Genomic DNA, 115,049 nt, shown 5'->3' on the forward strand with positions numbered 1-115,049 from the left:
ATAGTAGCAGAGAGGCTGCATTATGATAATCACTTTAACCCTGGCGTCCCTATTTTGAAGCCTGTCATTATAGGAGACAATTTTGTGTGTGTGTTTCATCTTTCGTTGTTTATATGTTGGATATATTTTACTGTGTTCTCTACTGTGAGCTGAGGCCAAACCGATCAGAGGAACTTCCACAACGACCAATACTCCCGTGCTTTTTTGAACTTGTACAACTGTCAACCCGACAAATCCATAACTGGTTTGAGCTTGAAATATGGACGTTCAACTGGAAATGAACTTTGTGATCGTTTCATGGACACTGTCATCAATTTGCATGGTCCCTCCCTCAACTAAATTGTCCTGATATTGCTTCTTGGGCGGAGTTTACTTCACTGACTACCTTTGGACAGAAGTAAGGCATGCTCCGACCTGCTGCTTTCTATCTATAGCAAACCACACATTAACATGACCTGGAGATGGAACTGGAATGATGATTTTCTTAAAAGAAGTTTGATGCAGGGTACATTGGCCCTGAAAGTAGTCATGTTGTTCCTTCTTTTTGTACAGTACCCACATCCACACATGCTTGGCTTAACACCACCACGCTCAACTGAATGTGTTCCTCGAACCGTCTATGTTCAAGCTATATGCTTCTGTTTATGCAAAGTTGCATGTTTAATCTGTGTGTGTGTGTGTGTGTGTGTGTGTGTGTGTGAGTCTTATGTTTTGCTTTCTGTGTATGTGTGTGTGTGTGTGTGTGCGTGTGTGCGTGTGTGTGCGTGTGTGCGTGTGTGCGTGTGTGCGTGTGCGCGTGTGTGTGTGTGTGTGTGTGTGCGCGTACGTACGTACGTACATGTGTGTGTCACACATGTCCTTGTGTCATGTAGAGTGATAGGGCAGTGTAAGATTATTGTTTAGCAGCCTATTGAAGTACTTAAAGTTGTTTCTCTATTCCTGATGCATTCCAAGGAAGGAATCACAGTTGATTATATTGAATAATCCAGTAGAAAGTACATTTGAATGCATATATCTGAAAATTCATATCAGTTCAATTGAATCTGTAGATAATATTATTCATTTCGGGGTAATTGGTAACTTAAAATCTACGACTAAAGTTATGGACCAAACTGACACTGATGTGATGATAATGACAATTCATATTAATTAGCTGCATACTGTATTAGCGCTCTCATTTTAATGATGAACCCACTTTTAATGGATAGAGTACTGTAAGTGTGACTAGTAGTTATAGTTTAACCACTTTCAACTTGGTGTCCATATTTTGGGCATGTCATATATGTGAAATATTTTCAAAGAATTTAAAAAAAAATCTTACATTTTCAAAAGTACCATATCTTCAAGCGTTGTGAGCGTGAAGATCAGCTGTTTTTTTTTAATAGGATGTATTAGTGGTTTAAAAGCCCTGATTGATTGGAAGACATTTCCATTACATTTCCCATTTACTAATCCCCATTTGTCCAAATTTGTCCAATGTGTGTGGAAACTTAAGGATTGATATTTCTCAAATTTTTATAATTTCCAGAATCTACACAGTTAAGTCCTGTGTACATTTTCGCATCTATAACTCGGAGATCCATTTGTAAATTAATTTTACTGGATGGAATGTGTCTAGTCCAGCACCTAACCCAAACAAACACCTAACCTAGGCTTCAGCCCACATTCTGCACAAATAGAAGACCTACAGGCTACCATAGCTCTGGTCCATAGCGTTAGAAGGAGGAGAACTCCTTCTAACGCTATGGACCAGAGCTATGGCTAACACAGTGTTGTGTTATGACTCATTGTGAGCTTGAGATTGGTTGCTTTTGGCGAAGACATTTGGTGTGGACAAGTATAGACCCCTGGGAGATCCCGTTCAGTGTAAGTGTAGATGTCTATAAACTGTATTCATGTTTTTTTTGTGGTGGTTGTCTTTGATGCAGTATGATACACACTGACAAATCTCATGACAATACAAATAATGTTGTAGCACACTCAAAATTACTTACCATTATTTTAGCTTGGGCCTATGGGTAAATAGCAAGCCCATTTAAATCTGTAAATAGTTACAGAAATTAAATATATTCACCAACTTTATTTTCTTACCTACATGCATAACGCTATATATTTTATTTTACATTTCCACAGCTATTTTGTTGTACAAAAGTTCAAAAGATTGTATAAAAATATTAAAATTAAGCAATATTCCCGTGAGTTCTATTACTTGGTACATCACACTTAAAATATTCTAGAAAGATTAACTATAAATATTAATTGAAATATCATGTTCCTTTACCGTTTCTGTTTAAGTCACTCATTTCAAAGGTAACTACCTTCCATTAATCTTGAAACTTCTAATAAATTCCCTTTATGAAAAATGTTGTATAACAGCTATCATAAAACATTCCCTACTTGAAGACCTCGATTTATTTAACTGTGCAATGATATTTAAAAGAAATACTTGACCATAGGCTTTTAGTCTCCATGGAAACAAAGGTTTATTTATAGATTCATGAAGGTGTCATGCACTGTTTTTTGGAATACACAATACTCATATACTTGGTCAAAAGGGGTAATACTTTTAGAATATGCGTACATTTGTCTTTTTGCTAATTATTCAAACAGTGTAGTGAATCTAAGCCAAGAACAGAACACACAGTGAGCTTTACGTCATGTCTTTGTTTGCCTCTTTGTTATGACACCAGCAAAAAAGATTTAGCAAAGACCCTATATGTACATTTTTTACTATGGGCCTTAAAATGGGTCCAAGGGGTAAATCAGTGGTAGATTGGCATGGCTCTTTTTGTTCAATGTCGTCTGGGATGTGCGCTGTGCACCAACTTTGTCTAATCAGCCTATTCTCTTAATTTGTCAAAGCATTTCTTTGCCTGCATTTTTGTTCCTGGTAATCAGAAACGTTTATGGTAGTTCCAGTTGAAACATGCATGGACTATTTACTAGATTTGGAATCCAGGGGGATACTTTTTGCTATATTTCCTTTGATGAGAACATGTATATTGTACAAAAAAATATATATAAATATATATAAATATAAAATCTAAATTATACATGGTGTGAATAGCAGGGATTTGGTTGAGTATAACAATAAAAAAAGGAATGTTACACTCATGCAACAGTGCAATTGTTCCATGACATGCATTTGTGTACAGCCAATAAAACGATCACTTTAAACAATATTTATTGTATACATTTGTAGTATGATTATTGTTATCAATACAGTTTTCCTACATCTATCTAGATGGTTAGTGTGCCCTATTAATAAGAATAACAGAAAGCTCATCTCTTCCACTTCAAGACTGTTCTGTGTCTGGCTCACCTAAAGCGTGTGAGCTTGTAGATCGGCTATTTTTGGCACTGGACACTTGATTGATTGATTGATTGATTGATGTAGTTTATTTAGAAAGACATGAGAATAGTACATGACAGTACATAACAGTACATGGAAGTACAAATTCACAATACAAGGTCTACTAAACTGGAAACCCTCATTAAGCACTAAGCTTGTTTAAGATGAGAACCCCATGCACACAAATCATGATGAAATATAAGAGGCAGGCAGATATACACACTACTATACAGAATGTCATACAATCAGCTTTCAGGTTACTGGTATGACGAGAGAAAAAAATATATATATATATACAAAAGAGGAAAATGAAGGAGGGGGGGGGGGGTAGGGGGGGTAGGTTAAGACTTAGACAGGGGCCATTTTCGAATTGCAGCCTCCTGAAGGTGTATCTTTAGGGCAGTTTTGAAAGTGAGTAGGGTTTTACACTCCTTTACTCCTTTTGGTAGGGCATTCCACATTTTTGATGAATAGCATGAGAACGAGTTCATACCCTTAGTTGAGCCAACACTGTCCTACGACTAAGGAGCCAGGACACCACAGCATCTCCTATGAATACAGTTGTAGATGGCCAGAGGCCAGCACCAGAAGGATTTACTGATCACTTTACTTTTACTGAACAAATGGCTCGAGGTACTAAACATGATGGCAGCTCCCCCACAAAGCCAATGGAATGTCTGGGGTCTCCAGAAATTCAAGTCAAAAGAACAATGCTGTGTTTGAGAGTCGTAAAATGGTCTGGGGGGAAGGTTTGGCTTTGACTCCTATTTGGGGGGTTTCTTTCTCTACCTCTATACGTCTGTCCCCCTTCTATTCATCTGTATCTATCCTCTTCAAACTACCGTGCCACTGTCTCTATAATAAATTCATAATCTCTCCAAACTGTTAACCTTGATCAAAGCCATTTGAGAGCTCACATATATTATATATTATGCAAATTACCCCAAAAAATCACCTGAAAAGGCCAGATAACACATTGTTTCAGATGGTTACAGTATACTTTTCCTCTGCTGTACGTTGGCCTGGTCAAGCGGACAACACTGTGATATAATTGTATTAAATCCGGCTACAATGTGAAACTGATTTCTGACATACTGTACCACATAAATATAATTCATTTTCAGTATATTAAATGAAGGGCAAGTATCGAATGGAGTTGTCGGTGGCAGTGAGACTCCGGTATTTCATGAAGCGGGGCATGGTGTAGGTGTAAGCATGGTCTGGCCTGGCCTGGCCTGGCTGACAGTACATAGTCCACAGACTGGGGGTGAACCGGCGCATTGTGGCATCTGCCAGACGCAAGCGGAGGTTGCAGGTTGAACATAATATGTGGTTTGGACAGCAGGGCTTGGGTGCTGCTGGTACGGCCATCGGTAGGAGAACACCTGCCGTTGCTGAACTGTGAGCAACATTAGATTGTGACTCCCCATACCATTTGATTTCACAACGAGAAGCATTCAACTTATCTAGAGCTCTTCTCAGCTGCAACTGAGCACCGCACACCCCAGCCAGCTTCTGTTGGTATTGGATGCCCAGAGAACGAAGGGTGCGCTCAACTTGTAACTTCTCTCTGCGCACGGCAGTAGCAAGAGACCGATCTGAAAGAATAAAGAGACCATGAATAAGAACACAAATAAAAAATGTAGTGTTATAAAGGGATCATTTAATATAGATGAGATTTACATAAGATAGGTGAACATCATTTACATTTCATAAAGTAATAATAATCTCAACTCTTTTCAAACTGTAGCATATTTAAATATGGCACCTCTCTGATTGAATCTTTCCATCACTGGTATAGGACGGAAGATAAACCTGAAGCTGGAACAAAGGGAGTCAAGAATAACATTTTAATTGCTGGTTTAGAAGCATCTGGGAAATAGCAGTCTGTCAATTCCTTAGAAGCACAAATAAAAAAGTGGAAGCCCACGTGGAAGCAGTTTTATATTTAAGTAATAAAAAAAGACAGTTACCTTTCTGGATTCAAAGGTTTCCTAACTTGCAAAGTAAATCCCTGGATTTTGCTCAGTCAATCTGTCCCTCTCGCTTTCTCCAACTGCATTCAACTGACTGACATCAAGTTCAACTCTCAGCAGAACATTGTTGCAAGCAATTGTTTTAGTTTCCACATGATGGTGCTAAAGTAAATCTGTGAGGGTCAATAACAGGTGAAAAAATTACCATGCACTTTGTGGAATTTGTTTAAGAGAATGCACTGCATACAACACATGATCAACAGCTTTAATTACACTAGCAAAACGCAAAATAACACTAGAGCAACAGCTTTACAATTATATACACCACATACAACACAAGCAGCAGCTCAGCAACAGTTCTTGCTCCCCTTGTATACAACACCACCTACCAGTATCTTTTATGCAAAAGTATATATAATAGATAGACAGGTAGATAGTCTTATTAATGATTAAAGTGAGAGATCATTCTAGGATATTCTTGACTCTGGGCTGGACAGTGATTTACTCACATTTTTTACTTCAGTATCCTGTGTTTCAAATGTATACAAATATTTTGAAAATAGCAGATCTACAAGCTCACAATGCGTCGCATAATGCATTGTGAGCTTGTAGATCGGCTATTTTCAAATGGCCGAAATGTATAGGGCTGAAGTGGTTACGTTATGTTTTGTAATAATAATCTAAATCTACAAAGTAACTATTAACCAAAAAATTTACTAAAGTACAGTACTTGATTAAATACTTAGTTACTTTACACCATTGGTTCTTAAAGTGGGGTCCGGGGACCCCCAGGGGTCCTTGAGGGAGTTCCAGGGGGTCCCCAGCTAAATGATAGATTAGGCACCAAATGGACCCTTGTGGGTCTGTAACTCTGAGAGTGTACAAATGGAACCAAATGGACGACCCTAACGGGTCCATTTGGTTCCATTTGTACACTCTCAGAGTTAAATTGACATAGATTTTACAATATAAATTGTGTTCCAAGACTCCAAGTGATAGAAATGCCATTAAATGGGGGTCTGTAGCCCTAATGCATGTCAAACTGGGGGTCCTTGAAATTAAAATGGTTGAGAATCACTGCTAAAGCCGTAAAAAATCTTCTCTTATGGGGGTCCCTGGCATATCTTTTGAAATGGGGGTCCGCGGGCTAATAAGTGTCAATTTGGGGGTCCTTGACATGAAAAAGTTTGAGAACCACTGCTTTACACCACTGGGACTGGAAGTGCCTCGGCTTAGCTAAGCTCAATTTAGCGCCATCCAGTGGTTAACAGTGTGTTTTTACCAGGTGGAACTACAAAACATTGTCCTAATATGATGTCTTCTTCATAAATTCCGCCTTTAACGGCGCTCTTGTGATACTCAAGAAATGTAACGGCGTCTGAGACAGATTTTGGGGCATTTGTGTTGGGACAAAAACAACGAAACGATGCATTTTAAACTGTTATGATTTACAGTGTTAGGAAGTACATCCGGTTCCTAAAGCAGCCTCTTCGCGTCGACTGCGCAGTCACAGCATTATTATCGAGCCGCCCTTCCACTGTTGCCATGTCCGCTTATTATAAGCGACTTTGGGCTTATTTCTAAAGTGTAGTTGTTTATTTGGGCTTGCTTCACAATTTGGTACGAATTTTAACCAGTGGTTGTCAAATATGTTAATGTATTTATCCCCTAACCCCCATCTGAAAATGTTTTGTGCCAGGGGAGCCCCCCAAATTTGTGTTGTTAGAATGCATCGCATCGCAACGCATTGTGAGCTTGTAGATCTGCTATTTTCAAAAGATCTTTACACATTTTATACATATGAAAACTTGTGAAATGGGACATTCTGCATGATGAGTACTTTCTACTTTTGGTACTTTAAGTACATTTTGATACCAATACTTTTACTCAATTAAATGTTTTTAATTCCGGATTATTACTTGTAACAGAGTATACATTGCAGTATTGATACTTTCACTTAGTCAAAAAAAATTGTACTTTTTCCACCACTGGCTATATTCAAATAGCCTATGTATACAGTATAGTTAAAGTGCTCATAATGGCCTAGTGCCCTAGTAGTTGCTTCTTATGGGCTTGTTTTCCTAGACCTGGCTGCTTATTTCTATCACAAAATCTGGCAACAGTGCACCCTTCCTGCTGTTCCTCCCCGCCAAGCTGCACCACACGGCCGGGCCAAGCCGTTCGACTCTCCTCTCAACGCTTAAAAGTAAACACTGACTCCACTCCCCCTTTATAGGAGTGGTGTTGGTTTTGATCAAAGTCAAGATGCAATCACCGGACCATGACGGGGACGGTAAGGCAATGAGAGAATGTATAAACGGTTGGATTCGTGGCAACTTATCTAGTTTGCCAGTAGGATTGTGTGCGCCCGATTTTCAACATGGCGTCGCCCGTTCGGAGATGACGACGAGCTAGATGCTAAGTAGCCAGCTAGCTTCACCGAGCTCACTCACTCAATGGCCAATAATATGAAAACATAACTGTGACATGTCATTAATTTTGATATGCAATTGGTAATTGCTTAGATAAACATCCTGCGAATATAATAACATTGATTACGTAAATCCTATGTGGAGGTCGCTTCGTCTGTTGTAAGTGCAACATTACTTCCTCTGTGAAGGTATAGCCCTGAAACGTGACTGTCATGACAGCCATGGATGAATTTCAACCTGGTGTTTGCACGTTTCCCATTTACATCTACATAAACGTTCAGATTTCAAATTTAAAGTGCTTACCCCATGGCCACGGATGTTACAATTATGTTCGGGCCCTCAGAAGTACCCGTGTGTTCCGTATTGTTCAATAAAAAGCATTTTAATCCGATAGTTGGCAATTTTTTCATAGTTATCTAGTGTATCTGAGTGCAGTACACGTCCCAACCGATAGGGTCGCGTAGTTGAAAGCATATTGAGGAAATATGAAGAAAATGGCCACCGATCGGATTAAAATGCTTTTTATTGAACAATACGGAAGATACGTTTATTTCTGAGGGCCCGTACATAATAGAAACATCCGTGGCCATGGGCTAAGCACTTTATATTTGAAATCTGAAGGTTTATGTAGATGTACGGGCCTTAAATATAGAGAGTGCAAACATCAGGTTGAGTTCATATGCATAACTGTCATGATATGACAGTTATGTTTCATAGCTAGTAAATCCTATGTGGAGATAGTTTCGTCTGTTCTAAGTGCAACATTACTTCCTCTACTGTGAAGGTAGATTCAGATTAATTCTATAACTTTTTTCATTTTTTCATTGATTTCTCTTGTATTTTTGGCATTAATCTACTCCCCTAGCCATTGCCAGAAATGCTACATGCGTTCTCGTGTTGAGCATTGAATCATAGGATAAGATCATGATAGACTTGTGTTGAGCATTGAATCATAGGATAAGATCACGATAGTCTTGAGTGGAGCATTGAATATGGTCATACAGCAATTCCCAACCTGTGGCCCGGGGCCCAGTGGTGGCCTGTCAGGATATTGCCAAATAATTGGCAAAAAAAACGTTATTTATTGATAATAGGCATTTATATAAAACAACTAATGTAAAACAAATGTCATGGTATTTTTTTCTTTAATCACTTAAATCCCATATTGTTGAGACCCCAGGGCTCTACACTAGTGTCTTTTCTGTTTTCTGACATTGTAGGGAAAGCTTTAGCTGAAAATAGCAGATCAACAAGCTCAAAACGCGACGCAATGCGTCTCGTTGTAAGCTTGTCGATCTGATATTTTCAGCTAAAGCTTTTCCCCCAATACGGATGCTGGGGTTTAAGTGGGAAAGACCTTGAAAAATGAGTTGTCATTGTGATCGTGATAAATAGGAACTGTAATCACACTGCTGCCTTAGTTCCATTGATACAAGCCAGAAAACAATCGATTGATTGATCATTAAAATAATCATGCTTTGAAACTGCATGCCTCTCACCACTTAACACAGTAGCCTAATGGCCAGCTGCCGCGTTAAGTGGTCAGATGGGTGGGCCGCAGACGCTTTCAGGATTTTCAAGTGGGCCCTGATCCAGAATAGTTTGGAAACCACCACTGGTCTAAAGCAGGGGTCTTCAACAGGGGGTCCGGGACCCCTAGGGGGTCCTCAGAGCTACTATAGGGTGTCCGCCAAATCTTTGTGTGATAGGATTTCGTTTTTTTACATTAACCACTTGAACCTTAGAATTCCTTTTCTGAGGGGAACACTAGCCGAAAATAGCAGATCTACAAGCTTGTACGAGCTTGTAGATCGGCTATTTTTTTGGCAAAGAGGCTATATAGGTGTAGAGGGAAAAAAGAGCAGACTAAGTAAAAACAAAAGTTTAATCTGAAACACAATTTTATACAATATAGAGTAGGGGGGTCCCTGCTTCATCTCTCTCTCAGCTAGGGGGTCCTTGGCCTGAAAACGTTGAAGACCCCTGGTCTAAAGCATTTATATATCTATTTATGTTCCCCATAGGTCCGCCTGACGTGCTGACGTTGCCCTCCCTGCGCCTTTTCATCCCACCACTGAGGCTGCTGTCTGCGGCGATGTGGCAGGTCGTCCAGATGGGGGACGTGCAGGAGTACGGGCTGCTGGAGGAGTTCATCAGCACCGTCACAGACATGGTTCCAGAGCTTCTGAATCCAGATCAGAAAGCCCAGATCCTTTTGGGACTCAGATCAAGGGTGAGACTTTGATTGATTTGAATAGTTCATTTACATTTTCAAAAGTACAACAGGGTTAAAAAAAACAAATGGATGAGACAAAAAAAAGGCTAAGGCTTGTTTCCATTGTGGTCCAAAAGTATGAAAAAGCGCTTCTGACTAAATCTCCTAACTGCATTGGATCTTCAAACTGATGGTCAAACCTCCTCCTAACTCCACCCCCTCTCCCCCGTGGTGGCACGCAGAGCAGCTGCAGAGCGAAAGATAAACAAACTTTATAACGACTCAGGTTTTTTTTTCTCCGTCTGACCTCGTCATTCTTACCAATGATGGACATAACGAATATCTCCACATTCACTGGCCAAAAACATAACGCCACTTGAGCTGGAAGTGGGTAATATGATGATGATTATGACACATGCAAGTATCTGACAATATATGGAGTCACAATACCAACTTTGATGAGGCAGTAAACTTGTTGTTTGTTTTTTTTGTCATTTCCTCAAAAGTTAATGTTTTGGACTTGATTGGTTTCTGCCTGACAGCAGAGATATGTTATTTAGATTGATGTATGTGTTTATTTATTCACGAATATGATGTGTTATTTAGATATGTATGGTGTCATATTTGGTCGACTAAGCGAATAGTTGATTGAATTGGAAAAAGTGTGGATTCTTTTGCTGCACACAATCATGCAGAGACCAGCCTTTTCAGATTGGTGAGATTGAGAACTGACCATTCTAATGTTGATTTCACAATGGCTACTGGCTGTATGGACAGGTAGAATTAAAGGGTTTTCAAGAGATGTGCTGATTGTGCTCATCATTTCTAAAGAAATAATTAATTTAGCATGGAAAAAAAGCATAAACGACTAATCAACTAACAAAGTCTTGGGTCTCTTAAGACCAAACTGACAGATAAGTCCAAATGTTATAAATCATTCTGGATAATAGCTTATGCCAAATGCCTAAATTGTGATTGATTGATGCCCAGTTTTTGTGTTTCAGGTGGTCCTTGATTTGTGTCGGGCTGGGCAGATCACGGACACAGAGGCCATTGAGATGCACCTGGAAAGAATCAGAACCTTGATATCCACTTGGGCATCGCAGGTTTGTTTTTCTAGAAAAGCGATACACATGTTAACACCTAGAATGAGGCGAAGATCACAGCCCGTTTCCCTTTTTCAAACTCTGCAGCAAACTCAATGCGGAATTTTATTTATTATTATTTACCAACTCGCAACGTGTGACGTGGCCCTCTCCAAAGCAATTTTTTAAAAACATATCTTTTTGTATGCGCTTGGGTCTTTCGTCCACAGGCAAACACAGTTTGGCCTCTGAAAACAGACTTTTTGAAAAACCTTGCCAGGGTCAGAAGATATGAAAAAAAACGCAGTTTTTGCATTGCCATGTGGACAAGATAAAGTGTTTTTGTCTGCCACGTCATAGTGTGCACCAGTTTTTTGCTTGTGATGACGTCTTCTTGTGCCGTTATCGACTTTGTTTAAATCAGGATTACATAGGCCTGTCACAATTATTACATAATCGTCTAATTGCAATTATTTGAAATAATCGTCGTCATCGTTTGAAAAATGTTCATACATAAAAATAGCAGAAATCGCTGATCTACAAGCTTACAACGCGTCACTTTGCGAAGCGTTGTAAGCTTGTAGATCAGCCATTTCTCCTATTTTTACCTTTTTCTTTTGTATAAATTCGCAATTATTAATGTGACAATTAATCGTTCTAATAGTGACAGCCCTAGGATTACATTATATTTTGTGCAGTTGCGGATGTGGACAAACTAGCGCTCGTTCTAACCTTGCTAAAACAACTTTTTACATGTTGACACTTAAACGTGCAGTTACTATTTACAAGGTTATGCAAAGGGGGGCAAACGCAGATAGTGATGGAATACATTGAAGTCATTGAGAGGTGGACAAGCGTTTGAATAAACACCAATTTAGAATTTTTGTCAAATTCTGGTAAATAAAAGTAGACTAGAGTCACTAGACATATCACACATTGTTTTCTGATCTCTTGTTTTTCAATTATGTGCACATTTGGACTGGGCCGTTTGGGCTGTCATCGCGAGACTGCAGGTGTCAATGCGATGACATGTGCTTTTTGTGTTTTCAAATGGACAGAGATTTTGTTTTAGCGTGTGTATGGTGTCGTTGTGCAATTTTATAAGGAAAAACACCTGGGACTAGGCTTTCAATTAATATGTTACATTGCCCTAAAGGAAACGTCCCTATGCTTGGAATTGCAAGGGCAATCCTGGATACCCTTTAATTATTGAGAACTCTGAATACTTTATCTGAGCATCCAATATTTTTCCTATGATAGCATTTGCAATAGAGCATTTGCAGAGACAACAACAAGTGCACGTTTCGTACATTTATTCTTGGTTACTTTTTTGCCACCAACCTGATTTCCAGTGTTATGGTTAGGATGACCAGTCAATAAATACATCACTAGAAGATGGGCTTAAATGTGTTTTTGTGTGTGTTTTTTAGCCCTGTTTTGCAGACGTGGAATTTCCAGAATCAAACTTTGTGGATCAAATTGAATCCTTTTTAAAAGACCCTGAAGAGAGGGAGAAGTTCTTCCAGGTTAGTGACATTCATCAGTTTGATTATTGTTGATTATGACGAGGCATTATGCTTTGAGAAAAATGAGAAAGTGTACTGTCATCCTTGTATTTGTATTGTTTCTGGAGGGGAGAGCGAAACCATAATAATGGTAGTGCAATGCTTTAAGTCAAAACGGAATGCTCATTATTTGTTCTAGGAGACATTCCCTGTGGATTTTGGCCCTGATTACGACAATGCTCTACAAATGCTCATGCTGGACTTCCTGTCCCGACTGGAAAGACTCTTTCCCATACCAGACCTTCAACAGGTACTGAAACCACTACCTTTTTGTTCTCCAGTGCTGTCACATTCCACACTTCTCTAGCAAAAGTCAAAGTCTTGCCTTTGCTCCGTTGATTTGCTATTGTTTTCTTTTTCTTTTTCCAACTGACTGTCCATTTTGATGCTGTCCTGTGTATTTTGCGGCAATGTATTGTCATTTAAAGGCAGTGGCGTTTTAACAGCTCATCTTGTACAGATCTCTAGTCTGCCTGTCAGTTAACATAGACTGTGGGTGTGGGTGCAAAGTTTCATGGCGATCGGTTCAACAGTGCCGGAGAGTAGCTATTCACAGACACGGACGGACAGTGGCGAAAACATAGTCTACGGCCTCCGGCCTAAGGCCTGGTGGAGTCTACTGTATATCAGTTTGGGGATATGGCTTTAATATAGGTACATTTTCTTTTAAAAAATTGCATAGATTAACTTTTCGTTGTTGTCATATGAAAGTTTCTTAAACTTTGGCGAAGTAAGTTCAGTTCAAATCTGCTGCTGAGCCAATCAAATAAAGGTAGGGGAAAATGAAACAGAACGGGAAACAGGTATGCCACTTTCTGGAAACCTAGGACTACAGTTAGGCACAGAGCTTTCTTAGTGGGTGGTTCTGTGTAGCCAAAGCACATTGAAACCGAGGCTTGGGGCAGAATGGGCAAGATATGTCGGACTAAATCTGTGCGGAACCAATCGGAGCACTACACAAGTTTCTCATATCTGCCTGTGACTAGCATTAACTAAATATTGATATTTAGTTAAAGGTAGGGTAAGTGATATTTTTTGGTTAAAACAAAAAGTATTTTGTTAAAAGGTTAAAATACTATATTCTGATAGTAATCATTGCTATAGAGTGTTTGTTCAGTAACAGGAGTCTCCCTGTCTCTCCAGCTCTTTAATAAACAGAAAATACATTTTTCGGTAGGTGTCAAAATCTCAGCCAATCAGGAGAAAGTACCAATTTTTAAGCTTAATTTGTATAGTGTTCCAGTTCCAATTTTGCATGCTCATTTCTTAGTGTCATCACTTCCAATTTCACTTGTTTAATCTATATCCTGATTGAGTTCTCTGTCCTGGTTGGATAAAATTGGAAATGAAACTGAAACTGAAACGAAAATGCATTTTCTGTTTAATAAAGAGGTGGAGAGACAAGGAGACTCCTTATACTGAACAAACACTCTATAGCAATGAGTACTATCAGAATATAGAGCTATTTAACAATTATGTTAACCAACGCAAATCACTTACCCTACCTTTTAATGGTTGTTCGTCAGAGAAAACAAAATCCTGAAAATGGCACATAAACAAAATCAATGTTTTATATAATATTTCAGTGCAGGAAATGTTCTCAACATTGTAGTTAGGAGTTGTTTTTTGACCTCCATACCCTGTCTGTATTCCAGACTGCCTCCATGCTCAGTGCAGTCCCATCTGCCCTGGAGGAATGTGTTAAGTCTGTTCCTGACCCGCGACAACTGAAGGATGTGCTACGATTCCACTCAACACTTCTTGGACATTTAGATGTCATTGGTGAGTCTCCTCTAAGCTGTGTGTATTCTCTGTATTGTATGTAAAAATGGCATTTGACTTGAGGGCTTTTTACAGAACAGTTTGCATGTATGAATGTACTTACTATATGTATGGCCCCGCAAAGTAAACCAATCAAATCACAGCTCACATCGTTACATGTGTGACATCACAAAATGGAAAGAGTCTGGCTTTGTTTGTAATCCTGTAGCCTATAAGCTGTACGTACTTGTGTGTATATATATATATATATAAATGTATATTACTGTATATTGGATGCTATTCCTCGTAGTAGTATACAGTAATAAATATCCATAAATGCGGCAGTCACCACATAGTGTACTACACAGTCACATGACCACCAGGTCATAGGTGCGACAGTGGCACCAGGCAATTAACTTATGGGAGCACTTGTGAGACAACAGGCACTTGTGGGTGCATTTACATCAGGAGCATGTCACAGCGAACAGAGCTGCAGCTAATAAAGTTAATTGTGAGTAAGTGTGATTTAAGGCTATTTGGTCCGATGATGCTGTCTGGGACCTTTTTTGGCGCTCACCGACAAAACCTCCCGATCTGATGCAGATCAGGCTGTGATCGGTGAGGTTTTGGTCGCTGTGTCTGAAAGGCTCTGCGAGAGGATGCGGCTGCGATAATTACGCTCGGCGATGGCTTCCCAACCGTTTTCAAATATCTCTCAGGTTAGATATTCGTCTCTGTCGCAGACTGGACATAAGACAATATCGTACAGTATGAAAGGAGCTGAGACCACTTTGCGAGCAGATCTGCCCCACAGCCAATGAGAGCACATTACAGTCACCGTGGCTGTGGGGGAGTTTCGCTGGGCAGAAAAAGCCATAAACAGTTTCATAATTTTATATATACTAGGCCGATGCCCGTTGGTATTAATACCCGTTGGGAACAATGCCCGTTGGGTGGTTTATAGAATCTATTTGATCAGACATTGCGAGGTGAGCAGTAACCTCACAGGACTGTTCACTCTTCAGTGTGCAGAATCTGCAGATTATTTTGAACATATAAAATTATAAATTGGGGTTAGATTCTCCTACATTCTTAAAATTGTGGAGGCTTTACATGTAATGATAATTGTAATTATTGTAATTGATTTAAATATATTTATTCTTTTCCTCCTACAGATGAAACGCAGTCCATGCCATCTTCCTATGGAAACTGCATTCTCTCAGCTCTGTCTCTCCCTCAACTGGAGAAAGTTGTGATTGATGCAGACCACATACAGTTACAAAGTCCACCAGAGCAGATGCACGGTTGTGTGACTGTGCAGGTGGAGGGTGAAACGGTGACTCTGTTAGACTACATTCAGATTGAACAGCCAGCAGTCCTGGGTGAAGAACAAGACTCTGTTAAATCAGAGGTTCAAGACGGATCAGTGATCGTCGAGGAAGCTTTAGGGGCTTATGGGCCAGGCGAGGAAGATGCAACCGATCATGACGTGCCACACAGCCTCAAACCAGCGTCTTTTCAACCACTAAAACAAAGCAGAAGACTTCAGTTGAAGAGACAAGCTTTAAACGAAAAGAAAGATGAAAACTCTTTGGCGAGAAAGAGGCAGAGACAAAAATTCTCGAATGACAAGACCTGTCCTGAGTGCGGCAAGACTTTCTTGCGCGCCACCGCCATGCGACGACACCAGGAAACGCATTCCAACAATCGTCAACTCCGGTACAAGTGCCCCGACTGCAACAAACACTTCAGGGATCACTATGACATGACTCGACACAGCATGCGTGTCCATGAAAGGGAAGACGTGATGAGCGACGAGGCTGAAGTAGAAATGGAAGTAGTTGAACCGAGCACTTCTGACACACCGGATTGCAAAAACTGCTCTCTGTGCGGGAAGTATTTTGCTCGTCGAGTAGATATGCAGAGGCACATGAAGTCCCACTCTGAGGACCGTCCATACAAATGTGCTTATTGTGGGAAGAGATTCAAACATCTGTACGTGCTAAAGAGACATCAGAAGGAGATATGCAAGAGCAAAGACCTCCAAACAATCAACCTGGTGGGTAATGGTACAGAGGCATCGGAAATGGGCATAGTGTCTCTCGAGGGCATAACAGATGGCAAAATCTGTCCCATCTGCAGCAGGATCTTGCCATGCAGTGCAGACATGACGAAGCACTTACGATCTCACACAGAGGAGCGTCCCTTCATTTGTATTACTTGTGAGAAGGGCTTCAAGTACAAGGACACGTTGAAGAAACATCAGCTCATCCACGGTCACGAGGGGATCCGAGAGGAAGAGAGCAAGTCTGTGGAGCAGATATTGGCCGAAGCTGATCAGCATAGTTGTAGCAGTGGTGGTCTTGATCAAAAGGACAGTGGTGTGGACACAACTGCCACTACCTTGGGAGAAACCCCGCCAGCTATAATAGAACAAGTTGCCAAAAAAGCTAATAAAATACATGTATGCCCTGTCTGTGCACGGGCCTTTGACAGTGTGAAACCGCTTAATAAACACATGCAGTGTCACACGGAGGATCGTCCTTATCATTGTGTTCATTGTAAGAGGCGCTTCAAGCACATGCACGGTTTGAAAAGACACCAGATCTACGCCATCTGTCATAAAAAGATCGTACGATTCTCGTTGAAAAAGGAGCAAAAAAGGGGATCCGCCCAGGCGGGCTTGACCAATGACCAGGGCGCACCCTTCAAGATACCAGTCTGGTGTTCCAATTGTGGCACGCACTTTGAATACCTCTCAGCTCTGAAGGAGCATCAGGAAAATGTATGCAAAGTGGAGGACAAGGAGATCATGAAATGCGACGACTGCGGAAAAGAATTCAAGAGCATGACCATGCTCAAAGTTCACCAGAGAATTCATAACCCACTCTATTGCAAAGAGTGTGGAAAGATACTCGCAAGTGAAGCTGCCTTCGAGAGGCACAAGCTGATGCACAAACCCATCCAATGCACAATGTGCGAGAAGACCTTCACCTTACTGAGACGCCTGAGGGAACACTACGAGAAGCAGCATAATTTCACCGGGCCGTATCCTTGTCCCCAGTGCGAGAAGACCTTCTCCCAGCTTTCCTACCTAGCCGTCCACGAAAGGGTCCACAACGGAGAGTTCCCCTACGCTTGCGACATGTGTCCGGATAAGTTCAGGTCTTCCAACTGTTTGACGGTGCATCAGCGCAAACACACCGGTGAGAAGCCTTTCCTCTGCTGGCAATGTGGAAAATGCTACCGGTCGGCGTCCGAGCTGTCGGTGCACATGGGTACTCATTCGGAGGAGAAGCCCTGGGTCTGTACGCAATGTGACATGGCCTACCGGACCAAGCTGCAGCTGACCAACCACGTCGAGCAGGTTCACATAGGCGTGAGGTACCCCTGCAACACCTGCGGGAAGCAGTTCATGAAGGAGATCTCGCTGAAGCGACACGAACTCATCCACACGGGCGAGAGGCCGCATCAGTGCATCGAATGCGGGAAGACCTTCCTGACGTCCAACGAACTCAGGCTCCACACTAGGTACCACACCGGGGAACGCCCGTACAAGTGTGATTTGTGCGGAAAGGCCTTCATCCAATCGGGTTACCTGAAGTCACACATGCGAATCCACACGGGAGAGAAGCCCTTCAAGTGTGACATATGTGATAAAGCCTTTAGGTTGTCCTATCATATGAAAAAACACAGGCGGACGCACACGGGAAAGCTAAAGAGTCACGTGTGTGAGGAATGTGGATTAGCTTTCACCCACAAGAAATCACTTTGTGAACATTCACTGTCTCATGAAGTGAAAATCGTGCCCACATTCACAGAAGTGAGAATAGAATTTCAGTAGTAAGTCAGGGTTTTGTTTTTGTTTTATATGTTTTTGCTACCTGTCATGCTAGTCTCTTCAGTTCTACCGCCACTACAGCAAGGTAGTAGGTACGATTTAAGAATGCTTTAAAAATATGGACTTCTTAGTTTTTATTTTACTCTTTGTTCTATCTTTGGCTGGTACAGTACATAGCCTACATATGATGTAAAAGAAAGCCTATATGTACCAGCCTGTGATGTATGTGACCTATAATTTATACATTATAGGTTAGTACTAGGCATGTAACGATTCACTCAACCCACGATACTATTCACGATACTAGGTTCACGATATGATTTTTTTCACAATTTCTTTTAAACCTTTTTTTAAACTAAATGAACTTAGTACGGCCACAGGCTTCAATTAACTAATAATTTAACCCATTGAGACATGAAGACGATTCTACAAATGCCTTCTAAATCCCAACAGTTTTCAGAAAAAACGCATGTTTCTATATCAGTGGTGCTCAAACTTTTTCATGTCAAGAACCCCCACAATTATATGTATTTGGCCGCGGACCCCCATCTCAAAATATTTTGTTCCAGGGACCCCCATTAAGCAAAGATATGAGTTACAAATGTTCGCTTGAAAAAATATGTTAAGAGATTTGCACAAATTTTTACTATCTCAAAAATAGCCAAAGTGTAAAATAATGCTTTTTAGCTCAAATCAAAAAATGACACAGATGCTTCTCCCGGTCTTAAAGGGTTAATAATTTAACAATTGTATCGGACAGCTGTCTCGCAATGCATCGTTACATTTCTAGTTAGTACTAGTGATCTTTCTTTGGAGTGTTACTTTGTATTGCTGAATTAAGCTAATCTAATGGATGTACATATTGGAATCATATTTTGTTTTGCTTACATGAAATACATTGAAATAAATGAACCTTGAAGATAATCTGAATGTTTATTTATCTATGATCTGTTTACTATTTTAGATGATGTCACTGATGCACTGGCTCAAAAGTAACATGGCCAGGTGAATGGGTGCTCAGTATCTGTATGGTTCTAGCAAATGTAGTGTATTTTCTCAACCACATGGTGTCAGTGTAGTTGTTATGTTGAGTCTGCAGCACTCACTACACAGGAGAGTACAATGGTGAGTCACCCCCTGCTGCCAGAGTAGTAACTTACAAGAAAGCAGATTTGACCGTTCCATGGCCTCTTGATAGTTGCACAGATCTCGACCATTATGACGCTCAACAACCTATTGGATTAAACAAAAAAAACATGAGACTAATATGAACTGGTTTACTGTGGTGGAACAGTTTAAAATGTTGCAGTGTGTTGCAATTCTTCCGAACTAACCTTCATTACATAACTGTGACAACCGAAGACTTATTTTGCTGTAAAGCACTCTGACCCGCTGCACTTCTCGATTTGAAAGTGAACTTGCAGTCTGTGCCACCTGATTGTAAATTAATCTGAGCGCCCGGGCTCGTGCCAGCTCAACCTCAGCTAGTGCAGCATCTCTGCCTGGTTTCACAGAAAACCGCTCTCAAGAAATCAAAGGCGAACTGAGTCAGACCCTATCCAGAGAGTGTTGGGAGCAGATCACTTTTTAAACCCAAAGCATATTGATTTATATGGGCCTGTAATTGCTTCAGTGTGTCCTGGATTACTCCCCCATAATTGAGGCCTGGCGAGGGCTCTCTTCCTAGACATACCCCTGTGCCAGGCAGTGGGCAGAGGAGCACCGCACCCACTCCGTGGCCCCACCAAACAGTCAGCCAGCCCGCCAGGGAAAGAGCAGTGGCTCGTACCCCCAAACCACTCTTCATCACTGTGGGGTGAGTAAGCTCACACAGTGCACGGCGCGCACAGTGTAATCCTCAGTGTTCATCTAAAAATGCAATCTGTACGTTTTATGTGGATTTGAACCCGGGGCTCCCGGCTTGGGAGACCGAACCTCTAAATTGTACCTACCTCTAAGATGGAATCTCTGATTGGCCAGGGGAGATATGGCACTCATGAGCTTCAGGCTGCGTTACTTAAACACAGTAGATGTCCCATCCATGTCACAGACACCACGGTCTAATGTTCTCAATGGATGAGCAGGAAGACCACCCCAACTTTTTGCTAGTTATATTGTATTAACATACTCTACCATACAAATTGGTTTAAATATACATTTTTCATTCAAATAATGCCCGGATTGCAGCTTTAAGTACAAATGGAACCAAATGGACCCCCATTTGTGCACTCGTACATTTGAGGTACACTGAGGATTTCACTGTGTATTCACTAAGAAATATGCAGGTATGCCTACCGTATATGCAGGTATAATATGTCATCTTGCTGCAAAATCGGTGACATTAAAAGGGTATTTCGTCCAATTTAGTATAAGAAATCTGAAAATGGAATCCTTCATATGCATTCAGTTTTCTCTCCGTTATTATCACATGCATATTATGTGGTTGTGGAAACCCCCCAGTATATCCCAACATCATTACAGTAGGCCACATATTATTGTCCCTTTGTTCATGATTCTGTTTTTCAATTTTATTGATGACTCAGTGGAACATTCCAAGGTTTTGTAACAGTCTACACAGGTTTCGACAGGTCTCATGGCCATCATGGTGTCGGTAGTGTCATTTGCATTTGTTAATAATCCCACCGTCGGAAATTCCCTCATTACTGAAACATCACAGCAACATCAAGACATAACAAACTGAAGGGAAAACATCAGTACAATAGAGAAATCGGTGAACTACTGGCATCTAGGCCCGGGCCTGTCATGAGCCCCAAATTGACTTTCATTTGTCCATGGACCCCCATTTCAAATAATGATTCTGCTCAAGGGACCCAATGATATTCTGAAAGTATGTTTTGATTTTAAATGTTGTAATTGTATATAAGAAATAGATTTATAGTAGTGATATTGAAATAAATAGTTAAAGGAGCACTTCGCCCATTTTCAACCTTATTTTCATATCATTATTCCTTCCGTCAATTTCTGTCTACTCGCCCTACGTCTCATTTGTTGGCTATGGACAGTTCAGAAACCTGCCTACCAATGACATCATTGAGCTAATAAAAACTACAGCCTTTCTCTTTCTGGAAAGTTGGCACACTGAAATGGAAGCCATTGTTCTTGCATTAATAAAATAAAAATAGATTTTAAAAGTTTGAAATCTTGTTTGAAATGACCAAACCTACCTACCGATGATGTCACTGTTTGGCAGGATTTTGAACTGTCCACAGCCCTCTTCTGAGACACAGACCGAATAGACAGATCAAATCAAATCGAACTTTATTTATATAGCACATTTACAACAATCGAAATTGACCGAAGTGCTGGGGGGAAAGTGAGGGCAGAACAGAAACAGGCCTGTGCAACAACATAGTCACAGGACAAAGCAAAAACATATGAAGCAAGGTAAATGACCAAGATTCAAACAACATTAAAAGCTAGAGAAAAGAAGTGAGTCTTGAGGCGAGACTTAAAAACCCCAATAGATTGAGCCGTTCCAATGGGGAGGGCCATCTATCTTATAATGGTAAGGACCAATTATATGAAGATTGGTTGGAAATGGGTGAAGTGGTCTTTCAAGAATGGACATAATTATTTTATGTGTTGTATTTCAAGGGAATTGAAATGAAACCACTGGCTGAGGATCCCCTGGAACCCCCCCCCCCCCACCCCCAAGGACTCCTGGTGGTCCCCAGACCTCACTTTGAAATCCACTGGTCTAGGCTGCTTGGAACCTGCATAAAGAAGGTGGATTGAGTCCAGCTCCATCGTGTTCTCCACTGAAAGTGACTGTGTGAGGCCACCGTCAGGCCCTCAGGTTTAGTTTTTCAAGGAGATTTATGTAATAACAGTTTGTTGAAACTTTCTGAGAACTCTGTGCTACTTATTCTTCCGTCCTCTCTTGCAGTAATCCAGATTCCAGCAGGTTCAGTGATCACACAAAGTCAAACTATCTGACAGAAGTGTTTTTTTCTCCTTTTCTTTTTCTCATTTCAATAGTTTGATCATCAACAGGCGCCACGGAATTTCCTGCCCTCTTTGCCAAAATAATTTGACCCCTACATGTTACTACGGAAACATGGAGTATCAAAACAAGCACCCCATTTCTCGCTTTGCTCCATGACGCACCTTATTTCTTCCATATGAACGCTGTATGGCACACTAATGCCTGATTTCTGCATCGTACGTCAATGTTGCACACTGAAAATAGCCGATCTACAAACTCACGGCGCCGGGTTGTGAGCTTTTGATCGGCTATTTTCAGTGTGCGACCTTGCTGTGTGACAAAGTATAATGAATGCTTAAAGGGCTTTGATAGCATATCATCACCAAAAACCATGTGCATTAGTACCACACACAAACTCAAACAAGGCGGTACCACACCCAGTTGTCTTTTTTTTTTCTTTCTTTCTTTTGACTGAGAAACCACGTTTGAGAAAGTAATGTACAAAGAAGACAAGGCCCCAAATTACCCCTACAATCACTTGCAACAGATACCCTAATATCCTCAGACTAATCAAGAGAATAGAGAAGGATAATCAAGTGTGTGTGTATATGTGTCCTCATGTGAACCTCTGTCTGTGCCCAGTTATCCCCAACCTCACGCATCCCCTCCCAGCTTGAGTACCAGCCCTGCAATCACCCCCAACACACACACACACACACACACACCCCGCTCCGCAGCCTCCCGTACTACTGTAATGCATGAACCCATGCCGGTTTGTAAATTAGGCCCCGTTCCTTCCCACATTTCTTACTTCCTCCTTTTTTTCCCCTTCTTTGTCCATTTAAATTCGTAGACCATTGTCTCTCATTTCGGAAATGTTCGGCTGGACGGGACAACGTCAAATGCTCTCTCTCGCTTCCTACAGCGAGAGAACCCTGGGAGTGAAAACAAGCCCTTTCCTGGTCAATGAGTTCACCCGTCTCCCCAGCGAGGCTGGAGGGAGGTGGGTGGGTGGGGGAGGGGGTGCACTGGCCAAGGGACAGGGGGAAGGGAGACTGAGGGGGCGAGGGAGAGCGGGAGCAAGAGTCTTACAACAAAAGAGTAAAGAGTCAGAGAGGCGAGCTGGCAGCAGGACAGGTCTGAGTGGTGGACATTAGAGGGGTGAATGAGGGAAGGTCAGCCTCTGCCTACTGCATCAGCAGATGCACTGCATCAGCAGGCTCCCAGTCCCATCAATACCGCCAGACCACAGGAGTAGTGATAAAAGGGAACTTTGTGATAAAACGCTGATACATTTGCTTGTTCTTGTCATCTGTAATCACCAGAGGCCCGAGAGAGTTGGGGAGGTCGGGGGGGGGGTCAATTGTGCCATCAGTCACCCGAACAAGACATATGGCATCAATATTTGTGATTGATATACGACAACTTGTTCTTGTAATCTGATATAATCATTGGGCAAAGATGCAATATTTCTATATCAGAGAACGGCTCCCTTTCAGAGAGGCTTCAGTGACTGACTGTGTCCCCGATCTGATGCAAACAAGGTCATCTGGTTTTTCGAAAGCAGCTTTGTCCCTTTAATCAGAAGAGCATCATCATATTCCATGTACCAGCAGCTCCTTACTATGACGCAATTCACTGGGGAGTGCAAACAGAGATGAACAATGTGCAGTCTGAGTGTATAAAATCCACCTCCGTGCAGCTGAGCTGGTATCACTGTACCACCACAGATGTTCATATACACACATTGAGATCATGGCAGTTCTGCAGTCGTTTCAATTAACCCAGTAGTGTAAGCTGTATGTTAAAGGCATGACTGACCCTAAAAGACAAAAGGATTTTGCAATGTTTCTGTGGCTGTAATCTTAATTGAGCCGAAATGTTTAAGGTTTGCACTCTGACAATCTGCATGTCACCATTTCAGGATGTGCAGTGTTTTTGAAGTCTCTTCTTGGTGTCAATTAGTCCATATAATCTAATAAAATAATAAAAACTTGAATTACACTAAATGGTCAGTGTAGTGTAGAGTATCTCCTGTGTTCAATGGGGGAATTTGCATGTGTTTTAACATTCTGTTTCATGTCTATAGTCCTTTAGATGCACGTAACCTTGATTATGATGCACTTGCTCCGTCCAAGCAAGCTGGATATGCTCGGATGTCCTGCTTTATGATTGGGTCAGCAGTCAGCACTGATCTCCTGTTTAATGATTGGATCAGTGATGATACCCTCTCTCCTTAAGCCCTGGCACAAGGCGGTGGTCCGTCTGCCCCCTGTTTTCCAATAATTGTGAAAAGACTCGACCGACAACTTCACATTATATGGCAATGGCACATTTTGTGTTGAATGAGTGTGAGTGCACTGTGCACTGCTCGGTAGAACATTTGGCTGAGCAGCCCAGAACTAAAGTTGCTCAACATGAGTATGTAAGGAAAATCTTCAAGTCACCCTGTCAGAAATGGCATTCCCTGTCTAAAGACTTTCCACATAGAATAAAGGATGTTGAGAGGACAGCTTAAATGTTTAGATTCTCTATGTAATTCTTTTTTTAGGGTTCGGGTTAGGGTAGATCTGAGTATATATATATTTTCAAGTGTATACTTTGGCTATTCAAAAATAGCAGATATACAAGTTCATAGCGTGGTACTTCGTGCTGTGCTATGAACTTGTAGATCTGCTATTTTTGAAAAATCTATTCATTAAATATTTTCGTATGGTTTGAAGAAAAGGTTCTAGCAATTGTGATGGTCATTTGAGTTAACTTCTAACCATGATTAAAATGATGTGAAGTCACACTGTTCATATGAGCTGTCTGTGGACTGCAAGGCACCCACATTACGCACAAGCAGTCGCGGTAAGGACAGAGCAGTCCATAATCATAACTCCCGAGTCTCTTTTTACTTCACGTTTCTGAGCTTTCAGCACCTAAAATATACTTTGGGTGGCGCGGTGCCGCTTGTTCTTTCTCGATGTGAACTACTAACCAAGTCTTAAAAGAGATCAAAATTCAATCCCGTTCTTTAGAAAAAGAGAGAAATGACGTTATTTGAACATGTGCCCAAAAATCCTTAATGAATAACTTAGGACGAGTAGGAGGCAAATTCCGTCCCAGCTGTTTCCTGTTGAAAATGTCTGTGTAATGTAGATAAATGTGAGGGATTTTCTCCCTAAATCCGTCTCCTGTTCGACTAAATCTCACTTCTCCAAAACGAGCCTGCGCAATGGAACAAAGTGTGGAATATTGAGATGTGACATTACAGCCTTGCATCTCATCCTCTTTTTCTCTCTGTTTTTTAATGACTTCAAACAAGTTCATTTTTGCTGGGCTTTGTCGTGCGGAGACCCGTGGGGATGTCTGTTCAGTGGCATTTATGTGATGTCTTCAAGGTAACTTTAATACCTGATTTCCTTTTGGCAATAAGATTATCACCTTGGATTATTCACTATAGAGCATCCTTATCTAGGCTAAACCAGCAATATGCAAGCAAATGATGTGGGTTCTTTTGTGATTCAGTTATACGTTTGCATGTAAATTAAATGTGCATTTATTAATATTTGTTCTAAGTTGTCATGCACATTTATCAGTTATAGTGCATGGCTGCATGTGCTGCATGCCCCCAGACAGTGATTTTCTTTTTTTATATTTATATAGAAATGAGAGACGGTCCCCGTTGCTTTAATTGATTTAATTAACGAATGAATCTTAATGTGATCGTGCATGAGTTTCTGATCCCTGGATAAATGGACTTCTTCTTCCACACATGCAGTCGCACGGTCGCCGTGCGCTCGGATCTGCCTGCCCGGTGCCTTTTTGCATACTGTAGCTCTGAACTTTGAAAGTATTTTTTTTGCTGAGTGTGCATATTGGGTGCTAAAAAATCTTAAACATATGCCTCGTGTTAGGGAGAGCTTAAGAAGTCTAACAGGGGTCCTTTGGCCATACGGACCGTGTGGTTGGGCTTGTGATGTAGATGGATCATGTCCTGTGTTTATTCTCTTTATTATGTATATTTGGCCCACTTAGCTTCCTCTACTGGGTTTGGCCCGGGAGCCGTTTTCCATCTCACTTTTGGATCATGGGCAAGAAGAAACCCTGGCTCATAAATTAGTCTTAGTGCATCGTTTTTTTTTTTTCTTTCTTTTTCCTTTTTTTGAGCTTTGCGGGGCCACATTTGCATTGATTGAAAAATGTGCAGCAGAAATAATTGCTTCAAAAGACGTCGGATATTATTTGAACAGCCGTTAAAACTTTAAATCACCTTTTGGTGTTTGATAATTATTCCTATTTGTTTAGTTTAGGAAGTTAATGCAGAATTTGACATCGGAAAGACACGCGGATAGTGAGACAAATATTAAAAGTAGTTTTTTTAATTTTATTTTAGTTGGAGTGCATGTTCCCTTTGCGCACCATTCGGGAGCATCCAGGCTATGATAGATACACGTAGCTAATAGCTCTGTATTTATAGGCTACATTTAGTCCACATTCCCTGTAAATGCACCAGGTGTTTACCAAAACGCTCGCCCCAAAACACAGTTGCCCCGGGGCAAATCCGGCGACCTTGGAACTGTAGCCACCTGCTATAAACTCAGTAAAACTATGCCTAAAACTAACTTTATTCCCAAACGTAACCTCAGTAAAACTATGCCTAAACCTAACCTTGTTAAAACGGTGCCAAAACCTAACCTTATTACCTCAGTGAAACTATGCCTAAACCTAGCTCTGGTCCATAGCGTTGGAATTAGTTCTCCTTAATGCTATGGGACTTTCGAGCCTTTGCGCACCACAGGCAGCGCCGCCTCTCGTCTTTAGTAAAAAATAAAAAATACACTTTTGCTGCTCACCAAAACAAAGACGGTTTTGTGGAGTTGAAAGCCTACTCTACTTAGTGGGAACACTCTGAGCCCCCCACCTCACATGTAAAATACACTTTTTGGCCTAAAAAGCAAATAGAGAAATCTGGTCAATAGAAAAATTCCATTGACCAGATCTGTAGAGGGCGCACTGGAGTAAAATATGTTTTCCTTCCGGTGAAATATTTTATTTTCTGGCCAAAAAGTGTATTTTAGACGTTAGGTGGGGGGCTCAGCAGTGACGGCTCAGAGTGTTCCCACTAAGTAGAGTAGGCTTTCAACTCCATAAATCGTCTTTGTTTGGTCATTTTTACTAAAGAAGAGACGAGACCTCGTGTGAGGGGAAAGGATCGAAAGTGCAGTACCATAGCGTTAACGAGAACTCCTTCCAACCTATGGACCAGAGCTAGCCTAAACTTATTCCTAAACGTAACCTCAGTAAACTATGCCTATACCTAACCTTATTCCTAAATGTAACCTCAGTAAAACGGTGCCAAAACCCAGTGGTGTAATGGTGATTTATTTTCTTCAGGGGAACGGTATTTTAATGGTGTCACGCGTGTAAACCTGTTATGCAAAGTAGCCATTTGGGTAATTTGCGCGGGAAAACAACCGTGTAGCGACCAAAACACCGGTGCCAAAACATAACCTTATTCCTAAACTTAACCTCAGTAAAGCTATGCCTAACCCTAAACGTGTTTCTAACCTTATCCTCAGTAAAACAAATACAAGAATACAAGAACCACTGGGGGTGAGCGGTCCGCGAAAACAAATGGGGGTGAGCGTGTTTTGGGGCGAGCTTTCCGGTTACCTGTGTTTCCCCTTTAGTGTTTAATTTCTCTGACTATGATGATGATGACACTAATGATGTTCAATCGGTTGCACTGGCGAGGAAGCTATAAGGCAATTAAAATAGGCAATGTTCCCTTATGCTGTCTATGTTCCATCAGTGTAAAGTAACCAAGTACATTTACTTGAGTACAATTGTGAGGTATTTTTTACTTTACTGGAGTATTTCCAATTGCAATACTTCTACTCCACTACATCTCAGAGGCAAATATTGTACTTTTTACTCCACTACAATTATTTTTAAAACTCAAGTTACTAGTTACTTTATTATTACAAAACCACCTCAGACCTATATATACTTTGGCAATTTGAAAATAGCTCATCTACAAGCCCATCAGACGACGCCTTGTGAGCTTGTAGATCTGCTATTTTCAAAGGATTTTTTATACGAAATGGGACCTTCTGCACAATGAGTACTTTTACTTTTTGGTACTTTTAAGTACATTTTGATGCCAACACCATTGTACTTTTACTCGAGTACATTTTTGAATTCCGGATTTGTACTTGCAATAGACTATTTCTGCAATAGGGTATTTGATACTTTTACTTAAGTAAAAAATGTGAGTACTTCTTCCACCACTGCTTATGCTGTCTTTGTGCTACATGTTGTGTGGGGTGTGTGTGTGTGTGTGTGTGTGTGTGTGTGTGTGTGTGCAGTGTGCGATGTGCTGTATCTCCTGTACCCACACCCTGTCAACCCTGTCACTACTGCTGTGCGTCCTGACCCTCACTCCGACGGCAACAGGGGCGGGGCCGGAGACCTTGTGCGGGGCGGAGCTAGTGGACACGCTGCAGTTTGTGTGTGGAGACAGAGGCTTTTATTTCAGTAAGTGCACCTTTATTTATTCATAAAGCTTGTGTCTGTCCCACAGCTCTAATGCGCACCTCTACTACCTCATAAATAAAAAAGCAGCTGTTTTTCTTTTTCTACTTGTCTTGACTTTCATATATAAGCATTCTTCTAATTCCCCGCCTCCTTCATTCCATTCCTTGCATTTCTTCACTTAACATCTTTTCTTATCAGAGAAGAGGTGATATCCCTTAGCGTAATCTGTCTTCATTGCAGACTGTAATAGAGTAATATGGCTTGATGCCCGGGTTTTGCTCAAATAGCATGACTGTATCTTGTCAAAGGTTCTGAAAGTGTAGATTGATGTTAAGCAGCTATATGGATATTGTACTCATGGCAAATCACAGCTCTACCCATGGGAATGGGGCTTTAAGTGGAATTTGGCTGACGATCTCTAAGAATGGGGAGGGGGGAGTCAATGTTGCAGTGATTTTTTTTTTTCCACTAGAAAAGCGAAAGCTAACCAAAGAAAACCCTCCACTAAGAATCCAGGATTTAAATCTCCTATTTTCCATTAAGGTTACTGAAGCCAGCCCAGATATATGGAGCTACTGAGGTTAGGTGCAATGTTCCTCCAGCAGTTAGTGTTCCGTCAGACATGTACTCTGATCTCTCTCTCTCTCTCTCTCTCTGTCAGAGAGGAGAATAACTACTCATTACCACCTTGGCTGCAACTGTTCCTATGACCCAGCTCTGTAAAGCCCTCTGTGTCAATTTAAATCTGACAGTGACCAAATGGTCCATTTTCACACTCTGAGAGATACATCGACACTCAGAATATTGCAGTGTAGAGCCATGTTTCTTGGACGTTACAATTGTATTATAGTAGCCTACATGGTTCTGGCAGATGTGGTGTGAAATGCGTTACAAACTCACCAACCAGCCTGCTGTAGCAGCTTCCCTCTCTCCAGCATGAAGCCACATTCGGGGACATTTAGCTTGGCTGATGTCCCCGTCATGAATATGTTGGCTCTGTTCCCCCCAGATGAACAAACATCTCTACATGTTCTAGGCATAGACCGCCGAAGTCTGACGTCATTTACACATCCTTTGTTTGTCTACCTGGTTCGCAGTTTTCCACCCCCGTTCTGAATCCCATAGACGTATTTAATATCGCGTCAAATAAGAACTGTGTTCCAAAAATAAACAAATGACCCTGGCGTGTTGACTCTTATGGATATGAAGCATCAACTGACGGTGAGAAAACGCTAATGTTACTTCCGCCGAATTAGTTACATTTTCGCCAGAAACAGACTGTATCAAATATAAGTGACTGACTATCATAAACGATACAGAACCCCCTCCCTGACAATAACGCCGACACGCGGTGTTTATTTTTGGACCACAATTCTTATATGAGACGATTCTAAGATGACCCAATGTTATTCTCCATAGAGAAATTACTTCCGCAAACCTGGGGATGAACGAGTCACGTCAGGACTTCGGTGCTCTATTTGTGTACTTGCTAATTGGAATTTGCATGAGAAATAACTACGTACTCGTGGACCATACAAGTTGGGAACGATGCAAGTCGGAAACGATGCAGGTTTCGGAATGCATGCCCCACCCGGTTCTGCAATACCTTACGTTGTACCTGTTGTCGGAGAGTACTCGCTGTACCCATTGTACCCAGTGCTGTACCCGTTACCACAGGACCACAGTTAGATATTACAATCAATGGCCCATTGACAATGGGTTATTTATAAACAGGCATCGGCCTACTTGTCAAAGTACCCGATGCAGTACCCACTATCATATGACCGATCGACTAAATATGGAGATATAGGATCCCCGATGTCGCTATTCTATTGTGTCGCTATTCTATTGAAGTTCTATTGTGCATGCTACCATTTAAATTGGTGCAGCGGCACAAACGTGAAGCAAAGCTAGGCCAATCCATGAAGCAGATGAGTTGTTAATTCAGGGAAGCTGATGCCTACACCACACCACTCCTTCAGACACAGAGATTCGGTGAGTCCTCCAGATCCGCGGAAAGATTGAAACAGACTTTTGTGTTTTTTCAGTACTGGACAACCGCCGGTCCTACCGAATTCTCTGCACTGCAAACCCACGGGTCATCTGCGACACACGCCAAGTTTGAAGTCAGTTGGTGGTACGGTGCCCAAGTTATGCCTGGGACGGACAGACAGACAGGCAGATGACAGGCAGACACAGGTTTTGTTAATTTATAGATATATAGAGGTTCGGGCCGCTACGTGGCCCTCACACCTACGTTGCACCGCCGATCTGACCGATATTCCCATATATGGAGATCCACATATGGGCATACCCCCTTTTGTGCCCATATATGAAGTTGTGCCTGATGCCATGGTGACACATTGAGGTTAGAAAACACTCCATATTTGGGCATAGCTGCATTGAGAACTCATTATATGGTTTTGGCTGAGTCATAGTGACATGAGCGTGATGACGTGGTCCGCCGGCCAGTCCTCCCATTAGCCAAATTTAATATAGGATAGGAGATTGCTATGCTACAGTACGTGGCCCTCACACCTACAGTATGTTGCACCGCCGATCCTTCTATCCGCAGGAGTTTTAAGTTGTGCCTATATATGGGCATAAAAGGGACAAGGACTGACGGATACAGAGCTCTCCATATATGGGCATAAAAGGGACAAGGACCCTCTAGTGTTGAGGATCTGCATATATGTGCATTTGACACGGTGATCAGTGCTGCCACATTTTGCCAGAGGAATAAGTAAGCAGGTCTATGAAAACGATGCTCATATCCCCAAAGGTTATGGACCAGGCGCGTATCGTCATTGGGGCCAACGAGGCCATGGCCCGGTCTGTAAACCCAGCTTGTCCCTGTGTAGGGGCAAGATCCAGGGGAAAAAAACTCAAAATCAACATTAGCAGGATCTCACCCTATTCTGTTGTAGCCGACCACAGAAAGTTGCCTTTGTTTTCAAGTGGGGCTCATTTGCATTCGGCCGAATTGTTAATGAGTGGCCATTAAAAACCAGTTTAGCCGTCAAACCGGTTCTGGCCCGGTCAACGTTAGACTCCACCAAACGCCACTGGTATGGACTAGTGCATATTGAAAATCAAATGTCCATATATGTGCATTTGGTTTATGTGACATCAGTGCATGTTATCTCCCTTATGTGCATTTGACTCCATATATGTGCACCAGCTAATGGGGATCCTTAATTAAATCTATAGTATAGTACAGTATATGGCCATATACGCTGCACACTGCACTCCCTCACAATGATGCTCTTTCTCAGTCATTGATTGCATTACAGTAACACTGAATCTACTGTTGCAGTCTCAAAAGCAATTGATTGTGGCTGATGGTTTTGTTTTCAGGACCATTTGCTGGCTTATAGCATCTTTATGTTTCACATTTGGCTTTGGGGGACTTGTGCCTTGGGCATAAGGAACAGAAGCAGACATATTTTAACGCTGATGAAATCTTAAACATGTGCAAAGATTCCGATGAGGTGCGAGGGTGTTGTGAGAGACGCTGATGATGTGTCGGCTACCGATAGTGGCTTTTTGTTAAATCTTTTGTGAATGTTTCTCACAGCAGGCTGCTGGAGCACTGCGCTGTTGTCCATATAGTTGTCATCTCACAAGAAGCGATTGAACAGAGGCCAGAGCAGCTCTTAAGTCCGTGCAGGATTGATTGATCAGTATCAGACCTCTTCTGACCTATTTGTGGTTTCTGAGAAAGAATTTGCCTTCATTGCTTTATTTTTATTCTGAGCAGTCAATGAACTGTGTGTGTGTGTGTGTGTGTGTGTGTGTGTGTGTGTGTGTGTGTGTGTGTGTGTGTGTGTGTGTGTGTGTGTGTGTGTGTGTGTGTGTGTGTGTGTGTGTGTGTGTGTGTGTGTGTGTGTGTGTGTGTGTGTGTGTGTGTGTGTGTCTTTTTCTGAAAAGATAATTGTATGGTATGTACAACAGGTGCTGTGCAGTGGAAAATATGCCCCCCCCTCTCTTTCTCTCTCTAACTATTTGAAGGACTGCATATACCAATCGCTTTTTTTTTTCACTTAAAAATATCTGGAGAATCCATTTCGGTTGTGTCATCTTTAGCACCCAGTAGTGTGACAGCTGGGCCAATGGCGCATTGCTCCTGCCCTGAACTCTTCCCCTCCGGTCTGGTCATGATGTTGCACTTGGCAGGCCTCTGACTGATGATGTGTCTTGGGAGAGGGTTGCAGTGACACCGGGGCCCACTGTGGTGAGCACGGGTTGCCAATCCACCTGATGCATGTCACTGCTAAAGTAGCTGCACTTGCATTTCATGACTTTGGATTTCATTACCCTGACAGGAATGTGAAACACTAGTCGGTGGAAATTCTTTCTTTCTCTTTTGAAGATAATGAAACAAGCTGTGGCTTGAGGAAGGAAGAAAGATTCTTTCTTTCTCTTTTGAAGATAATGAAACAAGCTGTGGCTTGAGGAAGGAAGAAAGAAAGAAGGAAATAATCGATCGATCGATCAATCCTCTACCATGGTCATTTTTCCAATTATTAGGCTGACCTAGGAATCCTCAGTTGTTTTTGTAATGCTTTAGCAGACACTAGGGTTGGAGGGTGATCTGCATGGGATAAGGAGGTAGACATTCCCTGAATAAGGCATGTGAAAATACACTCAAAAAAGAATACTGATCCCAAGCCAATGGCCTCTTAGTTGTCTCATACGATATTGTGTAATGAAGGGGCATAGTCCAAGAGGCCTTTTTTTTTTTTTTTCTAAATTTTTATCCCACGATTTTGTAACCCTATGTTTAACACACAGTTCCAATTGTCTATGTAATCCTGGGCACTACCTTCCCTCTGCCAACCTAGCGAGGCCAGGGCCGAGCTCATGCCTCCTTCAATGCATGAGAGCCAACTGACCTTCTTGTCACCTGACAGGGGGGAGTTTCCCTGGTTGGACGTAGCGCGTGGAAGGAACACGTTATTCCAACCAGTTCCTTTCCCCTCCATCAGGCGCCCCGGCTGGCCAGGGGGAGGCAGTATAGTGACCAGGATTACTGCATGTTTTTGTGAGGGTACCTACCCTAGGCGACGCGGGGAGAACATGCAAACTCCACACAGAAAGGCCCTTTCGCCAACCCCACCTAGGGTATGGGGGCTGATGACGCGGAGGAGAGAACGCGCCCACAGCGTCCCCTGTGGGAATCGAACCCAGGACCTTCTAGCTGTGAGGCGACAGCGCTACCGACTGCGCCACCGTGCCCCAAGAGGACTTAACCATTAGCCATCATCAATTATTTTGCTTGTCAGAGATGTCCTATTATATCAGAGATGAACAACTTTATGCATGCAGAAATTTGTTTGAACAAACCCTTAAGCGATATAGGTGATAGCCTTGATTGCTCGATTGATTGATTGATGTACTTTATGTAGTAAGACATGAGAACAACAGTACATGGAAGTACAAATTCACAATACAAGGTCTACTAAACTGGAAGACTCATTAAGCACTGAGCTTGTTTAAGATGAGATCCCCATGCACACAAATCATGATGACATATAAGAGGCAGACAGATATACACACTACTATACAGAACGTCATACAATCAGCTTACAGGTTACTGGTATGAAGAGTGAAAAATATGTACAAGAGAAGAAAAAAAACGGGGAGGGGGGGTGGGGGGGGGGTAGGTTAAGACTTAGACAGGGGCCATTTTCGAATTGCAGCCTCCTGAAGGTGTTTTTTTAGGGCAGTTTTGAAAGTGAGTAGGGTTTAAAGCTGGCTCCAGACCAATCCAAATCGGCCCGATTTTGGGCCGAATTGGCTTCGGGAAGTGTCGGCCAGTCGGTTAGGGGTCCGTCGGGGGGTCCGTCGGGACCTTTTCGGCCGACCCAGAGCCGACCGAACATGTTCAGCTTTTTAGCCGACTGGTAGCGCAGTGGCAGTGACAACAGAGGGCTGTCGGTGTTGCCAGATTATGTGAGAGAAACAAGCGACCATGTCTAAGAAAACCTACATTCACTGTTTCTCGTGAGGGAGAGGGGGAGAGAAAGAGGGGGGAGAAAGAGAGAGAGAGAGAGAGGGAAAGAGAGAGAGGAAGGGAGAGAGGGGAGAGAAAGAGAAAGAGAGAGGGGAGGAAGACAGAGAGAAAGAGGGTGGGAGAAAGTGGGTGAGAGAGAGGGAGATACCAGGAGCGAGGGAGAGAGAGGAACGGAGAAAGCGGGAGGGAGAAAGAAAGGGAGAGAGACGGAGAGAGAAACGGAGGGAGAGGGAGGTAAAAAGCGGCAGAGAGAGAAGGAAAGAAAGAGAGAGGGAGAGACAGAGGGAGAGTGAAAGATTGAGAGGGAAAGAGCGAGCGAGAGATTGAGGAGAAGGAAAGAGGGAGAGAGAGAACGAGCAATTAAGTGAATTGCTTTCACCTGCTGCTGCTGCTGTGCGGAGTGTGCTACAGGGCATATCTCCGCCAAGCCAGGGTGACCTACCCAGGCTCATGAAATTCATATTCAGGCATAGTAGCCAATTAGAATGAAATCTGCAAAAACGGACTCATATACTGATACAGAACCATATATTGGCTATATATTATGGCTGTCGGGTGGAAATCTTGTATGTTCCTTTTTTATTATTATTTAAAAAACATTTAAAATCGTGAAAATAGCCAATCTACAAGCTGTAATTATTAATAATTAAGAAATACTATATTTTAAAGAGTGAAAAATCAACTAAAGTCATTATTAGTGCAAGTTCATTCACATTTCATTTGAATGAAAATAACTTGTGGGTAAAATACATTCTGTGAATCTAATGTGATTAATGTGACCCCTACTTCAGTCAGTGAAGTCCAGGGCTGAATGTGACATATTGAGACCTATATAACTAAATATTGGTCATTTGCCAACACATTATTTTGTGAAATAAATGGGTAATATTTCACAGATAGTTATACTATTCTATACTATATTAAAATACAATCATCCTTAACCTTCAAGTTAAATGCATTATTTCCGTGGACTTCAAAATCATTTTTGGACTTAAAAATCTTTATTATTTTTTTGGATGGCCTTCCTGCCCTGGCAGGAAGGCCGGGCAGGGCCTTTGTGCCCTCCAAAAAATTACAACACCAAAGGCCAAGTGGCCTTGCCCCTAAAATGACGAAATTCCAGGCTTGAATGCAATAGATGTACTCTGAGTCTGTTACAAGTAAAAGTCCGGAATTCAACATTTACTTGAGTAAAAGTACTAAAGTATTGGTATAAAAATGTACTTAAAGTACCAAAAGTAAAAGTACAAAAATGTTTGAAAATAGCAGATCTACAAGCTCAGAACGCGTGCATCGCAACACGTTGTGAGCTTGTAGATCTGCTATTTTCAAATAGCTTATAGGTATAAAATAGGGCTAAAGTGGTTAATGTATGTTTCATAATGATTTATATCTGCAAAGTAACTAGTAACTAAACATTTCAAATAATTGTTGTGGAGTACAAGTATAGACAATTGGAAATACTCCAGTAAAGTAAAAGTACCTCAAAATTGTACTTAAGTACAGTACTTGAGTAAATGTACTAGTTACTTTACACCACTGCACGTCAGTGAAGAAAAAACGCTGGGAACATCCCTAAGTGGCTTTGCAGGGAAACAAGCCCAAAGTCGCTTATAATAAGCAGACCTGGCAACGCTGGCACGCTAAAAGTCAAATTAGCACATGAATGGCCAGTCGGCTGACAGACTTAAATGGCAACTTTTGCCAACCGAATACCAGTCTGTTGCAGTCTGGAGTAGTCTGCAATAGTCTGGACGAGTCTGTTTGGTGCGGAGTTGCCTTTACACCCCTTTACTCCTTTTGGTAGGGCATTCCACATTTTTGAGAAATAGCATGAGAGCAAGTTCATTCCATTTGTTGAGCCAAATCTGGGTTGAACATGATTCGTGGAGCTGCCTCTGGTGTTATGATCGTGGACTTCATTAACGTTTTGGAAGTATTTTGACAAATACAGGGGGATCCCAATGTTGTGGTGTATCTTGAAGACCAGGCCCATAGCGAGTTGCTGTACGCTGTACTACCCTTGCCTTACTTATGTTTAAGTTAAAAGGATCATAATACATGTCCTTATTTATAGGACTTTACCGCCATGCATTTTCGGGTGTGGTGGTGTTTAAATTTAAAGGCAAAGAGATTGAATTTGAGAGCTGTCAATTTTGGATGACTCAAATTATATTCAATGGTTTAGGGTGAGCGTAATTTGGTTTTAGTTGCCATCCCTTAGTGAAAGAGAGGAGGAGAGTAAAGGGGAGAAATTGCTTATCATTGACGAGATTTCCCCTCAACGCTGCTTGTCTGTCTCTGTGATTTTTATTGAAAGCAGCTGTGACTGGAGCGTTGTAGTAGGTATAAACAAAGCATCACACGCATGGAACACACACACACACACACACACACACACACACACACACACACACACACACACACACACACACACACACACACACACACACACACACACACACACACACACACACACACACACACACACACAGCTAGGGCTTGTCCCAGTGCTGCAGGGGATTATGTGGATTACAGGATGATCAGTGCTCCCCTCCTCCTCCTCCCTAGTGTGAACTAGTGTGAACTCCTTGTGTGTGTTCACACAACCTTCCGCTGTGTGAACACACACAGCGGAAGGCAACCGAGCTCTGAAGAAAGCCCTCCTGTGTCCTCCCCATCACTCAGAAAAAGGTGTCGTTTTCCCATTGAGGCCTGAATGTACTGTAAAGCTCTGACCCCTCTCTGAATTACCGCTCCGAGGAACAAAGAGGCGTCTCATGAAAAAGGACATGCAGGCGTCGTCCAGATTTTTCAACTTTGAAACTGTCCATCCATTCACTGGCCGTAATCCATTTGTGTTAATGCACAAAGTGCAAAGTGAAAATAAGGATATAATGACGGCTTGCATTTGTTCAAAGTTTGCCAAGTGCTTGTTTTTTGATTTACAGTTGATGTGCTCGGCATGTCTGGCATATTCTCCCTTCTGGGACTTGGACTTGTCTCATAAAACCCCCGAATACACTTTCATACTGGATTTTAATTATGTCACAAAAGAAGATGGACCTCAGCTGAAAATGTGACGGGAAACTGAGCTTTGCCATAAACCCTTTGTGTTACCAGTGATAAAGAGTTAGTTTCCAGTTCTATAGCAGCTTTCGGAGTCCCAGTCCAGCCATAAACTGCCTGACACTTTGCAGGCAGAGTATGCACTGGCTCCAAGAATTCACTGTTTTTTATTGACCACGACCAAGCGCTAAAACCGGTCCTTGCTGTGCCACTTTGGAATGGGGGAATCCAGTCATCATTCACTTTTCTATAGTGTTCCTCAGAGGGGTGAATGCTATGTGGGTTGTCTGTTAGAGGAAGAAACCTCAGTTTTTAGACGTAGCGGTGGCCTCTGCTTGACCGCATAGCCTCTTCAAATGGAGTAGTTACTAAAAACAAAAAAGGGCAGACTGCATGTTTGTTTTATGACGGGGATGGCTGGTGTTACAGAGTTCAAAGTATTCAAAAGGAAACGGATGGAAGACTGCCCCTTAATGAAGTATATGAACTTTCCACCATAGCCGCGGGAAGACCTTTTAGGTTAGGGGTGCGGTATGCACACCTCATGCATGCGCGCGCAGCACTCGTGCATGAGGACCCCCCGCGCGTTGGTTTCTTTATTTCGGTTTTAGGGTTAGGATTAGGGTTAGGTTAGAGTTATGTTATTTAATTCATATTTTTGCCTGATTTTACCGATTTATTATAATTAAAAAAAAGGGGTAGGGGGTGCGGTACCTGGGGGGAGGGGGGGCGGCCGCACCCCTACTTCTCGCGGTGCTGCTTTCCACTGTCTCATTTGTAATTAAAAGAGAAATGTGCTGAATTTTAACTGTATATCTCTGTCTAAATACAACGGGGACAACCGGTGAAAATCTCTGTATCTCTGTATCTCTGGGCGGTTCTGCAAAGTCTGTTTTATCTTCCGTCTGCCAAGTGACAGTATTTTGACGGTAGTGGTGAACGGGGAAAAAACGGTAGTGTAGCTTGGAATCCTCATCCCCAAGGTAGTCTGTGAGAAGTAAGTAGAGGCTCTCTCACAACACATGCTGGTCTGTGTAGACAGTAGACACTGTCGGTAAGCATATCCCCCCCCCCCCATTTGCAGTGGTATTGGAAGTGGAGTTGAGGCAAAATCTGATCAACTGTCCGTTTGACGCAATGGCACTCCCATGGGACCATCCCGTTGTGTTGTCTGATGCAGGGGCGAGCCACGCATCAAACGGGTACCGCATGGTCAAATCCTGTCCCAACTTGTAACCTGTTTGACACAACAGGCGTGAGAATGTGCTTTTCCTATGGGTAGACCATTCCAATCCACTGCATCTACTGACTGTACCCTAATCTAAGTAATCTTATCGTGATAACTGATTATGTCTGCTATAGTGACCTGAAAGGACAATGCTTAAACAATGGTCGTTTCCTCATGGTTCCCTCCTACGTTGTCATAGCTTGGCTTGGAGAGCTGAGGTGCGTGCATCTGGCAGGGATAGAGTGTTGACCCTATTTGTTTTACAACAGTAAGAAAAAAAAAACCTTTTGTTTATGAGGGATTACTGCTGCTATCACTGGAAATGCTGCATTTAAACCCTCCAAACCCCATTCCAACTGATTATTATTATGCATGTTTTCCCCAACCTGCCTTAGCTGATTATTCTACATGCCACAACCCGTGCCAGCTGATTTTTCTCTCCTGTCCAGCTGTTTGTGCAGCGGGGTTGCGAGCTATTTTGAGAATAATAGCGGAAGTTAATTTGTAAGGCTTTATTTTGTGGAACTGGAAAACAGGCCAAAGTGCTACACAGCACTCGTGGCTTGCAATGGCTATTATATAATCCTAGTCACAGGGGCTCTGTAGCAGATCTTCTCTAAATGTCTTGGTAGACATCGGGTGACAATCGACGGATAGGATGGATAGTCAAACAATGTGACAGAGGTGAGCTAGTGCAGTGATTCTCAACCTTTTTAATTTCAAGGTTCAAGGTTCAGTTTGATGTGCATTAGGCCACGGACCCCCATTTGAAATGATTCTTATCGCTGGTACCCCAATCTACACTGTAGGATCCTGTTCATTTATGGTACCAAGTTTCATTTTTACACTCTCAGAGTGTACAAATAGTTTGGTTCTTTCCTAACTATCAATCATTTAGATCCCCTGGAACCCCCTCAAGGACCTCTGGTGGTACCCAAACCCCACATTGAGAACCAGTCAGCTAGTGGATGCTGTTTCTTTAAAATACGTACGCAAATATATTCCAAAACATGTTTTGTCTCTAATTTGTAATTCAAATACACAAAAAAAAACATAAATCCAAAGAACATTTTAAACCGTGAGAAATTACTACTATTTCTACTACAGAAGTACCCCCCCCCCCTCCCCTTTTTGTTTGTTTTTTGTTTTACTCGTCTAGAAATATTTTCTTTTCATTTCTCAGATGCTTGAGCCCTTTAGAAATTCCCACTACACTTATGGGTATGTGTACATGTAGCATCCAATCGCATGCACAACACAACACATTAGTCTACCCGTCATGGGCGTTTTTTTGATATTCTCATTCATGCCTCCATCAACTTCCACTGTATCTTGGGTGTCGGGAGCTCCAAGGAGAAAGATGCTTCTGTTTCTGAATGAAAGCCGCTTCTCCTTCCAAAACAACATTGTCAGGACAAGGCAGAGAGAGCGCAGAAGTTAATGCACTTTGTCAGCACCGGCAGCCTTCCGAGCCAAGAGCTATTAACTCTGAGGGGGAAAGGCATTTCCTCCTTGTAAATGCCATATTAAATTATTATTATTTCATTTGGTAACAGGGAAAAGCCCATCAGGGCTATATTGCCCAAGGTGTGCAGGGAATTGTAAATGGAGAGAAGGAGTTTTTATAAAGGCCACTGAAAGAAGGTGTTTTTATTTATTTATTTTCTTTTTTTTGGGAGGGGTGGGTGAATGGAGTTGAAAGCTGTGGGCATGTGAAAGGAGTTGCCTATTGGTGTCATTGCAACTTGAAACTTCATGCCCAAGCAAAATTGCAAGGCAGCAACTTTTCACCGGTCCAGTAACTATTATCACTGTAATCCATTTTCCACTGTAGTCCTCTGTATAATATACCTCTGTCGACCTTTAAACCTCTGTTTACCTCTCTTCACTTCTGTTTCCTGGCATGAGAAAGCTGCATCATGCCTCCATCTTCAACATCCAAGTTGGCTCTGTGTGAGCCATAAGAGCTCTCAGGTTCTTTCGCCAAATGAAAATGTGAATGAAGAGTGGAGTGTAGCCACTGGAGGTGTGGTCTGATGGACTGCCTGCTTTCTCTGCAGGTTGATTAGGCCCACAGGGCCTGTGGTTTGGCCTCGGGGTAAAAGATACCTGGGCAAAAACGGCAGAACGTGATATTCGCAACTTTGGGGTGACTACGACCCCCTTTTTACAGGAGACTGACTGCCAAAAGGGGTCCATACTGTGCAATGTGATACACTGTAAATTTTACACTGAAGAAATCCATGTCATTAAGGCTGTCCATATATCAGCGTAATCAGGCCCATGACCTGGCCGTTAGCACTCCACTATTACAGGCCCCGTGGTCTGGATGCTAGCCACCATTTGTTACAGAGTTCTGATTCATTCTGTGCCGGGGGGGGGGGTCAAGTTGATTTTGTATCCGTTCAAGACATAACTGGCCTGTTTGGCTGTCAAGTTTGTGACAAACGTAAAGACGTAAAGATAAGTCCCAGAGTGAATTTGTGACACAAAGATCCCTGCCATTCATCACTAGCAACCAAAATGTCTTTGCAGGAAAGGTGATGAACTTACATGAAAGCCATATCATTTTTAAGTTTGCAATACCATGAATTAATTCCACCCACTTTCCTCTTGGCCCAGGTAAACCTACAGGCTATGGCCCCAACGCACGGCGATCACATAACCGTGGCATTGTGGACGAGTGCTGCTTCCAAAGCTGTGAGCTGCGGCGACTGGAGATGTACTGCGCACCTGCCAAGACTAGCAAGGCAGCTCGCTCTGTGCGTGCACAGCGCCACACAGACATACCAAGAACACCTAAGGTTAGTACCACAGGGCACAAAGTGGACAAGAGCACAGAGCGTAGGACAGCACAGCAGCCAGACAAGACAAAAAACAAGAAGGTGAGCACAGCACCGGACAGATACACTTTAAAAGAGATTAATCATCAGGCAAACAGAAGGGGGGGGGGGGGGGGGGGAAACAGACCAAAGAAGTCTAGACTTCGTAATTTTGGTTTTGCATTTTGGGGTGTGAGGGCATTTTGCAAGAAAACTTAAAGCATGCATACACAATGTCCCCAGAATGTTAAGGGCAAAAAGATCAATAGAAATCTTGATTAGTGACACAGACATTGATACCTTACTACTGCATACTGTAGCGACATAAATCAATCCATCTAATCTAAGTGGATCCCTTTCCACCCCCCACAGAGACCTTTATCTGGACATAGTCATTCATCTTGCAAGGTATGTCTCTTCAAGGTGATGAGGACTCTTGACACGACAACATTCTGAGTGTTACTTTAACTGTGAACGTGTAAACATGGACTTGTAATTACACTTTCAGAGTTACGTTAACACTCAGGATTGTACTGTGTATGTGGATCACAGCATGCAAAAAAGGGTTTCCATGGCCAGAGAAAGACGCATGCCTAACTATGATATAGCACGGAATTAAGTTGATTCCTTGCATGCCTCACTTAGAGAAACGACACAGGAATAAATGTAGAACTCTGCCAACTACGGCAACCCACTATAATCAGTTTTCGTCAATGCGTCCTCTACTTTGTGAGAAGGAAATTATTACATTGATATGAAGTGACGTGCTTCAACAGCAGAATGCGGTTTTATCTCAGTATGGGAACAATTTGATAGAAAATAACTAATTTGCCCCTAGTTCTGAAATCTTAAAGCACTATGCCAAAGAAAGAAACCATTAAAGTCTAAAGGCAGACTTTGTCTCATCCTCTATTTGACAACCATCCAGACACCGTGAACCTTTTAAGATTCAACTCGATGCTTTTTGCCCTTCTCTCGAAAAAAAAGAAAAACCATTAGCAAGAGAAGGAACTAAGTGGTTTTTGTGGTCAACCTGACAGCACTCTCTCTCCCAGGGCAAATTCTCTCTACTCTCCTACAGTACATCATATGCTGACATTCCGGCGTCTCACTAGAACAGATTGATGCATGCAAAGGCCTCCAGTCATAACGCATGCATATCATATTCAACCTATCTGTTTGGATGCAATGGCCTCCTCATCGCTCATTCATTCATTTGTGGATTTGCGGTGCCACTTTAAATGGAGGCGTCGATGTATGAATCTTCTCCAAGACGTGGCATTAGTTTCCCCCATTTCATGAAGTCACTCATCCACTGTCTGTGGGTATATCTCGCACCCAAAGCTGTTACACCGCATGCTTGACCTGTGTCGTGTCTAAACCGTTTCTCTCTTTTTTTAATTTTTATTTTAGGAGGTGCATCAGAAGAACTCAAGTCGAGGGAACACGGGAGGGAGAAATTACCGAATGTAGAGAGCGAGCTAATGGACAAAATGTGGAGCGGCCTGGGAAGAGGGGAGGGAGAGGCCTTACCTGGTGTCCCTGTGGAGTGGTTCACTGTAAAACAACACAACGTGGATGCTAACAATGGTACAATAAGCTCTACAATATGATAGAAGCCTGCAAGTCAAGTGGTGTGTGAGGGATTGGATGAGGGATATTCTGATTATTTTATACACTGCACCAGTCCATATTGCAGTGGTTCCCAACCTTTTTTTCCTTGGAGCCCCCCCTTCCTTACTTCTGACACGAGTCCCCCGACACGTGAGCGCAGATACGCGCTTGTGTTTTTCAGACATGTTTGTTAACCACTACTTTTACTTCTCATACAGTGAATGGCGAACATACGTGATCTACAAGCTCACAGAGCGTCACATTGTGGTGCATTCATTGCTTTAGCGTTATATGCTTGTAGATCTGCTATTGCCGCTATTTTCCCACCATTTTGAAAGATTTTGAAAAACACGTCGACTACTTTTGACAATATAATGACATGCCCAAAATAGGGATGCAGGTTGAAGGTGGTTACATTAAAATAAGTTGCTATTACTGTACTTTACAATGATGTTAGATGTGGAAGTTACAGGGCAATAGATTCTGTATGACAAAGTTGGACTGATATCACATGTAGAACATACAGGCAGACAGTGGACGAAAACAAGTGATTTTGTGCGACATGTTTTAAAATGTTGGACTATACCTCCAAACAGACATGGCCTCACGCCTCCCCAGTGAAGTTTAACGCCACACCAAGGGTGGCCTGGACCCCAAGGTTGGGAAACACTGCCATATTGGGACGATTTTATTTTTGTTTTTTTTTGTTGTTAATGCAATGTAACAGACTAGTTTAGCTGCTGAGATGTGAGCAAGAGCTTATTATACCACCACGAGGAGCAGCATCCCCTGGCTCCTGGAAGGTTGGGACACGTCTGGCAGTCGGCCAATCAGAAAGCAGTTGGCTATGTATGGGAAACAATCCAAGAGTCATCCTCTCCCATGAACTTTGAGGAGGTAAATCTGACACTGAGAGGTCTGGCCGTACTTTGAATGGTTGGTTACACTTCTTTGGTGAGACAGGATACATTATCATCAACTCACATATAACAATTACTGTTTTAATTAAACATGATTAGCTTTGTGTTAAAAAAAAAAAAAAAAAGTTTTCTTTTGCAGATGTGACCCCAAAGAAAACATTGCATTGGCGTTATACATTATGCATTATTGATTTTTTTTGACATACGTAGATATTCTATATGCATCCCAAGCAGTTCATCTTTGGAATGTAATCACAGACAGATGTTGTAGTTGAATCACCTTGCATCAAAGTCCTGGTTTCACTGTGACTGTATCCAAGTCAAAGTCACAAAGACGATGTTTGAGTCCAGTCTGAAAGGTGTGAGTCATTTATGATCCGTCGTATGACGTTGTATAAATCTGGCTTTACACAAATCCCTCCCATGTTGCACATGTCATGGAGAACATGCAACCGAGCAGTTGTCATATTCTGCTCAGGGACCTTGCAGACAATCTAAATAGATAAAAACACAGATAAGGTACGAAAAGAGGAATCAGGGAAACACGATGTCAAAAAACTAAATGACAAACCACCCAGAGCTACAGTGAACAAGACTTATCTGGCAGGTAAATAGTGTTTCTTAGATGGTCAGAAGTGGATCATTTGAGAGACACCGCTGTATTTAGAGTACATTCAGTACGTTATGGGAATACATAACGATGAGGCAAAGGGCATTTTGTCAGTATCATTTTTGCAAACTGTCACCAAATCCGATTCAAAATGAATTCTCAGTTCCCGTCCTCAGTGATCAACATTCAGGTTGAGACTTATTAGAATCCTTAGCTGTTAATTTCAAGTCAAACCAATATGTATCCAAGTAGTCTTTGTCACAATAATCCCCAAGCTGATTCTTATTCAAGTCCTGAGCTGAGCCTTTAATGACTAGAATTCCGTATTCTTGTTCTTTTGCAGAACTGAACATTTCAATATACTTTCACAAATCTGTGCAAAACTGGGGCGATTAATAATTGATTGATCTTAGCTCATATTGATTTTTTATTTTATGGAAGCCACAAATGTTGCTTCTTCCATAACATCATGAATGGACATAAGAAAGCCACATACAGTAATCTTGACAAAACACACATGAACACTGCAACTCAAAAATAACACTTACTGTAAGAACTTGCGATACTCTCACAATACAAGTAAGCTAAATAAATACTTTGCAAATACACATACTGTACACACAAACACAGACAGTGTAAATGAGTTGTGCAACCGTGAGCAAGGTTCAGGCACACATATGCAGGCAGGCACACACAGACCGACAGACACACTTGCGCGTGCACACACACACATACACACACAAGCTCCATGAAAAGCCAGTTCTGAGAAGTCCTTGTGTTGTGATTGACAGTAACGTCTGTTTGCACAAGAATTCATGTGACATTCAAATTGTCCCAATAACGTCCCAAGACAGCTCACCTGTGGCACTGTCTCCTCTGCCTGGCTGTGTATAATAATAGTAATAAAACAGTACTCCCACTTATGTTATCCTATACATTCTACTACTATCATTGTACATGATGGTTTCATATAACAAAACTGTATTAAGAAATTCCTATCCACTGTATAATGGTGCTATTTTGTAGTTTGTTACTTGCAAGAGTTGGCAAATAAAGAAAAGTCAGACAGATAGCAGGGCTTACATTGGAGGTCTTCCCTTTTGCACAGCCTTGCGGCCACCATTTCAATGGTGTTTTTATTTGTATGCTGTTTCAACAAGGTCGCAGTGTAAGCGAGCAAATGTATTTGTGTGAAATCTGTGAATGCATGGAAAAGTCAAAAGATGTCGTGTTCCCAAGAAGGCAAAATGCTATTTTTTCTACTGTTTTTAAATTATTGTTACTCAGTACAGATCCCTATGCCAAAAAAGAAAAAGAAAAAAAAAAGGGGGTGGGGGGAAACTTGATGAAAGTGCTGTGAACTGTGATCTTCCAATTGTATTAAGATTGTTAAAAGTCATGGTATGCTTTTGTCTATCCTGAGACGTGTATGTAGCCTGCTACATGCACCTCACTGAAAGCCTAGGTACTGAACAATTGGAAACATTTATGAATAAGCCAGAAATTTAATTTATATCGTTCAAACCATGCGCTGTTTAATAAAACAGTAAATTTAAACTTGTTTTCACTGATCATTTTAAAAGTGCTTTTTATGTGTTTCTTATGATCACCATTATTCTTCAGATTGAATTGTGCATGTTGTTTGATATAAGTTTCTTACAAACCCCTCATCAGTTGATCTAACCAGATTAAATAATAATAAATGAAACTGGTCAGTAGGCAATATTTGTCCTCCCAAGTCTATAGATGTATAGTAGATACCAAAGATGCATCATTTGAACACAAAACAACGCCTCACACAGTTGTGTTGCCAGCTAGTATGAATGGTCTCAACCAAACTTTAGAACAGATCATATAGCATATTAATTGATGGAGTGCTACAGCCATAGTGTGTCTCTCTATAGTCCCTGGAGCAAAGCTTGTATCAAAAACAAAACTGAAGTAAGCCAAGTGGAAGCCAATCTGGTAAAGTTGAAGGCAATGAAGAAATACAATAAACTTTAAAATGACCTGACTCGGCCATCTCAAATTGCATAGAACCTACAACAAAGCAAAATGTGGGAATGAATCATCGTTTCATGAGTGTACGATGATTTCCATTAAACTTTCACTGTCAAAGAAATTGTTTGATTAAAGCGCTGTTATTTATGGTGCTCTATTGCCTTCTGTAGAAAATGTTTAATAAAATTATGACAGATTGTTCACCATTCCTGCTGAATAAACCACGTTGTCAACATTAAGAGAATGGCTGGTCATTTATTTTATGCAGTTCACACACGTGCACTCATTTAGGTTACAGAAGCTGTCACTTTGATCATCAACTTCATGTTCAAATGTGTTTACCTGTAGTCTACAGGTAAACACACGATCTACAGGCTGTAGATCATATGTCACACTAAACAAAAATGGTGCTAAATAGTGCTAAAAGTGGTTCTTTGAATCGTGATTATGTTCTACTAGACTCAGGTTCTGGCCGCTACGCTACCCTCACACCTACGTGGCACCGCCGATCCAACCAATATGTCTGAGTCTGTGCTCAGGAATGTGTCAAAACCCAAAAATTCTCCATGAATTCAAGGCTTCATGGAGTGTGTAATCGATAGAAAATAAGTAATTTTTGGGTGAACTATTCTTTTAAGTGTCTTGTTCAGGGACACTTTGACACTTTGACACGATCCCAGGCTGAGGCCTGGGATCGAACCTGGGATTTATGGCTTGCCAGGCAGGCTTTCTAACCATTCAGCTATGGCCACATCATCAGCAGAGAAGAAGCAGAAGTCACACTTTCAACTCCCACCCTCGCCAGGGTCAAAAACTTTATATTTGAAATCCGAACGTTTATGTAGATGAATGAATGGGTCAAAAATGGAGAAAGTGCAAACACCAGGTTGAAGTTCATCCATGACGGTCATGGCAGATCCAGACTGCACTAGCGATTTGTTTACATTCGACCGCATGGCTCATTTGCATAAGACGTTACCATATTGATTTTATCCCACTGTTGAGGGTTAGGGTTATGTTTTATATATTTTGTTTAAGACTTACAGTAGGCTTCCTTGCCCCACTGGAATACAGTGACTGATATAAATTAATAATATACTGGACCATACGTAAAATGAAGAATACCTTGTGATGTCAGTGATATTTTATTACAAATGAAAATAAAAATAAGAAACAGTGCAGTAACAATACGTTTTCGTATAGCAGCAATTTTGCATGTACAATATAAATATAAATATATTGTCTGGCGGAAACCTCATTATGGCCAAAACTGTTATTTTCAGCATAAACATTCTAAAATAGCAAAAACAGCAGATCGACAAAAAAAAGCAAGACTCGCGCAACATAATTTGGCAAGACACACCATCTCCGGTTAACTTCCCGTATCGGCATAGTCCCGCGTCTCGCGTAGCTATCTGCGTGAAGAGGGCGGACGCCAACCTGCTTCCGGTCTCCTAAAAAGGCGTCCGCGAGACGCGAGACTATGCAGATACGGGAAGTAAACCGGAGATGGTGTGTCTTGTCGATTTTTGTTGCACGAGTTTGCGACTTTCAAAAAGCGTTAAGCATTGGTTCTCAAAGTGGGGTCCGGGGACCCCCAGGGGTCCTTGGGGGGGTTCCAGGGGGTCCCCAGCAAAATTGTATTATTAAATATGGCTCTTTTATTGCTACTTTTAACTTTTTACTGGATCCTATGTAAGTAAAGCCTGATTAAAGTGTCAAACTCCCAAAATCCACCAGAATACTGGAAATTATATCTACTCTGTTAAAAATTTCCCCCCCAGGAAAAAATCTCCTGTTATCGGACGGTCTGAGGTTGGCAGGTATGCATACAAGTCCTCAGAGAAGCACAATCATCTTGTAAAGAGTATTCTTCCCTTTACGCAATATCATAAAGGTAAACTCTGCAGAATGGGGCATACTTTATGAGGCACCCAGTGGACTGAGACACATAAATAGTGGATGATTACAAAGCAGACTTTTGTCTCTGCAAGCATGTGCAAATCCTATAAGGGATAGATGGCCATTTGGGTATTTATTGGGCCATAACTCAAACTGCAGATCTGCTCCCCTGAATGAAACCAAACACGTGATGAATGACAATGCGATACTTCCTAAAAGATGGCACGTTCTGCCAAGGCAAACAGTGTGGGGTGTGGGGTTCACTGAAGGGAGAGCTGCATGTTCAGCTCTTTGGAGGAGGATGCTCACATTGACAGTACCGTGCACTCAATTGCTGTCAGCACTTTTTAATGGAAAACATAGCAGAACAATCAAGAATCAACAATCAAGTTTTCACTGATCAATTGGCTCTCTGGCAGGGTTCAGCCGACATAACAGATTGAAATGTGGTTCAGGATGGCTGGCAAGGGCCTAGTCTGGCTATCATGGATGTTATTTCATCCCTTGTGATGACTAATACCCGATCAATTATTTCACCCTAATGGTCCAATTGCAGTGAGCAAGCTTGCAGGATGTTGAGTTCAAGTGAAACCAAAAGAAACCATCCATGCATAATCTAGTGCACTGCAATATATTACAAAAGATTGTTGAGCCAGAGGTGATCGGGCAATAGTGGTGGATAACCAAGCCATGACAAATAAGCCAATTATCAATGGAAATACAGATGTATCATCAAATTACAATTATTACAAAAAATGCAAACCTCAGGATGTGTTAAAAAATCAGCCTCTTCTGTGGGTTTGCTGAGGAGCTGTGGTTGCTAATTTGGGATTGGTGACACATCAAATTGAGATGTTGGAATATCCTGAAGGGGTAGGAAGGCTCCACGGGGAACACAATATCTTCTTATTGATCTCTTTGCACTCAAGGATTGAGTGCATCTGAGGACACAGATTTTGGACCCAACCCTGAAATACAATCTCTCCACACTCCGCAGCTCGGAAACTTATGTACACAATTGTCTTTTGAGTGACCTTGTGGTTTATTTTATGGCACAAACCATAAACTACTTATCCTCTTGGTTGTTTTGGAGGAAAACGTGGCTGTGGGGCTCCATCAGGCTCCATCTCTCCTTTCGTTTCTCTAAAGGACACTGGGTTTTGATTACCTACTCTAAAAATCCAGAGGATGAATTTTATTCATGTATTGTGAACTCAGCATTATTGATTAACACTACTGTGTCTAACCTGAGCGTTTCTCACATCCTGAGGTCAGTCAGGCCAAATGGAAAGAAGTCACCCAATATATTACAGTATGTACTGTGTGTGTGTGTGTGTGTGTGTGTGTGTGTGTGTGTGTGTGTGTGTGTGTGTGTGTGTGTGTGTGTGTGTGTGTGTGTGTGTGTGTGTGTGTGCAAGTTGGTGGGGTTAAGGGTTGACCTGGACATGGAGATGGGCAGGGACAGGTCATCAAGGTCACAGTGTTCAATTAACCCTTGTCCTCTGTGGCCATCTGAGATGGCTCTCTATTGACCCGAGGACTGTACCATGAGGTGGGCATGTTTCTTTTTCAAATGTCATTTTTATTCTATGTGTTTTAGTTGATGGACTATGGCAGTTGGTTTACAGCACCATTGTTGCTGTCATGTGTGTTTCCAGTTCCAGGGAAATGTGACGCCTCAATGCTCCACACAGTTAAAGACGGGATTTTCTGAAAGGAAATAAAAACTTCGGTTCAAGTTCAGTTGTTTGTGCTTCCCCGCCAATCCCCTCCAAGGTCCCTTTTCATGACAAATTTATGCATTGTCCGGCAACTTACCAAAGTAATCGTGGCTGTCTATTGTCAACCATGATCAGGCATACTGTACTGTGTGTGCACACATGGTTCTAGGCACTAGGAGCCTTCTTGTACATCAATATTAGCACTTACATTAAAGATTAAGACAGCAACGATGTAAAAGAAAAGAGTGTTTATACCCATTGGAGGAGATTCTCTTCCCCAATTTCAGTCGACAGTGGAAATTCACTGAGGCTTGATTATAGCAGGAGAGTGTTGGCTCAGCTGTGTGCTTTAAGAACCCATGATGTCAGAGCCTTATTTTCCTTGGAGAGCTTCTCATCAGCTGCATTGTTCCAGGAAACCAAGGTCTGTTCTCTGGGCAACAAAAAGACCTGCCCAATTGTAGCCCCCCCTCCCCCCCCCAACACACACACACCACACTACCACCACCATCACTATACTCATCTCTGCTGTATATGTAGCCCACCAGGCTCCCACCCAACTTGAGGCCCTACACGTGCACCCCAAGTCAGATGGCACACACACGAGGCATCATGCGTGGTGGAGGACTGGCGCGTCACATTTCCCTGGAACTGGAAACTCCTCTCCACTGTGACAATGCTTCTTACTGTAGGGGCAGAGCGTCGGTGATGAAAGGCAGTGTGTTAACAGAGGACCAGGAAATAATGTGTTGGCCCTTGGAGGACAATAAAATGATGCTGCTACTGATGTCATATGGCGCCGACTTCTGAGGGGTTTTGTTTTATGCTGACACAAAGTTGTAGAATTTATGTAGTAGAATGATTGAATTACAGCATTGGACTCTGACAGGTGATGCAACCAGTGGATAGAGGTGATGAAAAAACGATTCCACAGCATGTTCTGTTATGCTACGTGGGAATTAAAAATGTAGTCCACAATGTGCCAAGAAGCGCATACAATCTTGATAGAATTATGACTCCCCATAGACAGAACTATGGTAAACTGATGACAGCTCAATCAATGCTTTAAAAACCTTATTTACATCAGAAATGTTTATGATTTGACGTTTGTTTCATTTGGCTATGGGAAAATGTCCAGTGAGTAAACATATAGATGGTTTGAGTGAATGTGGTTGAAGGTCGCCATCACTTCAAAGGAGGTTTGATAAATAATGTCCGTGGATGCCCATCAAATCACATCTGGTCTTGGTAAGATTATTTGACTTTTGGCTTTTATGCTAATGTTCTTTGTTACAGAATTATGGTAATGTCTTCCTAGAACTTCAGACCAAGGAAAATGTCTGAATTACCAGATAAAGACCTTCACCCCTTGCTCAGAGTTCATTGGATTAGGGTGGTTGATGGAATGGAGAAACTTTGCTGCAGGGCTGTGTGAGATGGGGCGATATATGTAGGTCTCAAATGTGGAATATACACACAAAATAAGAAAGCCAAATTATGGATTTTTTTTTTCCTTTTTCTTTTTTTCCAGAAACATGCAATGTCTTCAATGAACAACAATGCGTGAACAAAGAATAATGCAAAGAAGGGAAAAAAAAGGAAAAGAAAAGAAATTCCCATGAATGGAATCAAATAGGTGGTGGGGGGGGTATTATGAGAGAGCGAGAGGGAGAGAGGTTAGAAAAACAGAGTGTGAAGCTCAGAAGTTCAGTTGTGCTTCTGCTGGAACGACCATGCCCCTATGGACCAGTTCAGTCCTTCAGTAGAGGTCCTCACCCTCCAACAAAAATACTTACAAAATAAAGGCTGACTGCTCCAAGCAAAATCACTTCAGCTGGGCTCAATAACTATTATTCATGTCCCATTTCTCCATCTCTGCGCTATGGCTTCTGTGATGTTAAGGTAAGCTTTCGACTGTGTTCTTAAGAGCCGAGGAGAAACCGGCAATATAACCCCTGTTTTTTTGTGTAAATCTTCAACCTTTCTTTTTTTCCCCCACCAACTGCATGGTGACCATTACCTCTGCGCAGATCCTTGATGATTCAATATAGATATGTGCAAGTATTGGATCACAATCTGGCCCCCACGGGTTTACTAACTTTTTTCCGCCTTTAAATGGCCATTGCCAATGACAATGCATTGGGCGCTTAAAGTTAAATATTTCAAAAACTACACATTATTTCAAAGTAGAAATCTCAAGCATACATGTCCAGAGTAAGGTGGAATGTTTAAATTGTGAATCAAGTGTATAGGTTAAAGTATGAAGGAACAGCAAGGTGCCAAAGTTTTCAGATGTACGTTTTAAAAGTTAAATATCTCAAAAACGAACATTTCAAAGTAAAAAGTTCAAGTATTTGTGTCCACAGTAAGATGAATTATAAAAAGTGTGAATGGAGTTTCTAGGTGAAAGTGTTTTTTTGAGGTGCCAAAATCTGCCATCGACCTCCATTATACATTTCTGAACTTTTAAAGGAGTATATTTCTAAAACTATAAAACATTTCAAATATTCATGTTCAGGCAAACATGTCCACAGTAAGATGAACATTTTAAAGTTCGAATTGGTAATGTGGCCCACAGGTTCCATTTGAGTATCCCTGCTCTAGGCTATGGGAGCTGTCACACATAATATTTGAAACAAATTACCCAAGTAGGATCATCATTGTCGTCATCATCATCAATTGAATTTCTTGGTCAGTGTTTGGAGGACATAACCCTTGGCTGATCTTATTAAATTAGGCTACATGTTGGACTGTCCATCATAACAACCATTGATGCCTCTCAGAGATATCTCACAGTGGGCATTCATTCAATAGAGGGTTTTCATGTGGCACAGTTGGTCGCCGTCTGGTTTCTTGCTGTACTCATTACAGCATGTGGATTGTAACAGAAGAGAGGTCCAAATAATTACAGCCCTATGACCTCTCGATGGCCTTGGTGACACTATGTGGCAGTGTGCAGGAGCTTAAAAAATTATCCTTTCTCCACTCATTCACATGAATTCTTCCATGCCATAAAAAAAGGAGTAATTCAGTGATTCAACTTATTCATTCCTATTCACTTACCATGGGGAACCTGTGGCTGCTTGACAAATATGCTCTGACCTATGGCCTACGCAGTGATGTGTCCACCAATGTTGATAGATACATCACAACAGGAGACCTTATAACGTGGTTAGATGCAACTACATTCAGTGATCAGAACGCACACATGCTTAAAAGTACTGCTATAAAAGGGGGCTGCCAGACCGTTGACAGTCACTGACAGGTGAGGTGAGATCAGTCTGCCGAGCATCAATTTCTGACTCAAGACCGCACGTGCAAAAAGATATCATGATCTCGGTATACTCCGTCTTATTTACTCTGGTGCTGTTCTCCGAGTTGAGCAGCCATTCAGTGAGTTCAGCCATACCTGCAGGCAAGCTAGATGATGACAGAACGGAACCAGACAGCATGGCGTCACTACTGGACGATGAGGGGATATCGGACCCCATCAGAGGGGCCCCCATTTACAGACGAACGCTCTTCCTGGACAACAACCTTGAAGATGTAAACCCCAAGATCATCATCCTGTCAGTAAGTGGCACCCATCCATACAGTACTTAATCTCATCCAACTTTTGACAGAAGTCATATTTGAACAATTCCATGTGTTATAGAGTAGGTATTCAAAGCAGTGTGCACTATTCAAAGTAGACACTAGACACAGATACATTTTTACTTTTTGATGTCCTCGATTTAGAGTTATTATATAAAAAGTTTATCCTTTAAAGATCAGCCTACTTTCATTCAATGGATCACAAGGGCATGTGGTCTTATAAGGCAATGCTTCCCGATTTAGGTGGGTTTGTCGCCAAACTGCAAAGCAGGGTCCAGCAATGCAATGTGCGACAATTTGTTCTTTGAATTCTTTCAAGAAAAGACAAAACCGTACATGTACACACAGTATACATTTAAAAAAAGAAATCCTAAACATCTTAAAATTGGCAACCAACATCCTACCAGTTTGGTCATGTCACATTTTTACTGCACTGCTGGAACGCCAGGAACACTGTGATGAACATGTCAGATGAACAAAAGTGTAAAAGGTTTTATTGGGTTCACACAGTGAGAGGAATGATGACATACAGTATGTCTCTGTTCCCTCAAAACGTTTGGCCGAGATGTGTAAAGACGTTATCTGGCAGCCGTGTCTCCAGCGTGTCGTGAACACAGTGATTATCTCTGCGGTAATGGAACAGAGTGGAGCCATGATGAGAGGAAACAAAGCCATTTGGTGGAATAGGGCCTCCAGAAGAACCGGGCCTACTGGCCACTGCCACAGTTCAAATGGCTTAGGTGTGTGAGTGGAAACTTGCCCAAGCAGGACACATTTCTTCCATGTTGGGGTCTGTGATTCAACCAGAGGCAAACAGAGTTCTCTCTATGCGGTATACCAGTCATTTGCAATCTTTTTTAACTCATTCAATCCGGGAACACATCATGTGTCATTTTAGATTTGAGCTGTAACCATTATTTTATACTTTGGCTATTTCTTTTAAAATAGTGAAAATTTGTGCAAATCTTTGAATATATATATTTTTAAGGGGAATATTTGTGACTCAAATCTTTGCTTCTGGGGGGGGGTCCCTGGATCAAAATATTTGAGATGGGGGTCCGAGGCCTAATACATATCTAAAAAAAACCAACTAAATCTTAACAGCTGCCTATAAAGATGTTGCTATATCAGCAATGCTCCCAACTTTTCCACGTCAAGGACCCCCCATCTCAATAAGTTGGACCCCCAGAAACACAGATCGGAGTTAAAACATTTCGCTTTGAAACATATATATATATATATTCAAAGATTTGCAGTATGTTTTCATATCGTGTCAAGTGGGTCGATGAATCTTCCTACACTGCATTCCACACATGTGTAAATGCTGCACTGCTCCACAGGACGCAGGACTGAAAGGACACCGCAGACGTGGTCTGAATCCAGCCCTTGCCCACGGCCTGGCTCAGCTCACAGACCCCAGCTCAGAACACACTCCTGCTGAATACAGTTTCAACGTTGAGCGCAGGGAGGCCGACCTCGACCGTAAGTATCGGGACGCCTACTCTGTGTATTACATCGTTAAGAGTTAACCACTTAAACCTGTAGATGTTGATTTACGAGGTCCTATCTAACCCTAAACTTGCCCCTACAAACCCTTTATACTTATTGACCGGAGTCCCCCAGGGGTCTATACTAGGCCCCCCTACACCAAATATCTTTGCTGAAAATAGTCGATCTACAAGCTCACAATGTGAGCTTGTAGATCGACAGATCGATAGGTTCTGAATGTTTCTTTTTCTGGTGTGTGTATATATATATATATATAGTCTCGTCTAATATGTGTCCCAAAATGGAGCTAATTTATCTCATGTCCTTTCTGTCCCCGTGTCTAGTTCTCCGATGTATGATAGGAAGAGTCTACCGACCCTGCTACGATAAGAGAGCTCTCTAGGCTCTCCTTCAAGCTGCTGTAAAATAAATGTCCTCCTTGTGTTGCATGGTTCCTGAATATGTGTTGCATGGTAGACAAAGAGAAAACATAAAATGTGTAAAACAAAATAAAAGTTTATTAATACGAAACATCCTGTAGCCGATTTACAGTGTGGATTTTGATGGTGTGCTATTAACAGATTTGGGAGTATAAAACTATAGGTCGATGACAGCGATGAAAGACGCTTGAGGCAGAAAGGTTATTGGCAGTGCGTCTTGGAGCGAGATGAATCCGAATCCAAGCTCCCACTGATCTGCTACCAAACTGATCTGCTTGGGTTTCAGGCACTCAGCACTAACATTTTCCACATTTAGGGCAACAATGGCTCTTATGCCACTGGAGAACGAACGTGCACAGCCACGCACGCACACAAAATAAAACATCCAAGTTTATCTCTGACATCATACATCTAATGCATTTTTAAACGACTCCCATAATGTCACACAGCCAACATAATAAGTTAATAAACATATCGTCTCTGTCGGGTGGAAACCCCATGTCCAAAGTTTTCAGGATTCAAATTAAAAAACAAGTAGCAGATCTACAAGCTTAAAACGCGTTGCTTCGTGCCGCATTACGAGCTTGCAGATCAGCTACTTTTGTGTGACGCTATAGTATGATCAAGTAGGGCATTCATTTACGAAAAAATAAATTAAAAAAAGTTACAATTCTCACTGAGAATATTACACTCTAAAGAAGCTGGTTAGCTTGCCTTGTCCAGCAAGCAGCTTCTTTTTACTCTGACCCTTGGTGGGGTTCTTAGCTGGCATTTTGCCAGAGACACCAGGGGGGCATTTCTTTGTTGGGGGCTGGTTTTCTACTGCGCCGTCTTGGTCAACATCCACCTGCTTCCTCTTGCTGCCTTTGGCCTCTTTCTTACTGCCCAGACCGGCTCCACGGCTCGGGGCATTTCCACATCTCTGCCCAAAAGCAGCCCCCTGGCCTACACCTCTCTGCGTCTTACTGGAGGACTCTGTGTTACAATCTGCTGGAAAGAAGGGAACAAAGAGTTACAGGAAGGTTAACAATCTGGTAAAAGAAATAATGGGAGGGAGGGGCAGAGGGTCGTGATGACATTGCTGACGTTAGCCCTGTGTTTAAACAGGCTGTGTGTTTATTCTACTGAACTGAGCTGAAATTGAACATTTGTCATGTAATCTGATGGAGCACAGCCTGAATTCCCACAGAAAGAAATAGTGAAAGGGAAACGGGAAGAAAATGGTGTGTGTGTGCGCGCATGCACACGCTTTTTTCGGTTTTTACTACAGATGTGGGGGTGAGCAGGTTTTATAGAATGGGGAATCATTTAAAGGTTGATGGTAAGTACCAGTCCCAGGGCTGGGATTGGGCAGGGTTCGAGGCCGCGGCCGGGAAGGTGGGACCGGGCTCCGGTCCAGATGTGTGGCGTCAGAGGGAATGGAAGCCTATCCCAACAGAGTGGAGTGGGGTGGGGGGGGGGGGGGGGGGGTTGGGTGTCTGGGACTCAGTACGTCACAGCATTTGTATTGAAACTTGGAGCTGTTCAGTGTTAGCACAGTACACGCGGTCTCCAGTGAAAATAAAGATGGATTCCTGGAATATGGCTTGAATCTGTACCTGTGCCCAGGTCCTCAAGAGAGGTGAGCTCTGGATGAGAGTCCTTGTCGACTGCTGCGGTGTCATCGCGTTTGGGGGCTGGATGCACACAGGTGGGGACCTGGCTGGTGCTTAGGAAGTCCAGCACACGGTTTAGGCGAGGCTCCTCGTCTTTATATGTACATGCAAACTGAGATTGGATGATGTGCTCACTAGCCTGGAATAAATAAAAACAGAACACGTTGTAAACAGTCGCCTTTTTATCATACATTACTACAAACACATCCATTTGACCGGAGCATGGCAGCTCATTAATGGGTGTATTATTTTTAGGACAGCCTAGTTATAATGAAGTCAAGTACACGAGAGGGCCTCAATCCTAGCCGTGGGGCATAAGGATCCACTGCTTTCACCCACTGTTTTGATCTACGCCGGCTCCGGATTATCAGAATCAAAAGGATTTCACCCTTCAGTGTAGTGGGCCCCAGTAGGGAGGAGGAATCCAGGGGAAGAAATACAGTGTGCAAAGCTGGGTGGGTCTGTAAAGCACAAAGGGATCAAAGCCTGGGAGAAAGGCTTTTCAAAAGAACCTCTCAAAAGAGCACCTAAAACAACAGTAACCCTAAGACCAAGGCGCGCTGCAATAATGGAGCTAAAAATGTAGCCTGCCCTGATAGCATGCCAATAAACCATATCTGGAACGCCCCAGAAAACAATGAGGGGATGGAAGGAGGAACATAGCAAAAAAAACTATGACCGACTGAGAACATCTAATCCAATTACAACAGGTGGTAGCCCAAGGTGGCACTGTCTGTTCGAATGGCTCCCCAATCCACAGGGGGAAGGCTGTCCTGAAATAACCCCTGTGCACCGACTGAACCACCGCTGGAGTCACCTGACCAGCACATTCCAGACAATACAGCAGGTGCAAGCAGTATGTGAGCCGCACATACGGTAGTGGAAATGAGAGATCGTTAAACATCCTACAGCATAGCACAATTAGGTTGAAAATGCATAATATCAACGATATCACAGAAGAGCAAATAACTTGGCATTAATTGCTTTATTATTCCATTCAGGGATTGGAGGAAAGCAATTTGAGAGATCCCCGATGCAGAAATTGAAATCTGTCCATCGGCCGCTGTGTGCCAGTTGACGTCAGCGCATGATGAAACCACTGGAGAAGTCTGGGGATAAAGTCATTCAGCAGACAACAGGAAACAATAACCTTTCAAGTTTCCCCCAGCTAGTCGGGTTACGCGACTGATATGGCATCTTCAAAGTGAAATTGATGCAGAAAGCTTCCGCTCACCGAGTTCAGGAAGCGGTGAGCTACCCTGGGACCATTACAGCGCACTCAAACAGGAAGGCGGCCAGATTGTGGGGAGCTGAAATGACATCTGCTTGCGCAATCACATAAAGGAGCCATTTCACAAAATGTGTTTAGCACAGTGTTCCTCAAACTTTTTCGTGCCAAGGACCCCCAAATTGACGTATATTCGGCCGTGGACCCCCACTCGCCCCATTTGAAAATGTTTTGTGCCAGAGAGCCCCAGAAGAGAAGATTTGCAAAAATGTAAAAAAAGAGAGCAGATTTACAAGCTTGCAGCGCGACACAAAGTGACACACTGTGAGCTTGTATATCTGCTACTTTTGAATAGCCAACATATAAATGAATAAAGGGGTTGAAATGATTGTGATAGTGTATTAACACATTTAGCTGGGGACACCCTGGAAAACCCCCCCAATCCCCCCCTCAAGGACCCCTGGGGGTCCCTGGACCCCACTTTGAGAACCAATGGTTTAGAATACATGTTTGAAAGGAGTTCAAACTGTTTGTTTTGTGTTAAAAGAACAAGCCTCATCTCTCATTGTAAATGATGGAGCCGGTATCTTATAGGTCTCTGCAGTTATGGACACATACATACTGTACATACAGAAGGAAACTCTGGTAAATGCAAACCTACACTTTTATTGAAATCAACCTTTTTCTACAGCCTATATTGCACCAACAAAAGCCCCCACACACACACGGAGAAGAGCGTTTACCCCAAACCAACTTTCATAACAGCACTGTGATGGATTCTGTCACTGACCTCTACCATGTCTCATCTTGAACCATCAGAAGCCTGAGGCGCTGAGGCGCATATTAGGAATATGAGGACACGTGATGCGACAAGCTGATGCAGCTGTGTACGGCAGTGAACACAAGGTCCCAAGCACTGCTAATGGGACACCAGAAGGGTTGATGGTTTGGATCCGCCGTCGATAAGTAGTTTTATTCTACAGATTCAAATAACACCCTTAAACTAACACTTGGAGCTAAAACGCAGCTGTGCAAACGGAAATGGTGGAAGCCAGTTAAGATGAGGGCTTCAGCTAAGCAAATAAATAATATAATACCGGGGAGAAATTACAGGATGTAAAGACATTATTTTCAATGTTTGTACATCTGATTCAATTTGGAGTAACTGATGGTTTGGATTTGGTCTCATGGATGAGGGGGCCTGCGTTACCTTGGGCTTGAGCAGGTCTTGCCGACTCTGGACTCGTTTCCTCAGGGGTTCTGGAGAGGATCCAGTAGACACCTCGGGGGACCTGGAGTCAGAGCCACAAACACAGGCAGAGAAAATAAGTTTATAAATTACAAGAGCTAGAAGGTTACGCTAACCGAGGCGTCAGGCCCCACTAACGTCCCTAAAAAATAAAAATAAAAAGCCAGAGTGTGACTTTTCTGCTGTTAACACATTCAGAGATTAGTCTTATTCATCTTTATATGAGCAGCTGTGCAAAGCCAACCTGAACAGTGTAAAGATGCAGGCCCCCTCAACTTCACTGAGGACAGGCTGGTCCTCAGACAGGAGATCTGCCTTGTTGGTACAGGGAGGAGCCACGGCCTCTTCATCCAGTATGGCTAGGATCACTTTCACCGTCTCCCGACCACCCAACGCAGTGGCGTGATTAATGGCATGCGATTTGAACTGGGGGGGGGGGGGGGATTATTAGTTCATAGTTACAATATAATTAAGATTAAGTTGCTGTAGCACTAACTGCAGCATATATAGACTTTGAAAATACACCAAACTGAAATGAAAATACACCAAACTGAAATGGTTGCACACAGGGGTCATAAATTTACCCTGGCTGGACTTATCCCCGTTCCGCGCATCTCGCTCTGGTGTAGTTGAGAGATCCTCGCCTTCAGGTCCTTTGCAGTCGCATCAGCTTGTGCGCACACCTCATCTCCACTGCTGCGTCCCTTCACAAGCACTGCCCTGATGGAAGACACCAGCCTGGCTCCACATGCACTGAGGATCAAATACTATGTCAGTCAAAGAAGTGTAAGAGACATCACACACACTGCCTTTGGTTTACAAAAGGTAGGATCTCTTTCAAGAAAACAGACTTATTACAGAAAATCGATCCTAAAATGGTGGTCATGCTATTCTTATGATTGCAGAGAGTCCTATCACCATGAACACCTAACAACTTCACTTTAGGCTAGAAACCAGACGGCATGGTTCTAATCTGAATCTCTACTTAAGATATTGTTCCAGGTCCTCCAAGCATGTCTACTGGATCCTCTCCAGAACCCCTGAGGAAACTTATTGGGACATATTGGGTCTCAGTATTATTTATACATCCAATTGAGCTTCATTTCCTTGCAGGTCTAAGAGTTATGAATCAGAAAATGTACCCTATAAAAGTCATCCAGGGCATCTTAATGTGTCCACCGATTCAGGCTTCCATTTACTGTTGACGGAGCAGCCACTGAATTTGTCTCTTAATGACATCAAGGGCCTTGTGGGCCAAGTTGAAAAAGGCGAGTATCGTTTCAGGTTACTGTATGCAGATATATTACTTAAGGTAGGGTAAGTGATATTTTTTGGTAACTTTTTTGTTTGTTAAGGTTTAAGACTTAGTACTATATTCTGATAGTAATCATTGCTACAGAGCGTTTGTTCGGTCACAGGGGTCTCTACAGCTCTTTAGTAAACAGAATATAGTACATTTTCAGGCAGGTGACACAATTTAAGCCAATCAGGAGAGTGCACTGCAAACGCATTCTGTAAAGAGCTGGAGACATGGGAGACTCCTTTTACTGAACAAACACTATAGCAAATGAGTACTATCAGAATATAGAGCCATTTAACACCATCTAACCAAAGTAAATCCCTTACCCTACCTTTAAATGACATGGTAGTGTAGTGCAAGCAAATGGTTTTGTAATGCAGGCATCAACACTAACCAGCCTTTGAGAAATACAATGTACTTTATACATTCATTTGTAGACTGGAGAGAGTATAACCGTCTTGTGGCAATTGGCAATGTTGTTATTTTTGTGATGTTACCTTGTTTCTGTTGTATGTTTATGTTTATGTTTTTGTAATGAACAGAGTCTGACAATAAAGTTGAACTTTACTAAATCTTTACTCTCGTCTCCCGAATGTGAGAAAATGTGGCCCCAATTGACATATGTATATCTGTAACACATCTGTCCAAGAGTCATTGGAAAATAATTTACATTTTCGTGGCTTGTTTTCTTCTACATCCCATTGCAAATGTGATCTTTCTAGAGCCAATGCATTAACATGTATTTTAGTCAGTCATCAGGAGTTCAAAAGAAGCCAAGCCACCATGCCAAGCAAAACCAGGTCAATGCTTCAATTTTGGCATATCAGTTCAATTTCATCACTTTTGTATATGCCTAATAGCAGTGTGCACTGTAGCACTCCCTGCTAAAGAGATCAGAAAATGTAAACACAGCAAGGTGGAAAGGCGGCTGTCCAACCCTGACCTAGCTCTGGAGAGCGAGCGAGGCTCAGTAACTGAATCATTTGGGAAAACAGATGTTAGCGGAACAAAGGGCCCTGAACTCTCCATAGAAGGTGTTTGTGTGAGGAAATACAGTACTCCACCGAGGGTGTGAAGGGGAGCAAAAGGTGCAGGTTGTTGAAAGACCCGTTTTGGCTTGGTTCACATGGTGCCTCTTCATAAAGGGACTGCCCTTTGGAGACACTAAGAACTGACAACTAAACAACCACTAAGGTCCTCACACTCGGGCGATTTTTTTTTTTTCCCCCTTCATGAGATTAATTTCCCCAAAAATATATTCTGTCGAATTGGTGTTTGTGTCCCGAATACATCCACACAATTTTTCTTCTCATCCACCAGGCCGAAGGTGTGGCCGAGACCATGTTTTCGCCCTCGTCCCTGTGTGTGTGTATGTCTGTCTGTCTGTGTGTGTACAGCTAATCTCCGGCACCGTAGGACCGATCGGCGTGAAACTGTGCACGCACACTCCCTGGAGGACAGAAGAACCAATGCCCCAAATTATTGACATGTTTGGACGATTTTTGCTAATCTTGTCTGTAAAGTTGACATTTTTACCTGACAATAGCTCTAGTCTAGCCCATTAAGACCTGAGGGCTGATTCTACAAATGCGTTCACACTTTCAAGATTTTTCAAAAATATTCAAAAATAGCATCTACAGCAGGTCTTCAGTCCAATACTATGCTGCCATGATTACAATGTGGTCCAACTTGACCGAGCTATATTCACTCAGCTGGGACTGGTACAAAAGATGACGTCTTCCACAGCTTTACCTCAAAGCTCAGTCCTCCTCAAATTATTTGTCTTCCACAGCTTTACCTCAAAGCTCAGTCCTACCAAACCATTTCTGATAACCACTTGTGTTGCATTGCCAAAGACTTGATGAAGAACATATACACTCTGTAATAGCATTAAGGGTGATCTGTGGAGCTGAAAGTTTGATGATAATTCATCTAAGTAAGCAGACCTAAGAAGGAACAAATTATTTAAACATTTAAAAAAAGGCTTTGTTGTAGCAAAGATAAACATGCTTTAGCAATCTCAATGTTATCATAGAAACCGAGTTTGCTGTCATTAGAAGGTTTTGGAGGGAGAAAAGTAATGATCTGTATACAGCAATCGAACAGGTGGGGTTTGAGATCCTGTGTGGGCCAGAGATCTTGATGTGGTTTTTCCACATGCACCAAGTTTCCCCATTCTGGGGCGAACATTCGGCAAAAATTGCTGATCTACAAGCTCAAGTTGCAATGCGATGTGTTGTGAGCTTGTAGATCGTCAATCTTTGGCTAGGAAATTTGCTCTGGAGGGGGGGAAAAAAGGAAGAGAGCATAGCTCCATTGCAGACCTCCTTCAGCTAAGTATACATACAGGGTTTAATGGTTCAACAGAACACCACAAGCTCACCGTCAAACACAGTAAAATCCTGTGTATGTTCATTTGTTAATTTCAGAGAGACTTACCGTGGACCCAAATGGATGCATGTGTATTGTGTCATGGAGTGTGCCAGTAGCCTACTAGATAATGTTTTGACCTAATGAGGGGAAGAGAACCCCATGGTGGGAATTCAGTGTCAGCTATACCCAGCTGATGGCTTCTCAGATGGTCATGATGAGCATTGGGGGGAGCGTTTAAGGGTGTCTTGCTCAGGGACACTTTGCTAAGTAGCCATGGGCAGGCCGGGAGGCAAACCGGTAACCTTCTGACTACCAGACAGCCCCTCTACCAACTCAGCTACGGCTTGCCCCATAGCAACGGTTCAATTTGGGCTGTGATGCACATCTGTACCCTCGCTCAATTCTTTCAAAATTAACAAACAAACATTTGGTCTTTTGCCAAGAACGTAGGCGAGACAGAAAGGACTAAGAAGAACTACCTGGCGTTGGGGATCTCTCCCAGTATCTCCTCCAGGTTGTCTACACACTGGACAAAATCTGACAGGCCTTTGACGTGTTTCCTCAATGGGTCGGACTCTGCGGGGGCGTAGCCTTTTCCTCCAAGCTGGATGGCCCTCACAAAGGATGAAACAGCCTGTTGAACAACATAAGCAAATGTTGCACCGAATATCTTTTTTCTCACCTAAAGCAGGAGTCTTCAACAGGGGGTCCGGGACCCCTAGGGGGTCCTCAGAGTTACTAAGGGGGTCTGCCAAATCTTTGTGTGGTGGGTAACATTAGCCGAAAATAGCCGATCTACAAGCTCACAACGCCTCACGCTGTGAAGGGTTGTGAGCTTGTAGATCGGCTATTTTCGGAGAATCATGTAGAGGGAAAAAGAGCAGACCAAGTACAGAGCCAACGGTCAAGTTGACTAAATAGTGAGCTTAACTATCTGAAAATACACATTAACATGAATATAGCCATGTATGAAATCTATAAAAAAGTTTAATCTGCAACACAATTTCATACAATATGCTTCATCTCTCTCAGCTAGGGGGTCCTTGGCCTGAAAAACATTGAAGACCACTGACCTAAAGTAATAAATGCATGTTCAATGTGAATCTCCTTTCTTACCAAAAAGAATGAATTGTTGCTTTTACGTGCTGCATGCTTTATGTCAGTGAAGGCTTTTCGTCCAAGCGCCCTACTGGGGATGTCCAGTGTACACGCTAAGGCCAAGTCATTCTTTGAGTTCACCAGCAAGTCCAGATAGGAGCAGAACACTCTCCTCACCACCCTCTTCATCTGCTAAAAAGGCAGAGGGGATGTAGGTTATGAATCCAGTACACTGCCAACGTTCTACGAGTGAAAATGACTGGGACTTCAACATTTGATTAGAGGCAGTACTCTTCAGCAGGCACAGTAGTTTTATGTCAGCTGCATTAGATTATAGCAAACAGCAGTCGTCTGCCTTCCACTTTGTGTTTGAACCCAAACTTCCTAAACTTCATCCGCCTAGCTGGTAGTGCAGTAGCAAGCCACCGCTAACCACTCATGAATCAGCAGGTGACAGAGAACAGCTGCAGGAAAGGAGGCTGCTGTGCTAAAGAAGCCTGCGTCCCAGGCCCACATTGTGTTGCGTTTTAAAACATCTGCCTGGTAATTGAATTCACATTGCTCTCTTAAATCTAAGTGATATGATTTAAAGTTCCTGTTAATAAGAGTGAGTCGGATTCCAAAGAGTAAACGAGAGCAGCAAAACCTGGGGGAAAATAAATAATGAATTCATGCCAGAAGGAGAAGGAAAAAAATAGTAACCGTTGCATTTCTTTATGGTCTATGCCATGACAACATAGCATTTCATATTCTTAATCACTTAAGCCATATTAAAAAAAATCTAATGTGACCGATCTACAAGTTGTGGGAGAGCAGATCTGCCATTTCTTTAAAAAAATAAAGAATCCTCTTAAAATGACATGCCCAAAATATGGATGCCAGGATGAAAGTGGTTAATACACCTACCATATATACGAGTGCGGTCATTAGCTTTCTTTAGGGTAGACAGTCAATTAACATTTTAACTTCTATAGCTTATATTTATATGAATACATGAAACATGGTCATGGCATACCTGTAAGCTGTGAGGCCTGGAGTTGTTGGATGGCGTTGAAGGGACTGATGACGATGCATCTGCCAAAACTGGGGCCTCCTTGCTGCCCGACAGAAAATCAAACAGCTGGACCTTTGGCAGCAGAATAAAATAAAAGATTCAGCGATAAACTTTGCTGGCCTCATCTCTTAGACAGTAGCGTATCTAATCATCCACAATCAAAAGCCTGGTTTCAATCAGGCCCCTACTCACCGGGCTCACAGGCTCCTCTGGGTCCACCTCCAGTCTCAGCTGTTTGTACATAGAGTGGACATCAACCAGGTCCACGGTGTTGGAACGTTTTAGGAAGGATTCGTACGCTTCCCGGATGAGATCATAGTTCTCTGGGCGTAGGAAGTTTTCGAGGGGCAGGTGAAGTTTGTCTAACAGTAAGTGTTTCCAGGCCATCAGAACATCACTCAGAGCCACTTTGAACTCTCCATTCTCCTGTCAGAGAGAGAGAGAAAACAGAGAGAAGGCAGCAGCCATGATTATTGGCTGCCTGGAACCAATCAGGGTTTAAAGGCCATAAGCAGAACTTCTCCCAGAGTCTAAAAATGGGACATGAGCGGTCTCAACAGGAAATCTGTGGTAATGTCATTGGTTGTGAACATGACATTTTGACTAATGATTCCCTCAGGCTGAGGTGGTACAGTAAAGTACCCTGGGATGACGATGATGTGGATTTGGCTCATGAAGCTACTACACATTTGGGTGGATTTATCACTTGCACCAAGAGCGCAATTAGGACCACAGTAGTGGTTTGAAGTCTATAGTGAGGGGGTTCTAATAATTACCTGTTTATTCACTTCGGCCATGGTAAGTTGTAGAACCATCAGCATGCCATCAGCTCCATGAATCGTGGTTCTCTCGGATTTAAGAACTCTATGGCATTCTCTCCTGAAGACTTTTACCAAGGTCTTCAGATTGTCTTTTACAGTTGCCATTGCTCCACACACACACACACACACACACGGCTCAGAATGTTAAACAATGGCACCCAAGGGCCATGAATAATGTCAAAAACTACCCTTGTTCTCGATCTCCTCACTCCATTATAGACTTATGTTTAGCAACAAAAAGAAAAGGAGGAGCTAAATGCAACTAGGGCTCATCGCCATGTTGGCTTGTGGTGGACATTTGTGTCAAAATTCCAATTTTTGCCACAGACATACAAAATGAGTGGACAATAATATTACCAGAAACACAAAGAGCTAGCTCCAAATGAGCATAACAGGTCTGTAACTCAGTGTTCAAATGGAACCATTTAGTTACATTTGTACAATCTCAAGAGTTAAGGGGGTCCTTGCAAATAAAACATTTGAGAACCACTAGTACTAGTTGGACTCCTAATATGCCATAGTGTCGTAGTAAATCAGTGTCATACATATTCTGTAGCCGCAAGCAACTCTTAGATCCTATCTGGAATCTCGAGTTGCAATACGAACCCTTGACAGCCCATACATCTAAAACAGAGTTTCATAAAAATCCACCATAGACATGTTATGAGCTGCTTTGTCAATAACTTCCGTGCAGGTGAAAAATGTTCTCTAAGTGTTGGAGTCTGGAACAACGGTGAAAGTAGCTCATAACATGTCTATGGTGGATTTTTAGGAAAAAAAACTTTGCAGATAGAAAGAGGATAATTCAAGCTTTCCGTACAGCTGCAATGTTGGAGAGTTTAAAGTTGTTTAATACAAATCAGAACAGACTTTTCGGTTTGGATGAATGGGCTTTCAAGGGCTGGTATTGCAACTCTAGGTGCCAGATAGCAAAAGTAGCATCTAAGAGTTGCTTGCGGCTACCTATTCTTAGGAAAACCTGGAGACTTGATGTTATTTGATATATTGGGTTTTATGATCAAAATAAGAACATTATAATGGTGTGTAAAAAATAATAATGGTGTGTGACAAGACCAAGTCTTTGCCACGGACACATTTGTGTCCGTGTACAGACATATTGATGACCCCTATGCAAGGTATACAACACGTTTTATATCGTTCTAAATCTCATCCTAATAGGCAACACAGAGTTTACTACTCTTTGTGGCAACAACAGTGAGTGAATCATACAACAAATTAGCCTTCAATGTTCATAATGTTACCTGTGATTGTGTGATATCGCCGCAGTTCTCAACAACTCACACGTCGTCCACACACAACAAACAAAGCGTCTCTCCAACACAGCTGCTGTTTTCGAATTTTTAAATCGCCTGTGACGCTTCATGCTCTGACCAATCAGTAGCTCTGGTCCAGAGCGTTAGCGAGTTCTCCCTAACGATCTGTTAGCAGCGGGTGCTATTCCCGTGGACTGGAAATTCCACTACTGTGCGAGGTCTCCGACTTTAGTAAAACATAAAGATAACTATTTTGTTAATTGTTGCAACAAAGGTTGTTTTGTGTTGTTGAAAGTCTATTCTCCAGGGTGGGAAGCCTCTCAGCACCCCACCTTCTCTGTATAATACACTTTTTGAGGAGAAAATAAAATATGTCCACCACACAGAAATCATTTTACTTACTCCACTGCGCCCTCTACAGATCTTGTCAATGGTAATTTATGTTGACCAAATCTGTAGAGAGCGCAGTGGAATAAATAAATAATTTCCATCTGGCGGACATTTTTAATTTTCTGCCCAAAATTTGTATTATACAGAGAAGGTGGGGTGCTTAGAGGCTTCCCACCCTGGAGAATAGTCTTTCAACAACACAAAACAGCCTTTGTTTCAATGATTAGCGAAATAGTTGTCTTTATTTTTTACTAAAGTTGGAGACCTCGCACAGTAGTGGAATTTTCAGTCCATGGGAGGGATTACCGCTTCTAACAGAGCGTTGGCTAACGCCCTGGACCATAGTTAGCCAATCAGAAGAGTCCGTAATGCTGCCAGTGGTCGATTGGAGCTACTGACTCAACACGTACATTCGTCTCTACAACTTAAAAAAAAGCTACGATATGGATATTTGGTCCTTTATTTTATTTAAAAACAACTTATTCAATTATTTATCTCAATTTAATACGACGATTCATCACCCCCCCCCCTGATTATCCGTCCTCATAGTGCGAGCACCCCTGCCGTTACTCCCTCAAATGGAACGTTCTACGTGACGTCACACTACCCGGAAAAAGCTTGAAAAACATTCTGAAACGCGCGGATCCAGCCTCATGATTCAGCGACATTCTGGCCAATAATTTGGTAATTATTATCAGTTAGTGTGTGTTTTGAATGGCGATCAGCGTTCCTCGCTACGTAACATTAGATAGGTCCATTCAGTGAGTTTTGGAATGACAGAACAAGCTAATAAAGTAATGTGTTTATATCTCACTCAGGCTAAAGTGGACTAGCTGTGCACTAATCTAGCTCTGGTCCACAGCGTTAGAAGGAGTTCTCCTTAACGCTATGTTACTTTAGAGCCGTTGCCTGAACACCTTCGCTACTCACCAAAACAAAGAGTTTTTTTAAGATGTTGAAAGCCTACTTTTCTTAGTGGGAACACTCTGAGCCCCCCACCTCACGTCTAAAACACACTTTTTTGACCAAAATGTAAATTAATCCACCAAATGTTTAGTTACTCCACTGCGCCCCCTATAGATCTGGTCAATGGAATTCTTCTATTGACCAGATTTTTCCTTCCCGTGAAATATTTTATTTTCTAGCTGAAAAGTGTATTTTAGACGTGAGGTGGGGGGCTCAGAGTGTTCCCACTAAGGAAAGTAGGCTTTCAATATTTTAAAACCGTCATTGTTTTGGTGAGTAGCGAAAGTGTATTTGTTATTTTTTACCAAAGTCGAGAGGCTGTGCAGCCTGCGCTACCGGGGCTGTGCGGGCAACGGCTCGAAAATAACATAGCGTTAAGGAGAACTCCTTCTAACGCTATATGGACCAGAGCTAGTGTTACCATGCTTACTTATATAGCTGGGTACCAAAGATAACTATGATCATAACCAGTGTTATTGGAAATTGGAAATATTCAAGTATAAATACCTCAAAAGTGTCCTTAAGTACAGTACTTCAGTACATGACATGTACTTAGTTACTTTACACCACTGTAACTACGTTATGCTGCTAGTTAGAACTCAGCTGGGACCACTCAGGTGTGAATACAGTCTGAGTCTGACTGACAAACAATATAATCATGCAGTGTTTAGACATTTGACATAATATAACTCATCTCATTACAAATATTAACCGTCCTGATATGGAGTCGCTCATGGTGGGATGGTGTTTATATGTCAGTATGATCTTCAAAGGAACATTAATGATTCTGCTGAGTGTCATCATTGGAGCCTGTTGATGCTTTGTAAGAGATATGGTTTCCCGCTGGATGAAATTAAAGTAATCGCTGAATGCAATACATTACTTACAGCATTGAATTGCTAGTTGTGTACAGTACATTCTACGTACAGGATTCAAAAAGCTGACAGTGACCTAAAGAAACTTATATGATATCATGTAATGTTATATTAGAGCTGAGTATTCCGGTGATACAATGGGTATATTCATTCACAGAATGAGTTTAGTTAAGGATAGACTATAGATGATGATGATCAGGACTATAGAGTGCACCCATTTTGGGCGCACATGCACCTAAACATCTGTCCAGTGCAACTAAAAATGTTCATTGGTCGCACCAGTGCACCCTACATTTTGCATGTGTGTGTGTGGGTGGATGCACCTAAATTACATGCTGGTGCACCTAAATGAAAAAGTTAGCCGCACATCTGCAACCAACTAAAAAGTCAGCCTGGAGCCCTGATGATGCTCTGTCTTTTTACATAATTAACATGCATTTTATTTACTATTCTTGAAAGAGACCATAAATGTTGTCAGCCAAGCATTATTATTATTTATTTTTTAAGTCCATCAAATATAAGGTAACAGGTCCATGCCGCTCATCCTCTTTCACTGTGAAGCAGGTGTAAGGTGCAACACCCCGGGCCTGAACACAGCGTTTACCAGGACACAGAATGCAAGAGGATTCAAGTCGTACTGCTACCTACACAGTGGCATGTGATGACTACGTCCACGTGGCAGAGTTCAGCCCCTTCGACAGTGGAAGCGCCGTCTCCCTCCTGGCTTATGGAGGGAATCACAACGTGGTAGTGGGCACCTGCCTCTTCCAGGTGAGTGACACGACACAACTTCATGCCCATATTCTGTAGCCCTATTGGCCCCCGTGTCAACCATGCCCCTCCCTTCCATGAATACAAACCATGCGTTCCCTACAGGAGGAGGACATGGAGATAGAGGGGGTTGAATTTGTCGCGCTCCGTGCTTTCCATCATGAATCGCGCGTCGATGCTCTCGCTTGGAGCCCTGAGTCACGATTGGACCGGATACCCACGGTCAGGTAAGTTGGTTGCTTCAGCCTGTGCTTGTACCGACTACTTGGGCACCTTATTGTAGTAATTAATTATGTAAGTGGTGGTCTGTCATTTTAATGGGATTAAATATAATTCATTCTCCTATTTAGAACCTGACATTCATGTCCTTTTTTTTTTTACACCACACAGTAATTATTGAGTTGAATGTTTTTACTGACCTGAACAAGGAGAAGTTGGAGAGAAAGCATCTGTGCTTGGGGAATCTAGTCATCATCACAGCCTCAGAGTGTCACTCTGCAGCTGCCAGAAAATGAGCAAAGTTATTTCAGGTGGCTTTGGACAGGAGAGGAAAGTAGCCTGACTGTTCGGGTTGTTAGAAAGCAAGGGTTTCCTGCTAATTGGAATGGCGAATGGGAAGGCTGTGGTCCCATTGGAGGTGTTTCAGCTTGCCGTAATTGAAAAGGAAAGGCAGTGATACTTCCTGGCCCTCTGTGGTTAACTCTGCAGGGCCCTTGAGGCGGCCTTGTGACGTGCGCGCATGTTATTGCGCTGATGGCTGCCCACTCAGGTTCCATCCCTCCCATCGTTCTGCACGTAGCCGTGCCTTCCAGGAAAAGTACAATGTTCTCACGGGTGTGCCTGAAAGGCAGGGGCCTACATAGGGGGGATAAAGCGGGAGGGGGGGGGGGGGGGCTTGAGCTGGGAGGCTGCCATGTTCTCCCTGGCCGGCATGTGGTGTCCAGTCAGCAACCTCCTGGACAGGACCAGTGTGAGCTGGATGTGTCTTTTCCTAAATGCGCACTTCTGCATCGTGTCCAGCATCAGCAAAGAAGAGGAAGACCCACCTGTTGTTTACAATGTTTTTGTTAGCCAGTTTTTCTTTGTTTTCTTCAGATGGGCATGTAGAGAGAGTGGGAAATACCTGCAGCACATGGCTCTGGCCGGAATCAAACTGGAGATGTTATAACCACATGGCTGGTGCATTATCCTTTTACCCACCGGTGCACCTAACAATGTTCGATTAAAACGTTTTCAAAGTTGTTATGGTGAATCAACACTAGTAAGAATTCTCAGGTCATTTCCGACCTTTTTGAGGCAGGTCATGTTCTGTATCTGGGAAATTGGAACAAAACTCTTGCTCACTCTCAAAGCTAATAACCAGAGAGCAAAGAATCCAGTTTGCTGTCATGATGAGGAGCTGCAGAGACGATCTGCTCTGTTGAAAATGAGTGGGAGATTTTGTGGACACACAAAACTTTGAAATCAGCATTCTATTAGTGCTTTAAGGTCCAAACTAGAAAAGAATTACAATCCAAGCTGTTATTTTTCCACTTTGTTGGCTAATACGCTGTGGAAGTGATAAGCCCTCTGACTTCTGGTGAGAGCCCCCCCCCCCCAGTATGAAGTAAGTAAAAAATGGCAATTGTGTGGAATATGGTCGATATACAACATCATGCCAGACCTTTGGAGCACCACACCTGAAATCCCCGTTAATAGTTTGAGACCTGTCGTATTATGCATGATTATGAAAGGTCACTGGAAAAATGCCTTTGGCAATGAACTTTGAAAAGAAAAAGTGGGTGGGGGGAGTGCGGATGCGTTCCATGCTGTACTAGCTAATTGGTAGGTCTAGTAGGCTCATATAATCTAATCTACTGTACTAGTAATACCCTGGAGCATGTTGGGGTGTTTGTAGTGACATCATGCCAAATCCAGCTGCGACTGAAAACGTGTGAACCGCTGTCTGTTTATTCTGGTGATATGTGTGTGTTTTTCTTGTCATAAGTGAGTTAGTGTAATTGTGTGAATAATTGCAGGCGCTGGGTATATACTAGGGCTGATTAGAGGGAAAGTCCTCCCCCTGGCTCTGCTCAGGTTTTGTGCAGAGAAATGCGTAAATGGCGTGAGGAATCTTGTTTTTCTCCATGTTTATGTTAGGGTGCAATTAGAATCTCCCTGGCAGAGATTCTTTTGATCGTCATCCAAGTTTCTACCACACACACACAGAGGACGGTGTGTCCGTTTAGGCAGTTACAGACAGACATGTATAGATAATAGGCATAGGTCTGTCTGTCTGTCTGGGCAATATAGTGTCATTCTGTTATGATGTTCTTGCTCTTATTTATTTTTGCCTTCGTCTCTCTTCACCTCCCTTTCGTTGTCTCTCCGTTTCCTATCTCTTGTCTCCTATCTCTAGATTTTGCACTGCTGCTGCCGACAGAAACCTCCGTCTGTGGACTTCAGATCTTCAGGATAAGCATGAAGTAAAGGTAGTGGAACATCGATTCCTTCAGGCCAGAGTTGCCCTGGTCTGCTGGCATTATATGAATGATATATACTGTATGTAGCCAAACAAGTAGAAAACCCAGGGGTATGCTGGATAATACGCCTATATTTTAGTCTAGTTAAAATGAGTAAGTCTGACACACGGTCAAACTTGTTGATTGTGTACTTGTGTTTGTTTACATGTTTTGTTTTTGTATGCTGTTGTCTAGGTGATGAAAGGACACACCAGCTACATTAATCAGCTGGTGTTTGAGCCCACGGAGGGGAAACAAATTGCTTCCGTCAGCGACGACCACACTTGCAGGTCCAAACCACTTTCTCCTTTTTTTTCCTTCTCCTCCTCCTGTTCCTCTGTGTGTGTGTGCGTGCGTGCATGCGTGTGTTCGTTCCTCCACTCTCGATTGTGAGTTCTGTTCTCTGTTAATGGTGCAGAAAGCCCTGACAGTGTTTCCACAGTGAAACCTGACGCTTAGCACAACACGCTCCGGTGTGACTGTGCGTAAGAACACGGCCGCTTTGGAGCTTTTCTAGCTAATTGGTTGAATATGGAAATCCAATTAGCCAGCCAGAGATTTTCCTCTCCAAGGGGCAAACTCTTAACAAGGTCCCCAAATGTGTCTTTTCAATTAGCGGTCGGAGAGGAGGGAAAAAGTGTGTCAGTAGCTGGGGTCACCCTAGGGACAACCCTCCCTCACATCAGTGGACTGAGTCACTTGCAACAAACACCTGTTTTACATTACAAGTCTCACCCCTCATTCATTTTTTTCCTTTTTTTTTTTTACAGTTACTTATTACAAATCAAATTTTAAGGATTGCTTAAATGAATTACCTCACTTAAGAACTGAATAATAATAACTGACAGGAGAAGACGCTGAGCTCCACACATCTTGACTTCAGTGTTTAGATGTGTTATTTATCACATCACGTGTCTTCGATTTGTGATGGCTGTCGCTTCCACAGTGGTTCGTATGGCTGACCAATCGATCACTCACTGTCACAACCTGCTGGATGCCCCTATGTTGCCACAGCGCTGCTGAGGCATCAGTCACAATGAGCAATGGGAGGCGATCAAGGCCGGAGCAGGCGACGAGACTCTTCCACTAGCATCCGCTCTTTTCTCACCCTCCCTCCGCCGTCCGGCCAGAGAAAACAGGAGTGTGCTCCATCTGCTGAAAGATTTAAATTCTGTCATGTTGAGAAAATATGGGACGCAGGAGGAAGAAAGGCGGAACGAGAGATAGATCAAGTTAACAGTAGAGGACCTTCCAGTTAGCCCACACAAACGGAGCCCCTGATATGAGAGGGAAAAGTGGACCCGCAGAAAAGGGAGTGAGAGTGTGTGGGTAATGCATGCATGCATGCACGAGTAGTCTTATGACCTCTACATCACTCCTTTTACTTTTGGCAGATTGTTCAGCAATCATTTTAGTCTCCGCTCCGCCAGCCATGTTAATGCAGCCGTGTTAATGCAGTCAATTGGCAGTCTGCAGTTATAGTACACGGCACAGCATTTAATCAGGCGCCCCAACCTCGTCTCCTCTCAATTGTCATAATTTCTCAGCTGTAGTTTGCCTTTGTTTGATGTTATCACTCTGAAATTCTGTTGTGTGACCCGCTCACGGGTTTGCATCAGTAGTTTTAGATGAAGTGGCATGTGTCATGTGCCACCTACAGACCACACAGGAGAACTGCAGTTGTTTTAAGGTATTTGGGGTTGACTGGGTTCATCAATGAACTCGGTAGTATCATGCACCTGCTGCTGCATTATACTGACTAGTGACAAAAGGAAAAACCAACACAAAAGTGTCTTAGTAAGGTGTTGGGCCATGACGAACCGCCAGAACGGTTTCAATGTGCCTTGGCATAGGTTGTACAGGTCTCTGGAACTCTACTAAAGAGATTGAACACTATTCTTGTAACAAAAGAGATTCCCTCCATTGGCGTTTTGATGATGGTACTAGGGGATAGTACTGTTTACTGCATCAGTCCAAAATCTCCCATACTGTAGGTGTACAACTCGGTTGAGATCTGGACTAAGAAGGCCATAGCATATGATTCATTTTCATACTCTGTGGGTGGGTGCATTGCCATCTTGGCAGAGACCACTCCCATCAGGATTAAAGAATTTAATCATAGGATATCACCCAGTGACACACTATTGATTTGCACTTTTGCAGTGACCCTTCCCTCTAAGGGGAGAAGTGGACCATGCCAGGAAAATGCATCCTCACAGCATACTGTAACAGAGCCCCCTCACTGAACGGGCCTAGCATTCAGGCCTGTGCCATTCTCTTGGTGTACGCCACACATCACTTACCCTCTTGGAGAATATGGTGAAGGATGACTCATCTGACCATATCACGTTTTTCCACATTTTCTGTACACCACTGACTGAACTCTCAAATGTGCATTAATGTTTGTAATGAGAGGTTCATGCACAGTGCAACCCTACTATAACACCCCTCTCTATGTAGTTGTCAATGGACTGTTCTTGAAGACACAATCTTTCACATCCTAATGCATTGTCATTCCCACGCTATGAGCTTGTAGATCTGCTATTTTTGAAAAATATTTGCCTCTGGTGATCCCTGGAACAAAATATGCGGGTCGGCGGCCAAATACATATACATTTTGGGGATCCTTGACATGAAAAAGTTTGAGAACCACTGATATAGCAACATGCGTTTTTCAGAAAACTGTTAGAATTTAGAAGACATTTGTAGAATCAGCCTCCGGTCTTAATGGGTTAAATAATGCTCAAGCATCATGGTCATTGAATGTGTCCTTTTGACCACATTTTCCAGCCCTGTTACTGATGTCGTTCCCATAGGTGGAAATGCAGATAACACCCAGTTAATCATTGTTCCTATTGAAACCCTTTTTGCAGGCTTTGTGGCTGAACCTCCTGCCATTTGTGCCCCAATAATGAACCCTCTTTCATAGTCACTTACAGCAGATCTTTGTCTCTTTCCAACTTGATCCAAACTTGAGATCAACTGTGCCTGCTCACCATATTTATACATGCCACAGTCAGTGCATGATCGGATGTTAATTGCGTCATATCATGCAGTACACTTGTGTGGAAGCACCTGCATTCCTTATGTTTCTCCATACATTTGTATAGGTATGTATGTACTGTGTCTTTGTTGCGAACGCGGCCGCGCCTCCGACCAAGTGGAGCTTACTATGTCACCGTGCTTGGGTTGTGTGTGTATGTCTCTGTCCGTCTGTGTTTAGCGCTCATTGGCTCGCGCCCCCATGTGACTCGAAACTCCGTGCTTAAATGCCAGCAGCTGCACTGCCTGTATACAGCCTCCAGAGTGCGGCAGAGTGCACTACTACAGTGTGGTTGAAATATAGCAGCCACAGTCAATCTGCGTTCGCTTCCAGCGTTCGCGCGTCTTACTTGTGTTAATGTTTTTGCTATATGGAAGGGAAAGGGAGTATTTTCTGGTCAATCAAATTTTACAGCTTCACCCAGCTGATGGCTGGTCACATGGCTTTGATGAGCACACGAGAGGGGATGAGGGCTGGGGCTCTTAGGTATGTCTCTACCTTCTCGGATACGGCCGTCCAATGTGTAAAGCACTGCATGTTTTCCTCTTTTGGGAAGACGAACTAGTCCCACTCCCAACAAGCCGGATGTTGTGTCTTCTGTTCCTCATAACTGACCTTTCTTGTGCTTGACTGCCACAAACCAAGCCTGCTCCCTTTTTTCTCCCCATTTTAATCCACACAAGTGTGAGGATTTTTCTATCACTGGCCCACAGTAAGGGCAACAAGCCAGTCCAATAAAAATGACAAATCTCTTTGATAATTATTTCAACAGTCCAAATGTCTGGGTTTTAAAGATAATGTTATTGTTTGGAGAAGGGGGGGAAAAAAAACTTGAACATGCCTGAAAAAGATGGATGCTGATGTGGTCGTGATGGGTGGGACAATGTGCGCCTGAACCTGGGCTGCTCTGCGAGGCACCGGAGTGGGATTATTGTTTGACTCATCCAGTTCTCGGGTCTCCAGAGAGTCACAGTGATTATTTACCCTGCTATACTATAAATCAGATCACGCGGTGCTTGCTAACAGTGTTCCCATTTCCTTAAATTTCAGGGAAAACATTGACAAACCATAATGCTCCAGCCGTACAGTTTTTTTTTCCTTCACTTAGATATTACAATGCAGGACTTCAAATGCTCGTCTCTCCTTTCAACTCTGTTGTGCATGGAAGCAGAGTGTTATTGCTTGACGTAGTGTTGTGCAATTACGCGGTGCTTTATCAGAGGCAGTTGCTCATGTTTTTCGTGTCTCATGCCTTTAACCTCATTCGGCAGAGGTTATGTTTTGCTGGGGAGATGCTCCTCTCCATTTGAAGGGCAGAGTGGTTGACCACAGTTTGGCCGGCGGTGGCGTAGCGTGCGATTGAACTCGGCTTGGCCATTGGTCTGAAAGTAGAGGGGTTTAGTCTTTGTTTGCCTGGTGTGGTCTGAGGGTTTTTTTCAACCTCACTCACGCTCCACAGAGGAGGCTCTGGCTGGGTCTGCAAGCACACGGGCAGGAGGAACGGAGAACTCGGGAGAGTTTTGACAGGGTTCTATCTGCTGCTGGGGAGACGAGGCAGGGAAAGTCTAATATTTACTGAGGTCTTCATCTGAGACGGGGCATATCCTCTCCCCCATGCCGCATCACTGGGGACGTTCATCTCTCCAACAACATACTTGACATTTAGATGATCTTTGGAGCTGCTTTCGGACTTTGTTAGATGATGTCTCCTGCATGACCTCATCAGTCAGCGCCTTCCCATGCTTCATAATCATCTATATGTTTTTTTATATTCCCAGAAACACTTGCAGCCTCCCAAGCCGCTCTACTCCCATCCCCACCTTTCCTCCATTCCTCTGGGATTGTTGAGGTTGTGTTTAAGGAGGTATTTGTGTTCAGATGTGGTTAACCATAGATCTTGGTCTCAGGAGCCACAGCTCTCTCCATCCAAGTGATTTATTACATCTGCATGCATGTTTTCACTGTTTCTCAGCTGCTTTTACTATCATAGTCATATTCAGCTGTAGAGTTGACCATTCTTTTTGAAGAAGTGATTACATTGAAAAACATAGCGCTCTTTTAAGTGTCCAGCAAATTAGAGCTTTAATCAGGCCTAAATATTTGAGCCCGGCCCAACCCAGCCAAACAGAACGTCAGCCCGAGCCCCGACCCAAAGCCCGTTACATAATTGACTAATTGGTTCCGACCCAACCCGAAAGCCGGCATTTTTATGAACGGTAGCAGCAGCCTTTTTCTCCTCTTTAAATATTATTGGCCAGGCTATTCATGTTTCTACCTTTTCACAACTTGCAGTTTGGTTTATGAACGAAGGCTGATCTGAAATCGTGGTTGTTACAGACACCTGGTAATCCACACGGCAGTAGAAAACATTTTGATTTAGCCTCCTTCCATTTAGACTGTTAACGAAGGCTGTTAACTTTATCTACTGTAGCTCCAACACTGTCTCATCAGAGTTTGCTTTGCTGCTCGCTGCAAACTGACGGCAGCTGCACTTCAGTTGCTCCTGGGTCCTAGTGCCCTAGGCTCGTAATATAAAAGGCTATTAGACTGCGCTGCTATTAAAATGTAGCCTATAAATTTACAGCCCATTCCGGCCCGAAGCCCGACAAATATGTGACAAATTCGGCCAGGCCCGGCTCGACCCGTCGGGTCCTGACCGACGGTCTCGGGCAGAAATCTTAAGCTCTACAGCAAATGGCCCCCCTTGCACAAAGCTTGTGTTTTTAGAGCTTTGATGTTGATTGGCTGCAGCAGCGTTCACGCAACCCCTCAATTTCGTTTGCATAAAGCAGGGGTGGGCAACTTTGATGATGGAGAGGGCCACTATATTTCCACACTCACTCCAGAGGGCCACATTGCATATACTGTCTCTCCGTATTTTAACTTTTTCTGGCATTCTATGTCACTCAAAAGTAGCAAAAATAGTCGATCTACAAGCTCAAAACGCGTTGCGCTGCGACGCGTTTTGAGCTTGTAGATCTGCTATTTTTGAATTGGAATCCTTTTTATTTATTTTATTTTTTATTTTTATTGGAATCCTGAAAAGTTACATTTTTATTTAATTTCAAATCATTTAGTTATACTTATGTTAACTTTATGAACTTAAATACAAATACATTGGACATAAAAAAGACAATGGAATTTTAATACTAGTCAATAAGCTACTAATATAGACTAAAGTAATTAAAGCGGGTCATGTTTATGATGTTTGCATGTTTGGAATTGTAACAGCTGAAATCAATAATATATCACTATTCCGATATTAACCTGTGGGCCGCATAAGTGAATGTGGGGGGCCGCCAGTTTCCCACGTATGGCATAAAGCAAGGTTCTTCTGTGCCCCTCTCGCCTTGCAGACGTGCATTCTGCCGATCCTTGCTGTCCTCCACAGACAGTGAATGGCAGCGGGCCGCCCACAGCGAAACATTTGCCGTAATGCGAGTGGAGCGCGACGCCTGACTCAGACTAGGGTGATGTTTCCCTCCACTGACTCCGCTATCGTAGCTCACTGTAATGTGAGGCTGGCGTTTTCACTGTAACAAGAGTCCAGGGTAAGCCTGTCTGTCTTCACAGCTCAGGGCCCAGATTAGAGGCAAAAGCCCTTTTCCCTGGAATAGAAAGAAAGTTCTGCACATCACTTGCTCATAACTGCCAGAGTTGGATAAATGATGAACTCTGAATAGAAAAAGCACTTGGATGTCTTGTGCAACAAAACCCAGTCAAGGTTTGTGTTGTGTGTACAGGACATGCTAGTGGAAATGTTGAGCTACAGCCCTGTGCAGGAGAATTCTTGCATCGTAGAGGAAACACACTATTAAATGTCTTTGTTCCTGCTGATGTTTAGCCGAGAGATGTGTATGGGGTCTGTCTGCTTCAAGTCCACCTTGTGTCTTATTCCGACAGACTTCCAAAGCTGCTTTGATCCAAATATTGTTCAGTTCTTAATTGAGTACTTAACCGGTCTTGTTTTGTTTCAAACCAAAGTTGTTAATGTTGTTGGCTGAAGCAGCCTGTCACTTTGCCAGCCTGAGAACCGATCAAACATCTTGTCTGTATAAAAGGCCTCGTCAACATACAAACTGATCTGGCGGACTCTTTGAATTTCAAGAACTACTCGTCATATTACTCTCAACACTCGAGCTTAGAAGGAAACTCTAAAACCTTTAAATATTGTGAAAATATACCTGTGAACTTGGTTTTATATTGTGATTTTTCCCACTCGTCATGTCAACTTAAGAGCAAACTAGAACCTGCAATGCTCCTGTCACGTCACACACCTCTGGTGCACAGTTTCTATGTTTGACAGTTTATTTTTTCTACCTCTCAGCCTGTATGTACTGTACCACAGCCTTCTTTTGCATTTATTTTCATTTCCTTTAGTAAAAAAAAGCACATGTTTTCATCCTCAGATGCTAAGTGGTTCATATCTCATTTCAATTCATACATCTCTTTACAGGGTTTGGGACCTGGATGGCAATAAAACCGCATATCTCAGACTTAGCTCCCCTGGCATCAGCGTGTGCTGGCATCCACAGGAGGTCTTCAAGGTAAGAAGTCCCACCACATTGCACAGAGAATTCCAGAGACTCACTGGCTCATATCCTGTTTGTGGTCAAACATTTCACAGAAGTATACATGAAATAAGAGAATATTGTGAATATTCCCATGGAAACAGACAGAACATACACAGACCACAAAAAGCCACAGTGAATAGGATAAAGTCTTTGCATTCTTTAGTGTCACACAACTATTGTAAACGTCTTGTTTGCAATACGGAAGGTCTTATCCCATTAAGACCGGGAAGGTAACACATCTGTGTCATTTTAAGATGTCTTTGGCTATTAAAAAATAGCAGATATACAAGCTCATATGAGCTTGTAGATCTGCTATTTTTGAAAAAAGAAGTTGTGAAAATGTGTGCAAATCTTTGAATATATAAATACATTTTTAACTCAAATCTTTGCTTCTGGGGGTCCGTGGAACTAAATATTTAATCAGATGGGGGTCCGCGGCCTAATACATATAATTGACATGAAAAAGTTTGAGAATCACTGATATATAAATAGCAACATACGTTTAAAAAAAAGGAAAAAAACTGTTGGGATTTAGAATACATTTGTAGAATACCCCCAGAAGCATGATTTGAGTTAAAATGTTCACTTTCAAAATATATATATTCAAAGATTCGCACACATTTTCAAGATTTTTTTCCAAAAATAGCAGATCTACAAGCTCATAGCGCGGCACTCGTTGCCGCGCTCTAGAGCTTGTATCTGCTATTTTTTAAACAGCCAAAGAAATCTTAAAATGACACGGATATTTTCCCGGTCTAAATGTGTTAACCAGGATGCTCAAGTGTGCCAAATAATATTAGACCGGTCGTTTGTATGTAAACTCAATTGTAGCATCAATCAAACAACGTCACACTGTCATAATGCTGGCTTAAATGACCTCACTGCACTGATACCAAAAAAAAACACTGTCTTCTCCAGCTTATGGTGGCGGAGAAAAAGGGAACCATTCGGTTCTACGACCTGGTTACCCAACAGGCTATTCTGTCGCTGGACTGCGGCCAGTCACCACTGATGTCAGCAGACTGGTGCCTCACCAATACCATCAAGGTTGGCGCTGTGGTGGGGAGTGATTGGCTCATCTGGGACATTACCCGCTCTAGGTAAATGGGAAATTTGGCTCTGTGCTATTGGATTAATAATGCACTGTGTGATCTTTTAACCCAGGGGTCAGCAAGTAAGTTTGGCCTCGGGCCAATTTCTTTCTAAGTCAATAGATGGTGGGCAAGAACACAGTCAAAGGCTAATTTAAGATCTGCAACTTTGGCAGACCGTCTTACACAATAATCAATATTTGCTATAAAAGTTACTAAAGAAAGATTTGTGTGTTTTAACTGCATACTAACTGTTTGTGTAATCAAATGTCACAGGTGCACATAGAAATACTTTTGTGAAGGCCACATCCTTGAATGAGGACCTTTTGGTAAAGTAAAATAAAAAGCAGACGGGTAGACATACTCCCTTTTGTACAGAGATAAACAAGCTCTTTCATTGAATAGGAGCTCAAGGTCTCTTAGATATGGAGAGAAACTTTATGAAACTTGCCTGTGAAGCACTCCCAACATCGATAAAAAGATTCTTAAGGTGGGGGTATTCTCTATTTTTACATTGTAGTAGAGTGCTTCTGAAACTTTGTAACCCTTTTAGACCTGGAACCCCTATACGTGACTATACCTTTCAATCCGGGAACCCCTTTTGGGGTAGTTGTTGCTATATGTACAATATATAGCAACATACATTTTTGGGTTTTTAAAAAGTTTTTCAAAAAAATGTCAGGATTTAGAATTTGGGCCACTTGTTGCCTAACACGGTTTTAACCACTTAAGCCCATTATACTTCATTGTATACAAATAGCAAAAACAAGCTGTGAACTTGCAAATCGTCTATTTTCTATATTTTTGGAAATGTGTTTAAAAATACTAATTGGAAAAGTTTGGAATATTTTGGAAATTTTGCCCAAAATAGGGACGCCAAGGTTAATGTGGTTAATTCTTTCTTTTGATCCTCTGCAGTTACCCGCAAGAAAAAAGACCAGCTCACATAGACAAAGCACGGCTGTTCAAGTAAGAAAACTTGGTCATCGCATGTATTTTTCCCTTATTCGCAGCCATTCCTTCTCAGTAGCGATGATGTAAATGATTATGCCATGTAAAGCAATGACAACTGCAGTTGAAGGGATTTCATTGTTTATTTCAGATGGTCTCGAGCCAATGAGAACATCTTCTGCACTACTGGATGTCCGGGAAAGATTAATAGCCAGTTACTCATCCACCATCTTGGACACCCACAGGTCAGTTCAATGCCTATTTTAGTGGCGTGGCATCAGCACAGGGTACTTTTGTGTTTTGAATCTCAGGACATTTCCTCGTTTCATTACAGCCCGTGATGATTGGATCAGCCAGAGTAGGGGCGGGATTAAGCTGGCACAGAACACTACCACTCTGCGTGATCGGAGGTGACCGCAAGCTTTCTTTTTGGATGACTGAGATGTAACGTTTAATGGCACATATGATATTATCAATGCAAAAATATTAAGACACACATGGTCCACTATTTCTATTCTGGTGCATTTTCAATAAAGTATTTTTTTTGTGAGTATCCTGTGAGTTTGTGTGGACTTTATGCATTAACCTATGTACTTATCTATCGGCTATCCTCCCCGAAAATAGCCGAACTACAAGATCGCAACGCGTTGCGATCTACAAGATCACAAGCTTGTAGATCTCCCATCTTCGCCAAATGTTCACCCCAGAATAGGGACGCTAGGTTCATGTTGTTATTGAAAAAAAATACATGTATCCTTTTTTTTTAAATGCTTGACTGCCACTTCAGGTCAGATTTGGATAGAGGCCAGGTGCTGGTCTGGTTTCTGTGAGCCGCCTGCTTTTCTTTCTCTGAAGTGTTGCTTGTATCAGTAGTCTGTTGTGATGTCCTGCCAAGAAGCTGAGGGTGAGCTGTACTCTACAGGAATGTGCGAGCCCAGCACACCACCACTCTGCTGGTCAACATGATCATCACCGCACAGGTGTGTTCACTCGCTTGCTCTCTTTCTGTCTGTCTCGCTCTCTCTCTCTATTTCTCGCTTATCCACAACAGGTGTCAGGTACTAAAAACAGTTAGCTTCAATTACACCTGCGTGCAGAGCATGGAACAGTCAAGATCAGGAATTCCAGGAAGGTACTCAAAGAGCCCCCAGTCTGGCACCGAGCCCAGCTATTGGATAAACCCTGAAGACGAGCAGGAAACAGGAGGTGGTGAAAGGGCCTAAGAAGTGTGATCGGAGGAAAAGCTTGGGGAAAGGGGGGGTGGCTGGCACCAATTGCCTGGCAGGGGAGATGAGGGAGTTTAGTCTTTTCAGAGAATAAGGATGCATTGCATGCAAGTAGAAGAGATGCGCATCGCGTGACAGCGGGTGTGAATAATTGTCAGAGGTCCATAGACGAAACATGCAAGACAAGTAGCTTTGTGCCAGAAGCTGGTAATACCCAGTGGCAAAACATGGACTTGTTGTACTGTCATAGGATACTATGCGTGAGAAATCCACCCTATCCACTACAAGCATCCAGTAAACTACAGAGGACACATATTTAATTAACTTGATCGTGAATCATTGTGGGAGACAGCCGATCGCATATTTCCACACATCCCTGACTTCCTACCAAGGGGTGTGTGTGTGTAATATGTTAGCAGCAGGGTTCGTTTCGCTGGGGAGGTGGAAAGGTCATGCCTGTGCTTTTGATATACCCCTCTGGTCATTCTTTTTTTATTACTGGTGCGGTGGGCATACTGTATGTTTTATCCCTGTTTCTGGTCAGACTGACATACCCTTTTCTGAAAGGTAGACTGTCTGGTATGTTTGATATACTGTATCTGGTATGTTTGATATGCTATATATGTCTGATAATATCACAATTTAACAATTTAATAAAAAATGCATGTTAGCCACATTATCCCTGGCATCCATATTTTGGCAATTTTCTAAAATGGTTAAAATAGCAGAAGTGGTTAAGAAAATGTCTCCCACTCTTTTTACAAATCGAACCCTGGTGTCTTGGGATGTAATCGATCCTTTTATTGTACCCCATTAATGCATGTGTTTTATTGTGCAGCGTTCTGCACCAAAGATTGGGTTCAGGTAGGCTATAAGGCGAAGAAACCGGCGCTCTTTCAAACCTGTTCCGTCAACCTGTATGTTTCTTGGACATGACACGTAAACCACCATCCACAATCAAAACATGCTACTGCTCTCTAGTGCTCTCGTTTTAAAGCTTCACAGTGGTCTCCACTGTACATTTGCTGTGTTATTAGGAATAAGTGGTGTTGGAACTTCGGCATGAGACCCAGACATCAGTATATCGGTGCAAGAAGCTTCAGTTTTCTTCTGCACCCTCCAACTGAATGTATTGTAAAAGGGTATATTAACTTATTTTTTTAAGAGAATTTCTAATTGAGTTTATACTTTCTCAGAAAGGTGAGTCACGAATCTCAAGAGACTAGTGCCTTTGTGATGCAAAATGACTCAAGGCCGCCATCTGATGGTTTGTAAACGGAATAACACAGTTATCCTACATTTGTCAATCCACCTTCACTTTTTTTTTAAAATATATATTTTTGGTATTTTTCTGCCTTTATTGATAGTACACAGAGGGAGACGTGGAGTGACACACAGCAAAGATCGTCGGGCTCGGGAATCGAACCCAGGCTTTAGAGCCAATATGTGGTATGTGCCTTAGCCGCTATAGGTCAGCGGCACCCCATTTTTTTGTCAAGTCACCTTTAACCCTGTTCAGGTAACGACTGGCCAAGCGGCATGTCTTTCAAATAAACATGTTTGTTTGAGCATGTCGCCGTAAACAAATATGGATGTGAATTGCTCTTTTCTTTTTTCTTAGTGACAATCAAATCAATGTCAGCATCAATAAACAAGACAAAGTAAATTTATACAAATAAATAAACAGATTGGATTGTGGCAGGAGGACAAACCAACCTCTTAATCTATCACACCGTAGTACCATGATTTCTTGTCCAAATGTTGTGGCCACCGGCCTTCATGTTACTTCTTATGTAATCTGAATGAAGCCATTGTTCTTTGCATAAAGTTTGATCTAGTGGAAAGATGTGATAACAGAGTGAAATGGATCAAAGGGAGATCAGACAGTCTATACACTCCTCACCGGTTCCTCCTAATCTCCTGGCTAATTCCCCCACTGCCCTGCATGCCTAAGCTTGGGCTTCAAGAAAAGGAAAGGAAATAAAAAACTAATGAGGAGAATGATAGGAGTAGAAACAAAAAAAGAGAGATTAAAGCTCTTTGAGGCTGGGCTTTGATCTAATCTCGTGTCTGGTTTGTTGTGCAGTGTTTTCCCAGAATGAAGTGATTATGTTGATCTTTGATGAGTACAAAGAGTCATTATCACTCACTGAATATGAGCAGAATTTCACTGATAATCTCAGTTTGCAATAATAGTTGACATAAAAAAAATGTTGTGGTTAATCTAATGTTTACCAGCACGCCTTGAGTGTGGATAGCATCTTTTTGTAGGCTAACCCAGGAGTGACTTATGCCATGGATGTAGATATCCAGCGCTTTTTTTTTGTTGGATTTCTTTAGTTTTTTTCATTTGGTTAAATTAATAAAATGCACTCTGTAATAAACAAAGGTTTATGAAATTATGTTTTCTTCAAGATGATCTCCACAAATCAACATTTTTACCACACAATTATTTGTAAGAAGACAGCATAACGACTTCAACACTATAGTGTGAAAGCACTTTGGCCTATACTGTATGCAGTGGCCTCCCTTTTGTATGTTTTATTAAGTTAGATTTATACTTTGTCGTAAGACAGCATTGGGAGCTTGTAGATATTTTCGGCTCACGACACCGTCATACGACGGAGCATAAATTAGGCATTAGTCGTCGGGCCTGAGGACAAGGTGAACCTCACGACCCTCTTTCCAACTTCGGAGAAGAGGTGTCCAAGCCAAGGTAGTGATGGAGGCCATGACATCAACAAAGGAAACACTTATGGTTGGAGGCAGGATGATACAGCATTTGGGATTTGTGGCGAGTATGCTAGGCACAAGAATCTAGCTGGAACGCTTACTAGTCATCTTATTGCCATGGTAACTGGCTTTTGTTTAGAGCTCAGCAGATTTGGATCCCAGCAGCGGTTTCATGGGGATTTGTGGATTTGAGTGTGCTGGATGTAGAATGAGATACTAGAAATTATTAAGTGTTTGACTTCTGGTTGGAGAAAGTGGATGTGTGTGCGTTTTCTGCACACCAGTCAAGCAGTAGATCACTCTTTCCCCTCTCCCTCTCTCCCACTTTTCCTCCCTCTCTCCCTCTCTCCCATTTTCTCTCTGCTCTCTGCAAACAGAGAGGCTTGGGTTTCCCAGAGAGGCTGAAGCAGGCTTGATTTACTATACAGTGGAATTATGGGAAAGGAAGGCTTCCCACACATGCTGGACCACTGGAGGCCTCACCCGCCACCATGTAGGCTACTTCTAAAGGCTTTATGAGTACTGCAGATGGGGGGGGGGGATGACTCCGTCATGCATTTTCATCGATCAAGCAAATTTGAGGCTTGATTCCAGGAGATGTTTCACACGAAGAGAAAAGCTAAAAAAGGACGGAAGTGCGTCTGTCGGCCATGCGGTCGTGGTGACCTGGCCCAACTGATGCACTGGGGCCCCAGTGTTGGCTCGAGCCTTGACCAACACAGGGAACACGATACTTAAATCATTCATAATTAGCTCCTTCCTTTTTGCTTAATAACACGCGAAGACAAATGGCTTCCAAAAAATGTTCCAAATGGAAACAGTCGGTTTGGAATTAGATGCTAGAAATGCATGTCCTGCATTGTAGTGGTCCTCTCTCTCTCTCTCTCTCTCTCTCTCTCTCTCTCTCTCTCTCTCTCTCTCTCTGTTTTTCATCAATATGGCAAACATCAATGTATTATCCTAAATCATTTTCTGTAACTCAGCTCAACAAATGTTTCTCAGCTCAACTTTATTTTGCTGTGATGTTCTTTGGTGATTGCCATGAAAATAAACCATTTTACATTCACTCCACAATACATAGTAAAATACATGATCACACAACCTTGCTCATCGCTACGATGCATCTATCTTTACACTTTCAGCATTTTCCACCTGTTGACCATTGTTCCACGGGACAAAATATATGGCCTTGTTCTTGCCATAACATGTTTCAGTCTACCCAACGTTAAGTGTCATATGGCCACGCAGCTCTGTTTGTATCCCTGATGTCAGCCCAGCTTCTCCAGGGCACTCTGAAGCGTTTTCAGGTCCTCTCTCATCTGGCTCAGCATGCTCTGGATCTTACTGGGCTGATCCAGAACCTCCATGGTACATGTGAACGGGTCATACCGCACTGAGAACGGACGCTTGATTGTCGCGGCGTACTTCCTAAGGGGAGAGCATGGATATACAGGCAAATATAATAAGGCGTAATACATATACAGATACATTTCTATGTATTAGGTCTGACTCACAGAAATACACTAAAATATGCTTTCACCCAAAGGCAATTCATTTGGACATTCTATTAACAAAATAACACTTTTACGGACATAACCGGCTTATGAGCAATATTGAATAACAAGTTACTTGTGTTGAGTTACTTTTAAAGCAGAAATATGGAATACTCATTCATACCTCAACTTAACCTTGGCATCTTCAAAGCTCTCTGATACAAAGTACACCGGCTGGAAGGCTTGATCCTGATAAGGCTGAACTGCAGTCTCCTCTGGGTTGAAAGGCTTGTACTCTGGCTCATTGGACAAGGCGTACTGGAACAACAAGTCTAAGATTGTCATTGTAGCAAGTATAAGGGATTTCAACACAGGAGAGAAAACAAGCCAGGGTCTAATAACAGCGTTTCAGTCTTCTGGTCAGTCTATGCCATCAGTCATCTAAATTTGGGCAAGGTTTCAGCCGGATTTGAGTGTCTGAGGTGCTATAGCACCTCATTTTAGTCTGAAAATCGTGGGAAGATTGTGTGGCTTTTGACGATTGATTGAATACGTTATTAACAGCGTGCCAAAAAAAAGCACAACATCACATAAACAACTAGTAATCAAAAGATCTGGTGATAGGCTTGGACTTTTTCCGAATTGCAGCCACCTGTTAGTGCTCTTTTAGAGCAGTTTTGAAGGAGAGCAAGGAGTCACACTTTTTTATGACTGTTGGTAGGGCATTCCACATTTTGGTGGCACAGTAGAACAAATTTAACCCCTTGTTTGAGACAAATCTGGGTTGAACGTGATTTGTGGAGCTCCCTCTGGTGTTGTGTTTGTGGACATCTTTGACGTTTTTGAAGTAGTTTGCAGGTACATGGGTGTCTTTGTGGTGTAGTGTATCTTGTAGACCAGGCCCATTGCAAGTTGCTGTACTCTGTCCTCTACCCTGAGTCATCCCACCCTAGCAAAAATGAGCAGGGGTTAGATGAGGTGTAGGTGTAAGGCCAAGCAGTATACACACAAAAAGATTGGTGCTTCAGCGGTTCTTTGAGATTCCTGTGGTGCTATATAGCACCACAGTGGTTCTTTGGGTGGTTGTGGTGCCTCAGCGGTTCTTCAGTGGTTCTTTGGGATTAGCACCTCAGGGTTCTTCTGTGGTTCTTTGGGATTGTTGTGGTGCTATATAGCACCTCAGCACAATTACTGAAGTCCTATACAGCACCTCAGGGTTATTCAGTGGTTCTTTGGGATAGTTGTGGTGCTATAGCACCTCAGCTCAATTACTGAAGTCCTATAGAACATTGTGGTTCTCAATCCTTTCAATATGTCAATCCTGTCAATATGTATTATTTATATATATATATATATATATATATATATATATATATATATATATATATATATATATATATATATGCTGTATATATGCTGTATTCAACTACCCCTTCAAAAATAGCTATATATATATATATATATATATATATATATATATATATATATATATATATATATATATGCTGTATATATGCTGTATTCAACTACCCCTACAAAAATAGCTAGGGCACCCACATTTTATATATATATATATATCTAATTCAAACAAAACAGCCATGCACACATGTCAGTCAAATACATGAATTTTAGTTCATCAATAAGTAGCTTATTAATAGCCTACAGGCTAAGCCCGAGGTGTATCTCCTGGACTCACTAGGAAACTGAAGAAAACTACAAATGGCTGCCAAGTGACGTAAAATCTCAGTGCTTCTTTCCTATTGGTTGGCTGACTTGGCTCCAAGTCAAAGTTCACCATGCAGGGTGTCATGTTACAAAACAACAGATCTACAAGCTAACAGCAGGTCACATGGCACCAGCTGCGAGCTTGTAGATCTGTCCTTTTTGACAAGTGACGCTGAGAGCAGAAGGGACGCTGGACCACAGCGCGAGCTTTGAAGTTCGTCGCGACTGTGAGAATAAAATAATATAACTGCATCATTGTTGATTCATCAAGAAGATAGAAGAAAGCAGCTTAAAGAAGAGGGATTTTGATAGTATTATTAGAACCATTTTGTGGCTCTCAACAGAGTTTAACAACTGTCAACCTGGCGTCCCTATTTGGACATGTCATTATAAGTGAAAATAGGGAAAACATCCTATTTACAACAAGCTCACAATGGTCGCATAGTGACACCTTGTAGATAATCTATTTAGCTATATAGTACTATGGTGGTTCTCAAAGTAAGGTATGGGGGCTTAAAGGGCTGTCAGTGGGCCCCAAGCAAAATGAGTTAAAATAGCATTAAAATTTGTTTGACCACCACAACCCTATTTTATAGTCGCCCTATTTATTTATTTACATTATTTATGTATAACTGAGTAGGTATTGGTATGAAAGTGTTAATGCATCACATTGAAGATGATTTAGGCTAGTGTTTATTTTATCCATAGTGTTTAAACTGAGGTACCATGGCTAGATTTTAAGTAAGGAAACCCCCTGCATAGCCCACTTACCTACAAATGCTCACATATTAGGTTTAGTTCTACTTTCATTGGTTTCTCATAAGAATAAGCTATATTAGTGGATTTCATACATTGTGATTCCCTCCTAAAAACAGAGTTAAGCCCTTTTGAGATGCTGATGGAGATTACCATAATAGTAATTTATTTAGCTACTGATGATTTTATTTTAATATAAATTAGCATGCTGATTATATGGTTATAGGCTAACATTCATCCTAGTTAGTACAGTAATGTGTTAATTGCCTCCTTATTGATCTGTGCCCAGTATTACAGTTACTGTAAGAGGTGTAAGGTAAACCTTATTGGACACTTGTATTGCAATACCGGTATTTTTATCAGTCGATTTGAGTATGCAATTGATCGTTAATCAGATATCAGCCAAAATGTTAATATTGTGCATCACTAATTTGAATAGTAGTATGAAAGTAGTTGAATTTGCCTTTCAAATAAATGTGAGACAAGATGCTTTTGCTATTCCCTCTTCCCCAGGGCCAAGCTCAGACCAGCACTTCTGGCATGTCAACACCAATGCAGTATGACCACATCGTGCTCACATTAGATGGCCAGGTGATCACAGATGAGAGTGAGAGTGAGTATCTCAATGGCACTAGGACTCCTATTGTGTGTATATTTGGGGTTCAGAATCCAGCACCCTAAAGGACTGAACAAGACACTGACCTTTTTGGAGTTGTGTTGATCTGAAATTGAAGGATGCAGGCAAACTTCCTGTCACAGTAAAAAATAATGTACAACTCCATCTGTGAGTACTGTAGCTTGTAGGAGTCGGTATTCTCTCTAGATTTTGTCCTGACATTTCAGCACTGATGTTCAAGTTAGCGACATTGAGTGTATATTTATTAATGATATAGAGGATATTTGTATCATAGTTGTATCAATACATTATTTATTTGCTAAAATAAATACAACTTTTGAAAAGGTTATGTATTGTGTTTCTCAGTATGCTTCTAGTACAGGATTCCGAATCTTTTAAGCCCTATTTGGTAAGAAATTATCAACATTTTTGAGTGGAAGTGTGATTTAGAAGCATATTAAGTAATCTATGGTGGTAGCTGCCATGATTTAATTGCCGTACTATACTGTAAACAATATAGTGCTATTTGGCACCTCTAGTGGTGCTATATAGCACCTTTGTGGTTCTATATAGCACCCTTTGACAAAGGTGCTATAGCACCTTTAAAGATTGGTGCTATTTAGCACCATTTGACAAATGGTGCTAAATAGCACCTTAATAACAGGTGCTATATAGCACCATTTGACAAAGGTGCTATATACCACCTTTAAAGATTGGTGCTATATTGCACCAAAAACGGTTCCCCTATGATTACGAGCCAAAGAACCGTTTTGGTGCTATATAGCACTGTTTGTGGGGCGGCCATAGCTGAGTGGTTAGTGAGCCCGCCTAGGGAGCCAGAGGCCCTGGTTGCCCCAGGTTCGATTCCAGGCCACGCCAGCCAGTGGTGGGTTCTACCGTCAGATGCTGTGTACGCCGTATACCTTGAGATTTTTTTTCGTCGCCACCGTACACCTTCAAAAACTGTTCAAAACAGCGTTTTTTACATTTAATTCATTATAGACGCGCGCATGCCGTGCGTGTGGGAGGCAGGGAATAAACATAGTATACCTTCATAAAAAAACTAGAACACAACACTGACGCCAGCATATGTGTCGATGAAATGAAATTTGTCCCTGAGCAAGACTCTTAACCCCTAATTGCTCACAGGTTCTCATTGGAAACAAGACCGCAAGGACTTTCATGAACGACCTGTTAAAAGGAATTATCCTTATCCTATCCTTGTTTTTAGTGTATAGCCTGACCAGTTTGTTTTGGGATGTCTGGAGCCTTGTTTTAAGGCCTTTGTGGTGCTATGGTACCATGAGGTGCATGCATAGTCGAAGTGACATTGGATGAGGGCTCCTGCTAGAGTCCTCGATGTATTCCTACTGACCAGTGAGGACATCCTGTACAAAAATCTTGTTCTCTGGTTGACCTTTTTGATTACTTTAGTTGCCATTTTTTCACTGGAAAGATTTTCCTCTAAAATACAACCCAGGTAGGTAATTTCGTCTTTTCTTATGATAACATTGTCACCCCACTTTTACTGTGAAGCCATCAGCCTTGTTGAGGTCTATTTTGGACCCAAAGAGAATGGATTCAGTTTTACCCAGGTGTAATGATAGTTTGTTATCAACGAGCCAGGTACAGATTTTACCGAGTTCAGAGCTAAGGGTTTTTTCGACCTGCAATTTGTCCTTGTCCGAGACCAGGAGAGCCGAGTCATCCGCGAACAAGAACAAACTGCAGTCACAAGCTGATGTCATGTTATTGGTTCCAATATTTAGTTCAGTGACCATGGGGCTAAAGAATTGTTCAGAAGCTGTGTTCACGTTCACTCTTCCATTGGAAATAATAGACTAGAAAGGTCGGCCACCTACTTCAAGCAGATACAGGAAGTAAACTGGCATTGATGGACCCAGTGGGAAATGTAACTCCAATCCTAACAATGTTAGTGCCACCCTTCAATGGGGTGTGCTTTATCAAAGGAAAGTGCAAAATGAATACACTCACCACTAGCTCTCCATAGGAGGACAGGAGGCCAGCACCATAAGCTTTGACCGTTCCATTCTGCTTACAGAGTCCAAACTCCACAGTAAACCAATACAACTGTGAGGGAGAGGTCAACAACAGAGGGACATGTTTATCAATTTAGTATGAATGGGGATGAAGACACAACATGCAGCTATTTACTTTGGTCACTAGATAGCGGCAAAGATCTATCATTCTAATGATAATATCTCTAAAAATGAAACATCAATTCAACACAGCTTTGGTTGGTTTGATTTCTATCTCTACGCTGATTGTTTTTCTATTAACATGTGGTGCTCCTTGTTTTGTTTTTGTCTCATGAAATGAAAAATGGCTGAATAGGACTAATTTGAGAGTGCACATGATCATCTTACCGTTGAGAGTTTCTCAATGTCTTCATCTGATGCTCCAAGTGATGCCAGTCCAATCTCCTGGAATTTGAAATATTCAAAGTTGCCCATGTCATATATGTAACAGATTAACTCCCAGTTAGGCTAAATCAAATGGAGGGGTGACAGAATAATCAACAGTGTGTTTACCTGAGAAAACTGGGCAAATTCTTTATCTGCAAGCATGGGAATATGGCCTAGTAGTTCATGACAGCAGTCCCTGTTAGAGAGGATTAAGCCGAAAGTTAATTCAATAATTAAAAGTAAAGGCACCATAAGGAACAGATCAGATGAGATGGATGCCCAGTGCAAGGCAGACTTACGGTTCAGGCGAGTGCATTGGTGCTGAGGCATGGCGGATGTACTGTGTGCACTGGAACACCCGGAAGGCCAAACTGGCCAAGAAGTCTTTGGCAGACAGGAGCCCTGCCACCGGACGTAGCTGGAAGCCTGTTTTCTCTGGAGCACAGAGAGCGGGGGGATCAGAGACGTGTGATGCCTAATTCATGGTCCGTTGCATGATGGTGTCGGACGCTGAAAATAGCAGACCTCCAAGCTCACAACGTGTCGCATCTGCAACGCGTTGTGAGCTTGTAGGCCGGCTATTTTGGCGTAAGGCACCGCCGTGTGACAAAGTATGAATCAGACTTAACATTGAAACTGGAGTTAAACTAACACAGTAACATGCACGATTTTGCTGTGTTTTGATAATAATATGTATGTATAGTACGTGATGTCTTGGAATTCATGGTTTTGACTTTAGTTGATCTTTTGCCCATGCACACATACAGACACAGAATAGTACATTTCTCACTGAATATCAGCCTTTTTCCTCTCAAGGACCTCCAGTTTGATTTGTAATAGGCCAAAGACCCCCATTAGGCCATGGACCCCCACCCAGGACCCCAATCTACCTTGGAAAATCATCACTGCTAATTGAACTCAAATGGATGAAAAGAAGGACAAGTAAGGGTTCATTTCGTTCCGTTTGTATAGTCTCAGAGCTATAGACCTGTAAGGGTCCATTTGGTTCCTGGGGACCCCTGGGGGTCGCCAGAGACCACATTGAGAACCACCACAGAGCTCTCTCTCTAGTGCCCCCTACAGTACCTTCCAGAAAGGCAGAGACATCCTGAAGCTGCGGGATGTTGTCCTCTCCATAGCCACACTCTCTCTCCAGTTGCTGCAGGCCGTCTAGGAACTGCCTGCACGCCAGGCTGGGGTAGATTCCCCTCAAGGTCCGGTATACCTCCTTCCTTTAACATCACAGCAACATTGTATCGAGAGGTGTCATTTCAGAAAAAAACACATACCACTGACCACATAAGCCCTATTTAACAAAATAGCAAAAATGGCTGATTTACAAGCTTGTGATGCGACACATAGATCAGCTATTTTAGCACATCTTTAACATTTTAAAAGGTTTTGAATGTTCGCCTACAATGACTTGCACAAAATAGAGACACCAGGTTCAAAGTGGCTTCATGAATGTGTGGTTGCAGACAAGAAAACACGTGTCACATCTAGATGGACAGCTGTGGACTGAGATGCACTCAGCGTGGATCTAAAATCAGATTACTCACGTAAAAACGCCCAGAGGTGGAGAAAATATATGCATAAAATATCTGAATTAGAGGTTAACTTTGAACGCTAGGGGGTGGCAGTTTCCATCGTCTGGGACGCATGATGCCCCTAATATTATCACATATTCATGTTTGGAGCAGGCCCGGATACAGAAATTATTAACTGGGGGGGCATTAATAAATGCTGGGGGGGCGGGCAAAAAACTTTTACGTTTTTTTCCCATTTTTTTCCGGCTGTTTGTGTAATACTGCTTCCTATTGTTCTTTTGGGCTTGTTTTCCTAGGCTTCTTTCTCTCGCAATATCTGGCAACACTGCCCATGGAAAATCAGGGCAGAGGATTATTTGAATTGTGCAATGATACATGATGGAATATGATTAAGGATTATTTTGATTATGGTAAGCTCACATTTCATATCATGACATAAATGTAACTTTTTTTCTTCTTTTTTTCTTCTTTTTTTAAAGTTTTTTTTGGGGGGGCAGTCAGGGCATTTGGGGGGGCATTGCCCATGCCTAGATCCGGCCCTGTTTGGAGTCATTCTGACATCTGTAGTAGGCTACATGGTTTAGAAAGGAATCTCACCACGTGGCTGTTTCTTCTCCTGTGTATTCGACTCTGGGTAGTGGGTCACCCCTGCAGGAATTGGGAAACAGAATAGATGCTGATTTTTTTTTGTATGTTGGAAATAATATTTCCAGCATACAAAACATTTTCAGCAGATTTGTATTTCCTGGGTTTTGTTTTGCGATGGGACTTACTGTTTGTAGCCGAAGGCCAGTTCAGATATGAAAGCTCTTCTTTTCCTGTATTCCGAGTCACTGAATCCCTGCAAAGGAAATTTGTTGTAACTTATCCTTCATTGACCATATTCACACAATGGCTATTTTATTCTTACATCATAATTGGGGTATGACGTGAAAGCAAAAAGGCCACAATGTGAATGGTCAAAGGGGATTTATTTGATTATCCTCAAAATATAGCAAAACAATTAGGCACATTTTGAAGTAAGAGGGAAATACTAACTGGATGCTCCTGGTCCATATCTGGGTCAAATTTTGTTATTAGCAGGTTGCATTTGTCCAGATCTTTTATCTTTCTGGGAAACCAGGGAACTGTTAACAAAAGAAAACAAAGATGTTAATTGGCTTACTGGTTTACACATATAGGCTGTTGGTAACCAAAAGTAGAAAGAAGATATTGAATGGATGGCTAGATGTATTCACTAATTAATGGCATTGTAGCAAAATCATAAAACGTAATTAATGTCAATACAATGTAATAATGTCCTATATCTAAAGACTTAGGATAGGCTACCTCTGTCCTCTGGGAGTGCGCGAACATCTTCAGCCACTCTTTTGAGTGAGTTGATGAATATGTCAAGGTCAGCGCTGTGCACTTCACATTTCATGAAGAATTCCAGGTCTGTGACGCCGTTCTTCGACCTCCTTCCCGGCCGACTTTCAATATGCAGAAGTTGGGCTTCAAATGTCTAAAAACAGATAAAGGCGAGGATGTTATGAGAATCACGAAATCCAACACGTTTTCACACAAAAATAAATTTTACAAACCTTTTAACCCATTAAAACCGGGAAACCATCTGTGTCATTTTAGATTTTAGCCAAATAGCATTATTTTATACTTTGGCTATTCAAAAATAGCAGATAAACAAGCTCATAGCGTGTCACTTCGTGCAGCGCTACGAGCTTGTAGATCTGCTATATTTGAAAAATCGCGAAAATGTGTGCAAATCTTTGACTATATATATTATTTTAAAGCAAACATTAGACTTTACCTCGAAGATTTTTCCGGTTTTGAAAAAAGATGCGTTCTTTTCATTGCTGAGCGCAAAAAGGATGTTCAGTGTGACCCTGCCATCTTTCTCTTCGAAGACGAAGTTCTCTCCTCCGCACCGTGATGCTGATGCTGGCCCCGGGGAAGAAGGACCACTTACACGCTCCTTTCGAGCATCTTCAATCAGGCTCTGCCGTCTACCACTAAATGGTCCATTCTGCACCACACTCTGATCCGTCTTCATTTTTTCGTCCGTCCAAAAGCCGAGCAGGTTTTAAGATAATAATTTAGCCAGAGAGGATGATATTCCCCCCCCTTCTTCAAGTGTAATGTGCCGACAGATCCACTGAATGTGCCAGACAGGTTTATATAGCCTAGTCTCTACTACCATGTCATCCGAATGCTTTATGCAAATCATGTTTGGTGCTTTGCGTCACTCATGCCAGGCTTTTTCATTCTCTAAGATTAGCCCACTTTAACCGCAATTAACGCTATTCAGAGTGTAGTAGACCTAGGCCCTAGATCAGGAGTCTTCAATGTTTTTCAGGGCCAAGGACCCCTTAGCTGAGAGAGTGATGAAGCGGGAACACCCACTACATATTGTATAACATTATGTTGCTGATTAAACCTTTTCATAGATTTCATAGCTTCATAGACTTGTTTGACAACACTATCATCAGTGCTGGATTCATGTTAATGTGTATTTTCAGACAGTTAACCACCCCCAGTACTTAGAAAACTTGTACTTTTACTTGATGCTCTTTTTTTCCCCCTACACCAAACCTCTTTGCTGGAAATAGCCGATCTACAAGCTCACAGCACCTCGCAGCGTGAGGCGTTGTAAGCTTGTAGATCTGCTATTTTTGGCTAATGTTCCCCTCAGAAAAGGAATTCTAGGGTTCAAGTGGTTAATGTAAAAAAAAGTTCCTATCACACAAACATTTGATAGCCCCCCTGTAGTAACTATGAGGACCCCCTAGGGGTCCCGGACCCCCTGTTGAAGACCCCTGCCCTAGATTATACAATCACAATGTAAGCTGTATCCAAAACAAGTCACATAGTCTTTTTGGCCTGCTGAACTGTGCGATGTATATATGTATATATATGTATGTATATACATATTTATATATATGTATATATATATATATATATATATATATATATATATATATATATATATATATATATATATATATATATATATATATATATATATGTATATATGTATATATGTATGTATATATGTATATATGTATGTATGTATGTATATATGTATGTATATTAGGCCCGTAACGATACAGTAACTGCATCGATGCATCGTTTTGAATTTTCAACGATCTACTATATCGATATGCAAACAGCTAAATATCGTATCGTTTGACTTTATATCGTATCGAATCGTTTTGCAATGCAAATAATCGTATCGAATCGTTCTGCAATGCAAATAATCAATTATATCAAACTTATAGTACTTTTAAGAAATAAAAAAGAGAAAGAGGGGTTTATATCCAGTATCCAGGCATTTATTTTTCACACAGAATGTTTGGGTAAATAAATAGTTACTATATCGATTTTAAGTCATTGAATCGAATCGTATCGTTCTAAATTAACCTGTCCTGTATCGTTCATGTATCGTATCGACTAAATCACTGAATCGAAACATATCGTATCGTTCTAAATTAACCTGTATCGTTCATGTATCGTATCGACAACCAAGTATCGTGATACGTATCGAATCGTTGTTAAAATGTATCGTTACACCCCTAATGTATATGTATATGTATATGTACATATACATACATACATACATACATACATACATACATACACATATATATATATATATATATTTATTTCTTATTTTGTAGATATTTGATTTTTTATTTACATTTATTTTACAAATAGGGGCAAAACACATGATTTTTTGTGACATTTTAAGCCCAATATTTCTACAATTAAATTGCTACTAAACCTGTAGCAATAATGTGAAAATAATGTAAGCCTATATAGTCCATGAGCCAGACAAGATTTCATTATCGAAAGAGTGGGCAAAACCATACCTATATTAAATTGTTCATAGGGTCAATACGAGTAAATAAATATATGATAACCTCTCCACAGGACCAGCTTTTTCATGGTTATCACACATTTTGTTATTTTCCCCATACGTACATGACAGGTGAAAAAAATGACAACATTTAAAAAAGAGTTATCATATTGAAACTTCCTGAGTTGATTACTTACATGAAGACAATGATTTATCGTATTACAAGTTTTCTGAAATTGTATATTTAAATATGCAAATTAGGCATTTAGTCCATGAGCCAGAGCCCCAAAATTGAGCCAGATATTGAATATTCCCTCGTTAAAAACCTTTGACTCCAACATCTTAACAAAATGAAATAAGTATGTTGATTCTGGCTTTGTCCAATGTTCCAATGTTGATTCTGGAAAGTTATGCAAATTTGGGCATATTTTCCTAATGCCTAATTTGCATATTTAAAAATACAATTTCAGAAAACGTGTAATACGATAAATCATTGTCTTCATCTAAGTAATCAACTCAGGAAGTTTCATTATGATAACTCTTTTTTAAATTTTGTAATTTTTTCACCTGTCATGTACGTATGGGGAAAATAACAAAATATGTGATAACCATGAAAAAGCTGCTCCTGTGGAAAGGTTATCATATATTTATTTACTCGTATTGACCCTATGAACAATTTAATATAGGTTTGGTTTTGCCCACTCTTTCGATAATCATTGCTCAATTTTGGGGCTCTGGCTCATGGACTAATAGAAAGAAATGCCAATTTAAACCCAGTGCCAACATGTTTAAGTGCCCATCGACCTGTATCCAGAATATATCCTCCTAGAGAAATATTGTTCCGAAGATCCGATTCCTGTTGTGTGGCAGAGTATTGAGCTACAAGAGTCAATCACTCTGATTATGTCGTAAAAGATATTTGTGTTGTGCAGCAGCAGAATCAAATCAGTTCAAAATAAATGTCAATCTTGAATTGAATATTTCTATTAAAAAGAGAATGGCCGTTGCCCGTTGCACAAATCGAAAATTCAAGAAGATTGGCATAGATTAATAACAATACAAACTGAAGTTCAACTAGAAAAAGTGCTCCTCGGAGCACAGGTCTCCGCCAGGTCAGGTAGGTTATTGTGGCCTCCTGGTGGCGCAATAATAGGCCAAAGTGAAAAGGGTGCCATTTCTTCTTAGGCCTTGCACGGCAATCGGACACTGCATTCATGATTTGAGGCATTTTGTTCAAATTTTTTTTTTTGCTAAATTAGACCTGTTGGTGGCGCTATAACAGGCCAATGTTAAAAGGGTGGCATTTGCTCCTCAACAGTGCGAATGTGTGTGCAAAGTTTGACCGCAATCGGATGCTGCGTTCATGATTTGTGGCATTTTGTTCAAAACAAGCCACTAATGCAAACTTTAGATGTCAATCTTAGCCAATCAGGATGGAATATGAAAAATCAAACACATCCGTCTTGATCACATGACTATAGATATCACGTGTACCGATTTGCGTGAAATTTGGATAAAATCGGAAGGAGTAATATTTAAAATAATGTTTTACATAAGTCGGCCTCCTGGTGGCGCTATAAAAGGCAGATGTGAAAAATGCAGGGCAAAGGTTTTTCCTTGACCTCTAGGGAGTGCGCTTACAAAGTTTTACACAGATCGGTGCAGTTATAGGTAAAAACACGAATCGGTCTGTTATAGCGCCACCATGAGACAAATTTTAAAATTTTCTTCCTCGATAGTGGAAATATGCGTGCAAAATGTCAAGGAAATTGCATGCTGTGTTCATGATTTGAGGCATTTTGTTCAGAACGGAGCACTCCTGCAAACTTTGGAAGACATTTTTAGCCAATCAGGATGGAATATGAAAAATCTTTAAGACCCGTTTCGTTTAATGCTCAAAAACTAGGTTTTGCACAAATCGGCCTCCTGGTGGCGCTATAAAAGGCCCATGTGAAAAATTTGGGGCAGAGGTTCTGCTGTGGCATCCAGGGAGTGTGTGTGTACAGGTTCACTGCGAGCAAGCCAACGGTGCCGGAGATTAGCTGTACACAGACAGAATGACGGACGGACACACGGACAGGGGGCAAAACATACTCTCTCGCCATGCCTTTCGGCCTGGTGGAGACAATACAAAAAAAGAAATTAAGTAAAAAAATCTTTTTCAAATAGACTATTCATTAAAGATTAACCCATTATGGAAGTGAAAACAGCAGATCTTCAATTGAGGTGGAGGTCAAACATTAAAAACTGAATACAGCAGTAATGGTTTTTATTTGTCACATCAATTACAGAACAGTTCATGCATACAAAACATTTCATTTAGCTAAGTGGTATTGCAATGCAGACTAAAGGACAATTTTAGCTATTAGAGGAAAACAAACAGTGGTTATTATTTTTGAATAATAATTTTGCCATAGTGTGTATAGACAACAAAATACTACATTTTGGATTACAACCACACTGTATTGTCATTATTTTTCTTGCATAATTGTTATAAATGTAGCATACAAAGGAAAGTAATCGACATGCCTGCTAATATCTTGAAGAGGGCAACAACCTCATTAACAAATGACAGTTTCTATCAAAGAAATTAGAGATTCTGTATGTGCGCATCAGCTCAAAGACCATGTCCACTCTGGCTTACTCCAGTTTCCGCAGGGCATTGCACAAAATTCCCATCTCGCCTGAAACAAAGCACAGAGACATGTTTCAAAGGGGAGGTGCACTAATAGATGGAAGACAATTCATATTTATGTCCTACTTTAATGTCCTACCCGGGTCTTCCACATGAGACCAAATTTCTACCAAATTTCTTCCAAGACAGACTCCCTGCTTGGCCAGGGGAGCGGAGATGTTGTACTTATGAGCTTCAGGCCATTAAGAAATGTTCCGTTCATGAGAACAGAACATTAACCCTTATCAAGTAGATTAATGAATACATATGGATTAATCTAACTGGACTTTTCTCACATCAACTTGACCATTGTCATAGTGGTTACTAAAGTTAACAGCTAAAAATACAGCACATGTACAATAGGGATGCATGGCTGAACATGGCACGTACTGTTAATGCTGTCAGCCAGGTTTCTAAGCTGTTGGGTGTTATCCAGGACTTCAATGCTTTGGGTGTATGGGTTGTAACGAACAGTGAATGGTCTGGGGATGGTGGCTGTAAATGTCCTGTAGAGAGAGTGACATGAATGTGTTAATATGTAATCCAGATGTTTGCTTTAGTTATTAATTAATCACTTAAGCTCTTCATACATTACTTACGACGAATAGCAGAAAATAACTCACAATGTGTTTCGGGTTGCAACACCACGCGAGTTTGTACAAGTGTGAGAAGACTGATTTCATATGAATAAAAAAAAATATCATATGCTTGTGTGTAGGCTACCTGACTTTCTCTTTGACGTCCTCAAAGGTCTCGGCAACAAAGTAAACAGGCTGGAACTCTGTGATTGGATATTTCTGGAGGCTGGTCTTCTCGGGGTCAAAGGGTAGGATTGTTGGCTTGTCTGTCAGGCAATACTGGAAAAAAGAAAAGTAACGAAACAAAACCTTTCTTACTGTAATTATAACATTTTATGCAAATTTCTTCTCAATTAAATTCTGCGCTCCCATCAGGCCCGACAGTAAACAGGAAATGCAGTGTGAGTGCTCTGCATGCTGATGTGGCCCGGCGGAGCGTACATCCTCAGCTGACATCAGTGTCTGATGTAACTCTTGACATTAGTGAGATATGAGTTCATGTCGTCTACCCTGTGTGAACCGCTAACCTACTCTCCACTATGCAGGCATGCTGAGCCAGTCGCTGAGTCTCCCCCCCCAGTGACACACTTCACATCCAGGGTGAACCACTAACCCACTGCCTGTCTGACACCATCCACGATGAGCAACTATAGCCCCATTTCTACTTCGTCATACGACGGCGTGGCGTCACTGGCGTGCCAAAAATAGCCGCCGATGTACATTACAAGCTCACAAGTTCTGATCTTGTAGGTCGGCTATCTTCGGCGCACGAAACCGTTGTTACGACAGAGCATAAATTTGTGCAACTAGGCAAATCTGTGAGGTCTACAAGGGGCAAGAAGTATCGACACCGAATGCATAGACTAAAAGTGGCCCAATACCAGTATATATATCGCTCTTCCTTTATGGAATACATGGTTTCAGCTAACGTGCGACTATACGGTGACTCATATAAACACGGCGATCTCACCTGCAGCTCTCCAAATGATGACAGCAGTCCAGCACCATAGGCCTTTATCTCAGAGCCCTGCTTACACAGGCCAAACTCCACAGTGAACCAGTAGACCTAAAGGGAGATGATGTGAGGATCAATCACAACTTGATTTACACATCGAGCCAGCACCCATGTCGACCACACAGCGTAACCATATGAACCCTAACTTTTTTTCGTAAAATAATGGCTTACTTGATCATACTGCAGAGTCACACAAAAGTATCAAAAGTAGCAATTTCGAGCTTGTAGATCTGCTACTTTTGCTATTGTGCACATAATGAGGTTTCCACCCGACAGAGACAATATAATGTAGGGTTTAAGTGGTTATAGTATAAGTATATACTCATCAGGCTCTTCTCAATCAATGTCATCAATACGGATAATTTATTGAATTGAATCAATACATTTACATTGTCTACAGGACAACAATAATAGCTAATTATGCCCAAGTATAATGTTATGTATTACCTACATAGCTAATATGTGGCTAAATTCTATTGACTTGGCTGTAATGGTTGACTTTCTTGTACATGACGTTACTTACAGTTGCCAGTTTCTCAATGTACTCATCAGGTGCACCAAGGGAAGCTAGACCAATTTCCTATATGGACACAGAATATCACATAAGGTATTTACCTGCAGCCGTGTACTGAGAAAGCATCTTAACATCACATTTAACCAATAGACATAAAGCTTAATATGAAGGTGTTTATTTTCAAATAATGGCATTATATAAAATCGCATATTACAGTATATACAACAATATGCCACCAAATCTTGATTTAAAAACGATGTAGAGAGACAGAGTAGCCAAGCTGTATGTTATCAGGAAATAACAGGCTTCAGGATGAATTGATCGACCAATTAGAGAAGAGAATTCAACAAAGCTGTGTAATAAATATAGTATAGCATGATTATGATACCGTTTTGTAGATGTTGTGTTGTACCTCAACGCAGACAGACGTTGCAAAATTCTTGAGTCTAGTACTACTGTAGGAACTTCAATTACCTGTGAGAACTGGGCAAAGCGGGAGTCAGCAAACAGAGGAACATGTCCCAGGAGTTCATGGCAAATATCCCTGCAAGTGAACAGAGCATCAATGAGTTAATTCAGTCTCCTCATAATCACTCACATATTTTTTGTTTTTGCTCCACAGACCGACACGAGACTCACGGCTCGGGTGTGTACATGGGCTTGGATCCGTGGCGGATGTACTGTGTGGCATGGAAGACACGGAAGGCTAGCCCAGCCAGGAAGTCCCGGGAAGACAGTAGGCCAGCCACAGGGCGCAGCCGGAAGCCTGTGCACGCTACAGTCAAAGGAGGGGACAGAGAAAGAAGGTGAGCGTGTCATATGTGGTGCATTGTGGACGGGGTAGGAAGTAGGGCAACAAGGGATAGGAAGTAGGGCATTTAAACAAGCCTTGCTTCCCACATTCACTGGTATACAGAGGGCACCCCTCCCTCTTTACATCAAAAATGGAGGATGTGACCATTATCTAGATCTCATTCGCAGATCGTTATGTAATATCCCCCTTTTTTGCTTACACCAGTGTTTACAAAGTGGGGTCTGGGGAACTCCAGGGGTCCTTGAGGGTATTCCAGGGGGTCCCCAGCTAAATGATTGATATTCGGTAAACAAATGTCCATTTGGTTCAATCTATACACTCTCAGAGTTGTGGGGGTCCGTGGCCTAATGCATACCAAACTGGGGGGTCCTTCAAAATTAAAAAGTTTGGGAACCACTGGCTTACACTGCAGAAAGCGTGAGACGTCCTCCAACTGGGGGATGTTGTCCGGTCTGTACCCACAGTACTGCTCCAGCAGAGGGAACACGCGGTTGTATTCACGGCAGGCGTGTGTCGGGTACAGAGTTTTCAGCTCCTTGAACACCGTGCCCCATGTGACCTTCTCTTCTTCTGTGTACTCAACCGAGGGAACAGCCTGGCCACTAGGACAAAGACAGAGAGTTAGAAACAACACAGGCAATGCTTAATAAAACATTTTTTTGATGTATTTCTGCTACTCGTCAGCTTGTTGCAGGTCTCCACGGTACACAAAAGGGTAGCTGTGGCGTCAGCAACGGATGCCAAAGGCACCTGACCAAGTGTCGAAATATATAAATATAATAACTGTCACGGGGCAGCCCATGCCCTATACACAAACGTCACACACGTGTCTGTACTCTAGTGCATGTTTCTTAAATATTCTGACAGCATTTCATCACAAGGACTGCAAAGGTTTTAAATGTTTGTTTATTGGAACTGTGGGAAGGCAATGAATTGTTGGTCACCTCACCTGTCTCTCCTCTGCAGTGCTGGCACTCCTCAGTAGATTGGAGGGTGCCAAGTACTGTAGAGGAGGAGGGGTGTTGGTCTGTCTACATTCAAGAGCAATATTATTTTTGTGGTCTTTTGAAAATAGTGGTGTGCAAAATGTGACGTATGTTATGTTGTATAACATCCATTTAAATGTTTATATCAGTCATAGGCTATGGGAACGTGTAGCTGTGTTAATTGACTGTTAATTGATTTCTTGCCATGTGGTAGGATCCACTCCATATAATACGGAGGCCGCAGGGGCATTGAATTAGTTGAACTTGAAGTGAAAAGCTGTAGACACCTATGGGGAAAGTTGCCAGGGCCCTTGTGTAAGGGTGTCGCCTGTTTAAACAGTTTCTTAGGTTCTTAGGTTGTTTTCTTTAGTTTATCTTCGAGTGTCATTTTCATTTTCTATATTTTGGAAAGTCTTATTTTGATTTTTGTTATTCAAGGCCTTCACTGTTAATTAAGCTGCACTGGACTGTTGATGGAAGGTATTTTGGGGTAAAATAAAAATCCCAAACTTGCATCTCTGGACCTTAGCAAATCGGTCAACTTTACAATAACAATTTCAGAGTGAGAATGAGTTGTCTACTCTGTAGTCTGTACAAATACATAACAGAGTTAGCCAAATGGGACTGCATGCACATGTACATGCAAGAATGCATGTACATACAGACACACGCAGGAGGGAGATGGCAGCGGGCAGTTCATGGCATTGATTGTCACTATCCTACAGTTATGTACGCGTGTGCCTCCTTGGTGGGCGTTTCGTTGGGCTTGGTGCTCTTTGTTGTGCCCATGAATAATACATCTGAATTACGCTCCCAACAGGGGGCCTTCAAATCAACCACTGCACCCCTATAATTTGTCCCCCATTTAGTTTGAACTCTAGATTTCAATAGAAGGCAAAGCGTGGAAAGAATCGGAGGTGAAGAACCGGCACACATTCTCACATGGTACAGTACCATAAGAAAAAGGTGAACGTTTCAGGCCACTGGGCTACGAATGGGCTACGAATGGCCCCTGTGGCCTTCGAATAAATACAGTACCATGTGAGAAAGTTAAAGTTCAATTGCAGTTAAAAGTTAAATTAATTAAATTAACCCTAGGGTAGGTACCCTCACAAAAACGAGCAGTAATCCTGGTAAGCCTGATGGAGGGGAAAGGAACTGGTTGGAATAACGTGTTCCTTCCCCCCTGTTCGGGTGATAAGAAGGCTTGTTAGCTCGGCTCTGGGCTCTCCCTAGGCTGGCAGAGGGAGTGTAGCGCCCAGGATTACTTAGACAATTGGCACTGGGTGAAAAAAAAATGGGGTTGCAAAATCGTGGGATAAAAAATGTAAGAAAAAAAAAATGTTAAATGAACTTTGAGGATGAGACATCTAAAAGGGGAATTACTGTCTGTAGTTGTAGGCGATGTCAGCGAACTCCTTCCTGCGGGCTCTGTACACTGGATCTATGAAGCCCTGAGCACAAACAAAAGAAAGCCATGTTAGATCTTATGACCAGTATTTAGTTGCTCATAAGTAAATCAAAGCGTGGACAACCTCTGCTGAGGCTAAACCCCATAACAGCATTATGCTCTCCCTCTTTAATAACAGCACCCAAATACATATTCAAATTAAGCCTTTGTAGAGTGTTTTTCCCGGGTTTATGATGAATACATTTTGCTTTAATGGCGGTGGCAAAAGACAGCAATTATCTATAATTATAGGGGCTCATTTAAAGCAATGACATCAATTTGTGGGCCTGGATATCGTTTCCATTAGAATGGATTGATAGGCAGAGTGGGCCCTGTCATCTCCACAGGTCTTTCATGTGTGAGTGGACTCACAAGAAAACACGTAAATACAGCCAAACACACACACACACACACACACACGGGGCAGGATGACACACGGTCAAATCCTCAGTGTTCATTTATCAATTTGTAGCCCAGACGGGTCCATTTGGTTACATTTGGAAACTCTCTTGTGTTATACGAACATAAGGGTCACTACAAACAGACAGTGAGGGGTGAGTGTCCTTACAGGGTGATCAGAGTCCAGCTCGGCGCCATAACTCAGAATCTGGTTGGCAAAGCGATCCAGATCCTTCATGTCGTTTGGAAACCACGGCACTGAGGAGCAAACAATAAATCACGTCAGCATTTCATCATTAAAAAAACATTTTTGAAAAAAATAAGCTCCTCTTAGATCAGGTGAATCAACTTAAGATGAGTAAAAAATAAATCCATCTTAAAGCACGTCCTAGGCTGGATTCAACCTGGGCCTCTCGCATGAGACCCACATTTCTACCTCTCATTCAAGGGCAATACCCACTTGTCCAGGGGTGATATTGAACTTATAAGCTTCAAACCATACTTGTCAACCAGTAGGTGTATGCGGCACCGACCACTGCAGACGCTAGTTACATTATATCAACATGCTGTACCATACAAACTGGTTAGAATAATAATGTATTAATTTAAATAAATGTAATCTACAAAAACTGTCCAACCCGCCAGTATAATTACCAGCAACAATAACATTGCTTATAAAGAGTGACACTAGTGGCACAGTTTATCAATGTGAGAAATTGAAATAAGTATATGTAATATAACTGGTAAACTATAGTATAACCTACTGTATAGTGTACACCGTAAAATCCTGAGTGTTAATTTAACCCTGAGATTTAACTGAGTAGATGGGGTTTGAGGGGTTTGAGATTTATTAATAAAAGATTGACATTAATATGGACGCAACCTTAAAATGTCTTTCATTGATTTGTTTGGTTGTCCGCTTATCTCTGCCGTGGTGCCCCCTGACTTCTTTGTGTTAACGTACAGTAATAATTCAACACTAATGGAAACAAGTGTAGTACAAATTAATATTGATGTGGATCATCTCGTGGGGGTTTGCCTACAGGGGCCTTTGTGCCCGGAGAGGAAGATGAGACATTTTGACAGTGAGCAGAACAGTGAGTTGGGGTCATCTGTTCCCTCATGTGGATTTATGACGCTCAAAAACACTGGGGCGCAATCATTCATCTACATTTGAGCCGTGTGGTCCAGCCTGAGGCCTGAGGGAACAACATGCTCCTCCACAAACAGGCCATCTCCATAACAGGACATAAATATCTCCTCGTCCACTTGACCCTGACGGCAAGACCACATTGGCAACACTGAGGTCAAAGGACGTTCCTTGGTGGCCCTGTCTGTCTCAGCTGGCCATGACCTTGGTAGTGTCTCTTCACCAGTCTAAGTCTGTCACAGTGAGGGGGCTGTTCTGCAGGGGGTGGAACTGGGACACAGGGTTCCTCGGTTCCTGACAGGCCTGTTGGTCCTCAGTAACTAAACTAATGTCATTCTGGAAACAACTAATAAAGGGTCTGGCCAGACCATCAGTCTCAGCGGCGACGCTGGCTGTCCATTACGCTGTCTGGCTGGGCAAAATCATAAAACACCAAACATTCAGTTCATTTGATAAATTAACTGTCTCCCATATTTGTTACAGCGGGGGAGGGTAAACGGATATAAAAAATGGGCACTGGCCACTTGGGCCTCCAAGACAATGAATTTTGTGACCAATATCAATAATTTGAAACATAATTCTAGAAACATGTTTTACATAATAGAATGAACAAGCATGTCATGATTGAAGATTGTTGGTCCCACTGACCAACTACCATCTTCATCAGGCCCTGTGGTATGGCTGCAATGGTCAATTATCTTCTTAGTTATTATTCTATTAATTGCAATAGAATCAAGAAACAGTTTTTTTTTAAAATAAAATAAAATAATAATAATTACATATAGTTAGTTAGTTAGTTAATTATTTACATTCAACGAATCAGCATGAAACATTTTCCAATTTTGTGGCCAGAGCCATCGGGCTGTATCAACACCTATATCAACACCTACAAATGTTTGCAATGACTTAGAATCTTAAATGAAACAATAAAAAATATTTCACATTTCACCAATTTTGAGATGATCCTCAAACATTTGTGTAATAAGCCATTTTAGGCGTTCTTATCAGTGGTGGAAAGTAACTAAGTACATTTACTCAAGTACTGTACTTAAGTACAGTTTTGGGGTATTTTTTACTTTACTGGAGTATTTCCAATTTTCAGTACTTTTACTTCTACTCCACTACATCTCAGAGGCAAATATTGTACTTTTACTCCACTACAATTATTTGAAAACTTTAGTTACTAGTTACTTTGTAGATCCTTATTATTACAAAACATGCATTAACCAATTCATCCCTATATATTATGGCTATTTGAAAATAGCCAGTCTACAAGCTCACAATGCGTCGCTTTTCTAAAGATTTTTATACATTTTGAACACTTGTGAAATGGGACATTCTACATAATGAGTACTTTTACTTTTGGTACTTTAAGTACATTTTGATGACAATACTTTTATACTTTTACTCAAGAAAATTTTGCATACAGGACCTTTTCTTGTAACAGAGTATTTTTACATTGTGGTATTGATACTTTTACTTAAGTAAAAAATGTGAGTACTTCGTCCAACACACACACACACACACACACACCTGTGTCCTTCTGCTTGTTGCGTGTGAGCTCGTGTACAGTCCCAGTGATTTGTGTGGTGCGCAGGCCACTGATGACATCATCCATAATCCCGGAGCAGTTGGAGTCCAGGCTGATGAAGAACTCAAACTCCTCTTTGTTCTTCCGTGATTGACGGGACTCGATGTGCGTCAAGTTAACGCCCTTCTCCTGAAATTCACCAAACCAGACAAGATGACAGGACTGTAAGTCATGAGTCAATTTAAGGAATTTTAAGCCCTTTTTAATACACAATTCAATACTATAAAAATTGGTCAAACATTGGCCAAATTGTCAAATAATATAAGAAAGAGGCGAACATTTTGAAAACAGCCGATCTACCAGCTCACAACGCCTGTCAGGGTGCGAGTTCAGAGGACCCAAATGCAGTACGACACAAGGCAGGAATCAAAGTTCTGGAGGTAAGGTTTATTTACCAAACTGAGACAACCCATAAAATGGGGAAGGCAAAACAAGTACTGAAAATGCTGATGGCTTTCAGCCTAAGCAGGCACGTGCACACATAGACATCAAAGGGGGCTTGAGCCCCTGCCCTTTTACCCATCTGAAAAAGAAAAAAAAAAAAATTGTTTTTTTTAAGCACAGACATACGTACAGGTGCGTCAATTGTTACAGGTATAATGCATAGTTTTCTATGCATTTCGTGTTTTTTGGGGGGTTTGACCCAATTTCTTTTGGCCGCGCGGCTTTGCCGCACGCCCAGGATAGGTGTCCCTTATTTCAAGCTCTGGGAGTTGGCAACCCTAACCTTGCCATACCTTAGCTTTTGCTGAACTGATGCCACTGGACATACACACAAAATGAACAGGTACAGTGAAAAGAATATGATGTAAAAATGTACATTTTCTTATAACAATAACAATGTGTAGTGTGTGTTACAGAATCGAAAAATCCAAAATAGGGCCGTCATTTTTAGCTTGCGGCCCCTTGGACTTTTGGTATTTTGCTGAGTGGCCCCTGAGCCATCTTAAGTTGAGTAGCCCTGCCGTACCTGAATGCAGCATTCAAGAGAATTGCCTTTTCCAAACTCTCCTGAACTTGAGTGCAAGCATTTTATGTTGAAAGAATTGCATCTCCAGTATTGGCTTGAATCTTGAAAGCTTTAGTTGAGTGCGGCATCACGCACCGAAAATAGCCAATCTCAAAGCTCACAACGCGTCGCGAGCTTGGAGATCGGCTATTTTCACCAAAAGTGCCCTTTTGGAAACTTCAGTCCCTGCCCCTCTAACATTCTCTGCACGTCCCTGAGCCTAAGTACAGAACATCACACTAATACTAAAGGACTCAAAATACAGACACACACAGTACAACTCTTGATACTAAACGACAACCTGACAAGGAACTGAACAAACAGGGGAATATGTATAGACACAGGGTTAACTGGACACAGGTGAACACAAGCTACAATCAACACAGGGATTGGCTGGGGCACAACAGGACACAGGTGGAGAACAATCACAAACACATACATAATTAATGGCATTGTAGCAAAATCATAAAACGTAATTAATGTCAATACAATGTAATAATATCCTATATCTAAAGACTTAGGATAGGCTACCTCTGTCCTCTGGGAGCGCGCGAACATCTTCAGCCACTCTTTTGAGTGAGTTGATGAATATGTCAAGGTCAGCGCTGTGCACTTCACATTTCATGAAGAATTCCAGGTCTGTGACGCCGTTCTTCGACCTCCTTCCCGGCCGACTTTCAATATGCAGAAGTTGGGCTTCAAATGTCTAAAAACAGATAAAGGCGAGGATGTTAAGAGAATCACGAAATCCAACACGTTTTCACACAAAAATTAATTTTACAAACCTTTTAACCCATTAAAACCGGGAAACCATCTGTGTCATTTTAGATTTTAGCCAAATAGAATTATTTTATACTTTGGCTATTCAAAAATAGCAGATAAACAAGCTCATAACGCGTCACTTCGTGCTGCGCTACGAGCTTGTAGATCTGCTATATTTGAAAAATCGCGAAAATGTGTGCAAATCTTTGACTATATATATTCTTTTAAAGCAAACATTAGACTTTACCTCGAAGATTTTTCCGGTTTTGAAAAAAGATGCGTTCTTTTCATTGCTGAGCGCAAAAAGGATGTTCAGTGTGACCCTGCCATCTTTCTCTTCGAAGACGAAGTTCTCTCCTCCGCACCGTGATGCTGATGCTGGCCCCGGGGAAGAAGGACCACTTACACGCTCCTTTCGAGCATCTTCAATCAGGCTCTGCCGTCTACCACTAAATGGTCCATTCTGCACCACACTCTGATCCGTCTTAATTTTTTCGTCCGTCATAAAAGCCAAACAGGTTTTAAGATAATAATTTAGCCAGAGAGGATGATATTCCCCCCCCTTCTTCAAGTGTAATGTGCCGACAGATCCACTGAATGTGCCAGACAGGTTTATATAGCCTAGTCTCTACTACCATGTCATCCGAATGCTTTATGCAAATCATGTTTGGGGCTTTGCATCACTCATGCCAGGCTTTTTCATTCTCTAAGATTAGCCCACTTTAACCGCAATTAATGCTATTCAAAGTGTAGTAGACCTAGGCCCTAGATCAGGAGTCTTCAATGTTTTTCAGGGCCAAGGACCCCTTAGCTGAGAGAGTGATGAAGCGGGAACACCCACTACATATTGTATAACATTATGTTGCAGATTAAACCTTTTCATAGATTTCATAGCTTCATAGACTTGTTTGACAACACTATCAGTGTTGGATTCATGTTAATGTGTATTTTCAGACAGTTAACCACCCTCAGTACTTAGAAAACTTGTACTTGTAGCTCTTTTTTCCCCTACACCAAACCTCTTTGCTGGAAATAGCCGATCTACAAGCTCACAGCACCTCGCAGCGTGAGGCGTTTTAAGCTTGTAGATCTGCTATTTTTGGCTAATGTTCCCCTCAGAAAAGGAATTCTAGGGTTCAAGTGGTTAATGTAAAAAAAAGTTCCTATCACACAAACATTTGATGGCCCCCCTGGAGTAACTATGAGGAGTCCCTAGGGGTCCCGGACCCCCTGTTGAAGACCCCTGCCCTAGATTATACAATCACAATGTAAGGTGTATCCAAAACAAGTCATGTTTGGCCTGCTGAATTTGTTCTAAAACCCATTTGTTCTAAACAAAATTTTTGACAACAAACTGAGAGGTGAAAAGTGAAAGGTGATCAAGAACGTCAAATGTGTACTGTATGTGACAGGAAGGTTATGTCCCCCCCCAAAAAAAACTAAATGATGAATGAATCCAACATATTATTAGCATAGATAATGTGTAAACAACAAACAAAAATAAATGTAATTTACACAACACTGATGACAGTGCTGTCAAACACACCTATGAAGCCATCAAAACTGTTGCATCACTTGGAGCCACTTTACTAAACCCAGTGGAAAACTTCCAAGCTACTGTTAGTCTCAATTCAATCTCTCAAAGATCAACAACAATTTGTATGGGGAGGTCCTGTTTGTCTATATGTCTCAATTAAGGGGTCCTTGGCCTGAAAAACGTTGAAGACCTGCTGTAAACTATTTTTAATGACATTTAAGTAACTGACAACGACAAAACACATACTGTATACATGCACTCATTGTCTGATATTGATACAAACAGCCATCATGACAGTTCATCTTAACAGAGCTGTGTGAATACATACTGAATAATGATGTTCAACTCTTGTGGACAAACTGTCACTAAATGAATCTATTAAATCATTAAATAAAGTCAATAACATCAATTACCGCTAATCCGATCATTCTCCATGATTTCCTTTCAACTCTATTGCAACCGGGCCGATTTACATTAACCACTTAAGACTGTACTTAGTTGACCCGGGTCCCCCAGGGTCTATACCAGGCCCCCTCCTTTTTTCCCTCTACACCAGATCTCTTTACCTAAAATAACCTAATAACACTACGCAACACAATGCGTTGTGAACTTGTAGATCTGCTTTCAACAAATGTTCGCCCCCCAGAATAGGGAGTCTAGGGTTCATGTGGTTCAGGGAGTAAGATCATGTTTGTAGCACCCCAACAGTCTTTGTGGGGTGTTTGAGTTCGAATAATGTTTTAAATAATTGACCCAGACAACGTTGTTTAAATTTTAGGGAATCAACTTTACTGAAGGTTTATGTTTTTTGTCTTTTTAGATTTTATACAGAAGAAATCCCTTTTTAACTTGCAAAGA

At 41.9% G+C, this 115,049-nt stretch overlaps 8 protein-coding genes across 13 annotated transcripts in view; 5 read left to right on the forward strand and 3 right to left on the reverse strand.

Annotated features, from left to right (window-relative positions):
- btbd11a (BTB (POZ) domain containing 11a) overlaps window positions 1-1,374 on the forward strand; it is a 193,260-nt gene extending 191,886 nt beyond the window's left edge. Inside the window, exon 18 of the mRNA XM_080420924.1 lies at window positions 1-1,374. This exon is cut by the window's left edge and continues 905 nt beyond it. The gene's annotated coding sequence lies outside the window, so the exon portion shown is untranslated.
- Window positions 1,375-7,481: 6,107 nt separating this feature from the next.
- LOC308079958 (uncharacterized protein) lies at window positions 7,482-19,151 on the forward strand. Its single transcript, XM_080421625.1, has 7 exons — window positions 7,482-7,621; window positions 9,785-9,993; window positions 10,980-11,081; window positions 12,491-12,586; window positions 12,765-12,875; window positions 14,281-14,407; window positions 15,562-19,151. The coding sequence occupies exons 1-7, from the start codon at window positions 7,594-7,596 to the stop codon at window positions 18,228-18,230; spliced, it is 3,342 nt and encodes a 1,113-aa protein (XP_080277751.1). The 5' UTR covers window positions 7,482-7,593; the 3' UTR covers window positions 18,231-19,151.
- Window positions 19,152-25,365: 6,214 nt separating this feature from the next.
- On the forward strand, window positions 25,366-47,197 carry igf1 (insulin-like growth factor 1). 4 transcript variants are annotated; one of them, XM_080420973.1, is made up of 5 exons: window positions 25,366-25,559; window positions 28,530-28,698; window positions 41,634-41,896; window positions 42,206-42,241; window positions 43,247-47,197. In XM_080420973.1, exons 1-5 carry the CDS (start codon window positions 25,524-25,526, stop codon window positions 43,304-43,306), a joined length of 564 nt encoding a protein of 187 aa, XP_080277099.1. In that variant the 5' UTR covers window positions 25,366-25,523; the 3' UTR covers window positions 43,307-47,197. The 4 variants fall into 4 exon arrangements, with proteins under 4 accessions (XP_080277099.1, XP_080277101.1, XP_080277100.1 ...); XM_080420975.1 differs by having other exon boundaries at window positions 41,634-41,815; XM_080420974.1 differs by lacking the exon at window positions 42,206-42,241.
- A 6,734-nt stretch (window positions 47,198-53,931) lies between these two features.
- pmch (pro-melanin-concentrating hormone) lies at window positions 53,932-56,086 on the forward strand (the record flags this gene model as incomplete). The annotated part of the gene is made up of 3 exons (XM_080421142.1): window positions 53,932-54,174; window positions 55,536-55,677; window positions 56,028-56,086. 3 exons carry the CDS (start codon window positions 53,932-53,934, stop codon window positions 56,084-56,086), a joined length of 444 nt encoding a protein of 147 aa, XP_080277268.1.
- Window positions 56,087-56,178: 92 nt separating this feature from the next.
- Window positions 56,179-67,006, reverse strand: parpbp (PARP1 binding protein; the record flags this gene model as incomplete). Of its 2 annotated transcripts, none has more annotated exons than XM_080420991.1 (10): window positions 56,179-57,110; window positions 57,722-57,917; window positions 60,217-60,298; window positions 60,500-60,681; window positions 60,840-61,008; window positions 64,408-64,562; window positions 65,045-65,218; window positions 66,042-66,152; window positions 66,273-66,506; window positions 66,857-67,006. In XM_080420991.1, the coding sequence occupies 10 exons, from the start codon at window positions 67,004-67,006 to the stop codon at window positions 56,809-56,811; spliced, it is 1,755 nt and encodes a 584-aa protein (XP_080277117.1). In that variant the 3' UTR covers window positions 56,179-56,808. The 2 variants fall into 2 exon arrangements, with proteins under 2 accessions (XP_080277117.1, XP_080277116.1); XM_080420990.1 differs by having other exon boundaries at window positions 56,179-57,113.
- Window positions 67,007-69,162: 2,156 nt separating this feature from the next.
- Window positions 69,163-83,884, forward strand: nup37 (nucleoporin 37). Of its 2 annotated transcripts, none has more exons than XM_080420997.1 (10): window positions 69,163-69,249; window positions 70,968-71,177; window positions 71,283-71,404; window positions 73,576-73,648; window positions 73,874-73,968; window positions 81,178-81,268; window positions 82,214-82,395; window positions 83,305-83,355; window positions 83,489-83,582; window positions 83,672-83,884. In XM_080420997.1, the coding sequence occupies exons 2-10, from the start codon at window positions 71,022-71,024 to the stop codon at window positions 83,783-83,785; spliced, it is 978 nt and encodes a 325-aa protein (XP_080277123.1). In that variant the 5' UTR covers window positions 69,163-69,249; window positions 70,968-71,021; the 3' UTR covers window positions 83,786-83,884. The 2 variants fall into 2 exon arrangements, with proteins under 2 accessions (XP_080277123.1, XP_080277122.1); XM_080420996.1 differs by having other exon boundaries at window positions 69,169-69,249; window positions 70,971-71,177.
- A 4,680-nt stretch (window positions 83,885-88,564) lies between these two features.
- On the reverse strand, window positions 88,565-97,909 carry th2 (tyrosine hydroxylase 2; the record flags this gene model as incomplete). Its single annotated transcript, XM_080421265.1, has 12 exons — window positions 88,565-88,724; window positions 88,974-89,107; window positions 93,882-93,977; window positions 94,274-94,330; window positions 94,439-94,508; window positions 94,612-94,747; window positions 95,399-95,544; window positions 96,457-96,507; window positions 96,633-96,700; window positions 96,898-96,986; window positions 97,189-97,363; window positions 97,667-97,909. 12 exons carry the CDS (start codon window positions 97,907-97,909, stop codon window positions 88,565-88,567), a joined length of 1,425 nt encoding a protein of 474 aa, XP_080277391.1.
- Window positions 97,910-102,088: 4,179 nt separating this feature from the next.
- Window positions 102,089-113,159, reverse strand: LOC308079593 (phenylalanine-4-hydroxylase-like; the record flags this gene model as incomplete). Its single annotated transcript, XM_080421143.1, has 13 exons — window positions 102,089-102,396; window positions 102,777-102,892; window positions 103,110-103,243; window positions 103,935-104,030; window positions 104,503-104,559; window positions 104,968-105,037; window positions 105,133-105,268; window positions 105,713-105,909; window positions 107,680-107,747; window positions 108,312-108,400; window positions 110,826-111,012; window positions 112,449-112,598; window positions 112,902-113,159. 13 exons carry the CDS (start codon window positions 113,157-113,159, stop codon window positions 102,353-102,355), a joined length of 1,602 nt encoding a protein of 533 aa, XP_080277269.1. The 3' UTR covers window positions 102,089-102,352.
- Between the last annotated feature and the right edge of the window lie 1,890 nt (window positions 113,160-115,049).

This window comes from Gymnoscopelus braueri (genome assembly GCF_963280865.1).
Source record: "Gymnoscopelus braueri genome assembly, chromosome: 23".
NCBI lineage: Eukaryota > Metazoa > Chordata > Actinopteri > Myctophiformes > Myctophidae > Gymnoscopelus > Gymnoscopelus braueri.

What these genes read in the sequence shown, in the direction of transcription:
- igf1 (XM_080420973.1), top strand. Translation starts at nt 25,524, where the DNA reads ATGTCTGTTCAGTGGCATTTATGTGATGTCTTCAAG. An exon ending in ACAAGACAAAAAACAAGAAG is followed by an intron (nt 41,897 to 42,205) that starts GTGAGCACAGCA and finishes CACCCCCCACAG; the next exon opens with AGACCTTTATCTGGACATAG. An exon ending in ATAGTCATTCATCTTGCAAG is followed by an intron (nt 42,242 to 43,246) that starts GTATGTCTCTTC and finishes TTTTTATTTTAG; the next exon opens with GAGGTGCATCAGAAGAACTC.
- nup37 (XM_080420997.1), top strand. Translation starts at nt 71,022, where the DNA reads ATGCAAGAGGATTCAAGTCGTACTGCTACCTACACAGTGGCATGTGAT. An exon ending in ATCCACAGGAGGTCTTCAAG is followed by an intron (nt 81,269 to 82,213) that starts GTAAGAAGTCCC and finishes TGTCTTCTCCAG; the next exon opens with CTTATGGTGGCGGAGAAAAA. An exon ending in ACCATCTTGGACACCCACAG is followed by an intron (nt 83,583 to 83,671) that starts GTCAGTTCAATG and finishes GTTTCATTACAG; the next exon opens with CCCGTGATGATTGGATCAGC.
- LOC308079958 (XM_080421625.1), top strand. Translation starts at nt 7,594, where the DNA reads ATGCAATCACCGGACCATGACGGGGACG. An exon ending in TATCCACTTGGGCATCGCAG is followed by an intron (nt 11,082 to 12,490) that starts GTTTGTTTTTCT and finishes TGTGTTTTTTAG; the next exon opens with CCCTGTTTTGCAGACGTGGA. An exon ending in TGGACATTTAGATGTCATTG is followed by an intron (nt 14,408 to 15,561) that starts GTGAGTCTCCTC and finishes TTCCTCCTACAG; the next exon opens with ATGAAACGCAGTCCATGCCA.